Raw genomic sequence first — 144,179 nt, 5'->3', positions numbered from 1 at the left:
AACCCTGGTAATATCTAGACTCTCTGTTTGACAAAAAACATACTTTTCTTGGTTAGATACTTAGTCTGCATTAGATAAGCAACTGGACTGTATTTTCCCTCTCATTTCTATAGTAAAAGAAGCGGCATATTTAAAGTTAATGCTACACTTTCAGAGACCCACTTTAGCTGAAATAATGATTTACTTCAAAGTCTTGAAAAAAAGGCATTGGCCAATTCCAGGAGGGCGTGGAGTCTGCCATTTTTCTCCTGCAGGGAGGAAGGGGCCACATGGGGTGATTAGAAGCCCAGGGAAGCCTGTCAGAAGTCTCAGAAACTTAAGCAAGAGACTATGAACTGAACACTTAGTTATTTCATTATATTTCCTCCAATCAAGAATCCCCGAGCACTTCCCATTATTATTGTTCTCCTTAAGGGAGAAGACATACAGTCATTAAAAATAAATAAATAACAGCTTTGAAGTCAGATTTGAATTTAAAGCCTAGCAGCTTTGCCTTATTAGCTTTGCCTTATTAGCCGGTCAATGCTACCAGAGTCTGTTTCCTCTACTTGAAAAGGAGGAGTAATACAGTTTGCCTCAAGAGGTGGTTGTTTTAGGGGTTAAGCACAAATAATAGCAATAGTGAATATGCATTGAATATTTTACTGTGCTAAGTTCCTTTCACGTACTTCTGGTTAGCCCTATGAGAAAGGAGGTATGGGCTCTATTTTATAGTTGAACAAATTGAGGCTTAGTGATATCACACAGCTCTAGCAGGTGGTGGAGCCAAGATCAGGGAAGTAACTATAGAAAGCCTGGCACATAATTGTTCTGTTTAAAATGTAGCTCCTTGTCCTAAGCAGCCTTAGTGGAGGGTTTCAGGAAGAGGAGACAATCTTTCCTCTCTTTTTTGGTACAGAACTCAGAGGCCCCACCTCCCATGGGAACCTGCAAGGGCGCCACACAGACCTCTGCCTCTGACCTTGTGCAAGGTCAGCCTTATTTACACCTTGTGATCTCAGACAGAGAAGGTGCAGCACGATGCAAATATTGAAAAAAACTTTAAAATGGGCAGCAATCTCCCAAGCATGTGCCTCATGTGGAGCAAATGAGCATGACTGTTTTTACCTCTGACTCACTGAAGGAACTGAGTACTGGGGAGCCAAGAGATGACAGGCTGGCAAAGTCCTGACCAGGTCAGTTTAGATCCTAGTCTGCTGTTGAATCTACCTTTTTTTGTTACAAAAAGCAAGTGGCCAGCTAAGATAGAAAAAGGATGAAGTTCAGGATTCTAGACTCCACTCACTTCGCAGCTGGGCGTCCTTGAACAAGTTGCTTAATTTCTCTGAGGCCCATTTCCCTTATCAGTAAATCAGAGACAGAAAGTTATCTCATCAGGTTGTTAAGAGGATTAAATGAGATCTTTCTGAGTCACAAATCCAGTAGAAGGCTGACTTCTACTTCTCCTGGGTCCCCCAGGGCTCTTCTGTGCCTTTCTGGTAAAATCCAATCCCCCAGGCAACCTCCCTTACTCTCCAGGCTCTGCCACCGAAGGCCACTTGCAGTTCCTCAGACACAGTTGTCCTCACCTGTGTCCCCTTCAACTGTTCATTCACCCAGGGGGGAAAAAAAAAATGAGCTGTTGTTTGAGTAAGACCCTTGATTAAATATTGGAAATACAATTTTGGGACCACGCAGACACAGCCCCTGCTGTCAAAAACCCAGAGGTCTAGTGAAATTTCAGGTGAGCAAAGTGGCCATTACAATTCTGGGTGCTGAGTGACACAAGAGGGAACAGTCAGATGTTTTAGAAGTGCTTATGAAAGGGCATTTTACCCAGATTTCGAAGGTCTTGGAAGGCTATCTGAGGAAATTAGGTTGTTTTTGGAGTAGTTCTAAAGGGATATGCATACAATCTTGTGCAAATCATATCTCTCTCTGCATGTTTTATAGGTGAGGTACAGCCTGGAAAAAAATCATACTATTTACCAAAAGGAGTAGTCTTCATCTCTTTGGCTATTCTCTCCAACGGTTTATCAAATCTCATTTCAGCATATTCTCTGTTCCCTTTGGTGAGTCAGTAGAACAACAAGGTGCCCAGGGAAACTTTTCTCTGAGAAGAACATGTGAATTTTTTAAAGGGGAGAGAAGGGGAAAGATAGGAATTTTCCTTGAAGGAATGATGAAATTTAAAGTTGCCATTCAGCTAACTGCAGTGAAACAATTGAATCAATTAAAGATTGTTAATGGATGCTAAAACCATTAGGTGAAAAATTGTCATGGAGGAACAGGATACTCAAAAATCCCTTAAAATGGAAAGATCCGATGCTCATCACCTTACCTAAATGATCAAACTCAAGGCTTCCCTCTGAGGCATTTGACATTGTTCATCTTTCATATCTTTGATTTTTCATTCAAAACTTTATGCAAACTCTCTTGCCTGTTTCTTAATATGGGTGTCTTTAGAGTGTAATCTTCTGCCCTCTATTCTTTTTAAGCTGGGCAAGCTCAGCCACTTCCGAGATCTTAACCAAAAAGTACACGCTCTGAATCTGTGCTTCTGTCCCAGATCCCTTTCACAGCCCTACTACACCCGTAGTCCACCTGCTTGCCGGTCTTGCTCTTTGGGTCTCCCTCAACCACAGCTTCCCTAGTGATGAAGGTCTCCCTTTTCCTGGACCCGTAAGATACATTTTTCATCTTGCATTCCTTAACTTAGTTACTGGCTTCATGATCCATCAGTTATTCAAGCCAGAAATCTGGGGGTCTTTCTTTATTAATATTGTCAGCAAAGATTTGTTTATTATCTCCTAAGGCTAGGTACTGAGTTTATTGTTAGGCTTGCCATATGAGCAAAACAAATTACAACACCTATTTACATGGAGAAATGGACATTGATTAAATAATCACACAAATGTATGCATAACTATAAACTGAGATACATGTTTGTGGGGAGAGGACTGTGGAGCTGAGAGAGAATAAAACAGAGAACCTAACCCAGGAGGGGTGGAGGGTGGGAAAGGGACAAGGAGATTAATTTCAGAAACTGCTTCTCTGAAATAATATTTGAATTCAGATAAGAAGGATTCATTGGACTTAACCAAGTTGGGGAGGAGACAGATGGGTTTGTAAAGGGCTGGTGTTTTCTAGGAATAGGGAAGAACACATGCAAATAGCTGGAGGTAGCTCTTTTGAAGAAGTGAGAGGATGATGGTGTGGCTAGAGAACAAGAGGTAAAGAGTCTAATACTGGACTAGAGAAATTACTGGGGCCAACACTTGCCGAGCACTGAAAATCATATGTAGTATTTTGAACATAATGTTAAAACAACCAATGGGAAGGCATTTAAAGCGTTGAAACATGGCAGGGTGGGGCTGGGGTGGAGGTTAACATATTGTACATTGTGCAAATATCACTCTGGCTGATATATGAAAAGCTGTTGAAAAGAATAGGTGAGGATGTGCAGGTGCCAGTCAGGAGGGTGCTGCAGGAGTCTAGATGAAAAATTATGGTAGCTTGTCCTGAGCCAATGGCAATGGAGATGGGAAGAAGCAGATAGATTCAACAAATATTTTAGGAGCAAGATCTACAAAGCTTGGAATAGGTAGTATATGGGGTAGGTTGGTAAAGAAAGTCTGGAATGGCTCCACATTTTCCACAAATTCCAAATGTGGGCCCCAACACTCCATGTTTCTTAAGAAGAAGAAAACGGGAAGAGGACCAAGTGAAAGAGGACCAGAAGATTGCGAGTCAGGTGGGACACATGAAGACTAAGGTGGCTTTGAGGTATCCAAGAAGAGTTCTCAAGTAAGCACTTGGATATACAGGTTTGGACTCAGAAGAGCGATGGGACCCGAGATTTGTGAGTCACTGACATAGAGGTGGTAACTGTGGCCTTATATAAGAAGGAACAAGGTTGCCTGTAGAAAGAGTACAGAATGAGAAAAGAATCTACAACAAAATGCCAACATTCAATAACCAGGTACAGGAGAATGAATCTTCAGAGGAGACTGAGGAGTTCTCAGGTAGGAGGGAATAAAAAGAGAAGTTTGTAATATCATGAGAGTCAAACTAAGAGCATGTTTTCAGTGGGAAGGAATGACTAGAAGAGTCAAATGCTGCTGCAAGGTGAACTTAAATGGGAACTAAGTATGGACCCCAGAGAAGGGGAAAGACATACGATGTGTACATTGATAAAAACATGTACATAGATGTTCATAGCAATATTCTTTGTAATAGCTAAAAGTGGAAACAATCCAAAATGTCTGTCAATGGTATTGGGTAAATAAAATGTGGCCTATTATATAATGGCATATTTTCATTAATAAAAAGCAATAAAGAACTGAGACATGCTACAAAATGGATGAACTTTGAAAACATTATGCTCAATGAAAGGAGCCAGTAATAAAAAAAGAAAATAAACCACGTACGGTATGATTCTATTCACATGAAATGTCCAGAATAGGCCAATCTATACACTAAAAGTAGATTGGAGTTTGTCTGGGTTTAGGAAGATGAGAATAAATTTTAGGGGATTTTAGGGGATGGGGAGTGACGGCTACTAGGTACAAGGAATAATTTAAAAAATCTAAAACTAGATTGTGGTAATACAGTTGCACAACTCTGTGAATAAGTTACAAACTATTGAAATGCACACTTTAAATGGGAGAATTGTATGGTATGCAAATTTTATCTCAAACTTTAAAAAAAGAAACACATTTAAGCTAGGTGACAACAGGCTTTTTTTTTAATGGATGTTATTTCTTTTTGTTGATTCCAGGGTCCTCTTATCTATTCTCTTATCAAAATAGTTAGGACCTAACTGATTTTTATCATCACAAGTTTGTTTGGGTTCAGACAGAATGAAAACCAAAAATATTTAATGGTTTTGAGGGGTCTTTCAAGTCAACTAAAGGCAAACCTAATCAAGTAGTAACTGATGTATTTCTATATCTTGGATCTCGAGAGTGTTATAAATATTCTGACAAACTTCTGAATACAGTAGTTTCCCCTTATTCACTGGGGACATGTTCCAAGGCCCCCAGTGGATGCCTGAAACCACAGTTAGTACCAAACCCTATATATAGATATATAATGTTTTTTCCCCATACATACATACATACTTTTTCACTTAAACAAAGCACTTTACAGATTCTCTTTGGCATATCCAAATTGCCAGCATCACTATTCTTATAATTTGGGGCCATTATTAAGTAGAATAAGGGTCACTTGAACACAAACACTGCAATACTGGGACAGTTGTTCTGATAACCAAGATGGCTCCTACATGACTAATGAGTGGGGAGCATACACAGCACAGAAAGGCTGGACAAAGGGATGATTCATGTCCCAGGCAGGATGGAACAGGATGGCATGAGATTCATCACACTCCTCAAAATGGCATGCAATTTAAAACTTATGAATTGTTTATGTTTGGAATTTTCCATTTAATATTTTTCGAACATGGTTGACTACAGGTGACTGAAACCATGGAAAGCAAAACAACCAGTAAGGGGGAATACTGTATTAATCTAATTCAATTCATTCATTCATGTATTGACAACCTATATGCGACACTTTTTAATGCATGCTTGAAACAGTAGTAATCTTTTTTAAATATTACATTGAGACCCATGATAATAGAACCAAATATTAGAAATGGGCTATTCCTTAAATCTGGATATAAGCTCTCTTCGTACACAATTCAATTCTGAATAGTGGGAAGGTAGAAGTAGGAAACAGACATTTGTCAAACGTGTACATTTTGTTAAGTTATGTGCTAAGCAATTCAAAACTATAATCTCATTTAATCATCATAATACTTTAAGGTGAGTATTATCATCAGGTGAATAGACTATTCAAAGAGGTTATGTAAATCACCCAAAGTCATATAACCTGTAAGCTAGAGAAAAGGTATTTAAAATCAGATCTGATTCTAAAAGCAGCGTTTTGCTTTGTTTTTTGTTCATTTTTGTCTATACTGCCTTCCAAGAGAATTTTAATGAATCAATTAATTTATCCGACTAAGACTTATATACCATTACCATATGTCAGTCATTTTGTTGGATGCTACAGAAATGAAGATCAACTCAGTGGAAACAACCACTGATCCCACAGGGCTCCCAGGCTAGCTAGAAAGATGAACCATTTAACAAAGTTTAAATCTTCAACATACTGTAAGACTCAACTGCCTTTGCTAAATTTTACTGTGTTCCAAGAGCTGTGCTATGTGCTTCTGCATTCATGGGGATTCCAGTCCCAACTTTCCTTCCCAGCTCCATCTCCTGCCTCTTCATCTAGGGCTTTCTCTGCCAGTGAACACACTGAACCCCTTCCTCAGGATCCCCTAAACCACCGCTCTTTCTTTTTACTTCCACTCTCTGTCTATTTTTGTGCATGCCTCCCTTTCTGCCTTCACCTACCTCTTAGGAAAAATAGACTTAGACAAAGTAAGAGAGAGTGAAAGACCTTGTTTTTATTCTGAGTTAGCCCCTTTTTTGTACCACAGTGGCAAGTTGTTAATCTATCCCAGCTTTAGTGCCCTCACCTGTAAAATGAGAATGATAATAACTACCTCACATGATATTTGTGAAGATTAATGCGATAAACAAGTATAGTGCCTTCACAAAGTGGTTTCAAAAATGATTCTTGAATATGAGAATGAAGATGAGAAATGCTATGCATTAATAAAGGAAGAAATCCTTGAGAGTCAGGGACGCTTCATGAAGAAGGTAAGATTTAAGTTACTCCTTGAAAGATGAGTAGATTCTGAACAGTCACAATTGCAGAAGAGAGGCTGGATAAAGACTTGTTCTTTTTCTGTGTTTTAAATATTCTTTTACAAGGTAGTCTGTAGAGCGGCACCAGGAGCTGGCTGTAATAAGAAGGTTAAGCCTTCTTTCTTGAGCAGTTAGTGCATTGTATTTATAAAAATGTGAAGATTCTCCCACCCTTTTTACTCTCCTGACCCAAAAAATGTCCTAAGAAGTTCTCTAGTTAGCCCATTCACCAACTCAACTTCTGAGCCTAACTATAGATACCTCCTCCACAGATGTCTCCCCTTTGCCATAGGCTCACAACCATTCACTGATTCTTTTCAACAGTTATGTATTGAGACACATCAAAATCTTCCATTCTTGTTTGAACTTAGACTCAGCAGTTACATCATTAGGAATTTATTCCAAGGAAACAGTCATAGTTGTGCACAAATATCCAACTATAGAAATGTTTATCACAAAGGCATAAAGCTGGAGACGGCTAGATGTACAGCAATAGGGGATTAGTTTTGTAAATTCAAGAAAGATAATACTAGACAGCCGTTACAGATAAGAGAAGAGAATATAATATATATGTATATATAATATACACATGTATATAAAAATGATGTGATTTCACATTTCACTGCAATATATCAACAACAATTGTCTCTGGAGTAGTCTTATAAGTGTTTTATTTTTTCTTTTCTATAATGAATACCTATTATTTTATGTTAATAAAAAATAGGTGTTTTTAAGTCCATTGAGCTTGGTCTGTGGAGTTATATTAAAGGGAAAAAATAGAAATTTATGGTGTGGGGCCAAAAAGACATGAATAAAGGGCTATATTTATTTTTCTGTAATTTTGTTAATACAAGAAAAAGGGGAAAGATTAGATCTGTTTCTTAACAAAGTTACCTTTTCTCACCTTTCTCGTTTTTATCCTAATAAGTGCTCAGTAAATATTAGAAGTATTGTAGTAGAGAAAATAACATTATAGAAATATGGTACAGTGGCAGGATTATCATGGTTTTCATCTGAATTGGGAAGTTGCTAATACTGAAGAAATTTACAGTCCTTCTTATAGTTTTGAAAATCATGTGTGTTCAGGCTAGGCAAAGGTAGACTTGAATGAAAAGCAATTTGTATTCTTTCTCTTTCTATCTTTCCTTCTGTAGAAAAACCTCAGGGTGCTTATTATTTTAACAATTAATAAAAATTTTAAATAAATCGTGTAAAAACTTAAAACAGATTCAAAAGCCATGAAGTAGCAGTTAGAAAGGTTTCTCTGCCCCTCTCTGTCAGTCATCCTGAGTCACTTATCAAAAGCGACTTTATATTTTCTTTAAAAAAAAATTAACACGAACGGGATCACGCTCTCTACGTACTACTTTGCAATTTATTATCTTGGCATATTTCTATATTACATAGAGAGTTTACTTACCTTTTTCAGTTTCATGTATTCATACTTTCAGTGAAGTTTTTCATATTCAAGATTTTGATTTTCCATCCAATTAACAACATCAGCCATAACTTTCCAAGTGAGAGACGGCCCCTTTAACATATCAGAATATCATTTCTTGAAATATCATCTTGTAATATCACTTCTGATTTCTTCCCATGACTATGCCTACTAGTTTTAAAAAGACAGCAACTACCATTTATTAAACAAACATGTATATTAAGTGCTTTACATATGTTACTTAACACATCAACCCCCAGATATAAATATTATCATCCCATTTTAGTAATGAGGAAACCGAAGTTCAGGAATATGAGAGACTTATGTAAAGTCACACACGTGGTATGTGGCAGAGTCTGGATTCAAAGCTAGATCACTCTGACTCCAAAGACCATGTTCTCAACCAGGTAGCTGACTTACCACTAAATCAAAACTTTTACATATATGTGCATATATATTTATGAAAAAGGGACCTATTATGCATATTACAATAATGTATTTTTTTCACTTAAAAATATACCATAGTCTTGTTTTCATTTCAATAAATTACAATTTATCATTATTTCTAATGACTGCCTTGCCCTTCATTATTAGAAGATCATATACTGGAGCCAATTCCCCACTGTTAGATAGAGGATTAATTATAATAAATCACTATTTTTAAATTTTTTTAAATTTATTGATTGATTTGAGAGAGACACACACATCCGTTTTTGTTGTTTCATTTTTTTATGCATTCATTAGCTGACTCCTGCATGTGCCCTAACGATCAAACCCACAACCTTGATGTGTTGGGATGACGCTCTAACCAAGAGAGCTACCCAGCCAGGGCCAATATGTCATTATTTTAATAAACACTTACATAAATATTTTTATTTTCTGTACATTATAAAGCATTTTTCATCTTTAGTGTAAGTGTTCTTTTTCCTACTTGATGCAATAACTTCTTGGAGAACTTAAAAAAAAGAAAGCCTGCATTAGAATAAATGCAAGCTTCTCAAGAATTAATACATATAAGAAGGCAAGATTCCTTTTTGTTCTCATGTTTTACTTAGGTGATAACAGTTTATATTGGAGGGAATTGGAAACAATCTAAATGACAAACAATAGATTTTAATATAAAGTATAAGTCTGCTCTGTCCACTATGGTAACCACCAGCTACGTATGGCTATTTAAATTTACATTAATAATATTGAAAGTTCCTCAGTGTTACTAGCCACATTTCAAATGCTCAGTTGTCACATGGGACTAGTGATGACCATCCTGGACAGTATAGATTTAATACATTTCTGTTGTCACAGAAATTTCTATTGAACAGTTCTGTTATACAATCCTCATGCTATGAAATACTATACAATATTTTAAAGGAATCCAGAACATCTATCTGCACTGACATGGAAGGATACAAGTGTTTTGTTCATTCCTTTTAACTTTTTGTTTAAGTGGTTATGGACTCAGAAGGCTAAGAGAGTTTTATAATAATTGTATACGATTATAGTCAAGTGATATGTAATTTTTTTTTAAAAAACTAGGTTTTTAAAAATTCCCATGAAAAATAAATTTATAGAATAGTGAAGGGACACAGTGACGAGATGAAATCACTCCAACTTAGTGTATCAGGGGAAAGGTTTCATGGAGCAGGTAACCCTGAGCTAGGGCTGAAAAAGTGAGCAAGTAAAAAGGTACAAGGCACAGAGAAGAGGAACCTTATCTGTAGGGCTGGATAAAAAGGTTGATTTAAATGAGGATGTAAAGCCCAAAGTACTTTGACTAGTTCTATATTTGGGGAATGTCACAAGAATTAAATAATATATGTACTATAATGAAAGCACTTTGTAGACTATAAAGTACTGTCCAAACTAAAAAGAACTGGAGGCACAAGGAGTATGCTTTGAAAACCTATGCACTTTGAAAACAAAATGCATGTAAGGTAGCATTCGTCTTTTTTATGAAAATAAAGAAAAATTATTGATAAATTCAATTATACAAATAAGAAATTCATATATAGCATTACATATGCATCAAGACTGAATTAATAGAATATTTACTTGTTCCACCTCTGGAACAAGTGACACCTCTGAAGAGTCACGATTATAAATCATATTCTCACAATTATGTTAAAAAAAGAAAAAGAAAAGCGAAAACATCTAGCCAGAAATATCACTCTACCTCATGATGATTTCGTTTTTCTTTTGCATAAGCCTGTGTCTTTCAAATAATCCACAAGCAAATAGCTCCATTCTGTAGATGAGAAATTATAAAAGACCATGTAATCAGCTGACAAAGGAACTGAAAACAAGCCCAGAGGAAATGCATGGCTGTTCTTACAAAGTCACAATGTACTGTTCTGTTTGCCTCCCACTCTCAAAGTGTATATTCCTGACATTTCTTGTCTTATAATTGGACTTTATGAATGAGAGCTGTAGGATGTTGTCTGGTGAATGATCTGAAAAGGATATGCTGAAACACAGTGGAGGTGCTTGCAAAAATTGAATGCTAGGTTTTGTGTGGGAACTTAAAGAAGAGGCATAAATAAGAAATTAGAAATAAGGGCTATTTTCTTGGCCCTTAATGAAGACTTTGAGTAAGTTTAGGTCACATAGAATGTAGAAACCAAACGTATAAGAAGGAGTTTGAGAATAGCTTGGGGGTCCCCTGGCTTCCCAGAGTTTATACCCTTTACAACATTCTGGGAAGAAAAGAAGAATTCAATAATTTGTGTCTTCTCTTTCTTTCTTTTATTTTATTCTAATTTTTGAATTAAATTTTTTTTCCTAAACATTGACTTTATTAGGGTGACATTGGTTAATAAAATTATATAGGTTTCAGGTGTACAATTCTGTAATATGTCATCTGTGTATTGTATTGTGTAATTTGTATATTCTCTACTTCAGCTTCTTCAGCCCAACTGCTCAGCAACCATTAAAAGTCATATTTATTAACATATATTTTCATACTATGTTGTTCTAATGGCATTCAATTTCATATCTCTGTGGTCTAGCCGATGAATAGCACCAGCTAGTCAAGAATTAGTTCAATGGGTCCCTAGAAATAATCAGTCATCTTTAGTAAACAAGCTTTTCCTGTGTGCCTACTATGTGCCACATGAGAACCAGCAGCTGGATGGTTTTATTCCCATTCACATGGGGCCATGGCAAGGATTCTCTTTTATTGGCAAAAATACTGGGGAAAGAAAAAAAGAAAAAAGCATTTCTGAAGCAGGGCAGGCAGGAATCAAAAAGTAGGCTTGAAAAAATTCTCCAGGGAAACAGGCCATTATGCTAATGGTCTCTGTATGTCTCTGGGTGGTAACATGGTGGGCTTTTTTTCCCTTGTTATGCTTTTTTTTAAATACTTTCTGATTTTTTTCTATAATAAGCATATATAACATATAAACAGAAAATAGTAAAGTAAAAACCTTAAAATAAAAAGAGTTTCCAAAAGACTGTACAAATAAGAAAGAGATTCAAATGTAAATAAGTCCATTGATTGGTATAGTTGACTGCCAATCATATCGATGGAGAGCATGACTCCAGCTATTTGATTGTTGTTGTTGTTTTTTTTTAATTTTAATCGAACATTGAGTCTCAACCTTTGGCAAGAAGGAAGTATACCATTCACCTTATGAAGACGTTGACTCTTTCTGGACTCTGAAACTTTGCCACTGCTGATGGAAGAATTCTTGTAAAAGCCTACCCCCCAAACCCTAAAAATCCTTGAACTATGAACCTGTTTTTTTAAGAGATAAGCATGAGGTCCTCAGGAAAATAATATATTGTGGATTAATGTGTGGCATTTATGGGTTAAAAAACAACCACCATATCAACCACAACGTAAGAAAATTCATCCATTGCCTTTTGTTTTTACATGTGTGTGAACCTTTCTGCTGTTAGAAATGACTATGCCAGTTCAATTCTGGTTTGTCAGAAAGTCAGAGGGAGCCCCCAGTGTATGAAAGGGTCATTCATTGAGGGCTGAGCGTGAAGGTCCTTAGTCCACAGTGAGTTATCCTGTGCGCATACCCTCCAAGTACAGATGGCTCCTCAGGGCAGGAATTAAAGATGAAGAGAGAAATGACTCTCAAACGGAATACAGTACATTAATTCACTTAGAAAGCACCAGGGTGTGTCTGCTTTCCTGACTTTTCTGAAGGCACAGAATTTGGCCTTATTTCCACTTATAGTAAATTTGTTTACTCCTTAAAACGTGTCACTAAATTCGCCACTAAGTGAGGAGCATGGCTTATCACCACATTCTAAGTGAGCTGCTTGGTGGTTTGAAGACACTTGAAATCGTTTGGGTCTCAGAGACACTGGAGGCCCCGACGTCACCTTTGTCTTCACCCTCCCCCAGAAGCTCCCAAGAGCACGCGAGGCCTTTTACTCGTGAGTTCTGGCAGTTGGCTGAGGCCTTCCTGAGGAGAAAAGAAAGCGGTGGGGGAACTGCTGGGTGAGGTTGGCCTTTCCTAAATTTATTAATAGAGAACATGTGGGCTGAGGCGAAGGAGGGGACTGGGGTTGCTGAGTAAACAGGATGGGATGAGAAAGAGAATGATGCTTTTATATTCTTGTCTATTACAGATCCAGGGAGGCTCTTTAATGGAGATGAAAGGGAGAGACATTTAAAGGAAGTAGCTTCCAAAGCTAAATGTGAAGACCACGGACGTCTTCTTTCCCACTTTCCATGGAAGGGAGCTGTGTGGTCGGTGGGCCTTGCTGGCCTCATCTATGGCTCTGCTATACCTCTATCATCTGAGAATTCTTTTTCAGACCTTCCACTTGTTTAGTCATGCCATTAATATTCATTGAGTGCTACTGTTCGCTAGGCACCGTTTTGGGCACTGTGAATAGAGCAGTGAACAAGACAGTTTCCACACACAGTGCAGGGAGACAGGTGAGTAACAAAGAATTACAGTAGCCAAGTACAGACTGTGCCACCAACTAGACGCAGGTGCCAGGAGAGCCTCGAGAGGGGGCACTAACCAGACTTTGTCAGGGGAGGGGTGGGCAGGGAGGGCTGAACAAAAGCCCATAACACCCGAATTGAACCTGGAGTAACCTGGCGAAGGTTTACGGCTTGACATGACAAGGACTTTACAAAATTAGTGTAACAGCGTCATTACTTAGAAAATTCATGCTCCTCTCAGGGATAGGAGAGAAGATAGGATCCCCAGTGACTCTAAGGAAGGATGTTACAGAAGCTATGACAAAAAGTCTGCTGGTGTTTCAGTGAACACCTAGGTGAGGTTCCACACGTAGAGGAGAAATGAGAGAGAGTGTTGTCTGCATGTGAAGCTTTCTTCCCATGCTGACCTATTTTTGTCTAAAGCCCAGAAATGGTTTTTTATGGAAAGGGAATTAAAGACTATGAGGCAGGCAGGTGTGTAAGGAATTCTTTTCCCTTTCCTTATCCAAAAATGCTAATATCATTACAAATATAAGTATTTAAAGTATCTTAAGTACATTTGCCCCATAATCTTAAAAGCAGCATTGCTAAGGTAAACTATCACATTTTAAATTTTGTGTAGAACATCTATTGGGAAATTGTATCATTTAATTTAATTTTTAATACTATATATTCATGTCATAAACACTGAGTACAGGGAAGATTGCTATATAAACTTAAATCTTAACAAAAATATGACAAATACATATGAACATATATCTATGATAAAGTTTTAACCACAAAAACATAAGCAAGTATTGACGAACTGAACTGTTCCAGATTTTTTTCATTTATCAATTTTATTTCAGACAATTTAAAAGAAATGAGAACTTTGTCAGTATTTTAAAAAACCATTTTATTTCATGTCATTATTTCTTTTCAATCTGCTAGCTAAAAACATGTCCATATCAAGCTTTTGTTTCTTGATCCTTATTATAGTCTCCATAAAAATCATTAAAAATATACTGTCTCAGAAAGAGAAGCTGATTCCTCTCCTGTCCAAATTGTTAGTTTTCTGATTGACTTTGAAAACCAAAACTTTACTCTCTTTGAGGGAAAATAATCTATTTTTCTAGAGAATTTCAATCTGTCAGTCACTCTGATAGACGCCTTGCTCCTACTGTATTATTTTTTGCTTCAGCTACCATATGTTAAAACAAAGTCATTTTTAAAGCCGAAGACAACTCAACATTCTGATTAGCTCCAAAAGTTCTTCAAACAGGGACTGCCAAGTTTTCCTGATGTAAGACATTATCGTGATTCACTTCCTTCAAGTATCAAACAAGTGTGTGATCTGCCCCCAGAAATAAGCTGCATCCAAACATTGTCTTAGCGGGGAAGTTCAAATTGCTGAATTTGTAACTCACACATTTTCAGCTTTAAATCTCACAGAGAGATCCTTTGGCTGCAAGACATGAAATGATTGAGAGGAAAAAAATGTTCAGGAAGTATTCACTCTTCATCCTTTTTAGTCAATGATCCATTTGTACCTTGGCCAAAAAAGTATTGTTACAAATGAATTACTATACACAGGCAGAGGCTACAATTTTCACTGATACTTCCTCTTGGGGACTAGAGAATTCAGTGCTTTGATCAAAAGTGTAGATTGAATTTAGATAGAGATACTTTTCATCAATTCTTTTTCACAGAAATACTTTTGTGAAACACTGTTTTAGTGTATGCTGAAACAAGTTATTCTGCATACTGAGTTCTATACAAGTCAGTCACGCACAAGGACCCAGGCATCTGGAAGCGTGGCCATGTTCACCAAGTTGCTATCCTGAAGGAAGAAACTTACTTAAAATGTTAAAAAAAAAGTCAGTGAAACAGAGGGAGTTAACTTATTTGCTTGCTTTCCTCCCTCCTTCCTTCCCCCTCTTTTTTCCTTCCCCCCTTCCCTCCCTCCTTTCTTCCTGCTTTCCTTCCTTCCCTTCTCTATTTCTGTCTCTCCCTTTCTTTTTTCCAAATCCAGATATCTTTAGCTCCAAGTCTGTTTGTTACGTGTTTTTACAACTTAGGAGCATTAAACCACACTGCTGTCAGCCAGAATAGTTACAGCATACCAATTATTTAAATTGTCAGAGCCCTCAGGTAAAAATGCTTCAGGTGCCAAAAGCAGCAAGTCTCCCCAGCATGCAGAGATGTTGTTTCTCCCTGAGGTTTAGAACTGGCCTTTCCCCTGAATCAGAGGGACAAACATGAGGGGACTTCAAGCTGGAACTCCTTTCCTGCAGTCTGCACATTGACATCTGCAGGACCTCATTGCCATCGACTTGCAAGTCACTGGAGGGGAGCCAGTGCTTCCGGGAGATGAAGCAAGTGGTAAAGGCAGACACTGGACCTCTAGTTCTGAAAATTAGCTACTCAGTAGAGTCTGGGTTCACTATAATTGGCCTGGATGTGGCCTGGGCCCCCATATTTTCAAAATAAGCAAAGCTTAAGGATCGCCATTTTAAAGTATACAAATTTCACATTTAGGACAAAGATAAATTAAGGTAAAAGAAACTCCCTTTCCTGTGAGGTGGAAAAGTCAATCAAAAAGAAAGAGGAAATAGCCTCACTATCTCTATTTCTCATAATTATTCTGTTGTCATTTAATATAATCAAATTGCCATCTATAAAACCACAAAGATTTTTAGTGAGTTTACTTGGTCCCTGTTCAGAAGCTCTGTGTCAGAAACTTTACCTCCAGACAACTGCAAACAGCTGTCAGTACAAACACCGTGTTGTTTCTTGGCTCCTCGGACCCCTCTGCTAGAGAGAGGGCTAGGAGACTCTCTTGCTAGTGAGCGATCCCTTTCAGAGGGGGCAGTCCTTACCCACGTCCAGCTACTGTGGTCAGGCAGGAAGGAGGTGGGCCCAGGGTCTGTAGATCTTCCAGTTTTTCAAGAGAACTCAGAAATCTTCATATTTATGTGAAATCTCACAATTTCTAAATGTCAGCACGTAATTCAATTGTGAATAATCAAAACACATATGCCGACCAAAGAGCCAGCTGCCAGTTTGCAGCCACCGACCTGGGAGGTTCTGCTCCGTCTCACCTCCGTGGGGCTAACTCCTACGTGGCTTTCAGTGCCCACCCTGGAGGCCACCGCTCCTTGGCTTCGCCTTTAACACCTGCCTCGTGCTCCAACTCTGTGCACCTGAGCACATCTCCAAAGCTTATCTCCCTGCAGTGAGTTGCCTGTCTCCCCTAATAACTGCCTGCTCCCTGAGGGCTGGGATGGTGCCTTAGTCCTTTTATTTTAGGAATGTGTGTTAATCTCAAACTGGATTCTGACTCAGCAAACAAATGTTTGTTAAATGCTTACTGTGTGTATATATACAAGAATTTAACAAATTCAAATTATGGCCCCTCAAATACAGTGTCATGGTTTACAAATGACTCAGCTGTGAAGTCACTGTAATGTAAATCCTAGTGCAGAGGGGAATGAGCAGAGTGGTATGTTTAGTGGAATGTGGGGCTGGGAGAAAGAGAGCTACGCCTCCTCTTCTACAGTGAAAAGTTACTAGGTAGCACCCACAACTGAAAATTCAAGACGTTGGTCAGCAGAGGCATGCTGTAGAGAAGCACGGAGGTAAATTAAAGAGCAGCAGCTGATACATGGAAGTGTTTGCTTCTGGGGAGAGGGGGACAGGGAGGTAGTGAACTATAAACCTGTTGGAGCCATTTTAGTCTTTAAATTATGAGCATATATAACTTTGATACAAGAATAGAAACAAATACTAAAAATGTAAAAAGGAAGGGTGGAACTGGCTTTTAGAGCTGTGTATATTTGGATTGGAATCCCACTTAGATCTGGCCATGCCAAAATTAACTTCCTTAACCTCTCTGAGGCTATTTGTTTCCATCTGTAAAATCAGGACAATGGTGTCTGTGAGGATTAAATGAAGTTTAATGTGCAAGTCCCTTTGCCCTTTATTGGACAGTCTATGTAAGTTCCCATGTCGAACGGCCAAGCTCTGCCCCCCCCCGCCCCCCCCCCCCGCACCCTGTCACTTGGCCGTTCCAGGAGACTAGCAGCTGGAGTTTTCTGCCTTTATATCTAATTACACCAATGCCCAACTCTCTTACAAGTGAGACTTTAAAATCAGTGTTCCTCAATCTTCGACAAGGTACAAACCCTTTTCAAAAGAGAAACAACAAATAAAACACAAACTCCTAGGGATCCAGTGTTGACTTAGACTATTTTTATTATAATTTTTTAAATGTTATATTACTATGTATATATGCATTAACTCCTTATATACATAGAACTTAAGCAACAATAAAGATAAATTTAAATGGAACCAAATAAAAAATAATAGAATTCAAATGAACGCTAATTTAATATGACATCTGGTGATATTTTGCAGATGCCGAATCACAGCTCTTCGAGAGCACATGCTGTAGCAGGTCCTCATGGATCCCCATGCCCAGGTCACGGGGGGCTGGTTGACGACCCAGTTTCTCACTGCTGTTCTGTGAATCACCCTTCTGCCACCGGGTGTGGGACCCCTCAGCCTTTGCATGGTGCTGGCTCGTCTCTTATGCATCAGGTCTACGCATGAGCTTTTCTTGTTAGCTGGGTAATTAAAGTGACAAATTTAGCACCTACCCAGTCATAAACAGCAACTTAGGCTCAAAAATAGAGAAAAACCTTAAATTAAAAATCATCATGGAAAACTAGAAAATCTCTGAATGGAACTCCATGATTAAAGCCTCCTGGGAAGCCTTAACGCAAAGTCAAGAGTAGGGCCCTTCCAGTCAGCCGGCACCATCCTCTCTCTCCCCACCTCTACCCATACCCTCCACAGGGTGCAGGCAAAACTGCTGGCTTCATTATGTTTTTACCATACCCATGGGGCATCTGTTAAGCTCTAATAAAGATTTCCTTCTTTTCTACACCCAGTTGTTCCTCAATCTATTGGACTGTTGTGCTGGGTCCTTGGTTTGCTTTCTTTCTTTCTTTTATTTTACATTGGCGCTTTTTTCCCCCAAAAATACATCTAACAACATTTATTTCATACACAGGGCAAAAACCAGAGATGTTATCTGATTCATCAAAGGACACAACTTCACCTTGCGATGAAAACCATTTGCTGATTTTTTTGGTGCTAAAAATAAAAAAAATCTCTATGTTTTAATGAAATTTAATACATTTGTTTCTAATAGATTAAAAACAAACTCAACAGACTGTCCTTTTGTGGAATGACTTGATATCTAAGGTCTTTGAGCCTTCCCTCGGAAGAGGTGGTGCAGTCAAAAGAAAAACAGTACATTTGAACTTCCCCAATGCACCTCTGGTCTTACCGCACAACCCAGGCTGTGAGGCAGGATATGCTCAGACATGGCAGGCTGTGTCCTCTGGTCACACACATCTAGCCACATGTGCTCTGCACCAAAGGCCTGGGGGTGAAATGTTTGCAATCACAGCTGTGCACAGAAGTTATGACAGTGGGAGCAATCATGGCCATTTTGGGGGCTCCTGGTTGCTGCAATAAGCAGGAGAAAGGTCAAAATAAGTTGCCTCTGCTCAAGTTACAGACAACCTCCCTGGAGGTCTTGTTACTCTATGGTTCTTTTTGCCTGCCGCTGATACAAACTGTCACTCTCAATGACAGAGCTTGGTAAAAAAGGAAAGGAATTATTTACTCAAAGTTATACAGGTTTAGAGTAGTGGTGGAATGTTGCCATTAAATCCCAAAGTCCCTTTAAAACATCAGTAAATACACACATACACAGTCCTGCCTCCCCTTGCCAAACGAGGCCAGTCGGGGTACCGTATTTCATGAAAAGAAAATAGAAGTCCATAGCTCGGCTAGGCTCCTGTTCTTAATCCAAAACCACATCCTCATGGTGGGTCGGGGAACCCTTCAGTATCCTTTCAAGCTGAGTGGCCGAGAGAGAGTGCTCTGCACGGCTGCTGCATCTTGCTTTCCTGCTTTCTAAGCCACATGGTCAAGAGAGCCCCTCTCCACTCCCAAGCTGAATCCCAAACCACATGGTAAAAAGCCCCCAGCATGGCTGCCACACCTGGGTTTAAATCCAGGTGCAGGTCTTCCTCCGTAAACCCATTCCAAGTCCTCCCACCCTGGGTTACACCTGCCACCAGTCTGGTTTCTCCTGCCTTGCTTGGCTGCCATTGTTAGTCTGGGCAAGCGTGGCCCCGAGACACAGAAGTGTCTCCAAGCCTCCACGCCACTCTCACAGGCTCAGGAAGCCCCTCTGGCTACATTGCATTGTGGATTAGAGTCCTGTCCATCTCCCTGGCTTCCAGGGAGCAGGGAGCGAGGAGAGGGAGTGCAGACACTTCAAACACTGGCCAAGTTCTTCAGATATGCAAAGTAGCTCTCAAGGGACCTGCTCTGCTCCCCTCATCTCCTCAGTGATAGCTATGGGGGTTTTCTCCATTTTAGGGGAACCTGTGGCTCAGTGCCCTGTTATACTCATACCACAAAGGCCTAGGACTATGTTTTAATCAGTCTATTAAACACTTACTAAAGAACTACTATGTGAGGTTCCACGTTTCTATTGGGTAGAGTGAGGGACAAGAAGATGAAGGAGACATACCCTCCTTAGAGAAGCACACCATCTAGAGGAGGGGACATACTCATAAAAGCAAAAAACTGCAAAGCAGTGTGAGAAGTGCTAAGGTTAGTGTATAACGGGCTGTTGGGAACACAGAGGAGGGAGCCACTCAGCTTACCTGCAGTAACTTTATGTTGGTCTTCTGGCTGGGTTAGCACTCCTCAGCTTAACAAGAGGTGGGTGGGGGAAGGAGTCCAGGCAGAGGGTGCAGCACAGAGGCATAACAAAGTCTGGCTCACGCAGGGAAGAGTAAGTAGGTCCGGGGTTACATAATGTGTAGTGGGTAAAAATAACCAGAAAAGATATCCTGGGTAGATGATTAAATTTGGATTTTTCTTATTGGTTTCAGTTTGGTGTGTGTGTATGTAGATAGACCGATAGGTAGATAACAATATATTTATGTAAATAAAGCATTGTACTAGATTTGAGGGATATATAGAGAGATTTTTTGTAGTGCTTCTTAAAAGGAAGATATGCAGAGCAAAAAATAACTTATAAAATGTGATTCTATGATATTATTGACCAAGTATTGCTTATGGTTTTTGAATGAAGAAAATCAAGAATAGCTAAAGAATGGATAGGCTGCTGTCTTTCAAACAATTTTTCACAGAGAAAATTCCTTTCAAGCAGGATTTTGATAAGAGTTGAGCAAAAAATTGTTGATTCCCAGTGTGTTGATGACCTGAGGGAAGCGGGGCAGTGGCTGGGTGGAGGTGGGCCCAAGGAGAAAAGAATGGGAACACCTGTAATAGTGTAAACAATCAAAATAAAGCTTAAAAAAGTGGTTGATTTTGCCCTGGCTGGTGTGGCTCAGTGGACTGAGTGTAGCTTGCGAACCAAAGGGTTGCCAGTTTGATTCCCAGTCTAGGGCACATGCCTGGGCTGAGGGCCGGGTCCCCAATACAGGGCACATGAGAGGCAGCCACACATTGATGTTTCTCTCCCTCTCTTCCTCCCTCTCTTTGCCTCTCTAAAAATAAATAATGAATTTTTTTTAAAGAGTAAAAAATAAAATAAATTAAAAAGTCATTGATTTCATATTCTTTGCAAGTTCTTAAGTCTAAAGTTGATTTGGTAGCAATTGGTAGGCATTGAAAAGTTGTAATCAGTGAGTTCACATAATTAATATGTATGAATTTGGGGGGAGCAGTGGAACAAAGAATTGGAAGGTCCATGAGGAGTTTATTATATTGTCTAAGATTAAGAAAAAAGACAGAATTGAGATAGGTAGTTACGAACACATGCAGGAGTCTAAAGGCATTAAAATAGCAACATTGCTAAAGCTTTGTGACCATTTAGTGCTGGGGAGTGAGAAGAAGTAAGAGGATTCCTGAGAAGCCTCCCAGCTCTCTGGCTCGAATGTCCGGGTGAGCTTTCGTGCCCTTTATGAGAACAGTAAAGAACAGATCGGAAGAGACAGGGTAGGATGATGAGTTCTAGTGAAACTTGATGTTAAGGCCTGATGAAAGCCTGGGTATAACTCATCTTTTTTATAGAAGAAGAATAATACCGAGACAGGGATTGAACCATACGTTGCTACAGCACATTAAAAGGCAATTTGTCAGTATCCAGTCTAAAATGTATATACCACATGACCCATCGATTCCATTTTCTCAGTATCAACGTCAGAAAAATATACGTGCACTAGGAAGAATGTACCAGGGTGTGCACAGCAGCATTGCTTGTAATATCAAAAAGTCAGACTACCTATATGTCCTTCAATAAGTAGTGATTAAATAAATTATGAGACTGTTTCCAAACTTGCTGAGTAACAAAATTACCTGGGTTGTTGGTTGAAAATAATTTCTTCCACCCCCTTCCCATTCCTATGGAAACACTCTCTTGGTGAGGCCCTGAATACTTGAAGGTGATTTTTATCATCAGGGATGTTTCTGGAAGCGTTAGGAAAAATGTTTCCAAAACTATGTCTAGAAATAAACACAAGGCAGGATTAGAAAGAATGAGGGTAGGTCTCCATGACGCAACTCAGAATGGGCTCTGAGATGTATTGAGTGATAAATGCAGACTGCAGAACAAGCACACGCCAAAATCCCAACATATAACCACAGACCCACACACACAACAATGTATTTCTAGAAGTAAATATGCATTTGGGCGTAGTGATTTCAAAGGGAACTTCTGCTGTGCCAATAATACTCAAATCATCATTTTATGATCAAAAAGTACTTGTATTAATTCTGCAATTAGGAGCAAATATTTATTTACTGCTGGTATGGTTCAGATGAGAAGGTAACCTATGCACAATATAATTTGTCCTAGACCACATGCACTAAGAAGCATATCTTGGTTAAATTTTATCTATGTAATACTTATTCATCAAAATTTGAAAGTGCTCACACACAGTGAAGCAGAGCGGTTGCCTTGGAGGGGCAGGGCCAGGGAGACGGCAAGGATGGGGAAGAGAGGCCCAGAAATCCCCTGCTACTTCCCTGACTACCGTCGTTCAAGACCCAGGTCAAATAATACTGTCTGTCTCTATGGCCCAGTTCCCACAACCCTATCTCATCTCTTTGTTTTCTAAATAACCAGTTCCTTCATCCACTCACATATGTGTGTACAGGGCTCATCCTTCTTCCCACACTATCCCCCTTGACTCCACCTCATATTTCCCCAAAGCCCAGCAGTGCCCTGCATACGCAGCTCTCCATACTAAATGATTATTGAATGAAATGCTTCCAGCTATGCCTCAGATGTCTGAGAATGGTCTTCTCTCCACTGTAATTACTGCTCAGTGGAAGTCGTTTAGTCCTCTCTACCCTCAATCCTCTTGTCATCTCTCCCTCCTCCTCACTGCTGTCTAAAATTCTTGCAATAAGAAACATATGTTTTCATCACGTAGTTAAAGCCAAGGCTCAAAATTCAAACCCCCTAGGGAACACCATAAAAAGTAAGCGGTTGCATCCCATACTTCCCAGAGCACAGGACGGACAGGAGTAAAGGAGAGAGAGATGGTCCCTCCATACCTGGGGGAAGGGGACGGGCAGAGCTGGAGAAGAGAAAGTGTTGGCTCCTTGTGAAGAAAAACAGGCCACCTCAGTCACCCTAACCACTTCCCGCTTTTGTCTCCTTTCTGCAGCTATTCTAATAAGAAGACAATCTCATCAGCTTATTGTAAGGCCACCTCTTGAAATCAGTCTACTCACTGAGATGGGAAACAGCATTTTATGGTGTCCACCCTCAATCATGTCATGAGTGGCCACTTAGACACAAGCTGAGGACACTCTCCAAGAGCCCAGCCATGTCTCCATGTAGCTCCAGACTAGCAGCCTCAAGGGAAAGAACAAATCATTGTTCTTTGTAAAAATTACATGCCCTGAAACTTTGTGTCTTTTGACATGAGTGCCATGGTCCGTCTGCCCTAGCCTTCCCCCATAAACACTTTGCTTCTATTACTTATTTAAGGTATGCATCAGTCAGGGGCCTGGCAGGGGACACTTTGTACCTCAACTTGGGTAATTCAGGGAGAGATAATAAAAGGACTATTTGTAAGCAATAAGAGATAATTTCATACCTTGGTGCCAGTATCGGCGGGAGGCCGGGGGAGAGGGAGCGATTAGTGATCCCAGGGGAGAGAGAGCTGTGTGTGAAGGCCCCCTGACAGGTGCTGTGATCCTTTGTCAAGGAAATAAATACCTCACTCTGTTTTCTTCTTTTTCATTTCCCTGTGTCCCATTGGCCAAAGCCTTTTGGGAGCCACAGGATAAGGGAGCTCACTGATGTGGTCTACAACAGGTCAGCCCCTAGGTTACGAACAGAAGGAGATGAGTGAAGGGTGACGCTGGAGGGACAAATGGATTTCTGTGCCTTGCTCAAGAAACCAAGAACCAGAGGCTTTGAGACAGCCCTTCCTCCCCATCTCCCACCATTCTTAGCCATGTGACAGTACTACACTCAGGACATAGGACAACACCCCTGCCTAAGCCTCATACCTTGTGTCCTTGTGCCTGCTTGTGCTTCCCCCTCTGCCTGGACCTCCCTCTCTCTCTCCTCTTGGAGAAATTTTACCTACCTATCAAGGCTCAAATATTCCTCTTCGAAGCCTCTGCTGTTCTTACCCTCCTCACACAGGCTTCATTGCTTGAGCTTCATTACACAGAAGCACTGTGAACACACACTTTTATCCAGGACTTTATGCATTTTCCCCGTGGCTCTGCTGCACCCTGCTCAAAGACGGAGACTTCATCTCATCGTTACCAGTAACAACCATCATTTTCTGAGTACATGCTATGTGCCCTTTAATTCATTTTCTTGGTTCATTTTTTTTGTCTATGAAACAGACACTTGGTTTTTATCCAGTGTACCAGTGTGAGGACTGGTTTTCAGAGAGACTGATCTGCTTGTACAACGTCACTCAGCCAGTAAGTGGAGCAGTGGTCACTGAAGCTGCTAAACCGGGGATTCAAACCCATGTCCATCGAACGCCCAACCTGAAAGTGACCACGATGAGCACTGCCTCTCAGCACTGCATCTCCAGAGCTGGCCCAGTTCTGGGTAATGCATAATTAGTGTGCAAGACATCTTTTTGAATAAACAACCAGAAGCATACTCTGCTGACAGAAATCTCTTGATTATGAGTATAGTTCTTCTGGTATGAGCTGGCACGTGGCCTTGTTTTTCTTTAGTCTTAACTCCAGGCTGATAACTTACAGTAAAGTCCCACTTTGCTAGTAAACTGAACTTTGTCTTGACTGTGTTTGTTAGAACACAGAATCATCAGCAAGCAGATTCCCTTAGAAGACTAAGGTACTGGCCTTGCTCCTACAGTACGGAGTTAGACAATTTTCCCAGGGACTGGAAAGATAGGATATCATAAGCTTCTAAGCAACATGTCCTTGTATTTGTATATGTGAACTGTAGGAGTGGAGAGCTGAGGGAGAGTGTTTTTTTGTTTGTTTGCTTGTTTTTACGTTGATCCTGTTATAACAATAACAGCCACCATAGACTGGCTACTTAAATGTGGTTAACTCAATGCTTAGTGTTTTACACATGTTATTCCTAAATGTTTTAGCAGCCCGACAAGGTAGGTTTGGCTATCCCCAATTTACAAAACAGGAAACTGAGGCTCAGTAAGTCTAAGTTACTGGTGCAATGCCTCTCACACGTGCACAGTATCTGACTATCTGACTCAGAAATCCATATCTAAATTCACACGGCTTTGCCTTAATTTCCTGAAAAAAAGAAATTGAATACCACCAGCTATAACAGAAACAACAGTATCATGAGGGAAATTCCTAGAACCTTTGGACATTCTATGGCTAATCAGAGTAATTCTAATTGTCAAATATATTAATGAAACACAATCTCTTAGAATGCTAAGATACAATTTTCTGCATATAATGCCTCACTTGAACTTTCCTTTTACAGCTTTGCAAAATAAATTAGGTAAGAGAACTATTATGATCCCATTTGTGGATGAGAGGATTGAAGCTCAGAGAAACTAAGCCCCAAATAACAATGGGATTGGAAACTAGGTCTTTACTTTCTAACCTAGTACACTTACATGCAAAAGCATCTTTATTGTAAGTTTTTTTGACCCCAGTAAACTGCGAGTCTACCATATACAGAACTGCTTGCTTCCAAAGAGTTGCCTCAGGCCCACTCCCTCTTCCTTGTCCGCCCCTCTCCACTATTACCTTTCTCCATACTATTTTCATGTGTTGCACAAATGTTGTAACAAAATAAAGTACACAATTAGAAGAAAATGCATTTATAATTCCAGTACCCCAACATATCAATTATTTTTAGGTTTCTATTACTGCTATGTAGTCCTTACCCAAACATTACCAAAAAAGTGCACACACACATAAACACTTAAACTCATCTAGGAACGTATTTAAGACTTAGTGGTGATTAAAAGTTGTCAGAGCATTGAGCAGGGCCTGTACATAGTTTCTTCTCTGTGACCACACAGATTTTGACATCATAACCCAGGCAACTAGAAAAGAAGAGTCACGATGAGGGAAACACTTTCTCAAAGCTTGTGATCGTTCGTCTGAAGATTTTTAATAGAGCCACCACGGCTACATCTGAATTCTGAGTGTGACAATTATTCCTCAACAAGAAGCAGTACCTGGTTATTTGATGTAGAACCTTCCTAGTCCTTTGAAAGTTACCTTAATCAGAGTGGCATTAACCAAAATGTTAACAGTGGTTATCTCTGGATGGTGAGATGATAAATAATGTGTATTTTCTTCTTGAATTTTTTGAATTATCTGAGTTTTCTGCAATGAATCTGTAACATGTTTGTAATAAGATCAGAATTAATATAATAGCAATGCTGAATATGATGAGAAGTTAATCTAAAGAGAAGGGCCTATAAAAATTAAAGTCACAGGAACAGATCACATAGTCCCTGTCACTGTAGGGAAATCCAGCCCCTCTCTCAGGTCAGACTCTAGAACAAGTGTAATTCCAGCCCAGTCTAGTTCTCTTTCTAATATAACACCTGATAGCAAGCTTCTGCTTCCTTTGAAATTTTTTTTTTTTTTTTTTTTTTTTAGCTTGGAAAGATTGTTCCTAAACCATTTGTCAACAGAGAAGATTTGATTCTGAGAACATTTTATGGATTTTCTGTAGCAATGGTCCAATATAATTTCGTAGACAATAACACCCATAGAAATGTGTGGGAGCTTTGCTGTCAAGTCCTGTAGTGCTTTAATAAAGGAACATGTCATTTTTCTTCAGCTAAATTTCAGCTAGAAATAATATTAGATGAGTTCTCATTGCCATTCATTCCGTAGCCTCTCTGCAATTTGGACACCTTAATGATTTCATGCAAAAATTCACCGTCTGAAGAGTCTTGGTGGCTTCTGTCTGATCCTGGTTTTTCCTTTTGATGCGGATTACTTATGTGCATCCATCATGGTGAAAACAGCAGAGTTTGGGCAAACACTGCTCTCTCAGACCCCTGCTCCCTTTCAGGCCTGGAGATCCTTCATCTAACCCAGTTCCATTCTTGTGCCTCTTCCCGCTGGCTTCCCCAGTGCCATTTTTATTAAAGCCCCAGCTCATCCCACATTCAGCCGCATGACTTCTTACAGGCTTCAGAATAAATCACCACATTGCTCCGATCTTGGCTTCTCTGCCCTCGGCTTTCAATTAAATTTAGAATTGACTTTAAAGGTACAACCTCAATGTACATGGTTGAAAATGACCTTGTTTCCCCTTTCCCACCACCTGCGACTTCCTGCGCGGGGCTCTTATACTCCAGCTCCGGGTTCAAAAAGTAGAAACAGGAATTTGCTACATGCTCCTGTGGCAAACTATAAGTCTCAAGCTGTTTAAAGTCTTTAAAGTCCCATCCAAAAGGTAAAGTACACTCTGCAGAGAGAAATCTCGGGGCCTGAATCTCTCTGGCTGCCTGTGTTCAGGGAGAGACACAAGGAGAGGAGGAGGAGGAAGAAGAAGAAGAGAAGAAATTTAAAAAGAAACCCTTTGAGCTAAACACTTAATTTAATTTCTACAGTTTGCATTCAGGATGATCAGTCTATTTATAATACACACCACTATTAAAGTAATTATATTAAATTAATACAAATGATCTATGGCAAGATTACAAGGACACCAAAAGGCACCAAAGCAGACTTTAACATCAAAACTGACTTTCATCTTTTGTCTTGTCATTTGGCTTTCCACTCTTAGCAAGGGACAGAGCACAGTGAGCCGCCGGCTTGGGCTGTTCAGGGCTGGGCATGCTCCTGTCCCTCCTCCCTTTGGAAGACTTTGCCAGTCAGGACGACAGAACTGAAAAACACTTCCTCCTCTGTTCAAAACCATTAATACTGTAAGGCCCTTAGTTGTATGTAAAAGCAATAATGTCCCTCCCAGTTTGGAAGAGAAGAAAGAAAGAATGATGTGATTGCCTGAAAAAAAAGGATAAAACAAGACCAGGAATGTGAAAAGGATGTGCAAATTGAAAGTGCTCTTCGGGTGTAACAAGCTGATTTATGCATTCAGCCATCAATTAGTTATTAGTTATTGAGTATCTAGTGTGCATGAGGTTCCAAGGAGGCTGTACAGTGCTTAACAGCTTGAGCCTTAGTTTTCTAGCCACTAAAATGGAAATAGGGACCTTTACTTTAGGGTATGTGACAGTCAAGTAAGAGAATAAATGTAAGTCACTTAAAACCAGTTCTTGGCTCATACTAAATGCTGAAGAAATAGCTTTATATAAAAATAGGAAAGAAGTACTCCCAAATGGTAAGGATAGTACAGCTTATGAATTATTATTCTAAAACTTCTATTTTTAGTTCTTCGATGCTAAAATTGGGGAAATAACACAAACTTAGCTATGCAAATCTTGGATCAAAATACTTTTTTCTATTGATCTCTCCTGTTGCTTCCAATATCCTAAGCCCTTCCTCATTTCGCTGTCCCCAGCTTTAATAGACGTTCTCAAAAAACAAAAAACAAACAAAAAAACATGTTTCTATTGATTGGTTTTTAAGAACATGTGAGTTCTCTGCCAAATAAGGGAGAAAGAAAGGGGAAAGGAATGAACACTTCTTAATCCACTAAATGTGAGATCTCAATGATTTTTCATCTTTGTTCCCCTTGAAACCTCATTCAATCCTAATTACTAGGCAGGCATTAAAAGCCTCAAGTCCTAGATGGAGAAGCGGAAGCTCAGGGAGCACCCGCACCTTCCCCCAGTCCGGGGAGGTAGGAACCGGAGAGGGTGCAATTAAACCAGGAGACAGGATTTCCGCGCCCTGCTCCCCCCTCTCAGGTCCCATGGGGAGAAATCTTGAATCCTTGTCTGAAAACAGAAGAGATACTTCGAATCTTCTTAAAGGAGAAATTTTGAAGAAGAAAAATGTTGCAGTAATTAATTTCTAGTCTTCGGAACAGTAGTGTTGGAGTGAGCTTCCTTCCTTTCCATTTAAACACTTCTAGGTAGAACCCTTTCTTTACCAGTTCTGAAAGACTGCTGTTGACAGGGACATTTTAGATAACTTTGATTCTCTTTTCCTTTTTTCAATACTGCTTATGCTCTTCTTGGGAAGGAAACCATACAAAAGTTTAAAACTAAACTATGAATTGAAAAGTTAAGAAGGTTACACCACACTGACCCTGTTTTGAAAGGCTACAGCCACCCCCTCAGGCGATCCTTCCACACCAGTTCTGCCTTTTACAGACTTCCTGAAGCTCCACTTTTTCTAAGAGAACTGTCCTTGCTTTCAGTTCAGCCTCCTTCCCTGGACTGCAGGAACAATGGTGATAGCATATGGAAGTCCAGCCTAGGAGTCCAAGTGCCTACTACAGCCTCCTTTGCTGGGCAGTCCTAATGAAACAGCTCCTTAGGAGTTGAAAGGTGTTCAAGAGTTGGGTACTCCTAGGCCATGCCTACTTCCTCACTAGAGCATCACTAGACCACAACTGGTCAAAAACAGGTATTAAAACTAAGTCACTCCACAGAAGCCCACGTGGTCAAAAATAAATGGAAAATTTTCTTCCTTATACCTGCCCTCTATTCTTCCTTCTTTCCCTTGTCTGTCTCCCTTTTAGTTTCTTGACATAATTGTTTTTTTTCTAGTGCCTAAAAAGAAGGTACCCTTCAGTTGATTTCACTTTGTAGTAGCCTAAACATCTCCTCATTCTCTCTATATACAATCTTTAAAGTTCAAGAATGAAAAAGACTGAAGGGTGAAATACTTTATTTAGCTAACAAAGAGAAGTTTATAGTTATTTATTACTCTTGTGCATTTATATGTGTGTTTTAACGTCCTAAACCTCAGAAATTGAACTCATCATTCACACTGCATTTTTTTGCTGGTCAAACACATTTATAAGAAGGTTCTGAGAATTTAACAAGGGGCACACCAACATCACAGGGTTAATTGCAGCATTCGAATTAGAATCCTGGCTTTTGTATTTATTGTGTGCATTATTTTTTTTTTTACTACCTCGTATATTAACATTTATATCCTAGTCTTTGATGATATTTCCTTATAAAAATATTATTTTACAAATTGTGTCTTGGAGCTGCTGTCAGGAAATGACTTTTAGGTATAATGTACTATCGTCCTACCCAATTTAATATGACCTATGGCACCAGGGCATTAAAAGACATTTTGGAGTGAAAGACCTTTTAATAGAATACAGTCATAGTGTTTACCATTTACTCCTCTGGGTTCTGGGGAAACATAGTGAACAAGGCAGATAATGTCCCTGTCTTTAAGAAGTGTACATTCTAACAGATTGACAATAATTAAATAAATATGTAGTATAATATTAGGTATTTGTAAGTGTTGACAAAAAAAAAACCCAATGAAGATAAGGCCAGGGTTTGCCCTGGCCAGTTGGCTCAATTGGTTGGAGCATCGTACCATACTCCAAAAGGTTGTGGGTTTGATCCCCAATCAGGGTACATACCTAGGTTGAGGGTTCAATCCATTGCTGGGAGGCAAACGATTGATATTTTTCTCATACATCGTTGTCCCACTCTCCCTCCCCTCCCTTCCTTGTTCTCTAAAATCAATAAACATGTCCTCAGGTGAGGATTAAAAACACAGATAAGGGGTTAGAAGGTTGCAGAGTAAATGTAGTTTGGGAGATGGTATTTTGATTAATTCAGATAAGAGCTGCTTTCTGGAAGGAATGTCACAGAGTGCAGTGAGGGAGTGAGCCAAGTGACCATCTGAGGTTCAAATATTTCAAGTAGAGGAAAAGAGGAAGTAAATGCAAAGACCCAGGTAGGAACATGCCTGGTGGGTTGGAGGAACAGAAAGAAGAACGTCAAACCCCTTTCTGATCAAGCCACTCCTAACTCTGTAACATGGTCTACAAGGCTCCACATGACTGGCCTGTACCTGTGTCTCCTACCTCCTGCCTGAGTCCTACGCTGGGAGGAAGCTATGGTCTGCAAGCGGGAAGTCCTTGAGCAGGGAAGGTGAGGGAGCCCTAGCACCTCCACTTTTCTTAACCTTATTCTCCTAACTCTGCTACTCCAACAGCAATTTCTCAAGAGAAGGGAAGGCAGGCTAACATTTCTTGAACATCTATTGTACAATCTACTGAGAGAGAGTTTCAGGAATGTCATTTATTTAACAAGCCCTGTGAGACTGGCAATATTGTTACCATTTTGTCGGTGAGGAAATCTTGGAATCTCTTCACAGAGTTCTTCATGCCCCAGCATCACCTCCTATGGAGGATACCTGTTCTGCTGCATAATTATTTATAATACTGCCTTTCATTTTCAAAAGGGCTCTGGTTTGAGTAATGTCATATGTGGTCATTCCACCTATATACTAACCCTTTTCCACAAGGCCTTCATTTCAGCCAGGCCTTGAAGTTCAGCCTCCAAGCAAGCTTGGCTCTGTCGTGCCTTTCTTTGGGCCAGTTTCCTTTAACCTAGGGTACCCTTCATGCTTCCCGGTTCCAACTCTACTATCAACTCCTGTAGAAAGGCTTTCCCAGAATGTTTTTTTTTCCAGCCTAATTTAGATTAGACAAACCCCCCAGGCCTACTTGGGAATTGCCTGAGGAGCTTTTTGAGAATACAGATTTCTTGGCCTTACCACTTAATGTTGGAATTTAGCAGATCTAGGGTGGAGCCCAGAAAATATGTTTGCCCCTCCTAATTGTCCCCACAACGTCACCTACTTAGTTCTAAAGGTATTTCTCTGTTATGACCAATTTACCTATCTGTTTCCTTCAGGTAACTATAAACTCCTTGAGAGCAGGACCCATGACCCTCGCCCTTAACGTGTCACCAGTGGCTAGTGTCGGCACTCAACAAATGATAGGTGAACAGATGAGTAATGTTGGCAAATATTTACAGAGAACTTACCTCATAAAAGACTGTTTTGTGTATTTTTTGTGCATTAATTCAATATTTTTAAAAATTAGCCCTTAGGGACACAGTAGCCTGAATGATAAAGGATATTAGGGACATTAAGGTACTAATAATTAACTCCAGCAAGTGCAAAGCATGACATACAATTTTTTTTTTAAGTAAACATTTATGTTAGGGCAGAATATGTCTTGAAAGTCCCCTGTAGTCCTATGCACACCGCGTAGCTTCGATCACGTCCTGGGTGTGCTGCCAGGGTGACTTGCAGGTAAAATTTGTAAGGATGACTGGAAATACCAAGAATTTATTCCTACTTGCAAACCTTCTTGACTGTTTCGTGCTTAGTCGTCACATTGCACCTTCCAGGGTTTTCTCTTCTGTCTCATACCGCCGTTTTAACCAAGCAGCTTCCTTTCTGCCTGGAGAAGAAAACAGGAGTGGGTCTGCTTCAGCCTTTCAACCTGTACCTTTCAACTCCAAAATTAAGTGCTCTCTGTGAACAGCCTATAAAATTAAGGAGAGCTTATGAAGGTCTTGTGACCCACAAAGAGCTTAATGCATTTTAAATGTACAATTTTGGGGACGGTGTCAGATTATGGATTTCCAAATGGCAGGGTAATCATGATTTAGAACAGATGGCCAAACCACAGGCAACAGCATCAACAGAGTTTTCTGCCATCCCAAGAGGCGAACAGAATCCAAGAGAAGTATCTGACATCACCTAAATGGGTAAACAGCTCAAAACAATCTTAATGAACAGTTTGCTGGAGTACTTAATGACAGAGAGCACGCCTCAGCAGCAACTGGTATTCTTAGGCAGCTCTCATGTATTATTAGCCACGTAAGAAGATGGTCTATTGCACTGGGTTTAAAAAAAAAAGTCAAAATTAGGAATTAGTAAATCTTGGTTTTTGCCTAACACTGGTGACCTTGGGCAATCGTTTGAACTTTCTGAAACTAGTTTCTGGTCTGTAAAATGATGTCTACATTACCTTCTTTTTTTTTTCTTAAAGATTTTATTTATTTATTTTCAAAGAGAGGGGAAACGGAGGGAGAAAGAGAGGGAGAGAAATATGAATGTGTGAGAGAAGTATTGATTTGTTGCCTCTCGCACGCCCCCAACTGGGGACCTGGCCCATAACCCAGGCATATGTCCTGATGGGGAAATGAACCAGAGACTTTCAGGTTCTCAGGCAGGTGCTCAATTCACTTAGCCACACCAGCTAGGACTAAGTTACCTTCTTTTAGCTTTAAATGTGTACCCAAGGCAGTTGGGGGTGGGGGTGCATTGGGAGAGGACCTTAGCCATAGATGAGCAAAATAAGAATCATACATTTTAAATTATGATACAGTAAATTTCATCTTTCAGTATACAATAAGAGGCTCAGTAGGTGAAAGTTAACTACTATTATTCAATTTTTTTAACCAGAGTTACTATGACAAATGATACTAGTTTCCTAAAAATGATGCTTGCAGCATAGCAAACTACAGTGTCTATGGGTAATGAGCCCCTCCCTTTCTTTTTTAAGTGAAAGAGAGTTTATTGGTAAAGCAGTGAGACAGAGAATGGGCTGCTCTACAAACTGAGCAGCCTGAACGAGCTTTTCTTAAATCAACAAGATCATGTAACGTTGTCCGTTAAGAAATGTGGAACGATTTTTTTTATGTGGTTCTCTTTGGTTCTCGGTGTTGTCAGTCTTCTGGAAAAGACTTTGGAAAGAATGGGCAATCTTTTCAGCATTGCTTGTTATCCAGTGCAAGAAACTCCAATAAGGAGACTCCACAATGAGGCTCAGTGAGTAGCCCTGAAACATACACAGGAGTTTCAGCCTGAAATAACCCAGAGCTAGTAAGGTCTTAGAGGCCAACAGGACGTTGTACTAGTTTTTGCGCCTTCCTTATGTTTCTTTGATAGAATTTTTTTTTAAGGACTAAGTCCAATTTTTGAAGAAAAGTTATGGTGTGTGTGGGTATTTTGTGGGAGCAATGGAAGGAGAAGAGAGAGGTGCAGAGAAGGGACAGGGTCATAGAAGGAGACAGAGTTAAGCTCCCGGGAAGGAAGCCCACTGCTTCTCAAGTTACCATTTGTAAACCCTTTACCCGGTTCTGTTTGGGCTATTGTCCCGGGTAAATCATCCATTGAAAATCAAGCTCTTCAGCTCATTATATATTCTTCATTTGAGGTGACCAGAACTATTTCCTGAAACCTGTTTTGGGTGCTAATTACCTGCTCAAACACCTTGTAAATACCTCCGTGGATGTGTCATAGGAAAATTTCACTTTTTTATTTTTCTTAAATTGAGCACACTTATTGCAAGTTCCCCTTTCAACTTCCTAGTCGTGACAATGAGAGGCTCGCAAGTACAAGAGCCTTCTGCTGCTCTGGTTACAGCGATGTGACGCTCACTCCTTAGCTACCCCAAGGCAGAGCTTGCAGCTTCGGCTCCATAGTGGAGAAATGTTTACCAGAGTCAGCCACGTATTTCTATTCTGAGAAGTGAGCTGCTTTTTCTCCCACAGACCTCTCTCTCCCAACTCTGCAGTGAGGCAAGAGCCCCTTTTTCCAAATACCTGAAGAAACTTGTACAAAAGAGACTTGCCCACAGTTCTTTCCCTTTAGATTTTAAAAGAGCTGTTTCTGTTGGCCTCCCTACTCTCTTAACCCTCCAGCAAAAACCGCTCAAACTCATAGCATGTCCTGCCATAGTGATAGGATGATATTTCCATCAATTTTGAAACTGAAAAAAGAAATTATTTTACTGGGGATATGCTTATGCATTTATATATCTCTTATTGATTCAGTACAAAATTGTGTTGCCTTTTCTTTCCCATATCTAAATAAATTTAGGTCCAAAGGCATGCATCTTTAAGAAAAATAATCAAATAAAACCAGAAAAACATGGAACAAGACCACACCAATAGAACCGATTTAAGTCAATATTTAAAATACACAGTATTTCATCCTTTTTATTCCTGGAAAAGAACTGGAAATTCATCGATTTCATTCTGTCCATTGCATCCTGACTAGGCAATTTTTTTCCCTCCCCTTTCCTTGAGAAAGCTGAAGGTGAGGACTGTCTCTATGTGGCACTGTGGTATAAGTGACCGCTGTTGTGGAGGAGAAAAGCCCATGAAGCTTAAAAATTTTGCAAAGAGAAAACAATCCTCCTGCAGACCACAGTAAATAAAATAACAGCAGTGGGGTGATTTGCAACCATGTAACGGGGCTTTTGTCTGGGTCTATTTCTCTGTGCCGTGAGGGTTTCTGTGTTCCCTCTCTGCAGGATCTCAGTGTTTCGCCCTCCATTACAAAGGCCCAGGGCTTGAGCCCCTCCTCCAGCTGTTCACCCCCAATCTTGCCCATGCTGAGGCTTACTTACAGCACACTGAAGAGTTCCAGTGGGGTGCAGGGCACTGCAATTTAGGATTTCTGCAGTACAGGGTGAATTTTCAAGAGTGCATCAGAGAGGGGAGCCAGGCTTAAAAATAGCCTTTACTCATCTTATTAACCATTTCATCGCTGAACTGGTTTTTAAGGCTGGGCCAGCAGGTGTTTTTCTCTAGCAAACACCAAAATTGTTAGAGCTGCCTCTGTCAGTTTGTATAAAGGCAACATTTCTCTAAGTCTGGAATAACGGCTGAATAAATGTTGTGAATCATTACAGAAAGAACTACCAAAAAATTACTGCATTCTTCTCTGTACCGTGTTTGAGGGTAGGAGAGGGAAGGGATTAGAGAAGTAGGGAAAGAGAAATCGGGTGACCAGAGGAGTAGAGAAGCCTCTCGTTCTGGTTTGTATTGATCTTATTTAAGCATGGGGAGAACTGATGAGTCTGTGATTATTTTAATGACCATGAAACCTGTGCATTCAAAGAAATAAATTAAGCTATGTAATCACCTTCCAAGTAATATCAAAGAACCATAAAAGGACTAGGGGGAGGACTGTCATTGTGTAGCAGTATTTCCATCAGACAAGGCACCGCAGGCAAAGGTAAACCAGGGGTTGAAGTCTTTTCTGGGAGAGAAGAGCCCAAAATTCAACACTTTATGGTCGTGACCTAAAGCAAAGGGTATGGCATTGAAGCAGTAGTTGTTTTTATTTTGGTATTTTGGGAAGACAATGCTGATGTCAGAGGTTTGTGAGTAGTTTACAAAGCAAGTAAAACTTTGAAAGTGAAACACACAATTAGGCAGAGAGTGACAAATAGAGCCAGAGGTTGTGCATCCAGTGAGGGTTTTTGTGACAATATGCTCTACATTTGAATAATAATGAAAACACACTTGATTCACTCAAAAGACAAACTTCTGATAATCTCCAATAATGTGACATTATTGTAATGTGACATTATACCATAACGTGACAGCTTGTCTAAGGGATGACACTAAGTAATATGAGACACTGATGCTGCACTTGAGGCTAGCAAGAGAAAGAACACACGTACACACTCAAAGATGACTTGCAACATGACATTGTTTAATAGAAGTTGTAATTAGCTGATTACAAGCACTTGTGATTTTATTGACCTTTCTTATTTCACAAGCTAGTGCAGTGGGGAGGAAGAGCCCCACTCTGGAATCTGCAGACCTGGTTTCTCACCATGGTTCTTCCACTTGTTTTTTGTCTAACTCAAGAAAAATTGTTCATTGTTTCCGGGCCTCAGTTTTCTCAGCTGTACAGTGGGGATAACATCATCTGTTTCCTCTGGTTGCTGTGTATTTGGACAGGTGCTTGATAGTTATAGTTATTGTCATTAATCGTATTACTCTAAATAGATAACAGAAATTCTTAAGAAAATTCTTTGTGAACCTCAGGAAAATAAAACCTAATAAAAAAATTAAGCCTTTAAAACCATGAGGCTTCTGATCATGAATGTGTCATTAGTTAACCTCTGCTACCACTAGAGTTGCCTGATAAAATAGGACACCCAGTTAAATTAAATACCAGATGGACAACACATTTTTTAAAATATTTTATTTATCTTTAGAGAGAGGGGATGGGAGAGTAACATTGATGTGAGATACCTCAGTTGCCTCTCTTATACCCCCAACCGGGGACCTGGCCCGCAGCCCATGCACACACCCTGATTGGGAACCTAACTGGTGATCTTCCAGTTCGCAGACTGGCTGGCCCTCAGTCCGCTGAGCCACGTCAGCCAGGGCCATATATTTTTCTAATGTATCACAGGCAATAATACTAAAAAATTGTTGTTCATCCAAAATTCAACTTTAACTGGTCATTCTGTTTCTTACTTTCTAAATCTAGCAAATTAACTACAACTGTAAAGACCTGAGTACATTTAAGTCCTACTGAGGGAACAGGAAAGGAGTCCCTATTTAAGAAAGATTTAAAAAATTAATAAATAGTTATGAAAAATCGTAAATATCCAGAACATAACTTATCAACATAAGAAGGAAAAACAATGGCCATTTTTCCATTTTGCAGTTTAGCGAGTGGCTTTCAGTTTTTAATAATCTCTCGCCCAAATCATGGCAGTGAGCTGCTTCTAGGTTCCCTTAGCCCATTCGAACAGCTACTACTAGGCCTGAAAGGAGTTTTGTTTTGTTTTGCTTTTTCTCTTTCTCTGGTGCAGAGCTCCATGGAAATTTGGTTATGCAGACAGACCTGTGGAGCTGATAATATGCTGACAAGTAAGACACCCAAACTGAGATGCTCTGTCAAAAGGAATGGTCCTTCCCAGTCCAGAGGTAATGATGTGGTTAAGAGGAGATGTATGTCCAGGAAATGTTTAGGTCACTGGAGTATTTATGTTTAGGTTAATTAAAGTGAATGCTATTATGAACATGTCTATGATATTTTGCATTTGCTTAATCAACACTCGGTATTCCTTTGCTATTTTATGCCTTTCTAATAGGGCGACAGGGTAAAGGCCTATCACACGGTACAATGAAATTCAGAAAGTTATATGAACAACAACGTTAATATTGGAAGCATGAGTTTTGAACTCTTAATTTCATGAGACACTCCCCACATATAGAGAATGTTAATAAGAATTTCTGATTTCACTTTGTCAACAAAAGACACCATACTGAAGTTTGCTTTCACACATATTTACTTGGCTTTGTGGTAACATGGTTGATAAGATACATGCTTACATATAAATTAGGATATGTTATTCACTGAGATGAAAAATAAAAAAAGATTTCAAAAATAACATAAAATGAGTTTTATTTAGCACTTAAAATGTGAAAAAGTTTTAATGTTGCAGTTTTTGCCTCTATTAAGTTCCCTCATTCATCACTGATGCAGATGTGTTCTCGAGTTTTAAATTTTATGATATCCCAATATTTATATTAGTGCCATAAATCTCTTTAACCACTTGTAAGTACATTGGAAAGACTGGCTGGTTTTGAAAACTCTTTGTAGATACTATTAACCTATCGAAGTCCTTATTTCAACTTAGAGTTTAAAACAATGTAACCAAAAAAATTGTGCAAGCAATCAAAAACCCAAAAAGTACATTAGAACAACACCTTTTCCTTTGAAGGGCAGAGGAAAATCATGGGTAATTCAGGCCAGTTGGTTTGTAGAGAACTCTAGCTTATGAGAATGACTTGGTTGGGAGCAGCCACTCAACAGCCTTGGCCATTACATGTCAATCTGTCAAACCCACAAACAAAAACACCACAGGCTTTAGCGCAAATGGCATATGACAAATGCAGATGTGCCTCTCAAAAGAATCCTTGGCTTTTTAAACACCTGCAAGAATTCCAAAACAACTGGCATGCCTTCCACTCTGCCATAGCCACTCTCCTGACCCTGAGTTCGGAGTGGTAAAGAAAAAATGCCTAGAATGTACAGTATTTGGTTCCCATTTGGAAGAGCAGTAGGGGGCTGATGAGGAACAAGTACAGTGTTGATATCACAATGCCATGCACCTGCTTTGGGTGTAAAAAGAAAGAGTTTATTACAGAAACTGCAGCATTTTTTTTTTTATCTCATTAAGTAGTAGTGAGGAAATTCAAGTGTTTCCCTTTTATTAGGTTAACCCATCCTGAATTAAAAGGATCAATTGAGAGTCTTTTCTTTTTTTACCCAACAGGTGTATTGTCTTCTTTTCTGAATTAAATTGCTTTCCACATTTTGGTTTAGGCAGATGAATAATTTGCAGGACTGTTGCAAAGTAGTGTTTCTTAGATACTTACTAGCCAAAAAAGGAGATTTAATTTATACTTCTAATTTTCAAAAGACAAGCATTTCCCAAAACACCTTTCTAGTTGATAAACACTTCTACATCTAGAAAATAAATTACAGAAGAGACACCATTCATTCCTAGGGAATATTCTCACAGTGTGAATTTTAGCTGGTATCTTTCAAAGTGGCATCCTTATAAAACCAGTAAACAACGGCTAGCGTAAATTAGTTTAAGGTTTAAGGTTAACAGTTGGTAGGGAAAAATGTTTTTATATATACATATTTACCAAATAAAATCTCGGGTTAATAGTCAAACTATAAATATAGATAGGCCACCACTATGTTATCAGAAAGAATGTCAGCAAGCGCAGGCTGCCCGGTAGCAAATTACAAAGTTTTGGCTCTCAAGAATGAGATGCCTTGTTTGCTCTTGCACATTGCAGCTGCCTCCCCTCACTGCCCGCCCCCCCTTTTGGTGGTTTATTACACACAAGCTACTAATGAATGGGAGCCGCTGTTTTACAGTACACCACACTTACAGGACTTATCTCTAGGCCTACCACAGATTTGACTGATCAACAGCAGGGCACCGCCATCATAATTCTTCCTAGAAACAGGAGTATAAAAAGGGGTTTGTTGGAGGTTGGCTGGGTCTGCAGAGAATCCTGCCCGCAGGGCTTGCCGATGCCATCACTAGCTGTTATGGTCTTTGGCCTAATAAGGTACAGAAACAAAGATTGTTCACTTATTCAAGAAGACTAAAGCACCAGAATGACGGAAAGTAGAGGCAGCAGGGCACACATCCAAGTGGGATTAAGGCCACAAGCGTAACTTTATAGGGCTGTCTGGGTGGCAGAATAAGGATCTGCAGCTGAAAATCCAGTTCAAACATAATTTATTATTTGTCATTCATAGTTAGAGGTGGCTATCATTAGGAGTTAAATTGTTGCATTGTGTCTAACTGATTTTGATAAGTATTTTTGTAAGCCTCTTATATGTTACCATAACTCAGAAACAGAGGCAGAAGGTAAACAGCCTGATAAATGAACTGACCCAGAGATATCTGAGAAATATATTTGGATTGCTTCTTAGCCTTTTGGCAAAGATCAAGTGTAGTTACCTGCTCTTATCAGTTTATTATCATACGTCTGTAGATCGAGGACCACGCCTTACGGTAAACGGATTTTTGGAGCAGGGAGATGAAACAGGAGATTGCTCCCTCCAAGCTGTGCATCCACCTGGAAGAGTGTACCTTCAGGAACAGTGCACACCCTTGGGGAGCAAATGTGTATATGTGTGTATTTGGAAAATGCCATGGTGCTTCATTTTTTCCCCATCCTCTGCTTTAAAGTGACATGATTTCCTGGACATTTCTACATTTTAATGTTTCTCTCATTGCAAACATATTTTACAATGCGCATCTCCTATGCTTTTTCAAATGTTCAGATAAACATCAACAAAATGAATATGCCTATTTCCCAACAAAACAAGTACTCTAACTCTGTTCAACTTGGAGAAGTCATTTGCCCCCGTCTTAAAGTCGTTGAATGATCTAGCTGAGAATAAAATTCTTTCCCAATGTTGGGAGTACAGCAAGATTAGCAACAACAACAAATATATTACAATATTAAATTTTTTCTGTTCTTGGATCCCAAATAAAGCTGAAATTAGAAACATGGGCTGCTAAAAAGCTATTTTTACAATGAGCCCTTCACATTTTTGAAGTCATTGCACAGTAGTCTCATCTGAAAGAGGACTATATTTGGCTGAAGCTTTATTGTATATAAAATAATTATATGTTCTAAGCCACAATAACTTAAATTTGTCATACACATAGATATGTAGTTCATGAAGTTTTGATGATCTTAATACTATTTAGTAAATTGTGACAGGATTAGAGCATGCGGGTATAGGGGAGTATAAGTATCGATATTAACAGAGCCAGATCAGAGTTAATCAAGGGTGTACCATGTATAAGAACAAAACTCAAATGTGGCAGTTTTTCAAATAATATTCTCCCACACTGTCAAATGCAAGTCATCTTATTTCCCCTCCCAACTCCATGTTTTATTTATCCTGATTTCAAATGATTTAAGCATTTAAGATTGGTGTCATAATTTTAATGTTCTTTTAATATCCAGGACAGTGCCAGGCTTACTATTTTATTTCATCTTTTAATATGTTCCTTTGTATCTCTTGACATATGTACCATTTGGAAGCACATAAATATGTAGTCGCCTGATGCTTATTTCAGAAAGCAGAAAAGTCTTATTGTGACATATGACACAAAGACCACTTTATTTGTAAAGCTATTGTACATCAAATGGGAAATTTGAGGTAAGACAATGTGAAATTGTGCTAAACTAGTTCTCTGAATTGCTACTTACTAGCAATATAACCTTGTACAATTCACTAAACTCCTCTGAGCTTCATTTTGATCATTATAAAATGGGGATATATTATATGCCTGCCCTTTCTGCAAGCCTTATTTTATATTCAAAGACAAGATATTAGCAGTTGCTTTGAAGCAGAACACCTGGAAACAACCTAAATGACCCACAGGAGACTGGTTAAAGAAATTCTGACCCAACTCTTCTGTGTGGGATATCATGCAGCAGATACAGAGTGAAATAGACCTATCTGCATTATAAGTACATTCTTCCAGGTTTATGAAGTAAGAAAATACATACAGTAAAGCCTCATTTGTTAAAAAAGTATCTATGTGTATAGATATAAGTACATATGAAGAGTAGCTAACCTTCATAAAATCCTTACTCAGTGCCAAGCACTGCTTCTAAGCAGTTCACATATAAACTCACTTAATACTTACAATAAACCAATGTCATCCTCAGTTTTATACATGAGAAAAACAGAGATCATACACGTAAGTAGTAGAGGCTGGTACTCAAACTTTGACTGTATAGATTCAGAGTCTATGTTCTTAACAATTATATAACTACCTAAGGACCTACCTATCTAATCTATCTACCTGTGTTTCCATCGACCTATGCATTTTTCTTTATATCCAAGACCAGGAAGGATATATACTTCTGGGGAAGTGATAAACAGCACTTTTTCTTTTTATTCCACAAATCACTTTCACTGCTGCTTCTATAAATTTTTGCATTATTTGCACTGCCATAGTCAAGTTTAGAAATTTGGTACTGGGGATATCTGATATACAGCTCCAGGAATTACAAAGAAAAAGCTTTATAAACAAGTTGTCTTTAAGTGGGTACTAAAAACAATGTCAATAATTTACTTTGGGTGGAGCCTTAAATATGAATATTGTTCATATCTCTGAGGAGACATGACATCTTTTCCTTTTAATTTTAACACCCTTCTTTTTCAATCACACCCACCATATCCCCATGAGCACTCCAAAGTTTTATTTCCTGACTGAAAGGAAGCTAAAATTGAAATATTTCTATTAGGGCAGGGCTATAGTTTGAGGCTATGTAATAGAACAAACTTAAACTGAAATTGAATGGTTCTAGGGGACTTCTGGTCAAGATGGCAGCATAAGCAGATGTGTCTCACCTCCTTGCACAACCACATCAAAATTACACCAAAAATACAAAACAACCGTCATTCAGAACCATCAGAAATCAAGTTGAATGGAAGTCTGACAACTATGGAATTAAAGAAACCTTATCCATTCAGACTAGTAGGAGGGACGCAGACATGGAACAGGTCAGTCCCATACCTGTTCCACATGTGGTAGATAAAAATTCTGGAGGGATATCTCAAGAGCAAGGAGTCCCAGGCCCCTAAGCTCAGGGATCCAGTGCCAGGAAGCTAAATCCCTACAACTTCTGATTGCACAAAGCAGCAGGGATTAAGTTGGTGGAAGAAACTTCTGGAGGCCCAAGCAATTCCCTTTAAAGAATCCACACAAAGACTCACCTACTCAACAAACTCACTCCTTCTGATCTCTAGCACTAGGATAGCAGCTTGAAAGGCACTGGAGGAATACTGGGAGAAACTGAAGTATCTGGCATTAGGTGAGCAGAGGTCATTGTGCTTTTTCTAAACCCTCCCCTGACAGAGCCACAGAACCAGTGAGCTTGTGCCATATCTGACACTCCATCAATCTTGCTAACACTGTTTGACCCACCTTGGAGATCCCAACTTACGGGCCCACCCAAGATGCTTTCCCTTTGAATGGCTGATCTTGGCTCATACTGCACAACTTTCTAAATCCTCTCAAACAAATAACAGCTGACCTCAGTGAGCCCCAGGCCCGGCACTCACAGCAGCCATCCTAGATTCACAGTTTGGTTTTGCTCGGGAATCTCCAACCCCAGCACAAGTGGCAGCCATCTCAGATGGATTCTAGCTCAGGCAGGGTGGCCCTGGGCAAAATACAGGTGGGTGCTGACCTTGACCTGCAGACCCAGGAAACCCCAGGGCCAGTGCATGCAGTGGACAGCTACAGACCATGTTGGAGCACCACCACCATGCCCCTGCATAATTGGTCCTCAACAGAGGGTGGAGGTTGGTGGTAAGTGGTCACAGCCACTCCTTGCAGCTGACTGGCCTGGGTAAATCCCTCCCATTGATTTGTCAACAACTGCAAGGCTCCACTACAAGAGGAGGGTGTATTCAGACTACACGAAGGGCACAACTTGAGCACCCAGCTTTGGTGATAGGGGAGGCTGTGCCACCGGACCCTACAGGACTCCTACTACATTAGGCCACACTGCCAAGACACAAAGTAAAAGCAGCTCTACCTAATACATAGAAAAAAACACAGGGAGACAAAGAGACATGAAAGAACAGATAAAAACTCCAGAAAAAGAGCTGGACGAGATGGAGATAGGCAATCTATCAGCTGCAGAGTTCAAAACACTGGTTATAAGGATGCTAAAGGAAATTAATGAGGACCTCAGCAGCATTAAAGAGATCCAGTCAGAAACAAAGGATACACTAATGGAAATGAAGAACAATTTACAGGGAAATAACAGTAGAGTGAATAAAGCCAAGAATGAAATCAATGATTTGGAACATAAGGAAGGAAAAAAAACAACCAATCAGAACAAGAAGAAAAAAGAAACAAAAAAAATAAGGGTAGTGTAAGCAGACTCTGGGACAATTTCAAGCGATCCAACATTGGCATCATAGAAGTGCCAGAAGGAGAAGAGAAAGAACAAGAAACTGGAAATCTATTTGAAAAAATAACGAAAGAAAACTTCCCTAATTTGGTGAAGGAAATAGACATGCAAGTCCAGGAAGCACAGAGAGTCCCAGACAAGATCAATGCAAAGAGGCCCACTCCAACACACATAGTTATTAAAATCCCAAAGGTTAAAGATAAAGAGAGACTCTTAAAAGCAGTTAGAGAAAAGTAGTTAGTTACCTACAGAGGAGTTCCCATAAAGCTGTCAGTTGATTTCACAAAAGAAACTTTGCAGGCTAAAAGGGATTGGCAAGAAACAATCAAAACCATGAAAAGCAAGGAGCTACAGCCAGCCAAGATTGCTCTACCCAGCAAAACTATCATTTAGAATCAAAGGGTAGACAAAGAGCTACTCAGACAAGAAAGAACTAAAGGAGTTTATCATCACCAAAGCTTTATTATATGAAATGGTAAAGGTACTTATTTAAGAAAAAAAAAAAGATCAAAACATATGAACAATAAAATGGCAAAAATACATATCTATCAATAATTGAATCTAAGAAATAAACTAAGCAAACAACAGGGACAGAATCATGGATATGGAGAATGTTTTGATGGTTGCCTGATGGGAGGGGCATGCAGGGTAATGGGTGAAGAGGTGAGGGGATTAAGAAGTACAAATAGGTAGTTATGGAATAGCCATGGGGATGTAAAATACAGTCTAGGAAATGGAGCAGCCAAAGAACTTATACACATCACCCATGGACCTGAACCAGGTGTGAGGACTGCCTGAGGGAGTCCGGGGTGCTGGGTGGAGGTGGGCAAAGGGAGAAAAATCAGGACAACAGTAATAGCATAATAAATAAAATAAAATTTATAAACAAATAAATAAATAGTTCTACAGAACTGACCAGTGCTTAACCAGCCACAGATAATAATGAGTGTTTCTTTTACCCTTGCAAACACTTGCCTCCATTCACATTACTTGCTCATATTTCATTCTAATTTGGTGTTTAATACATTTCAACTGATTTCCCCTATAAAATATTCATTGGGTCTGGGTTTCTAAGCTTTAGATCTAGGATTTAGTTTCCACTTGACTTGAGGTTTCATATTAGGAAGATTGACACATAAAACAAATACTCCATTGCTGGGCTCTTGTGCTGTACATCATGGAAAACATTCGTATTAGTTGGCTATTTTGATTATTGCAGGATGACTCATGTTGCTAGCATTTACTTGGTGTGCCTTTCTACCCTGCTTATTTGCTTTTTAGTATCTTTCCATCAAAAATTCTGAGGTGGTTCATGCAGTTGGCTGACACTCTCTGATTTCAAGATATCTCTGCGGGCTTTTAAATATACTTAAATCTATTTCTAGGTTTTCATTTACTTACAGAAGCACGAATGTAAAACTTCTGAATGGCAAAATTTAAAAATGACATTTTCGTTCTCTTAAGCTTAGTCATTCACTTAAAAGTACATATTTAAGATGCAGCCTTTATTTGTAACTCTACAATGGGACTCTGGAAGCAAGTGACACATAAGGAGTGACCCATACATTACCTTTGAAAAAGAATGACTGATTTTCCATAAGAGTCTTCATTTCAATATTTGAAATGTTATGTCATAAATATGCTAGATATCCAGACAAAGATACTGAGAAACACAGAGGTACCGGAATCCAGAAATAATCTAGTGTGAGAAACTAGATTTCTCACACTTCTCTTCATTGAATTTTAGCTCTCTTTAAAAGAAGTGTTTCTATTACTAGTAAAATGTTTTCATGGCACTTATGATGACAGTATTTCCTGAAGAAGCTATAGAATGACCTAGTAAAATAGACAACATTAGGCTTCATTTTGTGTTATTCTAGAAGCTTTTTAAAAACTCTATTAAATAATTTTCTATGGTACACTGTACAATCTCCCTGCTCTACCTTTTCACTCCACATGGAATATGGTTCCATATCTATCACATTCTATTAACTCTTCAAGACCTGTTTTCTCCAGTGAGAATCTCCAGGCTATTGCATATAACTGCTTGTTTATACAAGGGGCACCTCCAGCAACCAAAATGAAATTTCTTTATAAAAAATTGTGTAGTCATTCTTACATGTTTAAACTTCAGTCACCTTCAAAGTCCTCTCCATTTGATGCAATACACCTATCGAGACTTTTTTTTCACTGCCTAAAACAGTTGCTGAACTCATTGATTTTGATGCCTTTTAGTACCTCTGTCATTTTTTGTTTCACCTCTTCCACAATGGCAAAATAATTCCCTTTGAGGACTTTTTTTTTTCATCCAGGGGAACAGAAAACAGTCGCTTGGGGTAAGATTGGGTGAATAGGGACAGTGGGGTATGGGGGTCATGCTCTTTTTGGTCAAAAACTGCTGAACACTCAGCGCGGTGTGGGCAGGTGCACCTGTAAATCACCCCTCATGAAATGGGCAAATGTGTTGAAAGAGGCTTCAAAAAATCTTCACTGAGGCCACTGCAGCCTCTCTCAACAACGCCAGCTGGTGCACTGAGACAGAGCAGTTCCTAGAATGTTTACCTAGCAGGGGAAGCCTGTACCACAAGGGGCCTGCCCTCCAGAAGAGAGTTTTGGTTTTTCTTCGGGGGGGGGGGTCTCCCCTCATACCTTTATCATAGCTTATTCTGAAAAGACACTTGTACACATGATAATTTTTTTTCCCCAAGGAGCTGGGCTGAAATCTTGAGGCTTTTTGTGTTTTTAAAACTGTTCTATTACCTCACTTTCCCTCAACTGGAGTTTGTACTTCAGATCTTACAAACATTTTCTCTCTCTCATGGACTTGCCTTCCTAACACGATGGTCACTGCATTGCAATTCATCAAAATCCATTGACTTTAATAAAAGCATCATTTTTTCTCAACATACACACACACACACACACACACACAAATTCAAATTCCTACTTCCTCCCAGGACCTAGCACAAAACTCCATGATGGCAGATACTTAGACTTTGTTTAAGTTGGAGGAACGCCTCATACCTTTGGTTGAGGTGATCAGTTGTGCTCATTTCATGAATAGCCGACGGTCAGCAATACTCAACACAGAAAGGACAACTCTTGGTTTCTCATGCATTAAGTCCCATAATCATGAAATGTATCTATCATCACTCAAATATACTAGATATATTCACCATATTGAGAGATGGAGAAAAATCTAACACCTAAATAGTTGACTAAATTTTTCACTCGGCATTGTGATTTTCTAAATAGACACGGACATATACGTTTCCTTTCAGAAGAATACAAAATAGTTGTATGCCTGGTTGACTTGCTAAAACATTCATTAAGAAAAATCCCTGCACCGCTTAAGATCAAATCCTATTTTCCAAAATTATATTAATCTGTTCAGACTGCTAATAGCTTCAGGAGAGGGAGAAAAGAGACAGAGGGAGAAGGAAGAAGGTGGGGCAAGGATATTTTTGATATGAAAACATATTGGGCAGGGGTGACTTAGAAGGAAATGAATTGTGGATCTTTTTTTATGCTTTCCAATGCTAGCATTATACTTCTATGTACTTACATACAAATTATGTGTAGCGTTTAACAGTGTTTCCATTTCTGAAATAATGTCTCTTCTTTTTCCTTTTCCTCCTCCTCCTCCTCCTCTTCTTTCACAACATAAGAAGTTTACATGGAAAATAACCAATAGCTTAGATGACTTATAAAGACTATAAAAACAACAAGAAGGAAATTGCCAGAATCTACTACATTAAAAACAGATTCCTCAAGATTGGGTTTAGGTTGTCAAAAAGTCTTGCTATTATACTTGAAAGTTCTCTGACTTATTACGAGTTAACTGAAGTGAGTGTTTTGTTGTGCAGCTTATCAGTTTAGCATAACATATTGCATTAGATAAGTCCCTTAACTCAAGATGCTCTACATTTTAGGACAAAACTACCTGAAAACTCAGGAAAGAGGGAAGGAGAAAAACAGAGAAGGAAGAGAGGGAGAAAGCGAGGGAGGGCAGACAAAAAGTGAGAAAGAAATAATGAAAGAAATAAAGGAAGGGAGGAACCTGTGGCAGCTGTTAAAAACACACATGAACACAATGAATGAGGTTGGTAATAAAAAAAGAAACTTAAAGTTTTGAATAGCCCATGGGGCGGGGGTGGGGGTTGAGGATGGGGAGGACTGAATGTGGAAGGCGGGGGTGGGCAGGGCTGGGGAGAGCCGTGGGGGGAAATGGGGACAGCTGTGATTGAACAACAAGAAAAAAATTTTTTAAATTTCAAAGAGCACCTAAATAAACATGTCAGTATTAATATAAACCCTTATTTTTGTATTTCTTAATTTGCAAATTAGTAGAGAAGACACTAGAAGTTTGAATTATAGGGCTTGATTATTTACCTCCAAATCAAAATCAACAAATCCCATCTAATGTCGTGCTATAAAAGAAAAACCTTAGCACAAAAAAGGTTATAATATATGTCATCAATACAGCCTCACAGATGCAACGTCCAATCAGAGCAGCTGGTTTTCCTTTTCTGAACTCTCATTTTTTCTGATCCTAAGAAGCTGGATTTGTCTGGCTGCCAGCATAATTCCGGAGCAAAAACCTTAATTTAAGTATATATAAAATGCCCAATTTAATTGTATACAACTTAAGAAACAAAAAAACGTAGAATTTCCACATTAACATGCACACTACATACATTACATAATTAAAACAATATAATTAAACACTTAGAATCACTTGGAGCAATCCTTTTGTATTTCTTGATTTCTTTATGTTTACATAGATTACATCAATATCATGTTAACAAAATTTTCACTTACTCTTTATAGAGTATTTTGCAAACTTTATTTTACCAAGGAGAATAAAAACCCAAGAGAAACAAAAGTGGTTTTATACAACTTTGTTTATCCAGACTAACTAAGATATTAAAAGATACCAGTCTAAAAACTAGTAGGGCAGGGGCAGGTGAGTAAGGAAGTTAAAAAGAAGTACAAACTTCTAACTATAAGATGAGTAAAGTCTGAGGGTCTGAGTTAAAACATGGTAACTGTAGTTGATAACACTGTATTAAATAATTGAAATTTGTGAGAGTAGCACTTAAACATTCTCACATGTACACAAAATATAAATATATGAGGTGATGGATGCGTTAATTAACAAGATGGGAGAAGTCCTTTCACAATGTATATGTGTATCAAGTCATCATAATGTACACTTTAAATATCTTACTATTTTATTTGCCAATTATACCTTAAAAAAAAGACTAGAAGAAAACTTCATTTATAGCACTCTGTGACAATCAATTGCATATTCTCAAATAATTATTCACCATGCATAACCTACATCTAAAGGCTTATTTATTGTTATATTTTTGAAACATATAATCTGTAGTTTTTGTACACATTTAAAAAATTCCAGGTAGTTTTTTAATATGTAAAGGACTGCCCATGTTTGACTTTTAGAAATTAAGATCTTCAACTATAAAAGACCACAAATGAAAACAATAGTTGGCAAAACTCACTTTTAAGTGAACAGCATTTTTTAAAATCATGCCTTTTAACTTTTTTATCTGTGAAATATAAAGACTTTTGCTCTTTAATACAATATCTTCATTGTCAGAGAGGTAGAACACAAAATAATTAAAAAGTCTATTGCCATAGGTTTATCTCTTAAAATAGAAGCTTTATAAAATCTGAGTTGTCATTCAGTTCTTCCATTGATTAACCAGATCACAATATGCAAATAACACTGTTTCCTCATTGGTAAAATGAGATTAATTGTATTTGTTTATTTCATAACATTATTCTACGGATCAAACAAAATTATGGGCTGAGAAGTCCTTTGTAAGCTATAGGGTATTAAACAAAATTAAGATTTTTAAAAAATAATAATAATTTTATCATTGAGAAATTATGATTTATGTAAGAGTGTGTTTGCTGCCTAAGCACAGGCATCACCTGGGAATCATGTATTTAACCAATAGGAAGTAGAGGGTCCTCTGGTCACTTCTCTGACAGATTAACAATGTGAAATGAAAGAAAATGATCTCCAGTTAGAGCCATGCTGTATTAGGTGGACAGTGTAATCAGTAGGACAGTTCTTAACACAAAGAAAGTAAAAACATGAGTCTGAAAGAGGGGGAAATATCAAAGGTCCTCTTTATCAAAAGTGAAACTTTGAAATCCATCTATTTAAGATTAATCACTATTCTTTTAGTTAAGCTGTTGTCATCTCTAACTTTCCCTCAGTAGAAAATAATCTACACTTCCAACTAAGTTATTCATGGTCCAATTTGTTCTCAGAATACTATAATAGGCTTTGTGAAGATAAGTTTTATAATAGGGATTTAACATAGTGAGAAGCCAAGACACAGAGGCCTTCAAACACAAAGAATATACATATATATATGTATGTATATGTATATATAAACTGCTCTGGCCCCTCCCCTTCTGCTTGCACTCTCCCGTGTCCCCCTCTCCCAAAAGGACACTCATCCCTACTTAAAATCTAATTTTGACAAAGGATTCAGATAAAATGCCATCTCAACAACTTCATAGCACAATTGATTTAGCTATTGCCCTGTTGCTTTGGAGCCGTTTTCACTAGTGCTGGAAAAAGGGGGAAACTTTGAGTAAAGTACCACTGGAAGGAGGGATGCTCTCAAGGGTTTTAAGAAAGCGAAACGTTCAAAATCTTCCCTCTTGGCAGTTCAGTCTTGCTTGATGACCACATTTACATACTGAGTTCACAGGCTAGAACTCTCAAAGAGAACTCTACTTTCCTGGAGAAAATAAAACATTCAGGGTGGCATCCTGAAAAAAAAGAGAGAAAGAAAAATGGAAGGAAAAGAGAGTCACTGATGATTTATGTACATTATTTTTATTTTCCAAGTTAATTCAGAGACTATTAATTTCCTGTTTTCTCCTTTCTTAACTCTGTACAAGATCTAACTTTCTATATTTATAATGTTAATCTCATTTGTATCCAAAGGAGTGAGTGCATTGGCTATTTGTTTTACAAAGTAGCAAGATCCTTGGAGTGCAGTAAGTTTATTTTCATTCCAGTTTTTTTAAGGTTCCTTATTTTCCCATTTTAAACGTTTCAAGAAACACACAAAATTTAGTATTTAAAATACTAGAAAATCTACTAACGTATTTTAGTAACTAGCTTCCCTTTTCCGTACATGTTACATGCCTGCTGCACCTACTTTGTTGCAAGTCAGGCTATCTTATTTGCATATTTGTAACAAAGTATATAAAAAGATAAAGCTGTGTGGGTTACTGAGTATATTCAAAACTATGGTTTAAAAAATCTTACAAATCACATAAGAATTTTGTAGCAAATATACATTTTAAACTTTTTAAACTTTAAAATTTAACATTTTCTTAAATTGTTTTTTAATAAGCTTTTCATGATTTCCAGCACTCACACCTCTTTACATGCTTTCCAGACTGTTTATACTGTCCCCAATAACACTCAGTGGAAAGCTGTCATTCCTGGCTAAATCCTCACTTAGGGTGGATGCTATGCCTCCGTGAGACAGGGTCAGGGGGTCAAAATCGATTTTGGAGGCCACCTGGAGAGTCCAGGCCATGAACTGACTCGAAAAATTTATATCAGAGCCCGAAGAGTCCACCTCCCAGGGTCAGATCTGGCCTGACACTCCAACCGCAGGCTGGAGCACGCTAGACTGAGCTCAGAGAGAGGCCGGAGTTGTTGACCCTGCTAGCTGACCTCTTCAAACTTCAGGAGAATTTTTTTGGCAGTTACCACGGTGACTGGGTACTCTAAAAGCTTATCCTTCTTACTGAAAGGAGGAAAAAAATTAGGAAAAAATATGTTAAAACCCACCTTGTAGAGATGCCTATCACAGTTAAAGTAAAAAAAAAAAAAAAGGAAAAAGGAAAAAGGATTGAGGAAGCTCGGAGTTGTCTATGTCTTTGATATTAATTCCCGCTTCTATCCGAAAGAAACAGGAACTGCTAAGATGTTTCAAACAGCAGAATTTCACAGTTGCAACAGATACTACTTTTTTTAACCAATAGCTGACAACAATTTCAATAATGTATTAAAATACTTTTTAAACAACATAATTTACTTGGAAACTCTAGTATCTCTTTGCTTTTCTTTGAGAATAATCAGCTTTGAAATAAGATCCATCATAAATGCTAATCTATTAAGGAAAAACACTGTAACTAAATAATCACTTTTGCATCAAAATGCACTCATAATCCTTTTCCTTAAGAGAAAAATGTCCATTTTTGCTTGACTTGAAATAATAAAATTAGGAGAAAAGCAAGAGGCTATTATTATTACCTATTTTATCTTTTACCAAATCACTTAATAAAAATAACATATACATTTAACAAATGATAAAAAAATACTCTGTATTTAACAAAAGAACACTGGGAGGAGAAAAATGCAACACGTACTCTATTTTAGTGCAATGCACATTAAAGCTAAAATAGCCATCGAATAGTCTTCCATGTTAATACCAAATGCTATCTTGTCCTAAGGTTCCACAACAATGGAAATACTTAAAAATTAAAATTTAATTCTCTACAAGGTAAACCTATGTACATTATAAACTTTTACTAGTTTTCTGGTGACAGATTGTAATACAAAATACTTTAAAATGGTTCCTATGTGACTTGAAGTTAGACAAGAATTGTAATAAGTTAGAAGTACAATATTCCTTAATCATAATAATACTTGCTTTTTAAAAATACCTGTGTACTATATAATGACTTTTTGTGAAGGGAAATCATCACCTTTTAGCGTTGCTATTGCTCTGGTCCTCCTTTAATTTTCTTTCTCACACAAGTCTTGAAAGGACTTTCTCTAGAATTTGGGTGGCACCTATGTGTGTGAGGCAGGGGCAGGGAGAGAGATAGGGGGGCCAGAAGTACAAGAGCACCTACAAATGATCAAGCATTGGTGAGGAGAAGGTAGATTTGCATTTTAAAAAGTATTGGCTATATAACACAACAATGTCTTTGGTTTAAATATCATTTCTCATCTTGACTCTAAGCCAAGAAAAAAAAAATGATGAATTACAGAAATGTACTCACAGACGCTTCAAAAGTGAATACTGAAATTTCAGAGGAATGTTTTAACCTGACCTTGAATGTGCATTCTGCTGTGACCTATTTTCACCGTTTTGTAATCACCACTGAATTCCTAGAACAGAATGGACATAAAAACCAAGGACCCGTTAATTAATCTTAAAACAAAGTATAATTTTGAATATAATTTCCTTTCTTGTGTTCAAAACAAGCCAGTGCAAGGGGAGATCAGAGAGAGAGTTTGAGATGATTTTGCCACGTGATCAACTGACAAAATGCAAGTCGTTCAGTCAGACGGTGTGGTCCTTGCCATGGCTAAGTGGGCAACCAGGTTGGTGAGTCACTACAACTGTGGTGCCAGCTCATTCTCTGATGAACTCAGACTGTCCTTCCCAGCCGGGAGCTCTTGGCACGCTTCCCTGAAGACCTGGCTGGTGGCTGGCAAAGCTAGAGGAGCTCTCAAACAGGAAATGAGCTACTCCTCAGGTTTTGAAAAGAGATGATAGAAGCCTTAAAATGAGGCAAGCCAGGCCAGAATCTCCTAAACCACAAGCCTTATCTTGAGTGAAACATTATGTCTAAGTTGGATCTGAAAAGGAAAAGAGGTTGAAGTATAAGACAATGGTTCATTTGTATGCAAGAACACAAGGCCAAGTCTCTTAGCTTGGTTTCCTCTAGTCAAATTCAGGATCTTTCCCAAGAAAAGACCAAAAAACATTTGCCGGTCTTCTGTGTAAACTATTACTGAAGGAACTAGAAAATAAATAGACATTTCATTCAGTAACTCATAGACCTGAGTCTTCTCTTATGTTGAAAAGTCACAAATATGCTATAGAACTACAGGATTTAGGGGCTGAGAGGGCCCTAGGAGATTACTTAGTCCTACCTCTTTACATACGTATGGGAAATGTGAAGCCCAGAACATGACCTGCCTTACTTTCACACTATTAATTACATGCCTCAACTGGAACCTAGACTTTGCTTGGGATTTCTAGCCCAGTGTGTTCTCCACTACAATATGAGGCCCTTCTCACTGGGGCAAAGAAATGAAAAGCCCATACCAGTAGACATATTCGAAACCTTGGAGATAGAGTCATTCTGGGATCATGGTATAAAATGACTGCCAAATTCATTCAAGCTACACTTTCAGGAAACAATTTGAGGTGCCACGCAAGCAGAAATTCCCCCCAAATGAGCAGTGAAACAATAAAATAATGTGTTGCGGAAATTTCAAAATTTTTAGGAACTTATGTCTGATGGTAACAAGGGCATGTTGTTACTATTATTTCTCCAGCTAACTGTTTTTTTATGGACTTGTTATGGCCAATAAGCACTGATAGATTTCCTTTTAATCAGTACAGAATCTTCACTCTGCCAGGTTTGTAATTAAATACCAAGAAGCAGGGTTCTGCGTGTTAGTCCATCTGAGTTTCCAGTGGTTAGAAACAGTCTGTCCAAATATCCAGGAGCTAAATAAGTTAACAACAGCTGCCAGTCCCGAAAGGGCTTAATGTGGTCTTTCTTTAGCATTTCTCTCATTTATTTCAGTTTTAACTTGTATCTCTTATGATCAGGGAATCCTGAAAATGAAGTAAAAAAAAAAAAAAATTCTGTAGAAAAAGTGTGAAATTCATTGCCAATACCCCAAAACTGCCACTTGTCAACTGCATTCAGCTGTAACATTTACTTTCTGTATCATGTATTTTCTGTTTGGACCCCAAATTCCCCTTTCTAACCTGTCATGGCCTTTGGGAGAAGATAATAATTTAATTCTGAGAATTTGGCCCAGGGCCCCAAAGGAAAAAATAGTAAGGGATAAGAATCTAAAGGGAGGAGAGAAAGTATTAGGTGTGCTGAGAGGCCAATGGGTTTATAGGAAAGGAGGCTGGTGTTTAGGAAGATATGTGATTAACAGATGAAGGCAATTGTAGTCAGGTAGTCCTTAACTCCCATCTAGAATTTCAAAGAAATGCTATATCCTTTTCATAGATTCCAATCAGTGTTAGTTAAGGGAGGCATTTTTGGTACTAATCACATGTTAACTTTTTGCAGCAGGAAGTGAAAAACTACTCTGACTGCTCTGAGGCTGGGTCTGAGAATGCTTGCCCGGCAACCCTCGCTCAAAGCTCCTGATGAAACTCAGCTACCTACCTACGCAGTGGGCCTGCGTGCATTGTTCTCTTTCTCAAAACACTTCACTGTTCTCCCCTTGACCCAGAAGCGGACTTCTCTACCCAAAGGCGAAAGCCGTTAAGGGAAGCTTCTTGGCAGAAGGGAACTTTCTGATACGCAAATATGTATTTTTTTAGAATCAAGGAGAGGCCGGCGAGCTGAGCAGTGAACGAAAGTCACTGAGAAAAGGTAAGATGAACAGGGAGAACTTTCCGCTCCGTTCTGAGCTCCACCCCCAGGATCAGGTGGGCGGGGCTCCAGGCCGGTGTGGACGAGGGAAAAGCCGGTGGCCGTCCCCAGCGCCCCCGCCGGCCTGAAGACCTTCCCAGAGCTGTTCCCGCGGTCCCGGCAGACACTGCTCTCCCGTCTAGACACGCATCCACCGCGCGGCGTCTAAAACGACACAGTCAGGAGCAACTTGACCGGTCCCTGCCTGCTACCAAGGCATGGCCACCTGGAAAAAGGCTCACTCTTTTGGCACTTTTCATCGGCTCCTGAGGAAATGATTAAAGACAAAAGATTTGAAATTGAATTTTAACGATTGTCAGAAAAGAGGGGCGAGACGCAGCAGCGGCTCCATCCCAGGGACAGGCCAGCCTTTTGGCCACCACACCCACCAGATCAACAAGAAGAGAAAAGGGGGAGCGAAGAAGCCAAGGTTTCAGCTGTAGAGTGAGGGCCCTGGCCCTGGGCTTTTGAGGATCATTGACACCCACAAGTACAAAAGGAAAGGCAAAAGCAAAAACAAACAAATAAAAAAAACCCCAAAGCAAAACGAAAAACTTCAGGTTCTCGGTCCCAGGTTTCCCAAATGAGTTGTGGGCCCAAGAATGGAGATTTTTATGATGGGTAAAGGGTATGGGTGGGAGGGGAACACGCAGAAGCCCTCCGCCCTCCGCGGGCCGGGGAGTCAGGCTGCGAGGGACGCGGGGAGAAGGGCAGCGTTCTGCAGGAGAGAGAACCTGTTTCTCCCCTGGGCCCGCAGGGCTTGGCTGGAGCGACCGTAGTTGCGTTAATGCCCCTGTTCCTCCTTCTGCCCACCTGGGCCATGTCTAAATGAGAAGCCGCAAGACAGGGCCAGCGTCCGAAGCTCAGGTGCCTCAGGGTAAACCTTCACGAGAAGTTACTGCTAGCGACAAATTCTGACAGACAAATTGTGGAGAATCAAGCCTTCAACATGCTGGATGGCTTTTAGACAGTAAAGAATCAGACGCATGAAAGGGTGGGCAGGGCTCAGGCCAGAGTTCAGTCTGAAAGTTTTTGTATTGCACCCCCACAAACCACACCCTACCCCCCCCCAACAAGGGAATGAGTTCAGTGTGGGGACTGCAGGGTGCCTCCCAGCCACTCCAGCTCTTGCTCCCTTTCTCCCTGTCACACAGACTGTACCAAGGAAGAGAGCCCCTCTCTTGCCTTTTCTCCAATTAACCCTTCTGGGTATGCCTGTCTATGGTCTCAAGTGCCCTTGATTTACAGTCATGTTACCTGAGCGTTCTTTTGTTTGAAATCCTGGGTCTGCAAGACCTTGGCATGTGTTGGATGTCTAGCAACTTTTGCATGCCTGTCTGTATCCTGCCACAGAAAATTATTAGGAGTTGACTGATGCTCAAGATAAATATTAATGATTTTCTTAACCTGTGGATGTATTAGAAGAATATATGCATATTAAATCATTTCAGAAGTTGATAAATCTGAAAAAGGTCTTTCAATGTGTTTGCAGGTTAGTGTCCCTATAAATAGCTCCCTCCTCGCCCCCACCACATTCACAACAGTGCCCTTTGATTTGTCTTTTTATATTTGGACTCACTGTATTTTAAACTTAGGAGCAACTTCAAACACATACATTGACCTAAATATGAATTTCCTACATAAGATATGACTTCTTGCATTGTTTACAAATCCAGTTACCCAATCATAAAACTTCGTATTAAATTATCAGTCACAGCCCTCTTAGGAGGTTGATTTAGCTACAAATGTTTGGGTTCACAATTTAATTCACTCTTCCACCTTCTCCAACTTGAATTTTCATTTCTGCGTTTAAATACAGCACAGAACTTGAATTAAGGGTCTTCTTGTTAAACTAGAGGCTTTTCTCATTTCCCTGAACTCTATAAATGAACTTGCATTGGCATATAGTCGATAGGAAAGACTCAGCTGTCACAGATCCTAAGCAACCCTTTGCCACAGAAATAACACGATCTGGCATTTCTGAGTTTGAAAAAAGTGCTGTTTGGATGACGTGAGACAAGACCTACCCAGCCGGCTTAAATGTCTGTGGTCTCTACAAACCACTGAGGACGGACCTGCTGAGATCTGCTGAGATACTGCAAATAGGCTTCTGGTTAGAGACCAGGCGCTCTCTTTTTCCTTCCATAAACAAGTGGTGTAACAGTATGGGGATCTGGGATTCAAAGCTCTTTCTAAGCTCACCTAAGCTTGTTTGCTCGCATAAAGTTTATAACAGAATTTCAAATTAGGCAGTTTCCTTCGCAAACCAATAAGCATGTCAGATTTGGATTTTGCAGTTGAAATCTCACGTGAAATGTCCAACAACTTCAAAACCAGTCCTTCAAAGTCCTAAGTCATTTTCATCAATGTAACCAAAATTTCTGCAGTATAATGCAAAAGCAAATGAGTGACATCTGATCGTAAGTAACATGAACCCATAAATCTCCAGCAAGCTGTTTCTCTGCCTCAGTGTCGCTGTCTCTTGTTGCACTCTCAGACTTCTCTCAACAATCTGCTACATACAGATGCTGCCATATCATACCAGGGCATGAATAAGGTGTAATCCTTCCTTATCTGTTCTTTCCCCCTTTATCTATGAAATACTACTCTGTACTTTTAACTCAATGACTTGTTTCACCAAGGACATTTTTTTAAAAAAGTGGTACTGGGCAGACCTACCTGGGAATCTACCTCTCTTGGTAGATTAGCTTATGGGATAACATGTTAATTTATCTCAGAAGAACCTTGCTAAAAAGCTTCATGACTTTGGCAAGCTACGAATCATTTATACACCAAAGGGTGAAAAGTAATCCGATTCGTGAATTTTCTCTGTAGTGAGCCAATATATTAAATACTACATACTGACCTACCTGGACCCATCTATATGAAGAAAAGTGACAGAGGGGAACAGACAGTAGCAAGCTAGGTGAGACAAATTCAGTGTATAAGTTTAAGGCATGGATGCATAAAACTTGTCTTTCCTAAAACTGAAGTTGTCGGAGCCTGCATTTCCCACTATACCATCATTAACATCTTTGGGATGAACTAAGAAACTCTAATTAGTTCATTTGTCATCAGAGACCACTGCATCAGGCCAGGTATTTTGCTCCTATTCAACTCAAGAAGAAAATGAGACAACATGGCTATTATAAAAAGCTCGGCATTCGGTGCCAACATTTCAAATTGGCCTCATTTTACATCTCAGAAGCCCCCAACTCAGTCAGACTACATCTTGGCAACCTTGCTCTAGCCCCAAACAGGACTGTTAATACAATAGAGTTTATCCATTATCATAGTTCACAGGCTTCACCATAGCTGCAAGTTGACATTTGGACCCTGCGTCATGCAGAAGGGGTAAAAATCCATCCAGGAACCAAATGACTTATTTCCGAAGTAACTGTCCAGGGTACATGGGTATAGGGGGGGCAGGAGAGGGAGAGGGGAAGAACTAGAAACACAATAATCAGGCTGTGAATGACTTTGCTCTGATGTCCATCAAGGGCAGTAATTGATGAAAAGAGTTCTCCTCTTGGATACTTCATCCGTGTGTGCATTTACCTTATTTATAATTATGGCGAATGACTAACCCCATCCCGGCCCTATACACTGAAGAGTCTTACTATTTTTAGAGATATGGTGCCTTAAACTATCTCACCTTTGATTCCCAAGATATAAACCACATGAGGCCAATGCCACAAATTTGAGGATTTGCCTGAATTCTTTTTTGTTTTTTAATTATAGTTTACACTGAATATTATTGGGTATTGGTTTCAGAAGGATTTGCCTGAATTCTTCATCACAAAATGCAGAAATACAGTACACTGGATACAGGAGATATACTGGGCAATTCCACCGTAAGCCTCTAAAATTCAAAGTTATTCGTTTCTTCTATACTTGCATGCAGCTCCCGGTGGCCCTCTGCCCCACTTCCCCAGGAAATATGTCTTTCCCTTATTCTCTGCAATCTAAACTTAAGAGTAAACAAACCATGAGCTAGAGGTGACTGCTTGTTTGCGGTGCTATTTATGAAAGCTTTCTCTCCCCCCCACTTTTTTTTCTCCCCAAACATCCACCCCAAGGGACTGAGTGTTGAGCTGTGCTGCTACTCAACTAGGTGTGAGAGAAAAGACGGGGTTGCAGAAGTGTCTTCAGCACTGCAGTGGTCTGGCCGCCGGCACCTGCTTTCTCACCCAGTTCCCCCAGCTCGCTCCCAGCTTAATTTTACAAGCATATCTGGGTCTCCATTTGTCTGTTGAAATAGCCCAGGGTGTTTGCCAGGAGTATTGTGCCACCATTGCTGGCCCATTTGTCTCTTCTGTCTAATGTCTGTCATTACACAAAGCATTCTAAAAAGCTAATTTTCAATCCTGAAAATATACTCTTACTGCAGAAGTCATTGTATTAGCATAACAAGCACAAAGTTTCAAGGTGGCAATTTGGTTATAGATCTGAAATGCCTCCAGTTTCATCAGATCGATGTCGAGGTGTGGGGCTGCCCCTGCGACGGCTGAATCTGGGTCAGAGGAGTCCCCGCTTGAGGGGAGTTTTGCGAGGGGTAAACACTTTGTCCTTGGGAACTCAAAGTGTGGTAAAAAGTTTCAAGTTTCACCTGTCCAAGTTGGGACATTTCTTTCTCTCTCTCTTTTTTAAAGATTTTATTTATTTACTTTTAGAGACAGGGGAAGGGAGGGAGAAATAGAGGGAGAGAAACATCAGTGGGTATGAGAGATACATCCATCGGTTGCCTCTCACACGCCCCCAGCTGGGGACCGGGCCCACAACCCAGGCACGTGCCCTGATGAGGAGTCGAACCTGCGAGCTTTTGGGTTCGCAGGCCGGCTCTCGAGCTACTGAGCCACACTAGCCAGGGTGGAACATTTCTTAAAGAACCAAGATGCCTCCATCTCTTTTTTCCTTCCCCTTTCTGTTCTCTTCCTCCCTTGACCACCATGAAAATGTCTTAAATGATAGTCTTCCACAGGTGTTTCGCTAGATATGGGCAAGTATCTGGACTTCCACCATAGGTTATGCAAGTGCTTTGGTTGGGGGTGGGGTTTGGGAAACCCGACCTCAGCCTGCCCCGACAGTTGTGGAGGTGCAGATTAACCGCAACTCACAGAGGCCGGGACGGTGGCGGCGGGACGGTGGCGGCGGTAGGGTCAGTAAGGTTGAGATGTATTCAGATGTTAATTTACACCTGAAAAGACTGAATGCAGTCACCCACAAGGGGGGGGGGGGGCGGTGTGTGTGTGTGTGTGTGTGTGTGTGTGTGTGTGTGTGTGTGTGTGTGTGAGTGATTGGAGTTTCTCATGAATACTGGCCCTGAGAGTGCTTCCTTAGGAAAGATGAACATTGAAATGGACGGAGAGAATAGTCTAAAAGTTTGGGGAGCAGGAAGAAGGAAGGGAGCAGGGGCAGCCTTGATGAGTTCATGGAAATCTAGGAAGATACCAGTTGTAAATCTAGTTCATCTCTTCCCTTTCAATGTAGTTTTAAGAGACAACAAAGAGGTAGTAATTTACTTTTCACTAAATGTTTGGAGATTGTGTATTGAATCCAAAAATATTGCTGGGTCAGTAAGGATGAAGAATTAGCCTCATTTTTCTGCCATTGGGATCAGTTTCCTTGTTTTGTATAGTCTTTCTGTTTAACAACTGCTACCTACCTTGCTTAGTGGAATGGCAAAGTACCTCCTGAGTAACTAAGAAAGAAAAAGCTTCTACATTCCAACACTGCCTTTAACCTCAAACATAGTAGAGGGTTCGTTCAGACCCCCGGACCACACTGAGGCATTAATTAGGCTGATGAAATCCACCGAAATGTATGAATTCAGCATAATCAAGTTTCTCTCACAGACTATCGTTAAGGAATACGTGAGCAGCTGGGAGAATGGAAAGTACTGTTAGAGTTAACTCATGCATGTAATTGAGTATATTTAACATAACCATTTTAATGATCAGTGATTAAAAGTGCATCTTACTTAAATGGTATATCCTCTGCAGTTTGTTCATGTCAACTCGGTAATATTCTCAAAAGGAAAAAGGGATACAAATTTCTAAACAAGATCTTTTTTGAATTTGGGAGGAAAAGCAGGAAAGTGAAGTAGAAAGAAAAAAAAGTGCCTTGCGCATGCAAACAGCTACACCGGTGCGATATAAACTAATCACCATTTTAGGAACCTTCTATGCTCAGTTCAAAGTATTAGGAATACTATGTATAACAAGTGACTTTTTATCCCTCAAAAAGAATGTATTTCATTACAGGTGGGGTGTTTGGTTTTTTGTTGTTGTTTTTTTTTTCCTGCCTGACAAGATTATTTTTTTAAGAGAGGTCTGCTCAAACCCTGATGATTTTTAAGAGTTTCTCTTGGGGACCTGGGAAGTTAACCTTTCCAATTCTTCTTCCAACCTGCTAGACTGGCTTATGTCAGTGGAGCTCACCTCTGAGGACTGCACGGGGAAGGAGAGAGAGCATCACCAGGAGAAAGAGGCACCTGGATAGGGCAGTCAGGGCCACAAACAGTAGAAGCCCTCCAAGGGGTTTTAGCTGTTCAGAGGAGCTGGGGGCCTGACCCGAAAGCCCACACTTGGGCTCTGCTCTGCTCGATTCACTCAGACCTGGCCAGACAAATGAAGTCATTGTGGAGCTATTCACAAGCCAGCCCAACTCTTTTTGTTGTAGTTTCTCAGCTGTTGCACTCAAAACACACAAATCACTGATTACTCAGGAAAGAATAGAGAAAAGTGGATCCAGATCTATAGCTAGCAGTGCGTAAATCCCACATCTACACATCTGTAAAGTAAGGGTGTAAGAGAAGGGATGCAGTTGGCCCAGCTCCCAAAAGTGGCCTCACAGGGCTCTTTTTATCTCCCTTCACCCTTGCCCCCACTCCTACAGAGAGACCAATCGATCCACCTCCTCCAAATAGGGTTTGAGAAGTGGCACATCCTGACTGTCTGGGAGTTGCACCACAACTTTTACAAACCTAAGAGGGAAAGGAAGGCGTGAGCACATAAAAGTATCTGCCTGCTGCAAACAAAGCAAAATTATTTTAAGGAGAAATTCATTGGAAGCCATTCTTTTTCCCCAAATCCTGTCTGCCTTGGCTCAGAGGGGCAGCTCTTGGGAAATCAGTGCTGTCAAGGAGCTCTCCCGCATCCAATGCATAGTCTATAAATACAGTGGAGGAGTCACGTCAGGGGTAGTCAGTGCAAGAGAATCTGGAGTCTTGAAAGCATCTTTTTCTTCTGGCTATGGTGGCACTTAAATGATAATGCGGGCAATGGAGCTAGGAGATTTATATCTTTTGGAAAGTAGGGCGAGCCAGATGGTAATAGCGTCATTAACACACAAACTTGGGATGTGCAAGTGAAGCTTGAAATTGGGAAAGAGATCAGGAGAACAAAGGGGGCTGCTGTTGAAAGGCTACCCCTCTTCTGCTGGCCAAAGCTAAGAGCCTCTTGGTACGGGGGTCTGCTCCTGCCCAGAGCAGGATAATAAACGACAGCTCCCCCCTCCCCTGTTGTGACTTAGAAAGCACTGAGAAAACTTTTGCAATAGGCAAATGTGGCACTTATTTATGTGTAACCCTTTGTAGTCTGAAGTGGCAGGAATGGGCCTTTAATTCAGCTGCACTCCCACTCTCTACCCCCTACCCTAGAGTGATAAGCCCTTGCAATTGTTGACATTTATTTTATGAAATCAAAGTGCCGCTTGTTGCACGTTTCAGACAAAAGTTCATTTTCCTCCTCTTATGTAAACACTCTAAGTAAATATTAAAGGTTGAACAGCACCACCTTTTTTTATTTTGGTGATAGGGATTGGTGCGAAGGTGGTGAGGGGGGTTCAACTCTAGAGTTTTACTTTGGAAAGCCTTAATGTTTAAGTTAAACTCCCACTTGACCGAACAGATATAATTCAGAAAATACAGAGAAGGCAATAGAACAAGATTAACAATGGCATTAATAATAATGACTCATGCTTATAACAAACACCCACAGAAGCATTTATAAACAAGCAGGGCAGTTTGGAACTAAAGAAAACGAAATTAATAACTTTGTTGTCCTTATTAATGCATTGTATATATATATACATATATGTCTTCTGGAAAGACAGCAAAGGTAACGGTCATTAAGTATTGAATGGCTTGAATGACGCCCGTTAGCGACAAAAAGTTGACGATGTCTAAACTAAAATTGAACGTTTTTTCTTTTTTCTTTTTCCTTAAAAAAAAAAAATGCTGGAGCTCTTTAAAAGCCTGGAGGACTTACCCTCAAGGCATTATTCGGAGAAAAACTGAGACTGGCCGTTCGTCACAGGCAATTGTAAAGGGTTTCAAAGGGCCGATCAAACGATCGCCAGAGTAATCTACATTCAAGTGCGGATGGTGGTGTTACGGCACACACCTGCGGGGTGTTTGCTGTCCGTGCCCCTCGCCGAGCTACAAATCATCATTAAAGCGAGCTGCTTAAGCTTCTTCCCAGCTTCTAGACAAGAGTTACTTGGGACAGTTCACTTTGATATACCTACAGCTCGCAATTGACAAGCAAGCTATTTTGGAGCTCAAACTGGAGCCCATACCGTAGTGCGCATGGCGAGATTAGGAAGGTGGTGTGAGGAGGGTCAGGGGGCGGTGAATAATTGTAAAAGCCTGTGTCCCCAATTTTTCCAAACAGAATCACCACAAAAACGTACAGCAAACCAGGCTAGAAGCAGCTGAAACCCGCCTCGAGTTCCCCACTGAGCATACTTCCAAAACTTCACTGTGCCACAACTTTTAACCGATTCAGACAACAGGCGCAATCTCACCACCTCAGTTTCTCGCCTTCCCTCTCTTAGGTACACACACTCGGGCCAGCACGCTCTCTAGTGCGGGATTACATTTTTCTCGACCAGGACCGGGATTTAGTTGGAAACTTTCACTTTTGATTCATTCCTTGGGAATGATCTCCCCCCTTCCTATCACGACCCTGCCCTCACTGTCCTCACCTGGAAAGGAAAAGAAACACCTGGAGTTGGGTACAAAAGAAAGAGACGTGTAGGTCGGACAACTGTAGGCGGGGAAGGGGAGGACTGTCGGTTTCTGCCTGCTGTTTGCCTGGGCGTCCGCAAGCCCTCCGCAACCCTTGCGCGCCCCATTTGGGGGTGGGCAAGAAATAACCCACTTGCCGGTGGTGCCAAAACCAACACTCGGCGCGAACGTTATCAGTAGAGCAATTTTCTGCTCCCACCGCGAGCTTTTTCATTTCAATCCAGAGTGGAGGCGGCTGCGCTGCGCAAGACACAGCAGCACAGTAACGTAGGGAAAAAGAGGGCGCTAGATGCGGGAGGCGCCCATATGGAAATTACTCATTAGGAAGGGGTGTGGTTACGGCGCAGCCCCCTCCTCCATCCCTTCCTTTCTCGCTGCCACCGTCGCAGCTTGCTAAATATGAGATTACAAACAAACAAATAAGGCAGAGGCGACTACGCAGCCCAGATCAAACATGCTCCAGATAACATGCTTCACTCGGGGCTGCGGCCAGACCTTGCGGCGCAGCGCGGGGCCCAGACGCCCGCCGGAGGCTCCAGCGCCTGCCCCACGCCAGCCCCGGCGTCCGCGGCTCTGAAAGCTGCGGCTCGCAGCGGCGTTTCGAAGGCGCAGCACGTGGCCCTGACGCTCCCGTTTGGTGTACGTTTTAAAACATCAGACAAATGCTTCCCCCAAGACAGTAACCCTATGAGGGCTTCTACTAACCTCAAAGATCCTATCCTAGAGACTTCCCGGAGGGGAGGGAGGCGGTGTTCTCTTTGGGGGAGAAAAAAAAAAAATCCTAAACTATAAGTAACGTCCCAGAGTGCCTGGCCCAGGGGCTTTTCCTGTGGCGCGGCACCCCGAATGCGCCCGTGGGGGGAAGACTGGCTGGGGCCAGGGTCGATTTGAGCGTTAAAGATCAGGTTTGCGACACTATCAACCAGAGACCAGGTGCCCACGAGTGAGGACAGGGAGGTTGGAAAATGTAGAATGTATAATTCTGCGTCGAAATAAAATGTTTGGGTTGGGGGGCGTGGCTCTCACACCCCCCTCTCCTTCCATCCTGGCCCCGGGTCCTCAAAGCCTGCCTCTGTGGCGGGCTGGGGGTGGGGCGGAAAATCGAACTTTTACGGTTTTTCTCCCTGCGTAGTCCGCCTCCTCGGCCCCGCTCCCTGCCCGGCGCTCCCCCAGCTGCGAGCCCTTGGAGGAAGGCCGCCCAGACCCCCAGTCTCCCGCTGCCTGCAGGCCACAGAGCCTCAAAGCGCGCATTGTCCAGCGGGGGCGGGGAGGCCAGCGGGCCCTTGGAAAAGAATAACACTGCGCCCAGCTCCTGTTAGGGAAAGTTTCCCAGTGCACTCCTTGTGGTAAAATACACTTTCTCTGGGGGTGGGTGGGGGTAGTTTTGAAAATCCAGGGCCTTCTTTCAATTCCTCAACTCTTCCCCTTGTCACTTTTCAGGTTCTCAGACAGGGAGAGAATGGACCGGGAAGAAATTGGAAGGTGGCCGAAAATGTGAACATGACTCGAGGACTGTGGATTGATGGAAAATGCGGGTGGGAAGAGAGAGGGGGGAAACGTCTCCACCCCGTCGGAGGACAGCTGAGCCGTCGGCGCGGGAGGTGAGGGGGGAGGGGCCCTGAGGGCGCGTGGGCAGGAGCAGCACTTCGCGCCTCCTGTTTGTCTTAGAAGCCAGGGGTGGGGGGCAGCGAACTGTTCCCTCTCCGGACGGGCAATAGAAGTTGAATAAAATGGAGAGGTGGGCACACGCAAAAACAAAACCTGCTGTAGATTCGCAGTCTCTCTCCTTGACCCGAATTCCAAATGGTGGGCATTCATTTGCAAAGGACTCCGAAGTCTTAGGACGCCAGAGACGGCAGTCCTCCGGGGACAGCAAAAGCCAGTAAAAGCGCGACAGAAAACCGTTAGAATGGAGGCTTTGGAGACAAATGTAATTCGAGCAGCGGGTACCCATTCCCTCCAAGCGTTGCCGTCTGTATTTGAGGGGGGTCGTTAGGTTTCCCCTGCTTTTCCAGGCATTTGCAAAACAATGGCTCGTGCCCCTTGCAAAACTGCCCGAAATAAGTCTATGCCAAGACACTGCGTTAGTGACTCCGTTTTAAAAATCAAATAAAAACAAAAGAAGACTGTAAAAAAAAACCCCAGGCCGGTGCTCTCAATGTCGAACAACCAAAGGGACCGAAGGGGCGTATGAGTGGCTGTGGCTCTAGGAGTTGCGCTAATTTGGTGTGCGGACTCAGTGCCATCGTGCTACACCGGCAATATAAAGGGCTGAAGAGCAAGCCCGAGGAACGCTCTAATTGCTACTGGAAGATTTAGGTGGTTGCTAGGATCTGAGGACCACCACCACCACCTCAAAAAACCTCCAATCGAGTGTTTGGGCTGCGTGCGTGAGGGTGGGGGTAGAGTTCCTACGGGGAATAGTGCCCACATCTGCTGGAACTTCCATATCTAAGCTGTTCATTTACGGGAGCCAACTTATGAAATCTCCACAATTAGATCTTCATTGTTCTTCCTCCACAACACTGTCTAGAAAGAAAAGGTCTTCTCGGTCGGGGCCAATCCAACGAAGCGTTTGACGTTATTAAATAATAAAGCGATTGTGATTTACATTGTTGTTCAGGAAAAAAGGCCAATTATCCACTGTTATGTTGCCATAAAGATCATATTAACTCAAATTAGTAATCAAACAATATGCGAGCGTTTTAAAAAGTACAGCCGAACTGGGTGACAGCTACCACGACGTCTTCACTTTCACAAGCGAACCCACCCGCGCCGGCAGCCGGAGCAGAAGAGGCAGTCGCCGCAGACCCGAAAGGAGGAAGAGAGCAGCAAAGTGGTGATTAACGGTCTCCAGTGTTAATTATTCTCAATTAATCGCAAACAATGCAAACCTTCTCTGGTTCCCTGGAAATTTCCTGGTTTGGGATGCTCTGAGAAGTCTGCCTCTCCGGCAGTGTTTTTATAAGGAATCCGGAACAGGCCAACTCCCCGCGAGTGTGCCTGTGAGCGCCAGGTCAGGGGGGTAGGTGTGTGCACGGAGGTTGCGTGCGGTGTGTGCGTGGGAGGTTCGTTGCTGTTCCCAGAGCCTGGCGTGCACCGCGAGGCGGGTGACGGGGGCGGGAAAAGGCCCGCAAGCATCCTTACACCCCTGGTGAATCCTTCCGTCTTCTCTACTCAAATCACTGTCTCCCGCCCTCTGTTATTAGGTTTATAACTCTTTGCCCACTTAAATTTGTGCAGCCAACCAAGGAAATCTAAATGGGTTTGAGTTGCCCCTTGGGTACAGAATGGAGGCCTTAATAAGAAAGATTAATTGTGGGTGTGTACCTGCCGGAAGACCCGGCAGCTATCAAGCGGGCAGTGGGTCGAGGGGAGGGAGACGCCTCTCATCCTAGGCCTAGACTTTAGTAGGCGCCGTGGGCATACTACCGGGCAATTTACAGTCGCCAGCAGAGGGGTCCTTGGAGATGGTAAGATCCATTTCTTCCTGTGTTAGCTGAGGTTTTAAAGAACTTGGCCCTAATTTGCCCTGCACACCAAATCCCCTTGCCCTGTGCCCCGCCCCGCCCGACTCCCAACGCCTGGCCACGCGGGGAGGAAGGTGCGGGAGGAACGCTGTGGCTGCTGGCCTGGGAGGGCTCCCTGCTCCCGGCCCCCACCCACTGAACGATATTTAGGCGAATGATTAAAAATGGTTTCGTTCCGAGAGCTAGAAAGTTGATGTTTGTTGCTGCGGTAAAATATATATATATATGGTTATAAGTAATTTTTTGACATATGCAAACAGGGAGCAATTTTCTTCAGCACGATGCTCCAGCAAGTATCGGCGCAGAGGGAACTCAGCCAGTGGCAGCAGGGCCCTGGGGGATCTGGCCCCTACCGGGGCAGCTCTGGGGGAAACGTCTTTGCCAGTGCGGCCCTTTCGTCGCTCCTCCCTCTTCCTACTAAACGCGCAGATCTCAGACGAAGAAGTGGCGAAAGGGGTGGGGGCGGAGAAAAGCAGGAACTGAGTAGGGGAAAGGAATGGACTAGAACAGCGTGGGGGAAAGGAATGGACTAGAACTGTTTCTCCTGTTCCCTTCTTTGAATATCCATTTAAAACCGAGGCACCAAGGCCAGAGTTTAAACAAATGCAAAATTCGGAAAGTCCGGCTCTAGCAGCACCCGAGCTGCGGTGGGGCAACCAAAGTGTGGTCGCATCTTTGTTAAGTTTTAAAAGTTAGTGCCTTTACTAACCCCCTTCTCTATCTCCCACCCCTCTCCCCAGTAAAACCAATTCCAAAGGGGACAGACTGCGCTCCACAAGATTAATGTCTCTTCATTTACAGGATTAACCCTCTCACGCAGCATAATAAAATACTAGAGGGTCTTTTAAGTTTAAATATATTCACAATTTTTTTCCCCTTCTCTCCTTTCCTGTTTGGCCTCTCTCAGGACATGAGAAAATAGTTCCTTGGAACCTAAGTAAGTCTTAGAAGAACTTTTAACTCAGAGTTTTACAATCATCTGGGGTCTGCTGTGAACATTGGTACTGGGAGAAAGTGGAGAGACCAGATTGACTTTAAATATCTATTGCTATTTTGATTTGGAACTCAAGATCAAAAATGTAGTTGTTCCTCCCAGGGCTCAGCGGATTTCAATGTTGGTCATAGGAGCCACAAAATGTTCATTAAAGGAACCTAACCAAGGCTACTGTATGGCCACTTTGTGAACTCAGAACTATGGATGGGGGGTGGGTATGAAAGTGTGAGTTGATGTCACGCTGGCTGTCAGTGTGTGGTCTATTGTGGAGAATGGTGCTTTTTGACTGAACAGAGGGAGCCCCCCTCCCCCCTTCCCCAGCTCTACTGCACCTGCACTGGATGAGGGAGTCCCTGCCATTCAGCCCATCGCAGATTGTTCAAACAGAAGACATCTCTGACAGCACTCAATTCATTACATTTCTTCCTGCTTTTCAAACCAACACACACACACACACACACACACACACACATACACACACACAAAATGAGTATTGCCAGCCAGTGACAGCAAAAAAAAAAAAAAAAAAAAATCTTAAAATACTTTATATGCAGCTAATTTGGAAGCTCACATGACTAACCATCAAATATTTTGTATCCTTAACTTCTAAGGGTTCTTGAAGAACAGATTACCTGATTTTCCTATTGAAAGCATACCTCCATAGCTTACAGGGGGATAGTAAGTTTGTAGAGACACTGCAACATGGTCAGGAAAAAGTTTCAATGTGAATGAAAGCAGAAACATGCAAAAGAGAAAAGCCTCTGATTTATCTTCTCAGAAGGGCTGGCTTGAAATGCTTTCATAATTTATGCTGGTGAAACAGCTTGCTAATAGGGGTGGGGTACCCGAGAGCCTGCGGGCAGTGAGCAAAGTCAAAGAGGGTGGTAAGGGAGGTATGGAGGCTGAAGTGTGAGCTAAACATTTAAATAAATTATTTAAATACATTTCCTAACAACGAAGTCTTCCTCCATATGCTCAGGTTTATTTTGCCATCTTAGATTCCAAGATGTTTTTGCACCATTTCACAAAGCTGGTGGGAGTGTTTAGAAAACTGATGAGAGAGTGTTAGTTCAGTGTAACAGAAGTTGGGGTAAACAAACTCTCACAAGATAAACCTGGTTTTAAGAAATTTTTCTTGGAGGTGGGACGAGGGGGGAAACAAAGAAAGGGAAGAAGGCTTTGAGCAGGAGAACACAGGTTTGCCACTTGAATTCCAGACTTATTAAACTGTAAATGTATGCAATAACGTGGATTTGAGCTGTTAAGTTTGATAGTCAAATCTACCTGGGTGTGAATTCATACTAAACTGACTGCATGTGAAATACTGGCTAATTCTCAGCAAATCACAAGTTCATTAGATCCTAGACCAATATCGGAATATAATGCCTAGGTCCCAGGACCCCTCCCACTAGAAGAGTATTCAATGAGTTAAACTGATTTGTAAAGAAAACTTGGACAATGCATCTGATAGAAATGTTGAGGTTTTCAACCTACGGAGTTCTATCCATTTTACAGTCCTTGGATCAAACGTTCATCCTTGTATCAAAAGTTTAAATCATCGTTCCAAGGAGTTCTCTCAGCGATACTTTCTCAATTCTTAAAAAAGATTATAAAAATCTATACAAATTATTAGCAGTACAGTGGGGAAGAGAAAATAAAAATGGCATAGAACCAGAAGCAACTGTCCTAACCATGACTCCATGTCAGAACCAGAAAACTCTGTGGAAGTCCCATTCTTAAATCACTGCTGAAACTTATGCAGGGCCAAGTAAAATCAAGCTACCGTGTACTTTGTTCAGGCTTTTGGCGTAATTTGTTCAGCTTCTCAAAACAAAGCAAACAAAAACAACTCTTTAAGACCTAATAACAAACTCTAGCAAATCCAATAACTTTCAGTACATACATGGGAAAAGGGCCGCCTGTGAGCTCAGGCGCCATGGCGATGGGTGTTGTGTGTGTGTGAATGTACCTGCACTGAAGGTTTGTGTATGGTTATGTTCTGGGGAGCGAGACCCTCCGCAGCCCATAAACTGGGGCTGGATAGTGGGGATGGAGACCGACTCCACTGACCTCGCCCTGCAAGTGTTCGCATTGCCCTTCCTGGAACACTCAAACGAATCAGTGAATCACTTTATCCCCGAGGCCCTGCAGACCCTGACGTCACGAGGTGGGGGTGGGGGCGCAGTCCCGCTTCTGGCCTGGCCTACGGCGATAAGAAACCTCGAGAAGAATTCGCCGCTCCCTTTAATACAGTAATTATTTTTCTGCCTTCAGCGAGTGGGGGCTGCTTCTGCCTGGAATGCCGGCATCCCTCCCTTCGGGAAGATGCCCAGGGATGGCAAGTTTGCAGGATAACTTCCTAGGCAAACCATCAGCCAGGAAGAGCACTGTCAAAGGGAGAAGAGTCGTCTCAATAAGACTAATTACACTTCCCAAGACCAGAAAGTAGAGTAAGGGCCCGAATTTCTGTATTAATCTCTGGCGTCTCAAATGATAATCTCTTGCCTTTCCTAGAACCTAACTACACTAGACAGTAAGAAAAGTGATAGCTACCAATTAATCCTATTTTTGTCAATGGCTTTGCACTCATCTTCTCCAAGGCAAGTATATGTTATCCTTGTTCTACGAACGAGAAAGTGAAGGGTCTGCACCCTCCCTTCCCTGCCTGCTCTGACCCTTCAGGGGTCGAATATTGCAGGGAGCCCACACCACTCCTATGGCTTCCCACAGCCACGTCAATCAGCAGCCTCTGGCATCAGGAAGGACTCAGCTAGAGTCCTAATGCTGAGCCTCGGCACCAAACAGGGACAAAAAAGCCCTTAAAAGTAAAGGCCTGGGGTGAGAGGCAAGAGGAAGACAGGACTTAAGTGGGATAACCTTTGCTTCGGGAAGTTTGGGTCCTAGGACCGCCTGCCTTCAGGGTCACGAGGTCAACGTAGAAGGGGCTGGGTTTGGGGTGCTGGAGGAAGAGGCCACTGGAGGGGTGAGGGCCCACAACACCTCCGGTGACTCTCCAGACTCACGGACGCGGACCGCCAGAGCTGAGGGAGAGGGAGTTGGGCTGTTTTGGCAGGGTCCGCGCAGAAAGAACTTGAGCTCCAGGCAAAAGCGTCCCAGGGAACCTTCCCAGGGAGCCGCATGGGGGGCTGGCCTCGATCAGGGCCGCAGGGGAGCCTTGCCCGCCTCAGCTTCCCTCTGCCGGTGCACGGGTTCCTGTCTCTGGGCGCGGTGCACTCCCCAGGGCAGGGCAGGGCAGGGCAGGGCAGGAGGGTGGGAGGCCGGCGCGCTCACCGCCCTGGGCTGCACTCACCACCCAGCCCCGAAGCCCAAAGAGGGAGGCAAATGATAGTTAGACAGCCGAAATCTTTACTAATAGCGCACACTTCATTCTTTACATGCAAGCAGATGGGTAATGAAATGAATGACTTCTTGGAGCTTTTAAATCACCTGACACTTCTTTGCAAAGTAGAGCAAGCGTCTCAAGTCCAAAAGCTCCAAAGCAGAAAACATCTCTGAGTCCTGAAAGGAAAGGACGTTCTATTTGCTTCTGTAGAGAAACGAAGTACACTGTTCAAGGAACCAAAAAACATCTCACCAAAAATATAAAATAAAATCCATCTAATGACCTGCATACAGAAAGAGAGCTCTCTGTCCTGGGAAATCTTGGCCTTGTTTTAGTAATCCACCCTCCCAAAGAGAAATCTCGTAGTCAAAATAAGAAAGTCAAGTCTATTATTTCCTAAAGGCCACAGAAAGCAAAACAAAAACTGAAAATAAGAATTGTAAAACTGGGCAACATCGCGAGAAGGGAGAGACATTACAAGTCTCCGTGGGTGATATCAGAGGTCATATTTCCAGCAAAAAATTTAATAGAAAATAACTATGAAAGACGCCAAACCAATTTTCTGGTTTGGACAATTTCTCAATCTTTGGAAAGTTCCTTCCACAGCTGCTTACTCTAGAACTCCGGGGGCTGTGTCCCTTTGAACTTTATCCACATTTTCCACAGTAAAAGTCAAGTTTCTTCCCCTTCTCCTGTCCCCTTCCCCTGCTCCTGTCATAGAAGAGGTCCCAAAGGAAATCCATCCAGCCATCTTTCAACTTTAGTAAAAAAAAAAAAAAAAAAAAAAAAAAGGAAAGAAAAGAAATAAATCAACCCCCATTCCCAACCTCACTACCAGAGTCGTGAAAAGCAGCCTTTGCACTTTGAAAGAAAAGGCAGAATAAAAATAAAAGTGAGATGCAAATGATTTTAAGGCAATCATGGGGAGTGGGGGGAGTACTGGAGAATGTTAACTCTGGTCCTTGCTAACTAAGGCTCATGGCAAGCTCTTTTCATAAAGCCAAATATGAGGACCTGTTTTGAAAATTTTCCAAGAGTAAGAAATAAAGGGTGGTGGGGATATAAAAAGCTCTTTGAATTACAATAAATAAATAAATAAATAAGCAGTGCCAACTAGCAGGTGACAAACCACAGTCAAACTTCAATCTCAGAGCAGTTAGCTATAAACTGTTAGCAGTTGAAAAGTAAACCTTGTGCACACAAAGGCACTGTTTAATTTTCTTCTTGTAATGGTTCTAAATGAAGACCCCATCACTATGCAGTTAAGCAGTATTTCTTGTCCCCCTGAGGCGCTGATCAGTTCTTTTTAATGTGAGAAAACTGGCAGCTCAAAAGCCGTCAATGGAGCTCCCACAACAAAAGTTCTGAAAAGCTGAATGAATTGGGTTTGTAACTACAGCATCCCGTCCCCCACCCCTTGCAGCTTATCTCTTATTCATTCACCTTATATTATTGTTAAGGAATCTTACTCTCAAAATCATTCCTTTGCCATTTAACCTAGGGCCATGGAGGAACTTACGACACACAGAAACGAAACAGTTGCCCGCCTTCCCTTGCAACTGCATCTGAAAGTGTTCAGACCAATAGGTGGGAAGGAGGGGTGGACGGACTATCTGGTACCCCAATTTGCTGAGGTTACTAGAACCCAGAGTACTCAGCCTCCCATTTTAAAACCCAAATTTTATTGACAAACAGGAATGTGTTCCCCTTCTAAATTCCAGCCCTGCCTGAGTCTCTGAAACTTTGTGACATGTCCACTTAGAAAAGGCAAATGTTATAAATAAATTCCCTCCCTTCATTCCCCCAAGTGAAAGGCCATACAAGACCTTGTCAGACATGTAGAAATTGAGATAACCTATGTTCTTGATTTTTTTTCTTTTAAACCAAAAAACAGTAAATGAAATAGCAAAAGAAACTATACCCCTGCCCAAGAAAAGGTTTTATGAGAAAGTCAGCTTTAGAATACCAGGGCTCTGCATGTATTTCAATCCAAGGCATTGCTGATGGAGAAGATTCTCCTGAGATTTCCTACTGTAAGAATGTGTTGGTTCTAGAAATAAGTACAGCTATTACAACCAAATCTACTAGCAGACTAAATAATTAATTGAAGCGTTGCTCTTTGACCCTTGAAAAGTCCAGTAGGGACACGTTTATAGTAATAATACCTCCGAATGAGCCCTTGTCAAATATTCATTTAGTGGTTAATGTGAGCCATTTCCCCCTGGGACCGTCTGTAATACCAGCTTCCCAGCACTGGCAAGAAACCTTGCTAATCTACTACAGCTCAGCAAAATATTTTAACGCTCTTTATTTAAAGCAAGGAGGGGGATGGGGTAGAGAAAAAATTGCAGAGGGAACAAACTATAATCTCATCCTTCTACACATTTCTATTCAGTGTGTAGGCTAACAAAACATTAAATTCACTCCTTTAGACTAGAAATTAAATGGTTTTAGTGAGCAGAATAATATCCTAAGGAAGGAACTGAACACTCAACAACTAATTTCGGCACTGGGAAATAACCATCTCTGGGCAAGTTTAAGGGTTTAACTCCTTCTTGGAAATCATGTTATAATTAAAATGTTATATGTTCAGCATTAATCTAGCCATAAAACTACACATCTTGGGGGTAATTAACCAAATCAAATGAACAGTGAAACAGATATCATTTTTCTTAAGTGCAGTTTATCAAAATAATTTATATTTACAAATAAAATATTTTAGCTTTCATTTGGTTAGGAGGTATGGAGGGGTAGGAGGGGGAATGGGAGTTCTCTTGTTTTATGAACAAGATGATCATTGACAATCATTCAAAACTTCCCCAACTATAGTTTAACTTTCCCAACTATCGCTCTCTTCCCTCTTGCAAAATATTTGAATCTGAGCATTTGGCCAAAAAATTGCTTTTTAAAGTCTGATTCTGTGGGCTCTTTAAATTTTATTTTTAAGGGAGGTTAGTGCAGTGCAATTACTCTAAATCCCAATACATATTTCTAATATCTCTATTTTTCAAATATATATACACTTCATATAGTTGATTGGCTCCAATTCTGGGAACATCCTCCCAACCCCCCCAGCAAGATCATTTGGATCTTTATTCAAAGTTTCTTTTATTCGTCTGTGAGCAAGAACTGTCGAAAGTGCTCATTACCACGTGAATAATCTGTATATGCATTACAATGGCTGGCCAGGCTGGGGGAAATTCTTTCAGAGGCTCTGCATTAATTAGGGGGGGGGGGGCGAGTGCCTGGCTTAGAATTGGGAACTGGCATAATAATTTTCCTTTCCCAGTAAAATATTACCCTAAAAATGAGGATACGACAGGAATAAATAAAAACCAATATACACTGAAAATAAAGCAATCCACATGTGCTCAAAATACAGAAAATACGAGGATATCCCAGCTGAACCCAGAACTAACATCAGCAACACCACGAGTAAGAAATACTCTCTGGGAAAACGAGAAGATGCAAGCCAACTGGAGGAGCTAACTTAGTGGCTGCAGCCGGTACTTTACTCAAGGCTGGAAGGCGCTGCCGAATTTCAACTTCTCCAAAGTTGTAACAAGTTGACACAACAAGCCCTTGAAATTGTGGGAAGCAAATCCACGCTCTTAAGAAAGCCTGGCTCTTGGTTCTTGGTCCCCTTCGGTGGGGGAAGATGAGCGAAGTAAGTAGTAAATAAGGAAAAGTCCCCTGAGTCGGTCTTACAGGATTCTCCGGCTGCGCCAAAGCGCGAGTCGGTTGTGATGCAGAAACATTGCTAATGCAAAGACCAGGGCGATTCCCCAACTTTTCCGCTCCCACTGAGGGCAACTATAGTCTTTCTTTACCTTTCCTAGGGCAAAAGAAAACAACAAATCCAATCTTGTTTCCCCACCCCCCTTCCCCTCCCCCTCCCCACTACTGTAGTAAAACACGGTTAACAGATCAAAAGCATAATAATCTACAAATGTGATTAGACCGGACAAAGTAAAATATCTACCTCAGAGATGTTCTCTTCTTTAATATGGCTGTTGCCCGGCTTCTTTTTTGCTTGTTATCAGCTGCAGAGATTATCCGATTTGGGGCTACAGGCTTGGACCCGCGCTGCCAATTTAAGAAATGGAATTCGTGGAGGGAGAGAGAGGAAAAAAGAAAATAAATAATAATAATAATAATGATAATAATAGCCATGATAAATCGGGGGAGTGTTGCCAGACGCTCTTTGCTTTCCCTCGCCCCTAAACAGGAAAATTAGAGGAGAAAGTTTATAAAGTCAAGGAACAAAGAAAGCAAACCACTTGTTTCCTCTCAGACAATAGCAGGGCTGGAGTAATCCAAACACCCACCCAGCAGATGAGCGCTTTGCATGTCTAGTTTGCAATTATTCCGATACAAGAAGCATCATTTCCCCCTATAACCAGGTTTCCAAAGGGCCATTGTACTGTGAAGAAAACGAAAACAAAACCAGCCAACCTCGTTCTGATTTGGCTCAATACCCCATCTGCTAAGCTACATGAAAATTTTCAGAATTGACTCCTTTCTGGCAACAAGTGGCATAAATCAGTTTAAGTATAAGTCCCCATCATGCTTATTCATGCTGCTTAGGAAAGGAGGGGGTGTACTCACAATATATGTCTCTAGTTTCTATTTTAGAAATGACATAGCATTTCAAATCTTTTGAGTACTTAATTAATCATCCAGCCACTTATTTGTTGCTGTTAACATTAGCACATGCTACTGGAATAGAATACCAAGGTTTTAGGTATTTTGCTTTCTTGGATGAGCACAGCATATTCCCCGAGGAGTTAGGTATAATCAGTGTTATCCAAATAAATGAAAGACTCAAGAATAATTTCAGTGTCCATATTTCAAAAATTTATTTATCTCAAACTGTGCATAATGGAGTAAAAACTTAAGTTGAAAATGTACCTGTTATGAGGATGGTATTAGTTCAAATATATACATGGATTCTCGGCAGACTGATTCAAATAATACAGAGCCGAATCTTTAAAATACAACTACTGAAAATAAAGGAGGGGGAACCTTAAAATATCACAATAAATTTACAGAAATATTACAAACCATAAGAAAATATTTCAAACACAGTAATTTCATGTTTTTTTTTATCTGAACAAAATGGAAAGTTGGGAAACAAAAGCTATTATAAATTACCAATGATGTCAACCTGCATGGCCATTTTTGCTTTTAACAGTAAGTTAAAAAAAATTTAGTACAATCTAAAACTTTTGCTCCTTTAAAGACCACGGAGATAGTTTTTTACCAGTACGTATCCTAGTTTTTTCCTTTTGTACAATTTTTAAACAATTAAAATGTCCAAATCTTAATAATTTTCTTCTTTCCACGTTTGCAACTGTCCTAAATTTCAGCTGCAGAATCAAAATTCAGCAAGAAGCCTTTCCTTGAAAAATATTGGCAAATTCTCAGCTTATAAACAATGGACATTTTGATTGCCATGTTTATCTCGATAAATACTATACAAAAGTTGGTTGCAAATATTAAAACATTTTTTTCGTCGCTTGGAGACTAGCTCTAATATTATTGGTAAAGACTTTTGCAAACTTTCTGCAAAGCTCCTACCGTATCACTAGAACTTTTAAAAAGTTTTGCGTGTTTTTCTTTCCTCCAGATCTATACAAGGTCCATTCCCTCGCCCTCCCCACCCCACCACCCCGGTTTTCTCTGTACAAAAATAGTCCCCCCAAAAGAAGTCCAGGATCTCTCATAAAAGTTTTGTTGTCGGTATCGCGGTTTGTTTGGTTGTTGTTGTTGGTTTGTTTTTTTTTTTTTGCCTTTCTTTTTTTTTTTTTTTTTTGAGTGTAGATGGGATTGGTGTTCTCTTTTGTAGACAGATGTCATTTGCTGTGGGCGAGTACTTGTTTGAGCGTACCGGGTTTTCCTCCACGCTATTTCTTACTCTCCTCCCATTTCCCTCTTTTTTTTTTCCTTTGAAAATTCCCCCCTCTAGTTCACTGTCCGGCCCTCACATGTGCGAGAGGGGCAGTGTGCCGTTAATGGCCGTGCCGGGCACCGGGCCGCTCTGGTAGTGTTGGGACATGTGAAGTCTGCTGGGCGCGGCTGGCTCCGGCACCTCGGCGCCGGGGAGATACATGCTGATCATGTCCCGGAGGTCCCCGGCCTGGCAGGGCGCCCTGGAGTGAGAGGAAGAGGTAACCACGGGTGGGCTGGAACTGGCCTCGGACTTGACCACGGAGCCCATGGAGCCAAGCGCCATGCCAGGGGTGCCCTGCTGCGAGTAGGACATGCTGTAGGTGGGCGAGCCGTTCATGTAGGTCTGCGAGCTGGTCATGGAGTTGTACTGCAGGGCGCTCACGTCGTAGCGGTGCATGGGCTGCATCTGCGCGGCGCCGTGCGCGTTGAGGCCCGGGTGCTGCGGATAGCCCAGCTGGTCCTGCATCATGCTGTAGCTGCCGTTGCTCCAGCCGTTCATGTGCGCGTAGCTGTCCATGCGCTGGTTCACGCCCGCGCCCAGGCCGGCGCCCACCCCGACCCCGCTCGCCATGCTGTTGCCGCCCGGGGCCAGCAGCCCGCCGGGCAGCGTGTACTTATCCTTCTTCATGAGCGTCTTGGTTTTCCGCCGGGGCCGGTATTTATAATCCGGGTGCTCCTTCATGTGCAGCGCTCGCAGCCGCTTGGCCTCGTCAATGAACGGCCGCTTCTCCGTCTCCGACAAAAGTTTCCACTCGGCGCCCAGGCGCTTGCTGATCTCCGAGTTGTGCATCTTGGGGTTCTCCTGGGCCATCTTGCGCCGCTGCCCGCGGGACCACACCATGAAGGCGTTCATGGGCCGCTTGACGCGGTCCGGGCTGTTCTTCTGGTTGCCGCCCGCCGCCGCCGCCGCGGTGGAGTTGCCGCCGCCGCCGCCGCCCCCCGAAGTTTGCTGCGGGCCCGGCGGCTTCAGCTCCGTCTCCATCATGTTGTACATGCGGGCGCTGTGCGCGGGCCCGGCCCGCCGGCGGCCGCCGACCCTCGGCCCGGCCGGGACTTTGGGGGGCCCGCGGGCGGGGGGAGAGGAGGAGGGGAGGCGGGCGGGGGTGTCGGGAGCGCAGGCTCCGCGAGGAAAATCAGACGAAGAATAATTTGGGGGAAGAAAAGAGAGGCAAACTGGAATCAGGATCAAAAAAAGCTCTTCCCTCCTCTTCTGGCCGATCCTGCCGCCGCCGATGATTGTTATTATTATTTTTTGGAAAGGCTTAAGCCTGGGGCTCAAACTTCTCTCCCTTTCTTTCTCTCTCCTCTTCTTTCTCTCAGCCCTAGTCTTAAAGAGGCAGCAAACTACTTTCCCTCTTTTGCAAACACTCTTCTCTGCCTTGACAACTCCTGATACTTTTTTGAACAAGTTAATAGACAACCATCCATGTGATGGGGGCTGTCAGGGAATAAATGGGTTTCCAGCGACCAATCAGCGTTCGGCGGCTCCTCCACTCGAGCCCAGCCTCGCCGCCGGGTTTTGCATGAAACGGGGCGGGGCCAGCCGCGCGCGGGCCGCGCGGGGGAGGCCGGGGGCCGAGGGGCCGGGAGGGAGGGGGAGGCGGCTCCCACAGCCCGCCCGCCCGTCCGCCCGCCCGCCCGCCCGCCAGCCACTGAGAAACCTTTGTATCCCCTCTCGCAGCAACAGGTCACACCACACGCCTTTTCGAAGGAAGTGGGTAAACAGCACTAAGTCTGCGATTTTTTCTTTAAACTTAATAGTGATTTACTTTTCGGTGCGGGCTGCCGAAACGAGGAAGGGGCGCTGAAGCCGTTCAGGTGTGGGGGGTGGGGTAGGGCGGGGGGGTGGTTCGGGGCGACTGTCCTGCCAGGGTTCCAGGAAACAGGCAGGGCCGGAGTTGCTGGTATTGTTCTGCTCCTCCGCACCCTGGCCCCCGCTCCGGCCTCTCCAGGGCTTCTCCCTCGCCTCGCTCTCCCCCCTCGCCTCTCTTCCTCCACAGTGCCCGCACTTGCCCCCCCCTCCCCCGACAGGAAGTTGAAAAGCCTGTCCTTAAAACCCTCCGAGCTTTCACGCAATTTGCTCTGTCTTAAAAATTAACCCGGCCCGGACTCTGACGCCGAGTCCGGGGCTGAGGCTCAGGCAGGCCCTGGGGAAGCTGCCGCGAGGCGCTCCCCGGCTCCCGCTCGGCGCTGCCCAGCGAACCGCAGCTCGCCCGCTCCCCCCCAGCCGCGGCTCCCCCCAGCCTCTCTCCATTCAGCCGGTGCCACGGGGGATGCTCGTCCTGCCTCCCCCTGCTCCTGCTGGGCCTCCCCCAAAGGAGGATTTTAGCTGGGTCGGTTTCAAAAGGAGGCTGCAGGGGGATGAAAGGGCTCCACCGAAGGACGCTCAGAAGTGCAGGATATTGGGGGAGCGATAGCTCAACTTCCTGCCGTGCTCCGGCCCTGCACGGGGGTGGCCCGGGGCCGCCCTCCCACGCAGAGTTCCCAGGACTCGGGCCGAACGCGCGCTGGCGCTCCCCTCGGGGACTCCGTTGCCCAGAGTCGGGGGGCTGCGCTAGGAGGGGGCTCGAGGCCTGAGCGGCTGAGCGGTGCTCTCCAGGCGCAGGTGCAGGCGGTGGGGGCAGGAAGAAGGCGGCCGGGACCGGGACCGGGGGGAGTCCAGCGAGGCCAGGGCTGGAGCAGGACGGGATGGGGGCGGGGGCGGGGGCTCGGAAACCCTGCCCGCCCAGGGCCCAAGAGGGTAACTTTAGCCGCTCTCCCATTGTCCGGACGTAAAGATTTCAATAGGTAGGCGCTCAATGCGGAGAGCAATGGCAGCACGTCCGTTACAAATAGGTAGTTTTGTTTCTCTTGTTGTCGCTACACGGAGTCAAACAAAGCCCAGTCTAAGTTTCCTTCCACTCTCTTGTTGGGATCTTTGTGGCTAAAATGCACTTGACTACAAAGGGGGGTGGGGGAGGGGGGGGGAAAACCCTTGATGCCATTTCTTTTTTTTATAAAGGACTTAAACCATCAGGGTTACTTATTTTCTTTCTTCTGTAACACTCTCTCCTCCCCCTCCTCCCCGATCCACCCTGACTCACCCTAAGAAAACGTACGGAACAGTATCTGTCGGCCACGTTCCATGTATTATCTTTACAAAACTTTGCCTTGTTTTCTCCCTTACTAACCTCCCCATAACCGTCGTCATCCCCACTCAGGCTTCTCCAGTCCCTGCCCTCCCAGGCTTTTCTGTTCTTGTCAAACTCAAGATAAGTATGCTTTGCTGGGAACTCAGAAAAGTTGAGAAAAAGAATCCTGCAGCAGACTTTTCTCAATAAATTATTTCCAATCAACCCCGCCCCCCGCGGGTTTTCCTTTTCCTCTTAAGTTACGGTTTGTTTTAGTTCTTGGGAACCCGGGAAGGAAGAGACTGGCCTTCTCGAAACGCATAAATATATCACTCTTCAAAATAAAGCAATGTCTTCTGCTTATTCAAGGTGTAATATTAAGCTAATCACGGACAGGAAGAGTAGGAAAGAGAAAGGGTTGCATGGATTTGGAGAAGAGAAGGCGGCCACTGGGCTTTTCAGTGCGACTTGGTTTCAGGGATGTGGCTGGTGCGCCCCCTACTGGTGGATTCTGGTTTCCAAGACTGGCTTTTACCTTTAAAAGAAGGTGTTTGGAAATAAAGAAAAAAACATGAGGGGGATGGGAGGAAGATCAAATTAATTACACGCAATCTAAACAAAAGGGAAGTTAACATATCATATAAGCGATGGAACCAAATCATAAGAATCAGATTTAATTTGCTTAACTTAGAAATGTACATATATAACCTCGAGATAAGTGGGAGGTTAAACCATGGGAAAAAAAGAGGTACAAATTATGAGATTCAACATATGAATGAATTATGATTGTCCAGACGCCACGAAGGGCAGACTAAGCATTCATTTTATGATAGTGTATGCACTGGCCTGTGCTTAGCAGCATTATTCCAAAAGCCAGGGGAAAATGAAAACTTATGGATAATTAAGTTTGAAGACAAAACCAAGGGCTTGGTGTGGATAATGGTGGTGTATATGTATTAAAATAAATATTAAAAGGGAGGGTTATAGAAGCAAACGTTTTTAAAATCTCTTCCTCTCTCTCAAGGGGAAGTAGTAAGAAGCACAATTTTTTCCTTGGGATGATATATAAAAGCTTTTATACATTCTCAGATGCATGTGCTTGTGCCTGAACTCTATAATAATTCATTTAAGAGGTTAAAGGGGCTGGCTAGGTCTTTTGTTAATTGCTTTTATCATATAAATAAGCTATGGAAATACATTACAATTGTGTTATCATTGGTTGCATTTATTTACAGCTTTATTTTAATTAAGCTTGCTGTACTTATCAAGGCAATAAACTAACTGTGGCTGGTGTTTATGCATAATAATGTGCTATGAAAATAAGATTAAAAAAGGTGGTGATAGCAGAAACAATTTTTTCTCATTGGATTTTTTTTTTTAAAGAACATAAGCTTTTAAAAAATCAGATCACCGGCCATTCTATTTCAATCCAGCACCATCACTGGCCCCTATAATAATAACTATAACAATCACAATGGATAATAGAAGCAGTACTGTTTTAGGTTTATAACAGAGGGCTATAGTAATAATAACAATACACCATTGACTACTAGGGAATCAAAATAAGAATTGGAAGAGGGTGCTTCATCCTCCAAAAATGTAAAATGTTGCCATTGGCACAATTTATGAACACTGAAAGTGCTTAATCTAAAGAGAGTGTAACATTCCCCTTTAATAGCCAGCAAAAAGCAGCACACTTTCAGAGCAAAATTAGAAATTAAGAATAAAAATGCCTAATTCCTGGGATATTCAGATTTCATTTTGTTCTACTGTAGGCCCCAGCCAAAAATTCTTACCTGATTAAGTATAGCTCAATTTTATTTAAAAATAAAGTTTTGCATTGATATTTTGCAAAGATATTTTTCTCCTAAACTCCCCTCATCCCTCCTCAAGTATTATATCTGAAGTATCTGAAGCCAACTAACAATTTTGTGGATAGGGGACTGTAGACTTATTTTTTCTTCTTAGTGGCAAATAGAGGTTTAACTTGCAGTAATTAGGTGAGAACTAGCCAAGCATCTTACTATTATGATGCTTGTTAAAAAAACGCTTCTTTTCTGCATCTGCATTTGAGTGTGTTCCCCTCCTCTCTTAATCTTCTTATGGAAATGAAGGCAAACGGCAGGGAACCTGCAGAGTCTTGGAGAATGTCCTTGTTAACTGGAATTTCTCAGCATTGCTAATTAGCAGAGTTTGACGACGACCACCAGTATTGGGGGGGAAAGCTCTGTTTAACCACTCACAAACCATTCTGAGGAAGAGCAGACTAATTTTATTTTGTAATTAAAATCTGAAAAGGGCCCTATTTGACAGTTAGGGCTACGAGAGTTTTATCTCCCCGTGAAATAATTACTGCCTTGATAACTCAATTTTCTGAAAAATGTCAACTGTGGGCTCCAAAAGTTTTAATTTCATTACGTAAGGAAAAAAAAAGAGAGAGGGAAATAGAAGAAAATGTACAGAAAGGCTTTCTAATTCTGGAACTAGTTAAATGTGTTAGGAGCCAGATTTGGCCAAATGAAGGGGTTTTTTTTTTCCTCCCTTTTTTTTGTTACTTTTCCTCCGGATCCTAACCTTCCAACTGTGTCCACTGAAAGTGACCGTAGCAGTGATCATGCTGCAGTGGAAGAGATCGTACCAGTATGGTAAGTCAGAGACAAGTAAAACTAAAAAGAGGAGGATGGCAGCTCAAGAAAAATTCCTGTTTTTAAGAGCCAAAAATAAAGGAAAATTTCAATGTTTAGGACAATGCTGGTGCAATCTGGTAAGATGAGATTTTATTGACATTATCCTGTAGCACAAGAAAACTGAGAATTACAGAGTTAAGACACTGGTCTAAGCCAATTTAAAAAATTTTCCTTCCCCCTCACTAAATCGCAAAACACTTCAATCACTCATGGCATGGAGCATGCCATGAGACTTCCGGAATGATCAACACTTGATTCTTCAAGATTTATGAAACAAACACAGATAAATGGAGGTAGAGAAAGGTATTAGAGGATTTCTTTTCCTTAAGAAAGCATCACATATTTTCAAAAAATAATAAGACACAAGCTGGAAAAAGTTAGGATATAGAAAATAAGAACAAAAATTAGTAAAGTAAGGCAAACTGCATTCGCATAGATAACTGTAAAGTATCCCTCAGAGGAAATCAATCCCAGAGCAATTTTTATAAAGCAATTTTCAAAATGATACAAACTCTTTCATCTACATTTCCTTCATTTTCTTCCTATTGCCGAACTTGTTAGATTTTGGAAATGTGAAGGATTATTGATGGGAACTATAATTGTTTCTAGATGATACAAAGACAAGCATATACCTCTATCCTTTTTTATTTACTAAGGCAAAGATATGCATATGATATGCATATGGACGCATGGTAGATTGGCAATTTAAAATTGCTTAATCATATTTTTTTCTTGTCTGTCCCTTCAACACCTTGTTTTAATTTCTAGAAGTGGTATTACACATAACAAATGAACAAGGGGATAACAAATGCTATTTCAATCCAGGCCCAATTTTATCAAATAATTTCATTCAAGAGCTGTAAGGACACTTGAAACCTAAGGAATGCAGAGCTGCTCTGCATTCAGCTCCTTTTTATACTCATTCTCTTTCATCTAATTCCCACTGATGAAATAAATACATTTTTAAAAGAATTCAGTAGTTACAAAACTAAATATATTTTCCTCTTCAAATTATAGCAACAAAAGTAATATATAATCACTGGTGTATGTCTTCAGGACTGTATATAACAACCATCATATTGCTTATGGCATTACATATGTATGTACATCCTTCATATATTCCAGCTCAAATATTTCCTGGAAAAAGGATTTACACTTCACAATTTCACTTCATTACTGAATTATAAAATAATTTTAAGGTAAAATTCTGTCTCTGCTCTGCAGCTGTTGTCCAGGGGCAAAAATACAGTGTGCCCATTAAATGATCTAATTAAAATAAAAATCCCCTTTATAAAAAGACAATCTGAAAATTTAAAGAGCTGTCACCAGTGGTTATCAGTTGCATTGAAAAAAAGATGAGACTGTAATTTTTATTTTAAAAATTAGGGGGAGGGAATAAAAAACCAAAAACCTGGCAAACAGATCCCCAGGAACTGCAATCGGCCCAACAACCCCATGGGCCGTTGCACACCCCTAAATCACGCCTTGCGAGTCTAAATACATATCACCCTGACTGACCACACTATCTTGTGCAATTAGTCATAGCGAAGGAACAGGGCTTCCTCAGAATCCTAATTTTCCAGTGACTAGGATTGTTACCCTCATTTTAGAAAAAAAGATGATTGTTTTAAATTCTCCAATTGTGATTATTTCATTTAGTTGTGACCACAACTTTTGTGGAAAAAACAAACCTAAATGATGCATGAATGACACCCCAAAGCATGCCAGGCGCACACTCATTGCGCCGGCACTGCGCCAAGCAGGAAGACCGCGTTTCTCTTGTCCTGCCCCTTCCAAGCTGCAGTAATGGAATTTAGTCTTCTTTCTTCAGAAGGGTCATCGGACAAAATAAAGACTCACCAAAAGTAACAAAGCCCGACTCTCTCAGAGGACAGAGGTGTTTGGTACCCCAAAAAGCAAGTTGGGGAAATAAATTAGATCTGCGTCAGGGAGAGAAATACTGTCAAAGGAAAAGGGAGAAAATCTTTTACCTGTTTGCATGAAAAGAAGCTAAAAGCAAACCATTGGGGGGGGAAAATCACCCTATAATCACCATCAGCCCTAAACAAAACTATTACCCACTTTCTTTTTTCAAAGATTTGCAGCTGTGGCTCGCCCTGGAAAGTGCTCTAAATCAAAGTGTACACCCACCCTGGGCGCGCTGGCACCCTCAAGGCCTCCCGTTGACATCTGGAGCCCTCTCCCCAGAGCTCTTCTGGTCTCAAAAGAAATGTCTGAGAAGTCTGCCTTCCCAGGGGCCCACTTCTGCTCACCCCTTAGCGCCCCCCCCCCCCCTTCCAGCTCTGGCTCAAATGGAGTTGGGCTTCCACACCCATCCCAATGGAATTCTCAGATCGCTAGCCTGATAATCTTTAAAGGCTCTTTCCGAGCTGGGGCTCTGACTTTTATCTCCCCTCCAACCCTTCTTCCCTTTTTGTAGGCTCTCCCGACTCCTTTTCCCTCCCGCCCCACCCTCTCTCCTTAATTTGAAGATCATTGACACGATAGGCTGTAATGAGTCCTTCAGAAACTGTTATGATCTACAGTGACAATCTCTGCACCTAATTCACAGATTATTGACAAGCACCATAGGCTCAATGGTGTCAAGTTGTACTTGTGGTTTCAACACCCTTCAGCAACCCACATAGCAGCTGGGCCCTGGATTAGGACCCAGTCTGGCAGCGTTTATCTACCCGCTGAGTGGTGGAGAGGTGAGTGTCTGTCTGTCTCAGCTCCTTCAGGCCTGCCTGGCTGGGCTTTCTCCCTGGCATCTTCATCTCGCTCAAGGTTGGATCAAGAAACTAAAGTGTCTTCAAAGTTTAAAAACAAAGTAAAAGAGCAAACTTAATAAATGAGGGCTCATCCATGAATCTCGGTCTTAATAATCAGTGATTTTCTCCAACCCCAAATAGCTAACAAACTCCAAGCCTCGTATACCGACCGGCTTTTCAAAGTTGAGGCTTGGGTTCGTCAGGAAAGATGCCGTGGAGAGAAGGGGCTGAGGACTTAACACCCACTCAGTGGGCCCACGCTAGGCCGGCCCATCATCCTGGATCGCCCTCAGAATCGGGCAAGATTGACTCCTTCCAAAGCAGGGCGCCCAGCCAACGGGCTCCGGCTCAGGCCTGGACACTGGGACAGGACACCAGAAATGTCCGCCCCGCCCCTAAAGGGCTTTTCGCCGCGGTGGAAAAGCGCAGCCCGTTGCCAGCCGAGGCTTTGCCTGCTCCTAAGGGGTCAGTCCCTTGCTGCCCCCTCCCCAGGCCCCAAAGGTGGAAGAGCTGCCTTGCTGCTGGCGCGCCGTGTGGCGTGGGATTCCGGCTGGGACTAAGGCCGCTGGAAACCACAGAAATGACACTGTGCTGGGAGAGCTGGGTGCTTTCCCAGGCCTAGGCCACCCACTCGTTCAGTTCTCTTTTCCAAATTCGCAGTTGCGCTTTCTCGTTGGGCCCCGGGAAGTTGGGGACTTACTGACCGCCCGCCGGCCGTCAGGTGCGGCTCCTTCCTCCCCTCTTCTGGCTTCTCTCTACAAGTTGGGACCCCCAATGGGACGCAACGGGACCGACATCTCCGGGCCTCTGCTCTTGCAAATGCTACATCACTTACAAACTGCAGGCATAGATCCCATTTTGTGGGTTGCCCCCAAAGTTCTGGGGGTTTTGGCCTCCTCACGACGCGGGCAGCCTTGGACTGCAGCTGTCAGCGCCTCGTTTGTTACCTTACGGGGTTGGCGCTGGTTCCAGACCTGGCCCGGGCTTAATATTACTGTGATGGTACTAGTTTTTTGGTAAAGCAAAAGGTAGGGGTGTCTGTAGCAGGGAATCCCGCCAGCTTGTTTTGATAGAATTCCGGATAAAAACTGATCAAAAACCTTAATTCTTTTCCTTTCATAGTATCTGAACTAATTTATTGAGAAACATAAGCTGAAATTCGATTCTGGAATCAGATGGAGAAGGCATCTTTCATCGCATCAAATTGTTTTCACAAACACCCCTGAAAGCACCATCTCTGATCCACTGATTTTGGGAGGTGGGAGGAATAAACCTAAGATCAACATAAACAACTTGTGTGGCCACAATTAACACCTTAAAAAGTAATTCTGTTGGAACATGTAGCTGGTTTCCTTCAACTGGCAAACTAAAAAAAAAAAAAAAAAAAAAAAAGGCAAGCCCTGAACTTCTTAAGGTTTTTATCTAAAAATAAAAGATTTAAGTATATCCTTGATGAGAAAAATCATAAAACACCTTGTTGAGATCTTATCTGTTTATTTAGCACATGAATTGTTTCAATTTGATTTTACACATCTAAATAAACCCATATTTTCCCATTGTTTTACTTTCAAAAAGGTCTCCTTTTTATAGTTTATCTTTCTGAAAGAATGCAGAGTGTACTTTTGTCCTTAGTTGCTGACCAAAGAAAAAGGCAAAGCTCTTTCTTATGTAGACAGGTAGTTTTTGGAAGTGTAAAAATAGTCCTCTTTGCCTTAGGATAATTGGGATTCCTCGTCAGTTAAAATGATGAATTTCAAAAGAAAATACTCTTTATCATTGATACACTTTCCCTGAAATCCTAAGGCTGAGATAAAAGAAGAAAGGTGTCAGGCACCTGTTTCTTAAATAATACCTGAATTTTAACCGCTAGCCGGGAAAGCAAAAGTTTGATCAAGCTTGGTTTGGGGGATGGGAAACATTCAAAGAATAGACTGGCCTTCTAATTACATTCTAAAAATAAACAAATAAAATGGAGCAAATATTTCGTTTACTCAGCGACTCAGTTACAATACTTGAAGGACCTCTGATGGCATTCAAGATGCTGCTAACAACGTCAAAGAAGCAGGCGGCAGCAGCTTCCGTTTTATTTTTTGAATGTGGATAGAATGGGAGAAGTAACTTTTTTTTGGTTCTCCTCTGCTACGGAAGAAAATCCTCTTTGTTTTTAAGATCATGCTTCTCTACGTGTTTTACTATTGCAGAATCTTTAATAAGAGTCCCAAACTCAAATCGGGGTAGGGGGTGACTGGAATGTGAGGAGGAGGAATAGGTTAGTCTTTTTACTGAATTAAAAGTGTATTATCTCCTTTTAACTTTTTATTGGATAAAAATTATATTATATTTCAAGGATACAAAAACTTGTTTCTCCCTCCCATCTCCTTTTTTGGAGGGTGATAAAGAGTTGTATCTAACCCCAGAGCAAGGTTCTAGCGATTTCCAGGACTGGCGCTGCGCTGCTCCCACTGTGTCCAACAGGGGGCGCTGGCACGAACCTGCGCGGCTGCTCAGTGCCGCTTCACATCTGAGCCGGGTTCCAGCCCCGGAAGGCGAAAACCGCTCGCGGGGTCGAGTACAGAGCTTTAGTCTTCGTGGATAAAAAGAGATTAAAGGCTAAATTCTTTTTTTGGGTGTGTGTATGTGGGGGGAGGGCGGTGGGTTATCAATTTTAACCAACTACGAAAATGTAGAGCTTTTTATGCTTTGATGTTCTCATAAAGAAACTCCTATCGGTTGAGGAATTACACGGTTTCTGAGCCAACTCTGCTCCAGTGTGGGGGAAATTATTTAATTAAAAATATATTTTTCCATCTGTTCACATGATCTTTTCAGAAGTCTTAAAAGCTGACACTGATCCCTTTGGCCTGTTAACCCTGCCCCAAGTTTCAAATACTTTAGCTATTTCGAAGGCCCTTCTATTAATTTGAAGCAGAAAAAAGAGACCCAAATATTTAAATCCCCCCCCCCAAACAGTTACTCCTCTGCATCCTTTTTTTCCTCTCTTTCTTTAAACAGGAGCTTTTATGTGATTGACACATTTCACACTGCCGATTCTGCAAAGCCAGGTATAAATGACATAAATCGGCTCTTAAAAAAAATCTGATGTTGGACTACATAACACCCATGTATAAGATGAAATCTAAATAAAACTGTAATCCATCCACCCCCACCCCAACTTAAAAAAAAAAACCAACCTTCACCTGTATTTAAATATCGTGTCTTTAATTACAGCAGTTGGGATGCATGAGGCTGAAATGAAATTAGCAGTCATTACCAGTCCTTTAACTCTGTGGTGCTTTTGATCAGCACTAAATTAGCTTTCCAGTCCTAACAAAGACTCTACAGCAAGCAGTGGGCTGTAAATAAGACAGCGCGACCTGCCCTCAACACCTTTTCTCTTGTCAATCATAGCTCTATCATTCAGCCCAAGATTAACCTTTATCTACCAAATTAAAAAAAAAATAACGAAAGAAAGAAGAAAAAGAAAAAAGAAAAAGGAGGCGGGAAGGAAAGCCCCCTGACCATCACATGTCGCAATAACAGAGGTTCCTGAGAGCCCCCTTTAAATTGTATTATAATGAGCCCGTGTCAGAATCTGCAATTTCCAAATCATCCCTCTCTACCCTACCTCCCTATAACTCTCGAGTATATTAGAAGAGTCAGAATGATGTTCAGGTAGCACAGGAATCCCTTTTCCTGCGTTCCTAATCGAGCTGGGGCCACCCTCCATAAATCAATTTACCATTAGATTCTCCTCCTCTATGAGTCTAACACAATTTTGGGAGAGGAGGGGATATTTGAGGAGGAAAAAAAATTATAATTTTAAGGCATATACATAAGTTTCTGGGATGAAACAGTCAATTTACTCCACTAGTAGTTTCCAGTTTCTAAGTCTGAGGAGAAAAAACCCACCAGCAGCAACAACAAAAACCCAGCTGCTTTGCCCAGTACTGAATTAAGAAAGTAAAACATTGGTTCAAATTGCCATTAGAGGGCGCCAGAGAACAAGCCCCTATCAACCCTCGCACAACTTCCCACAGAAGGCCCCCCCTTCCCCAGCTTCCAGCTTCGCCATGCTCTGTAATTCCTTCTCTCAGGTAATATTTTCTGCTTATTCTGCCCTCTTGCCTCCCTAGATGTCAATGACAAACTCTCGTAAAGAACGAGGTGTCGCCATGTCCCTTTCCTTCTCTTTTTTCCACCTTCCAACCACCACCAAAATAAGAAGACTCCAGGTAAAATAGTAGCAACCCCCTAGTGACATGTACCTTTGGCTCAAATCACTCTTTCCATTCTATGTAATCTTGGTCTGGAGAAGGTTCTTTGTAGGGATCAAATGCTAGAATTTAACATTCTTAAAATGGAAGTCTGAATTTTTCATTTCTGCATTTCTCTCTGGGGGCTCACAGATTTCTTCATTTTCATAGAAAAAGAAACACACATACTCTTGCAAGGCAACTGATTATGTTCAGCACTAAAACTGTACAGAAGAGAATAAAATAATGTCACTTCATTTCTGCGTTTGTTAAAGAAATCAAAATTAGCATTCAATTCCAAAAGTTAATGCTTTCAGACTTAAATCTGCCTGTGTTAAATGACTGCCACACGGGGTGTATTTCCAGATCTCTTAAAGGTCAAAAGAAAAAAAAAATAGAATGAGAGGGGAAGAAAGTGAGTTGGGGGGGGTGGGCGGAGAGGAGTGAGCTAGCAGTGAATGTCAAAGTTGGGTTGCAAACTACTTACATGTCCATGCCAGATCAGGGTGTTGTCTTGTAGCAGTTTGATTGGCAGGTAAAAAAGCGAAAGAACGTGAGGGCTCCCTGAGCCTCTTGTCAGTCCAAGCTAGATCACTTCTCACCGGACAGAACAGTTGAAGGAGCTTGCAATTCCCCTCTGGTCCTCCATCCAAGGCACCGGGAATCCATTTCGGCTTTTCTTCCCCCCAGTCTCTCCATCAGCCTCCTGCCTTCACCCGCGTCGCCTTCTACCAGCCTCCAAGACCTAGCCTAGCTTTGCCACTGCAATCCCCTGCAACAAGAAAAATCGTTTATGGCTTAAAACCCCAAATGGCTGATTTTTTAAAAGAGAGAGGGAGAGGGAGAGAGAGAGAGAGAGAGGAGTGAGAGGGTGAGGGGGAGAGAGAGGGGGAGCGAGAAGAATGCACCCAGAGAACAACAAAAAAGTCAGTTATCCTAACACTGCTCTATCCCCCCCACCGTACAGAAGAAGAATAAAAAAAAAAGCTTTATGTTTTTTCAGTGGGTATTCAAAGATAATTTGATGCCATTGTTTCTGCTACAGATGGTTCTTTTAAATACAATAACACGGCTCTTTGTGCAGGCTACCCACAATAAAAATCGAAAGCGTTCCCCTGAATAACCATTTTGTTCTCTCTTGTATGGGGCCAACAAAAGATGCCGTGAGGTAATGGGTTCTGTTTATTGAAGCCATAGAATAGGGGTTTGATAAAGATTTTTTTAAAGCAGAAGACCTTGCAAGGTCGGGCTGATCTCTTCATATCTTTTTATTAAAATATTTGTCCAATAGATTATTCCTTGGTGCAGCTGCAGGTTTTCTCCTCAGTTCTTAAGCAGCCCAAACATTTGTCTCTTTGAGGAGGTTTTAAAAAATCTAAAATTATATATCAATGGTGCAGTAACCTTATCAAATCCTGAATTTTTAGGCTCAGTGCTGGCAAAGGCAATGGAGTTTCAATACTATTTGGTTTTGATGGAGTGAGGCGGAGGGTTGGGGAAAAGGAGCCACAACCACCCCAGAGAGGCAACTGAAGAAAATGAGCGAGGCTTTCCTCTCCTCTCTCTTGTTGACCATGCATGAGCCAAGCACACAGATCACCGAGGACTCCGGGTGTGTCTCCTGATCTCAGCAAGCTCCCACCTGTGTTTGTGTGTTGGCTAGGGGCGAGGCGCAACTCCTTCCCATCCTCGCCTTCTCCTCTGGTTAGGCCTCCCATCTCAGGAAATGCAGGATGGGAACCCAAGGAGAGGCATGGAACTAGTCGAAGGTTAGTGTCTAGCAACCAAAGGGCCCCACACCTGGCTCTCTTTCACATATTGGTAGCTAGTTTTGACTCTTTGATCGCTATCCTGTCAGGGGACTGGTGGCCACAGCCCTCCTGTGATAGCACCCCACCCTCTCATGCTTGTTTTTACAGTCCCTGTGTGCCATCCGCCCACCACCACTTGCTCCTTAGTTCCATGGAGAGCACCTGCCTCCTTCACCAGGGAAGCCCCGCCACCTAGAGAAGCCTCTAGACCCAGCTGAGGTCCGTATGAACTTTGAGAGAGTCCTGAACCTTAGGCAGTGAGGGTACTTCAAGAGAAGGGGAAGACGGATAGGTTTGTCTACCTTTCCATGGGAATTAGTGCCAGGCCTCTCCAGCCTCCCGTAGCCCTGAGTGACAACAACCCGCTTTTTTGACTTCTGCTCTGTGTGTTTTCATTTGTGGCAAGAGAACAGTCTGGGAAAATGGTTTTAATTTTAAAAAGTTTTCATTGGTTCTCTGTCTTTGTCCTCTGCCCCATCTAGTTCTTCCTTTCTTCCCACAGACCATCCAAAATGAAAGAAAGATAAATGCTCAAACGAATCCCTTGACAAAAATGATCTTAGCTCTCACTTTCCATTTGGGCAACAATAATGTTATTGGCTTGCAAATGACCTGGAAGTCATCTAATAAGGGATTCTTGGTGACTATTAACTGAGACACCAATTAAAACCTTTCCTATGAAACTTGAAAAACAAACACAAATAATGAAACAGAATGAACACTTTAATATCAGCTTCAAAGAATGAAAGAGCAATCCTAAATAAGTTATGCATATCCCAATACTCTCTGGATTAAGAAAAATGTGCCTTTATAAGTGTGTGTTGGGGGTGGGTAGGGAGGAAATGAAGAGTGTAAATCAAGAGTTGACCTTTAATAGAACAGGCTAAGGAATGCGTATTTGTTACTTTTGGCACTGTTGGAAAGGTTGGGGTGGGGGGAGATTCATCATGCAAAACTGAAAGTCAATAGTAGAAGTACTTCTCCTAACTAGAGGTGGAATGGTAGAGGGCAAATGTAAAATGTTTGATCCAGGGTTTTTTAAAAAAGTAATCCACCGAAATGATGGAATGATCTCTGCCTGCTTCTCTTGTCATGTTTTTTTTTTCCTTTTTTCTGCATAGAAACATTTATAAAGGATGCCCCAAACTGATTAAAAGCTATTTTCCTTTTTATGATGAACTGAAATAAGAATCTGAATTGCTGTGCTGTCTCCACTGAGGAAGGAGTTTGGGGCTGAATGTAAGTCTGTAAGATAGGAAAGCCTCAGTGAGTAGTCAAATGTGACTAAAGGTGAGTAAACTTTACACATCTTATCAACTGAATCTATTCAATCCCAGAAATAGAGAAGTTTAAAATCTGTTAGTTGGCCTCACTCTCTTGTGAAGGATCAAGAAGAATTTTGTAGGCAGGTGCCCAAAAGTTGTCTCAAAAGCTATAATGCATTCCACCTGATACAGGAGAAGACTTGAGCCTTTAAAAAATGTGGAGTGTGTTAGGGTGAAAGGCCAAAACAACAAATTGCCTTGGTAGATGAGGGAATTAAGAATTAGTTGTCTGCAACTGGAAAACTCCTTAAAAATAGTCTTTCTGTATCCAGAAAGTAGGCTGACCGGTCAGCTCTTTTCTCTTTGGAGAAAGCATACACTGTTTATGGGCTCTGAATTGGAAACTTAATTAATCAAAAGTGCTTTTGGGCCAAACCTGAGCTCTCCCAATTCTATAAGTGCAAATCACACTGGTTGACGTACAGGGTTTACCGGGCCACTCCTAGACTGGGGATGTCTGTGAGTAAGTAGCATTCAGCACCGAAATGGCAGTTAGTACCAACATCTAAAGGATGTGGAGGGAAAGAAGGGTGTGAGGGGAACGGAGGAAGGAAGAGGAGGGAGTGAGGGAGAAAAAAATGGAGAGAGGGAGGGGAAGGAAAGGTGGAGAGAGGATAAAGAAGAGGATGTAAGCAGACTAAAGGCACAGGGGATTAGCAAGAGGGGCACCCGGGGCCTGGTTTTAAATTGGAGAGTGCTTCTTACAAGGGAATACTATGCCTACGATCTACTATGATGGGGGTGGGGGAGGGTAGGGGGGGTGGGGAGTGGGGCGGAGGTTGGCTGTTCCAGCGAATCAATGACCATACAAATCATGAGGTCCACCGAGATGCTAAAGCTGGGCCATGCTTTAGCCATCAGCTACGGTGAAAGCTGTACCTTTCCTCTCTTTAAGCACTCAAGCATTCTCCAACTGGCTGCTCCATCCTCTCCACGCGGAAAATAAGTCAGACTCGGATGGCCAAGGCCCCGGACCCTGGTGGGCCTGGATCCCGGCTCTCAGGCAGTGGTCTCCCGCCAGGGCTCTCGGGGTCCGGGGTCCGGGCGGCGCCTCCCCTGGCCACCTTCCCTGGCGGGGGGCGCGCGGGGCAGGCAACCTACCCTCACGTTCCTCGCTCTGCCGCTGCTGGGCTGCGTGTGTGGGGCTCGGGAGGAGCGGCCAGCCCGGGGTGGGAGGGGCAGCGACTCCCCCAGCCACAGGGGGTTATGGCAGCGAATGCTTAGTAATTATACCGCAGACCCTGAACATGGTGGTCCTTCCAATCACCCAACACCAGTCAGTCATTCACTTAGACAAAATAACACAACACCGCCACTTGATGCACACTTCCCGACTAAAGAGCCTGGCCAGGCCAAAAAGGACTTGTTTTCAATACAAGCTCTTTAGATTCTAAAATCTCACCCGGGAGCGCGCGCGGGAGCCCGCGCTCACGCGCAAAGGGAAGGGGGGCCCTTTTTTCTCAAAGTCTCTAGACAAATTTTATAGCCTCCCATCCATCCGTGCCCTGGGAACGGACACGGGGGAACTGGGGCTGAGGATAAACGCGTCTTCTGAGAGCTACCAGCCGGCCTCTAAGTCTGCGGGGCCCTGTGGGATGAGCAGCCCCAGGTCATTTGCATTAAGAGGTGGAGGCTTGGTGGGCTGACTGGACTACCCGGGAGCCCGGGAGGGGCTGCGTCCCCAGAGGCCCGCAGGCCCTCGTGCGTCACCCGGTTTCCCGCGCTCTCAGCCCCCCATCCCGACGCGGTTCAGGCGCAAGCCCAGCCCCCGCGAGGCCTGCACTGCCGGGTCCCGCTCCCGCTCCGACAGAGTAGCCCGGGTCCCGGGACTGCCTGCAGGCCTGGCTTTCCAGACAACTCCTGCCCACGCGCCTTCGCTGGCCTCTGGGCTGCTCCGAGGCACCGGGCTGGGCTCGTTGGCAAGAGCTCCGTGACTAGACTCAAGTGTCAAAGTGAAGTTGGGAACAGCTCGGTCCTTGGCACACAGTGAGACCAGTTTGGTTTGTTCTCCAGTGCGCTGCCGCCTGTGGAAACGCGAGCCTTGCATGGCCCTGGGACCACTGGGGAGCATTGCGAAATGTGCGTCCTCCTGAGGCTGGAACAGAGTCACCTTGAGGGGTTCAGGGATGGAAAATTGGGAACCTAGGGCGGAATGGGGGCAGAGGAGGGCAGCTGGCAAATCAGGGAGCCAGGACTGAAGTTGAAGTATTGAAGGTGGGAGTGAGGAATCTAAGGGAGCCTGCTCCCTTAGGGGCAAAATATTGGGCACGGCCTTCTTTCCTACCGGTCTTCTAACTTCTGGAAACCCCTGAGGTCCCCCCTGTCTTTATTTATGCTAACACTGACAGCATGGACTAGAGAAGGGTGAGAGGAAAGTTGGAGGTGGTAGCAAGGCCCACGGGGAGAATTCATCAACGGACTCTTACATTTCCCTGTTATATATAAAATGAAGTTATACATGCAATCACATGTTTTGTGTTTATGTGTTAAGAGCATTAATTTTAAAATGTTAAATATTTAATATGCGGCACATTTTGTGACATTTTAATTCCATTTCTTACTTTAGCAATATCTCAGAGTTTCAGTAAGTGGAAATATCTCTCGTCCCTCAGCCTCTGAGTGACAGAGTGGAGTGAGAAGAAGGGGCCATGAGCTATTTACCTTGTGTCTGTCCCTCCAGCATATGCTTACCAGTATCATGCTTCTGAAATTACCTCTTGCATCAATTTAGAATAAATTAGCTTGCATTTTGGATAAAATATTATCATCTGCCAGACTTCAAGAATAATCATGTACAGTTTCAAATGTACACCTTATCCAATATTTACCAGTACACAACTGGATTTGATAGGCATGTATTTGAACCAAAATTCACATAGTGCAGCCCATGAACATACTTGAGACCAAGTGCAAAAGCTGTATGTACATAAAAGTTTGAAAAGGTATACTAAAGTGTGGTGATTATGATTTATTTCTCAGAGGTCCAAGGATAGGCAGTTGGTCTGAGTGGCTTACTGATATATTCTTAAAAGAGAGTAAACATTAATGTGAATATTGGGAGAGAAGGAGCATGCTGTTTAGGGGTTTGCCTGCAGAAAGAAGTTATTGATCCAAGGAAACTGATTCTATGGAGAATTTCTATTTGTACTGCCCCTTCCAGTCTATTTGTTTGAGAGTTAAAAAGAAGAAATGAACAAATCTTTAATGAGCATCTATTATGTACCAGCTATCTTCTCTTATCTAATTCTCATAATAGTCCTATAAAATTGAGATTATTACCCCCCCTTTTTTTAATTTAACAGAGTAAATGGAATATCCAGCTGGGTTAAATATCTATGGTTACACAGCTGGGAAACAGGAGACCTGGGTTTCACATCTAGCTCTGTAATTCTACAACCCAGACTGGTCTTTAGAATCTGGAGGACTGAGTCCAAATGGACTCGAATAAGCATCAGTCATTACTGACTGTTGTGGATATAGCAGGAGATTGGTTGTGAACCGTGTGGCCTCCCTGCCTGCCTCTCTCTCTCTCGCTCTCTCTCTCTCTCTCACCCCCTTTCTTTCCTCTGGATGGCAGCCTCTTAATTCTGGCTCTCCTTAGGATCTTTGGCTATGAGGAGGTTGACCTGGGGCAGGAATAGAAAAGCCTGTGCCTGTTTCCTGTGTCATACTAAAGTTGGACCTACAGTTTAAAGTCAGTTTTCCTAATACAGGTCTCAACTGGCATCAGGTTTAAGGCTACCCATTGGCTAACTTGATCAGAGTAATCATTTTATGGGGACAGTTTTGACACATAGGTCAAACTAAGTATCAGTCTTAAAAACACAACCTCAGAAATCAAAAGGGTGGGAGGGAAATATAGTAATAACAGAACACGTGACTACTAATTAACCTTATTAACAACTGCAAACTAGTGAACACTTATATTATTTTCTCAAAAAGGCAATTAAATTTTTTTTGCCTTTTATTAACGACCTCCCCCCCCACCAGATAATCACCTATATCAAAACCACCCTCTAAAAGGTCAGTAGAAATTATTTTAAGGCATTCAAATATAAAAAAGTATTGTTATTTTAATAGGCACTGTGGATAGTTTAATTTGTATCTTGTATTAAATTAAACATATGGTGAACAGGGTATAATAGATTTTCTATAATTTAGCTGCCAATGTGGCAACAGCAGCCAGTTACTCTCACCAGCAGACTTGTCAGTGGTTTGTTTACTAGCTTATTTGAATTAAAATAAAGCTTCGCTTCTGCTGACTGCACATCATTATCTATGAGACCATAATCCTGCTAGCAAATCCTATATCTTCCAGAACTGGCTCTTTTGTTTGGGATTACTGAGAGCTTAGCCTATAACAAAGAGGAATAAGGCAGCCCTCTCATCCTCATAATTAAGTGTGGGGACTAATTTAGAAACAAACCCAGAAAGATGTACTATTTGGAGTTATATTTCTATACAGAATGGAGGAGAAACAGGATAGGCCAAACACCTGATTGTTAACAGAATGTTTAAACTATTAAGCAAGTGTACTACAGGAATCCAGCTTGTTAAAATTAAGAGCAACAGCAAATAAGGCGTTGATGGCCTTTGCACGGGGCAGTAATTCTGTATGAAAGATCTGAAGGTATGTTTGGGAAGAGGAAGTATTAGAGTGTCAAGCAGGAGATGTGCTGTATGCTTTGTGCATGCTATTTATTTTGTTCTTCCATTATCCTAACAGGCTGCACAATTAATAATTATTGCTATGAGAAGAGTTATTAAATGTTTGATAAAAACAAAAACCTACTTTTTCATTTACTAGGGAAAATAAATCTCATCGGAGATAGTTAACGGTACTTCCAAGGCGCGGGGCGAAAGGATGGGTGATTGCCTGGCTCCTTCCGCACACCCAGCTCCGAACAAATCTTCATGAATCTTGGTGGCCCAATTCTATCTGCGTTTAAGGGAAGAATTTCACAACGAGGATGTCTACAGAAACAGCTTTTCCAATCGACAATTCGCCTGTGAAATGATGTCTGTTTGTTGAAGAAGAGGGAAAACACGGCTTGATTTATCAATGTCTTTAACATTAATTGTCACAGATGGGAATTCTGAGGACCTCTGTGAAACCAAACCAGACCCTGGTGAATTATAAAGCAGGTCCTTAGACTTTAAAAAAACATTTAGGCAAAGTGACAGTTCAGAACATCTGTTAGCCTTCTGTCTGAGTATAAACTAGATGTCATGGAGTGCACAGCTGTAGGCGTTTTAGGCTTTTTTTTGCCAACATCTGTCACAGCAGTACAATAATATAGGTAATTATCAACACCTTACATAAACTGTTTGCTATTTTAATTTTTAGAAAGAGTAAAATTAGTGTTATAGTCTTTGGCAAAAATAATTGAGTTGAATAGAATCATTTTTCTTTAAAAGATGAATGAACGATCTGATCATTCTTTGAAAAACACACATTTTAAATATTTTCTGCAGCCAATATCAGTATTATACCATTTTGAAAAGCAAAAATTCTAACTGATTTTTTAAAAGTAAAGATGAAAGTACACATAAAATAAAGGGAAAGGTAGAAAGAGGCCCATAATTTGCTATTCAGAGCAACCAAAGATGGTATGTTTTGTGATTTAAAAAATAGAGTTTCTGAATACCACACAATCATGGCATTAATTGATTCCATATTCATAAAGATTAAAAATTCACTTTCTAATGTCAGTACACCAAAATCTGTAGTGATGAATTATAAAAAATTGTTTCCCTCCCTTTTCCTTGCTCCTCTCAGTTCTAGAATTTCTCAGAGAAAAGACATAAAACTATAATTCACATCCTGCCAACTTATAACTAAAGTTAATTTGAAAAGGGTTAGCATATCATATAAATCCAAGGATGCTTTATTCTTGTAGTGCCACCTAGATATGGATCATCTACAGTGCTCACCCTAAGATACTGCACATTATTGTCTCATATCTAATTCCTTTGACGTATACTGTAGTTGTTTTTCAGCCTAAAGAACTCGAAGCAGCAAGACCATATTCCAAAGCACCTGTTCTGGGGAAGATGCCAGTCAATAATGTCTTATTGAAAGACCAGGCCCAGCTAGAGAAAATAAAGGAATTGAGCTGCAGTTGGATTTCATCATCTAAACATGCAATGTAATCTTAACCAATTCATTGCACACTCCTTTTGTTTCCACTACAAAAGGGATGTTACCTTTGTCAGAGGTTGTAATTCCAGTATGTTCAAGCAAAGACAAGGGAGAAATTGAAAAAGTGCTATCAATTCTACCCACAGCCAGGAAGAACTGTAGGGTCAGAAGGTCATTATCACTGTCCCATGTACAGTTCAGAGCAGACCGCAGATAGCTAAAATTTCCACATTGCAATCGAAAGGTATAATAAAGGAGACACAGAAAATACTGCGTAAGAATAGGCGTAGGAAATCATATTCTTGAACACATTGTATTTAACACATGTGAAGAATAAAATGAAGTGCATCTCTATTTGGGTAATAGTTGTGGGGGCTTAAAATTATGCTTTCTTAGAACAATCTTCAGGAGGAGGGTAATTTTATTAATGGAAGGTCACTATGGGGAAAAAGTCACAAATTTCAACATTCATAATCGAAAGGTCTAGGAAAGGTCAAATGAGAAAGAGAAAGAGGACGTAAATATAGATTTAAAAGGTAGACAACCTGGCCCAAAAGGAAGGATTAAAAATGAAAGAAAGTGACTGAAAGGACAGGAAAAACGTGAGAGATACCGACAGAGAATAAGGCTGTGGGCAGTGAGTGGGGTACAAAAGAGGGTATTGATTACCAAAAGGAGTATTAGAGGCCAAATGAAAATTTAGGTCCTGTAAGTGTGAGCACTTCCTAAAGAGAGTGATCAGCTGTAAGAAGTGAGCATATGAAAGAGAAACATTGAAAATAATAGCTAAGTAGCATTGTTTTGAAGTCTGTTAAAATGGGTTTATTTGATATTTCTCAATGCCATATATCTTTACCAGCAAGAGAAAATCAATATATTTTGACATCTAGAAAAAGTGGGAAAAAAATAGAAGGTAACCCATTTCTCAAACAACTTAAAAAATACATTTAAAAAAAAACTTTTTAAAACATGATGATGACTCCTTAAGGGCATTACTTTTTCGACCTGGAACTGTTTGGAACAGGGCAATACAACAAGGATATCTGCAGCGTCACATATTGGAGTGAGCTTCAAAAATTATTGGATTAAAACAATCTTCACTGCAGTGGTAGTTTATACAAAAATCCATACTAGTCCAGAGTTTATACTGTGACTGTGAAGGCATATTTGTCTATAAATATTCCTCCTTGATCGCTTGGCACTCCTTAGCTGATAGGAATAAGACTTTGTTAGGGTCCATATTATATGTTGAAAACTGTGTCCTAAAGTCAGAGCTGGCTCTGATCAACCCGCTGAAACAGACACCGTTTGCAGTCAGCATGCTCTCATCTTCTTCCCTCTTTTGTGCTATCGCCTTTCCCGGCTTGTGCCCACTGCCCTCATCTTCCTTCATTAAGGGTCTTAATCCAGGCTGATCTTCCCTAGGTAGTGTCCCAGGCTTGCCTCATCCTTCCACTTTTCAAAATCTGAAACAAATGGCTAATAAATGGATTCATCATAATGTACTAATGACTGGTAATAACAATATATTCTTTCTTCAAAGTTGCTAGCTTTATGCCAGAAGCTCTTTGAAGGGGGACAGGGCACAGATCTTGGTCATTTTTGTAACCTCTGTGTCACTCAACAAAGTGTCTTTCCCATAATAAACATTAACTTGTAAATGAATATTTGTCGAGTTTTATATTTTTCTCCCTAAATGAATCAGTCTGTCTGTCTATCTATCTATATCACTGAGAGTAACCTTTATTTTTGAATTTTATGTATTTATATTTTAGGTCCCAACAGCTAGAGAGATACAGTGGTCAAGCAGAATTAGATTCTTTAAAAGTACTATTAAGTTTTTTTCTTACTGATGTTTATTATAAGCACATTAAAGGGAAATTTTAAAAGAAAAATATAATTTATAATACTACCACTATAGCCCCATAAATAACTTAAAATTTTCTATATTTCTCTCTGATCTTTGGCCCACACATACTTAAAAGTTATATAGTACATAAATCTTTGGATTTTTTATGTTCATTTAATTTGCTGTGCTTTGAAACTGAATTTGTCATTAGAGGACAAAGGCTTATTGTAAATATTAAAATTTCTAATGGTAGAATTTTAGACCTTCACAAAAAATCTGAGGAGATATTTTTGGATTGGGGAGACACTTTGTCAGAGCTCTCTAAGGCCAATTTTTTGAAAGTACCTTTTTTTAAAAATCTTTTTTATTGACTTTATTGGGGTGACATTGGTTAATAAAATTATGTAGGTTTCAGGTGTGAAAGTAGTTAATCTCATGGTCTAAATTATAGGTACTTTTGTTTTTGAAAGGAGAAAGTGGAAGCAGAGGATTTTAGAGACATAAAGTAGGCCTTAGAGAAAGAGAAGATCGAAAATGAGATATAATAGTAGGTACTAGCTTCCATTTTGACTGTCGAAAAACTGAAGGTATTTATTTGTCTCTCCTGGAGCCTATCTAGAAAAAAAAATCTCAGATCTCTGAGTTTTTCTATCTGTATTCCAAATACATACCTCATAATAGGGCTTGGTCAAAAAGGTTTGGATGCATAGGTCATATTCACCAGCATAAAGAAAAATCAAATTAGTTTTCTCAATATCAGTCTAATCAGTCACTATCACTCTTGCAGGCAACACAAAGCCCTTTAGAGAAGAAACACAAGAATGTTTTGTTAATCAATGGATCGTATTGAACACTTTTGAGTGTTACATAATTAGTATTTTTACCATTGTAAGTCAAAAAGATTTGGAAGAACTGCCACAATGTGGAGTTTAGCCTTGAATGTCCATTACCAGAAAATGGAATGATTAGAAGAGTATGATCAACTAGTCTATATGAAATACGCATTTTCATGCAGTCCATTTCTCTCTTTTTCTCTACTCTGTTTTGACCTTACTATCTGCTGTGGTTCTTATATATTCAATGCAAGTTGTGATCCCCCTTCCCTTAGACACACACACACACACACACACACACACACACACACTCACTCTCTCTCTCTCTCTCTCTCTCTCTCTCACCCTTTGACACCAATTGAAGGAGGCTGATTTATTACGTTATGCAATTTAATCCACCATTTCTTATTTAAGAAGGATGGCCTCTAGAGTATTTTTCTTTTCCTAATATGAAACTAAAATCCCACAAGGCCACCACCAATATGTAATATTATCAGTCTAAACATAGAAGGAGATTGCTTCCTTTTTAAAGGTTAGAGTTCATAGGATCACAGAGCAAGACTCTCTGGAATTCTCTCTCTTATAACTCAGCTTGTCTTGAAGGGGCTAGAAAATCAGGCCACAACCCAGAGAAAATTGTGCTACAGAGAAAATGCAGAGCCGATTCCCATCTCACACCTGCAGAATCTGCTGTCAGCTGTTCAATTCTAAATTCTGTGGCTTTTCTTGATTTCTGTCTGTTGGCTGGCTAATTTATTAACTCCTTAATATCTGCAGCAAAGATCGCATAGGCAAATATTTATGGGATCAAGAAAAACACTAGAACGAAAGGGTGACTGAGCAGGCTGACTGCATTTTGTGTTTACTACACTAAGTCATTGCTGAGAGTGGTCTCATCTGCTGCACATGGTCCAGAATGGCGCCTCAGAATTCAGCCTTGACTTCCTAGCCTGGCTTCCATTCACGCCGCCTTCAGCAGCCTAGCTAGCCATTCAGTACACCGTCCTCATTTTATGTTGCAGGCAAAAAGCCAACAAAAATATGGTCACATTTAAAAGCCTTTTAAGCAGTGAGCACCTCCTTCCTTTCCCAATTGTTCCCTGCTTTTTCACATTCCTAGTTAATAGGTTTTTAAGGCAGTTTCCCCAACTCTTTTCCTGCCACATACTGTCTTGCCTGGCATCTATGCAGCAAAAGGCTGTTCTTAAGAGGTTTTTAAATCCATTGTACCTATTTGTGCCTTTCAACCGCTAACTCTTCAGGTATGGGCTGTGTTTCTTGCTTAGCATATTTCATATGTTCCAAGCCATTCACAGCAACTATAGCAAAAGTGAGGTGAAAATAAAAATAAAAAATACAATCATTTTAAGTGAAGTTTACGGCCATGTCTGCAGTTTTCTATTTGCTCAAGTCATCTCACAGATATCTAGCAAGAAGAATATTTTTAGGAAGTGTACAATTTTGAGCTGAAATAGAAATAAGCTTTCTTCTCTCTCTCTCTCTTTCTCTCCCTCTCTCTCTCATTAACATTCCCTGGTAAGTCATGAGGCTTTAGTCTGTTGAAACACCCATATACTACCTATTAGGCTGTTTGGAAATCCTCCCCTGTTCTTGTTTTTATTAGTAGAATGAGAATAAGAAAAAGGTGCACATAATGAGCATTAGATAATTTGAATATTGAGAGCTGGTGAGGATATAAAGGTCTGTGTTTACACTTTTCATTTAACAAGTAGTTATTGCAGGCTCTGTGGCAGGAATTGTGCTTAGGCATTAGATGTAAAGATGAATAGGAAATGTCTTTGTCCTAGAAGTTCACGGTCTAGTGAGGAGAGAGCCAAGTAAATAACAAGTAAATAAGCAATTAATTAAAAATGTATTTTGAGAAATTATGCTTTGTGGCTTTGCTCAAAGGTAAAATGATTTGTTTTAGATCGGAGATAAGAAATATAAGGTAGTTAAGTATGTTGTTAAAATCTAAAGTAAACAAACATTTTTCTTCCTGGCTACAGAAAATAATAATAACTAGCACTTGGTTTGTTTTTTTTTTAGTCCTCACCAGAGCACATTTTTCATTGCTTCTTTTAGAGAGAGGGGAGGAGGGGGGCGGGAGGGGGAATGAGATCGATTGGTTGCCTTCTCACACACACCCTGACCAGGGCACACCCCCTGATGGGGTTGAATCCACAACCTGCGTATATGCCCCGGCTGTAACCTTCTGGTCTACTCTTGTAGACCATCTTTGGTGCTCCAACCAACTGAGCCACACTGGCCGGGTTGACTAGCATTCCTTTTAAATGCATTCATATGTTTTTTTCAGGCCTTGCAATGCTGTATGCTTTTTCTGCAACTTTGAGACCACTGACTTCATCATGTTGCCAAAATGAATTGAAGTTTTCTAACTAAGCAGTGCAGCCATTATAAATTACTCAGATACTTGTCTTATAATATGTCCTTTTTTCCCCCCTGGTTTTGTCCAGTGGGTGATATTTTATAGTAAGCTACAGAAAACCAGATTAGCAAAAGTTCTCAAGGGTAAAACTATTTGTAATAATCATTTTTCTTTCTTTTCCTGTGTTACTGTTATGTCTGGCAAAACTTTTCATTTACATTATTTTCTTATCATTTCCTTATAATTCTAACTCTCCCCTAGAGAAGGATATATGTCTTTATTCTGCTTTTTGTCCCCAATGCCTGATTGGCACATAAGATAGGTTAAGGCAGGCAGGCAGGCAGGCAGGAAAGAAGGAAGGAAGGGAGGAAGGAAGGAAGGAAGGAAGGGAAGGAGGAAAGAAGCAAGATATTAAATCTTTTCTTCATGCTGAAATAGTACACAGATCTGTTGCCACTTGTGTCGCTCCATCTTTGAAACCACCAGTTGTTCTTTTATTTTATACATTGTATAACACTCCATAGTTTAGCTTTTAAGATGAGCTGGTCACAACACATTCAAATTCTGACAAACAGTCATACCATATTTATTTTTTGTTTGCACTGATTATCCACAAAAAGACAATGAAAACAATTCCATTCAAATAGACTTAGATGGTAGTGTTGTTAAAGAGGAAATAATCACAAAGAGCATTTCAGTTAAAGGCCCAGTGAAGTGAGAGCTTTTTATTCTACTTTCTGTAAAGAAAAATTGGCTTGTGGCAAAGTCATGCTTCTGATTAGAGACCATGCAACAATCATGGGTCATGTTGTGATCAGTCATACCTTCGGCTGCACGGTGCCTCCTTTATGGAGTTTATAGGATTTACAATCTTTTAAAAGTCTAAAACAAACAACTGTTACAGAATATAGCTGTACATGCATTTAAAAAGAAAAAAAACACCCTATTTAAAAAAAAACATAAAGCAAATGGTTTCTAAATCTTTATTAAGGAAAGAAAACTTGGTTCTTTCTTTCTGGTGATTTATTTTCTTTGATTAATTTATTCAATGTATATTTATTAATATCAGTTTTGTGAAAGGGGTTATGTAGGTGCTGTAAGGGAAACAAAAATGAAAAAAGTATTGCCTCTTCTCCATTTTTTTTGAAAAGTTTGAGAAAAACAGGTATCAAAACTTATCTGTCTCCATACATGAAAATTAACTAAAAATGGATCAAAGACTTAAATATAACACCTGAAACAATAAATAACATAGAAAAAAACATAGGTACTAAATTTATGGACCTTGGTCTTCGAGAGGATTTTATTAATTTGACCCAAAAGGCAAGGGAAGTAAAGGCAAAAATAAATGAACAGGACTATGTCAAACTAAAAAGCTTCTGCACAGCAAAAGAAACTGCCAACAAAACAAAAAGGCAACCAACCGAATGGGAGAAAGATATGTGCAAATTATAGCTCTGACAGGGGTTTGATATCCAAAAGACATAAAGAACTTATACAGCTCAACACCAAACAAACAAACAACCCAATTTAAAAAATGGTTAGGGGCAAGAAGACATAAAATTAACCAACAGATATATGAAAAGATGCTCGGCTTCACTAGCTAATATGGAAGTGCAAATCAAAACTATAATGAGACGCCACCAATACCTGTTACAATGACTATTATCAATAAGACAAGTAACTATTAGAGAGGTTGTGGAGAAAAAGGAACCCTCATTCACTGTGGCCCAGAATGTAAACTGGTACAACCACTATGGAAAACATTATGGAGGTTCCTCAAAAAAATAAAAATAGGGTTACTATATGACCTGGCAATCCTCTTTTAGGTATCTACCTGAAAAATTTGAAAACATTTATTCACAAAGATACACCCCCCCCCCCCCGCCACTGTTTCATTACAGCAGTACTCACAGTGGCCAAGACATAGAAACAACTGAACTGTCACTCAATAGATGATTGGATAAAGAAGATATGGTACATATATACAATGGAATACTACTCAGCTATAAGAAAAGATGAAATACTGCTACTTGTTACAACATGGATGGATTTTGAGAAGATGCAATATAGAGATGATGTATCATAGGACTGCATACATGAAACCTATATAATCTTTTTATTAACCAATGTCATCCCAATGAATTAAATAAAAATGTAAAATGTAAAACAAAATAAATAAGAAATAGCTCCTGCCTTCAGGGAACTTTTAATCTGGTGAACAAAATGACCATATACATATAATACGATGCAAAGCAGTCTCAAGGGAGGTGTATTAGGGAAGTAGGGTTTGAGCTGCAACTTGAAGAATTTAAACCAGCAGAGATATGAGGAAGACTTTATAAGCAGAGGAAACAGCGCATCCTGAGACTCTGTGCCTGCAGCATGGTGTAAGTATTGGGATGAAGCCTTGCATCCGTTAGGGTTAAAGAGATGTTCGGATACAAACCATGAAGTTTAGACTAAAATCCAAGGAATATTGTGTAGTTATCTTTTAATTCAGAAAATAGGAATGTGCTTTTTAGGAAGATTAGGCTGACAATCTGTTGGATGGTGAGGTGCAACAGGAGGAAAAACTAGCAGTGGGAGCTGAGTCGGGAGAGTGTTGTAAGATTCCCAGGTAGGTGTATCATACTGGATTTTGGCTGTCGTGACTAGAAGAAGAGATGAATACTGGATGGATGCTGTACCTACATGAGCTTCTAAAATTTGTCCTAAATAGGAGAGATGAAAGGAGTGAAAAGGAATCAAATATGGCACCAAAATTTTGAGCTGGAAAGACAAGAAGACTGGGGCTATTAGGAATGGAGCGAGGACACTGGTGTAAGTGGGAAAGGCACGAATTTGGTTTTGATCCTGTTGGATTTGAATTGCTGTTAGTTCATTCAGGTTGGGGATAACCATCAGAGAGTAATGACGACGGAGGGACTTGGGAGAGAGGTCAGAGCTGGAGACAAATTTTGGAATTATTTGCATTGCAATGATAACTGAAGTTCTTCAGGGAATAAGTTGCAAAGAGAAAGAGAGAGGGTGGTGCGAGAAGGGAACTACGGACAGAGCCTGGACAGTCAAACGTCAGGAGATGGGCCCACAAGGGGAGACAGAGGTTCAGCCAACAGTAAGACTAAAGGAGTACAAGACATATGGAGAGTTACCAGGACCAAGAAGAGAGTGAGTTTTATATTAATTATTATTATTATTTTTGCATCTTTCTTTCTTTTTTCTTTCTTTCTTTCTTTCTTTCTTTCTTTCTTTCTTTCTTTCTTTCTTTCTTTCTTTCTTTCTTTCTTTCTTTCTTTCTTTCTTCCTTTCTTTCTGTTCAAATACATTTGTCTCCACCTTCCCACCACCACTTTCCCCTGCCCCCCCCTTTATTTTTAATGGCACATTTTTAATATTCCTTTGCATTGAATTTTTTACATTGTTTAACAAAATTATATAGGTTTCAGGTATATGATTCCATAATATAACAAATCAGCTGTATAATGTATTGTGTTTTCACCACCCCAGGTCAAGTCTCCTGTTACCACCACCTGTCCCCGCTTTACACTCTTCTACCTGCCCCCACCCCCTTTTCCTTTGGTAATTGCCATAGGTGTTTTTGTTTGTTTGTTTTTTGCTTAATCCTTTCACCAGCCCCAAAAAGAAAGTTTTAAAAATGAGGTGAGGTCAACAGCAACCAGAAATGTTCACTTTTTTAAAAAAGTTCTCCTTTAAAATATACAGTTTCTGTTTTATCTGCATGTTTTTGTGTTATATATATCACAAATATGTTCTGTGTTTGGAAGGATACACACCAAACTATTAGCAATTGTTAATCTGGAGGGGTAGGGAGATAGATTTTTTCTATACAAGCATATAAGGACGTATCAGTCAGGACCTCAGGAGGAAACAGATGGCACATTCAAATTAGGATAATTAAGAAAAGTTTAACAAAAAGACTATTTACAAACATGTGAATAAGGTGTTGGAGACTGTGAAGATTAGTGTAGTATCCCAGTAACAACAGCAGGGTTTGTTGACATTCCTAGGCCCAAAAGGCCAAGGGGAGACAGCAATTTCTGGAACTCAGAAAGAGGCCCTATCTTTTAAGGCAGATGAAGGCATAAGGCATATTAGAATTGGAAGAGGTAAAAATCATTATTAGCAGATGATATGATTATATATACAGAAAATTCCATTGAATCAACGTACTATCATTGCTAACAAAGGTTTAGCAAGATTAACAGACATAAATCAACCCATAAAAGTGCTTGTTTTAGGCAAATTATTCTTTTTAAAAATATTTTTTACTTATGTATTTTTAGAGAGAAGGGAAGGGAGAGAGAGAAGCATCGATGTGCAAGATAAGCATCGATTGGTTGCCTCTCACATGCCCCCAGCTGGGGATCTGGCCCACAACCCAGGCATGTGCCCTGACCAGGAATCAAACCAGTGACATTTTGGTTTGCAGAATGACACCCAACCCATTAAGCCATGCCAGTCAGGGCTAGACAAATTATTCTTATAATAAAAATATGTTATTTTTTAAAAATCCTCATTTTAGTAGAAAAATAGAAAACGACATAAAATAAGATTTGAATAATGGAGAGAGATACTGTGTTCATGATTGGTATGATTAACCCAGTAAAGTTAATGCTCTCTAAACACAAATGCAAAGTAAATGAGATTCCAGTGAAAATTTTAGCTGGATTTTTGAGGAATGCAACCATATTTAAAATTTAAATAGATGTCTAAAGGTTCTAAAATTTGTAAAACAAAAAAGTACATAGAAAAAAATAAGCCAAATACTAGTCACTCTTGCTCATCATATATTAAAACAGACTATAGATAATGATGGTACTGTTGATAATTCTGTTACCCCAGCAATATATAAATAGACCAATGAAACAGGATTGAGAACTAAGAAATAGCTCTCAATTTATACGTAAGGACTTGTTATACGATAGAGGATTGTATCACAAAGCACTTGAAAAAAGGACATATTGTTTGGCAGATGATGGTATGATAACCATCTCATTATATGGAGAAAAATAAAGACCTCTAACTTATGCAAAGCCTTGCTCCAGATAAATTAAAGACCTAAACGTAGGCAGTAACTCTATACAAATAATAGGAGCAAATGTGAAATAAAATCTTTGTGACCAAGGGGTAGGGAAAATTTTTTAAAACAGAATCTCCAAAGCACCAACTAAATTAAAAAAAAAACCCAAAAACAAACAAACAAAGAGTAGTTGGACTTGTCTACATCAAAATTAAAAATTTTGTTCAATGTAGTGTACCATATATAAAGTTAAGAAACAGATGTTAGATGGGAAAAAATATAAGGGTGAGCAAAAGTAGGTTTACAGTTGTTCCTATTGAAAATAATACAATAATTAATAAGTTATAATACGAGAATAAATTTGGTTTCACATACAACTATAAGCCTACTTTTGCCCACCCTTATAGTTGCAGTGTTTAAAACCAGCAAGGGATAATATCCAAAATGTGCAAGAACTCCTCAAATCAATAGGAAAAAGATGGAAACTCCAAGAGTAAAATTTAGAAATTTTATGAGTGTAGCCAGGTAGTTCACAGAATAGGTTTGATTGAATAACAAATATATGAAGAGTTGCTAAAGTTCATTATAAAGAGGTGAAATGCAAATGAAAGCAGCAACAAAGCATTACTTTTTAAGTATTTGAATGCAGCAGTTGGAAAGGTGGATACAACAAAGTCCTGGAGAGGATATAGAGAGTGGAGACTTTTGCACTGCTGGTGGAGGCAGAAATCACATAATCACTCTGGAAAGTGATCAGACACACAGCAATCCCACTCATGGATGTATTTTTCCAGAGAACTAGCAGAAGTTTGAGTGAGGACATGTTCATGGCTGTTTTAGTATCACTAATGAATGTAGAGAGATGCATCTGAGGTGTCCACTCTTTATCGATAAGTAAACTTCTTTAATAAGTAAAATATAGTAGATGCATACTATGAGATCTATGCAGCAGTGAGGAGCAATGAGCTAATTGAACATGGAGAAATGGATAAAACATGATCATGAGAGAAAAAAAATAGGACACAGGATGAGAGTGGGAGCATAAATACTGTTTAAGTAGAACCCACGTGGTCATTTACAAAACAACTATACCAATTTCATAATGCAGTACCTGTTCAAAGGTACATACCAATCTCTTTAAAATGGGTGGGTACTTAGGGGAGTGAAATGACAGTAAAATTTGAAGAACAAAATAGAGTGAAGGAGAGGGAATCTTGCATGGACCTAAGATGATGACAACGTACTGATACACTGAGACCACAGTGAAACTAACCTGTTGTCTGTGCATCTGAGGTTCAAAAACTAACAGCAAAAACAACAACGACAAACCAAAAATTTAGGTGGTTTTCTATCTTTTGATACAACGGCTGTCTTTGTTGTATATCATTTTATAATTAAAAAGAACAATGAAATACTTTTTTGTACTATGCACTCTTGGGGTATCTCCTCTATTCCTATCTCTTCCTGAGAGACACACATGGTATTTCAGCCAGACATAAAATTATAGTTATGTGTTCAGCAAACATTCAGGGTGTTTACTCGGACTCCCTGGCTGATGATGTTTCAGTGATCTGAGGGACAAACTCAAATGTCTTGCTCTCAGGATCGCTTTATACTCTTAAAATTATCGAGGATCCCAAAGCGCTTCTGTTGTTTACCATATTAAAAATTAAACAGTGAACTATTTAATAATGTAAGAATAACAAACATAAAACCATAAAAGGTTAATATGACATTTAGAAATAATTATACAATAAAATGAAATATAATTATAAAATAATTATATTCTGCAACACATACAATTAGTGAGAAGAGTGGTGTCATTTTACATGTGTTCGAATCTCTTTAATGTCTGCCTTAATGGAAGACAGCTGCATTCATCTCTTATAAAATGTTGTTTTGATTGAAGTATATCTAGAAAATACAGCTTCACACAGACATGTAGTTGGAAAAGTGAGGAGTATTTTAACAGCCTTTTCAGATAGTTGTGGATATTTTTCTTTGATACTGCACTAAAGCTCGACAAGCAGTAGTTTCTTGAAGGTGATTCTCAGTGTGAAATCTGAAATTTTCAGTAGTCTGTTATATTAAAATCCATTGGCATGTCTTATACTTTGATGATTCTTTTACCCATGTATGATTTTGTGACTTTATGTGTTGGTCAATTGGAAAACATCAGTTCATTGAGTTATGCATATCATTATACAATCTTAAAAAATCACATTTGTTAATTATACATAATACTGATCTCATCAGGAAAGTGCTTAAGTATTGGGAAGCTGTAAAGCTCACATTGGTGGATACAAGTTCTCCAAAACTCTAATTTTCACTTGAAAGTTATCATTGGCAGCAATACTAACATTTTGTCCCTTTGAGGTTACAGACTCTCACTTTTTGTTTATTTTTCAGAAAATACCAAATACTCGAGTCTGAATAAATCATAGTTTTTTTTTTTGCGAATTGTCCTTTCAAATAAAAATGGCGTTCCATAAAAAGAGGTGCTAGAAGTGCTGGAAGTTCAGCTTGCAATGCAATTGCAACTAAAAATATGATGAGACGCCCCTGGTCCTTTGTTCAGTGTGCACCAGAGATGTTTTAGGCATACTTCCTGTTTTGTAACAGAATATTAGAATGACTTGTATTCAAGGGTTGAAATGTGATACAATTCATAACTTCTTCTGAGGTACTGAGGACGGTCTTAAATGAAACGGGCTTTCCTCCCTGCGCAGTGGCGAACAACCGCAGTTTATGTCACTACTTTGACATGTGTGGTTGGCAGCTGTCTTGAGAACTGGCACTCGAGTTCATAAACCCTTCCCCAGTGTCCACGGCTTCCCACTTCCTAAATTCATGAATTAGGGGAGCTGACCTTCTCCTCCCAGGGGCTCAAAACAGTACTTAGGAGGAGAGCCAAGAAGTAGACGAGAAGGAGGCCTAGGAAAGGAAGAATGTGTGTGTGGAGGGGTAGGGGGGAAGGGAGGCGGGCGGAGGGGGAGAGAGAGAGATTTAGATTGTATTTTCAAAGTCTGACTTTGTTTTAGAAATCTCCATGTCAGAACTTATTTTTAACCTTGGAGTGTTTGAGTGGGGAAAGTGTTCTTAACAATGACTTCAGAAGTTGCATTTAAAATGTGCAATTTTTTACAGTAAAAGCATTTCTGCATGACAAAAAACACATACCATGAAATCAAGAGACAAATATTTGAAACATACCAAAGGACTAACCTCCTTAAAATATAAAGAAATCCTAGATACAAAAGAATAAAGATAGAACATAGAAACAGGTATTTCATAGAAATATGAATGGCTCCTTAATATATGAAAAATGTTCATCCTTACTCTTCATAAGTGCAAATTATAGCTACAATGAAATATCATTCCCCACTTATTGAAGTGACAAAATCCTTAAAGTTGACAATATATTAGCAAGACTGTAGAGAAAAGGACATTCTTGTATACTGCTTGTAGGAGTATAAATTGGTATATCCCATATGGAGGGCAATTTAGAAATATCTCTCAAAATTACAAATTATCCATGGCCCCAGCAATTCCACTTCTTGCAGTTTTTCTTATAGATGGACTTGCATATGCATATATGTGAAATGATATTTAAATCAAGTTGATTTTTTTTTTTGGTATTGGTTATACTGACAAAAGTTTAGAAACAACTAAATGTCCATGAGGAGGGAACTATTAACAACGGTCCAACAGTGATTGAAGGAGTTAATGGTAACAGGGCGCACAGGGGGCAGGAATGGGAGGGAGACTTTTCACGGTATAGCCATCTCCATATATTTTATTTGGAAAATTTTTGAATATATTATCCATTCAAATTTTTAAAGAATTAACAAAAATTATTTATACTACCTGGCAAGTAACTAAATTTCTTCTTTGCATTTACTAAAATTGAAAATGGAAAGGAAAAGAATTCATCTGTTTTCTGTTATTATATACCTATACAATCTGTTTCTGAAATTATATACCTAATAGTGTCTTATTTTCCGTAGTTACCTAATACATATTTATCCAGTGAATGGAACAAGTAGACGATGACATTGCGTTACTATGAGGTTGATTTTATGATAATGGTACACTTTTAGTTAAATTTCTGTCTTAGTTTCACTATCCTTCAGATACTGTCTTTTTTCCTACCCTTCCTTCTTCTTTTCATTTTCATAAACATGAGCTTCCCCTCATGTTCTAACACCCAGACATGGCTGTAAATGCTTTGAAGAAAGAACTACTCTGTGAGAAAGGACAGGTGTCTGTATGAGATCCTGGTGGTTCAGAATTATGTCCAGTTTCTTTTACAAAAAATAAACCAGGTTCTATCATATACCAAATAAACTGATTGAAAATTTTATTTAAAACTTTGTGAAGATGTAGACAGAAGCTGGATTGCTGAGGTCTGAGACAAGTTCCAGAGTTTGAGATTTTTATAATTGATCTATCGATTCCTGAATATACATACTTTTCCCATTTTGGTGAATTGATTAGTCAGATAGACAATATCTCATAAGAACTTAGAGTCCAGTAAGTGAAAATACACTATGATAATATAATATAATATATAATAATATATAATAATATGTGACTAATAACAGAATAAGAAGCCTCATGGTTTTCTCAGTTAAACTCTTATGAATTGTCACACATAATACACAGTATTATAAATTCCTTTTATCATACACTATAATTGCCAGTTTCTCTATTTTTGTTTATTATTGCAACAGAGGTTCAGAACACATTCACATGGTGTCAAATTTCTTACATGTAATTGGAACACAGAGCAAAGATGCAATTTAGTTTGTTTGATGAAGGATTTTACAATTCTATATATATCTTTATGGGCCTATACATGGGTTGATATAAAATAATCCATTTACCACTTTTAAGAAAGCTCTCATAATGAAAAGTGGGATGTTTGATAAAAAATATATATTTATAAATGACATAATTGTAGGTATCATTTTTGACATAGCACTCCCATCGTTAAATTGTTCTTTGTTTCCCTAAGTAAGAATTACTATCCTATGGACCCTTAACTTCAATAACTAATGAATTAAGGCCATCAGTCTCCTAAATTTACTCTACATGATGAAATCAACTTAATTCATTTTTTTATTTCAAATAAATTTTATTTTTGGAAAAGTAGGAGGTGAACCTTTATACTTAAAAGAAAAATCAGGAATAATTCAAATAGGAGCAGAATCCATTTTTACCTTCACTGCATTATACAGAGATATCTGGGAATGGCATCATTGAAAATGTGGTGGTGGCATGCTCTATTCTCATATATGACTGGAACGAGACCTCCCTTACAGTGACTGCCTCCCATTCATACATGGGAGGAGCAGGAACACAGCTATAGAGTAGTCTGTCAAAGGGTTTGTTTTTTTTTTTCATTTTTCATTTTTAATGGAAAAGTTATATTGTTCGCCTCACTGAGAATGTTTATGGAAACTTGTGGTTTCAACATCTGGATTACATTTTTGAAAGTGCATGTGAATCAAACTACGGTATTGAATAGGTAACAGATATTTTACTCCCCTACACACCCAACATGAGGTCTTAGATACAACTGCATCAGATCTTCAAAGTTCTCTGACACAGTTGAAAAACCTCACAATGATTTATTCTAAGAAGTTCTGGAAGCTCTTAGAAGTTGCTTTTTCAGAATAGCATAGATTTCCTCATTTCTAAAATGGTTTTTATTAAAACCTCACCTATAAGCAGAAGTAAAAACATTTTTTAAGTCTTAAGAACTTATTTTTCTCAGCAAAACCTAATGATGGTTTATTTAATCTAAAATAAAGGCAGCAAAATTTTCACAAACACCATTCAAATGCAATTCCTAAAATAACTGGTATATTTAAACTTGGCATTATTTATACCAGTGGTTCCTAAGTAGTGATTCATAATTAAATTTTCACCCATTTATGGTGAAATAGGAATATTAGAACAACATGGTAAATTTTTCATTATTAAATTGATCCGTTTTAAGTTAGGACTATCTTTTATACTGAGATTGTCATTTCTTTTAAATGTTAAGAAGTTCATTCTTTATTACGTATGGTGGTGATAGATTGTTTTTAACATCTTTCTGGTGGCAATTTTCTGTAGATCTCTGTAGTTTTTTTGGAAGTTTTATTGGTTTTGAAATCCAGAAATATAGGGACTGTAATTCTTTTTTCTACAACATTAAAACATCTTCCTAAAGAGTAGAAAATTTAGAAATTAGTGCAACCCCCCCCCCCCGCATAATTTACCAAACATTTCACTTTTCTTTAGGGCATTGAGACATTTTCTTTAAATTAAGTTAAATATAGTCTACTATATATACAAAAATTAACTAATAAATATATATTCAAATGGTCAACATATAAGATGGGGTGAATTCAAAAGGGAGTTAAAGAAACGTGAAACGATGCTGCTCTGGAATGGATGGGCTAAGAAAGAAGTAACCAGTCTGAAAGTTTATATTTGCCATACCTCTGAAATTACTTTATAGGTTGGCTTTAAGAAATGAGATTTTATGTTTAGTTAACTAAATATAGGATTTAAGAGAGGAGAATTATTACTTTTGTATTCTTAATGAATTAGGAATCATTATGAGTGAGTAGCTGGTGATTAATGAAGGCCCAAAGGTAATTAAACCTGGACTACAAAATCTTTTACTGTCTCATTTGCTGCTTTGGTCGTACTAGTGCCTAGTAGGTGCTCCATAAATATTCGGTGAATGGAGGTCATAAAAGAAGGAAGAAAAGATACCTGCTAGGAAAGTAGCCAGTAGAGAACCCTGCAGAACACCCAGAAGAGGAATTTTAGAAGAGCTAATAAATTCAGGTTTTTGAAGTCCTCGTAATCAAGTGACATAATCTTATTTACTCTCAATTGCTTTATCAACTATAATATAGATGGCAATACTCAAAATTATTCATTTGGAAAGATTTTGTACTGGCCATCAGTTGCTACTATGGTGTTTACATAATAACTAGAAGACTATAGAATTTGCGTTTTAAGATGGTCCTAAATCCCTTAGGAATTGTACAACTTGAGTGAACTTTTTCTTTATGTAAAGAATTTGATTTGTAGTCACATAAATATTTAAGGACCTAAAACCATTATCAGCTCTTTAAAATCATCAAGTAATATAGTTGAAAAGTGATTCCAAAGTCAATCTGTATCACCTTTCCTGTTTATAAAAACAAATTATCAAAGATCTTATTGACATCCTTCACTGCATTGCATGAGGCCTACTTTTAAGATTACTTGTGCTTACCAAAAACAAATTGCTTATTATTGTTTCTTAGAAGTTACTTGGTCAAAAAATCAAAATTTTATAAGGAATAAGTATTAATGAGATTCATGACAATTCACTGTCTTGTCAGATAAGCTGTTTGAAGAATGAGTAAATATACAATCTAGGTTACATTTGTTTTTACAAGTCTTTTTTTTTTAAATTTTATTTTAATTATTTTTTCAAATACATTTGTCTCTGCCTCCCCGCCACCACTTTCCCTTGCCCCCTCCCTCTTTTCCTCCCTCAGCTCTTCCCCTTTGGTTTTGTCCATGAGTCCTTGCTATATGTTCCTTGACTTTCCCCTTCCCTTCCCTTTCCCTGCCCCCCCTCCCTCCTTCCTTCTTGTCTCTGTTGATTTCTTTTCCTTTCAGTGTTACTGGTCATATTTTCCTTGCATCTTTGCATTGTTGGTTAGGTTCTGCTTATAGGTGAGATTGTATGGTATTTGTCTTTCGCCCCCTGGCTTATTTCGCTTAGCATAATGCTCTCCAGTTCCATCCATGCTGTCGCGAAGTTTAGTAGTTCGTTTTTTCTTTCTGCTGCGTAGTATTCCATTGTGTAAATGTACCATAATTTTTTGATCCAATCATCTACTGATGGGCATTTAGGTTGCTTCCAACACTTGGCTATTGTAAATTATGCTGCTATGAACATTCCTCCATAACCAAATGAGATACATGCCACTTGGTGAACTGTTGTCAGAAAAGAATTTCATTGGCATCTTAGTGTTTTAATCTTCGAATACACAAAAACCTATATGGTTCTAATAAATAAAACATTTTGGACCTCAATATATATGTGGATAAGTAAACAACACAGGACCATTTCTGTGGGGTATTAGAATTTTCAACAGTAAATTTGTTCTGACCTGTTCATCTCAACGTTAGCGTATGTATGTCCATGCTCTCCCCACCCCTCCCTCTGGCGCAATGCATGATACCGCGCTCACTACTTCTATTGTGTGTGCTAGACATTTGCAAGTGTGTGGTCCTCCAGACTGTGAGGCAGTTTGGGATTCTTTATAGCATAAAGTTAGTGACATAAGGGTTGCTGCAAATCATATCCACTATTCTGGTAGCCAAAAGAAATCCAATGATACAATAGAAGCTGTTTCCTTTTCTACGTATAATTACAAGTTCCCAAAAAAACACTTAGAAAATGACCTCTCTCATTCAGCAGAGAAACTTGGGTTTGCAAAGTAGACATTGTTTCCTTAAGGCTATTGCTTGTGAAACTTGTGCATACCTACAGAAGTATGTATGTCCAATAATTGTTAAAAAGAATCATGAAAGAAACGACAGAAATTCACCTGATCAGCTTACCAGTCATGAAACCAGTTTAGCTATTCAACATGTTCTTGATGTTCTATTCATATTTGAGATTATGCTGTTCTTCCATCTTTGCAGCCAGGTATTGCCCAGCAGTGGGTCTCCTTCCTGTGATCACTCAGGCTTGAATGGAATGGACATCAGTTGCCATTCATGTCTTCTGTTAATTCCCTCATCTGGGCCCACTCTTGTCCCCTGACTCTGGTTGTCTCAGGCGGGAAATCATCTTGATTTTGAAGGACAGTATCTCCCACATGTGGAGGAGCGCACAGAGGTGAAATTACTCTCAACACCTTCGCCCTATTCTCCCTCACTGCTGCTTTTTTTTGAAGACCACCCCCCATGTCACCTTTCACCAGAGTGTGCTTGGCTAGTCTGGGGAGATTTATGATAGTATGTATTGCCTAAACTCAAATGAAAAGAACGAGGATGTGAATGAATCCTAACACAGACCGTGCAGTCATTTTCCCACAAGTTTTAAGCAACATGTTTCTAGACTCTCTAAAACTAGAGCACATATCACACAAATAGTTTATATCCAGCAAACTGTCATTTAATCCAACCAAATTATGAGACCTTGTTAAAAGCATTTCTGTGTTTTCTCCTTTCTAGGCTGAGGAGGGTGTGCATGTACAGGAAGGCGATGGAGAGGTGAGGAAGAGCCGTCTGTTCCCACTCTGCCCTTACGCACTGAGCCTCCTGAACAGGAGTTACTGGCGTGTGTGTGTGCGCGCGCGCACACACGCTCCCGCCCATGTGTGTGTGCAGGGAAGTAATCTATGTCTGAGGATTTTTCTCATGTAAAGTTAAATTGTATCCAGCTGCTCCAGCTGTTTTCATTTCACATTTGAATGTTTATTATTTTACTGAGCTGGGAAAGCAGCTATTGAGTGTTGCCTGTGTCATTCTGAAAAAGGAACTTTTTCTGCCTTAATAGCTAAAGTACCAGAACTGTCTAGGAGGTCAGAGACCATGTCTATCTTATTCAACACAGAATTTCCAGAATCCAACCTTGTACTTGGTACCTTGTTGGTGTATAAAAAATATATAAGAGAATAAAGAATTATTGTTGCTCTCCTAATTGATAAAATAAATAATGATGCCTGCATGGTATTATTATAACTATGTGAAAGGCAAAATATTAAATTGCCTTTCATTGTGTTTGTGTATATGCATATATTATAAACTACATAATTAAAGCCTCTTTATTGTTGATTTGCCTATTTATCTTATTTTTTTACTTTTTTTATCTTGGAGTATGAGAACATTTATAAAAGGAATAGTTTCAGTAATTTTTCTATTGCATGTGAATTTGAAAGATACGTGAATTGTAATGTTTTATTTTTTTAAAAATGATTTTATTTACTTATGTTTAGATACAAGGGGAAGGAGGGAGAAAAGGGGGGAGGGGAACATTGATGTTTGAGGGGACCAGGCCCACAACCCAGAAAAGTGCCCTGACTAGGAATAGAACTTGTGACCTCTTGCTTTGTAGGATGACACTCAACCAACTGAGCCATGCCAGTCAGGGCTATGAAGTTTTACTTTTCAGGCCTGGTGCACAGCAATTATTTTGATCTAATTGACCAAACTATTTCCTATAGTTCAAAATTCAAAACATGGAAAAATTTCTCTTTCATCTTGGACCTCCAGCCACCTACTCCCTCTCCTCACAGCTGATACTAGTTTCTTCTGTAGTTTCCAGAAAAAATTATGTTGTTAAAATTCAACAGCTAATTTAAATTTAGCTCTTCTGGAGCTTTCTATATCAATTCTTATAGAGCCTCTTCATTCTTTTTTATGGCTTCATGTTCTGCTGCATGGATTTACTACAATTTATTTAAATAATTCCTTATTAATGAACATTTATTTCCAAAATTTTACTGTTACAAACAATGATGCCATCAATAAATTTGTATATATGTGATTCTGTATACATGTATTTCATTAGAATAAATTCCTAGATGTAGAATTGTTATATTAAAGGTATATGTATTTCTAACTTTGATAGATATTTTCCAAATTACCTAAAGGATAGGTTTCAATGAACTTTTTTCCTTAACAGTTTGCTTCACTCAAGCTATTCTACAAGCTGGTTTTTTATATTCTGTAGTCACACCCTAGAAAAATGAACGCATAGTCCCAGGTAGATTAGGCAACGAGGTTGGAGCAGTGGCTTAGGGAGCACTGAGTGTCCTATCAGCCTGTCATAATGTCATCTGCGACAATACTGACAGGCTTTTTATATGATAATCATACCTAATGCTTTTGGTTATGATAAATAGTTAGTAGTATTCATATCTTGACAAACTATAAAATGCCTCTCTGATACTTACCTTTTTCTTGTGTATATGTCCTCCTCATGTACTGAAAGACTGAAGTGGTACCCCTGGCCTTTTTACTATTATAATATGTAGTGTTAAAACAGTTGCATTGAATATTGGTATTACTTGGGGTGGATAGGGGAGGAAGGGAGGGAAGGAAGGAAAGAGAAATTTAATTCTTCACAGGTTTGTTGGTTAAAATGCCCTGGATGATTCTAGATTTTGATGGAGATTTCATTGTGAATCCACACAGTCATTGTTCTGTAAACTCGTTCCTGCTGATGGAGTTAATTTTGTCTGGGAGATAAGTGTCACTCTGAAAAAAAAGAGTTTTTGCTCTACGGACATGTGCTGACCCCCCACCCAAAGCACTGAACTTGATTCAGGAGTGGGGAACTGTGACCCCACTTAAAAGTTGAAGGTTAACTTAAAATTGATCATTTCCTCTTAGACTAAGTAGTAGGGTTGTCAACAGTGGTCACCTAGGAAGGATTTTTTCCCCCTAAGGTTTACAGTATTTGCTAGCTCTTGCTCTTTTTCCTTAAGAAGGTTAATAGTATTTCAGGGAGGTCATACAGTGCTGCAGAGAGTACGGGTGCAATGGGAGTGAGGGGTGCAATGAAAATAAAGTAAGAGCAGGGGGAGCAGAAAGAGACCTCTAAACAAAAATGTCAGGAAAAGAGGAGAATGGCAGAAATATGCAACCTATTTAACATGCATTATTTTAGAAGTTTAGTGGCTTCCAATAACAGTGAATTACAGGACATTCCTATGGCCCCGCTACATTAGTGTCAAGGAAGTTGAACTCAGCAGCTACAACACATTAATCCATTCAGGGCTGCCTAGATGAGGGAACCACGCTCATAAGGCAGTCAGTTCTCGTTCAGTGTTAGTATTTCTCTTTACTTGTGGTTAAGCGCAGTGTTAGGGGCACCATACCTACATGCATGACTTTCTAACTCTTCTCAGAACAAAATGCTCAATGAATATAATTTTATGTGCTCCAGAGCCATCCTTTTAAATTATTCCTGTGTTGCAAATGAGAGGTTAAGCACAGAAAACCCAAGTACACAAACAATTCAAAAGCAAGGCTTTAGATAGAAAGAGATTGAACACAAGACTACTTTTCACTGCTAATTTCTATCACTAAATCCTAGCAACTTTTCCGATGCAAAATAGTTTTTTTCCTTTCTTCTTGATAGTCCGTGTATGTTTATTGTCAGATTAAAGAGACTGTGATAGAAGAAGAGAGAACACTTTTGAGATCTGTGATTTCAGTTTATGTAAAGCTGCTCTACAAGCACTTTCTTGTTGGGTCAACAAGCCTGTGTGTGTTTTGGCACAGAGCTGAGAGTGCCAATGCCTAATCCACTCAGAATAACCCTTTCAAGGATTCTGAGAGATCCAGGTGATAAACTGATAGCAATAGAGGAGGATGAAATGTTCAACTCTCTCAGACAGCAAGAAAAGCTACAGAAACTGGACTCCCTCGTTTATAGACTTACGATTTTCTCCTTAGGTGGCTATTGGAATTTCTGCTATACGTTTCAGAGGTTCTTGTTCTTGTAGGATAATGTTACACACTTAGAACAACAAAGCAGTGTGACAGCATGAAAATAGCATGGAACTTGGGGTTCAAGTAGATCTGAGTTCGAGTCCCATCTCTGCCACATTTTAGCTATGTAAATTTAGGCAAATTACTTTACATCTCCAAACCTCAGTTTCCTCATCTGTAATATGGAGAACTGTACTCTTTGTAATGACTACAGAGGGTAATTTATATTAACCACCTTTCACAGTGCCTGAACTGTAACAGGACTCCTTGAGTATTAGTCACCACTCAGCTCTCCTCTTCCTGACTACACTGATATAGGCAACTGAAGTTTTAATAGGTATGAATATACTACAGAAAGGAGTTAAGGTGGTTATAACTTGGTGGTTGAGCCAATGACTTTCTAATGAAATTTTAGAATGAGGAAGTTATTTTTCCTTTTTCATGAGAGGTATTTTAAGGCTAATAACACTTACTTTTTCTGTCTACCTTTCTGTACATTATATTTGACTATCTTTGGAAAAAGTGGCCTGAAAACATATTGGCAAATTGTATAACATTGTGAATGTACTAAATGCCAGTTATGGTCAGTTTTATGTGCATTGTATCACAATAAAAAAAAGAAGAACTCTGGCCAGGTGGCTGAGTTTGCTGGAGCATCATCCTGTGCACCAACAGGTGGCAGGTTTGATTCCCAGTCAGGGATCCCCAGTCAGGGCATGTTCAAGAGGCAACTGATTGATGTTTCTCTCTATCTCTTTCTCTCCTTTCTTCTCCCCCTCTAAAATCAATAAACATATCCTTAAGGATTAAAATTAAAAAAAAAAGAAGGAAGGAAACAATACAAATAGATATTGTCTTTCCTTTAAAAAAACATGGTGGTCAAGCCAGTGGTTCCAAATCAATAGCACCTATTATTATAGTGCTTTATGGCTACAGCAAGTAGCTAAAACAAATTTAAAAATGGTTAAAGAGTTTGTAATATTTTATTACTTTAAAATGCTGCCTAAAATATTTTTTGATGATGAAAAATAATTATGATATAATAAAGCAAAAAATGTTTCAAATTTGAGGGGGAAAACCTATGGAAGATAGACTGAAAAAAATATTTATGATGGTTGTCTCTGGAGCAGTAGAATCATGATTACTTTCTCTTGTATATATTTTTAATATATTATGAATTTCTTTAACTTACATTCACTTTATATTTAGAAAAAATATGCTATTTACAATAGCATCTCATTTACTTAGCATTTTAATGAATCTCTAAATTATTCCACATAAGTCAAATATTGTTTTACTTTTGGAAAGGACCATCATAAGGTGATTCAATTCAGTTTTCCAATGTTTAAATCCATTCAACGATGCCCATATCAAGAGGCTTTTCAGTTACATCCGAATACTCTTTTGTTGATGGAAAATTTACTACATCTCAAGGTAGTGCAACTCATTTATAAATATTTTTTACTCTGAGAAGTTACAAAGCCTAATCTTTTACCAAAATAACCTTTTCTTTTAATTTTTTAATAAATTTTATGCACTGGTCAAATGGTCTGCCGCTGGATCCTAGGCCCGTACTCTGGAAAAAGGACCTTGCTATCTAGGGTATTTTATTACAGCTTGAACTCAGCCTCCGAGATGTCACCTCTGTCCTGCCCCCAACCACTTTCTGGCCTGCCAGTCCATGAGCATATACTACCTGTATTCCTCTCCTTACTTACATGACTATGCCTGGTTGATTTTTACGCCTGAGAAAAGTCATGACCATCTGCTGCCCTAAACTGGCTCAACTAACATCCCATAGGGGAAGACCCCCAACAGTGATAATCTTTAATGTTTCTTGTCATTCAGGATAACATTCTTCTTATATCAAACACACTGAACTTTTTATTGTTATGAATAATAGCTTCCATTGATGAGCAGCTTCCATATGGCAGACACAGTGCCGGGCCTTTTAAATACATGATCACTTTTCATCACTATTATCATCCTTAGGTAGGTATCCTCCCTATTTTGCACATGAGGCTAGTGCTGATAATGTTTGGAGGGATTAAATAATTTATCCAAGGTCACAAAGCTAGTGAATGGAGAATTAGGTTCCTGAGCCAGGTCTTTCTGCTCCATTGTCAGTGTTTTTTCTATATGCCTATACTGTTTCTCTACTTAAATTATAACTTCTTTCTTGATGACTCAAGGGCACAATGCTGAACTGCAGTTACTGTGTCGTGCTGTGAACAGTGGCATCTTCAGGGGCTATATAGGCCTATAGACCACAGAGACTATGCTTTGGGATTCTTCTGTCTGTCTATCCTCTCCTAATGAGGCTATCAGGTCCTCTCTGCGGATGAGTATGCCAAGCCCACCATATTTTTTGATATGCAACTTTGTATTTTTATGGACTATGGCTAGCACTGGTTAACTGAGTGTGTTAATGAGCTGAATTTCAAGCAAGATTTAGTAAGCTGCAAAGGAACATTTCAGAGGCTTCTCTTTTGTGCCTTCTTAGGCAGGTGAATGTTAATGGATGTGCTTTACCACTCAGAGACTCAATTCTAGGCTATGGTCCCTGTAGCTGAGCTTGCTGAATAGTGAGATGAGGTATGGTTCTAAGCAGTTTACTAAAGTCCTACTAAGCTGTAGCAGAGGGAACAGATTTTATAAATACACTTGTCTCATCAAACATTATCTATTAAATGCAGAAAAATGTTTGCCTGTATCTCCTTACCTATCACGACCTTTGCTCCAGATCTTATCCTTATCCTTGCTTACCTTGAGGTAGGATGACTATATATCCTTGTTTCCCAGGACCATCTGGATTAATAATTAGTACAGTAAGAAGAAGATAATAATTATTAACAGCATCTCTTTAATCGTTAGAAGAGTTAGAAGCAATCAGGTGTATGATCACCCTAACACCATGGCAATGCTGATCGTGTGGAGCTCACTCTGTGTTGGCCCATCCTTTGGAGAGCCAGACACTGAGCTTTAAGATCTTGGTTTTCAAGAGTAATTGGCCAGATTTTTTCCTTACCCTTTTGTTCTTTAGAATCTTCTGGGCCTATGGGACACTTTCTGTTTTATTTTAGAGAAATATCAGAACATAGCATCTACTATTTTATGAGTCTTGAACACTGAAAAAAAAACAACAACAACACTGTGAGGTTTATCTTACAGATTATTAGGATCTTTTAAGGACTATGAGCTAGGCACTAGACAACAACTATTTTGCTTGCCTTATCATTTATATAAGATGTCAAGCTGATCTAGTCATTTATTTGGCAGCACACAGCTAGAGCAAGGTCTGGTTCTTAAGGGAAGTGAATGAAAAATTCAGTAACTTGGAAGGGAGGAAAAGAAGAATGAAGAGGAGGAGGAAGAGGAAAAGGAGGAAGAAGAAAAGAGTGGAAAGGATTCATCCCAAGCCCTGAGACCTGATAGCTTCTGGGATTACCACACACAAGGCAAGCTTAAATCCAAATTGGTCTCGATGGAACAAGAGGAACAGAGACCATGTGCGTACCATACCAATTATGCTGCTGAAAACTCACTTATTCAGTCCAGACTCAAACTATTTCAAAGTAACCAGATCTATACTATTGTATAAACATAAATTAACTAGATGTTTCTTCTTTGTTTTGTGCAGATCAATAAGTGATTTTCACAGAGATGCACATAATTTCCAGATTTTGTGTAGTACTCATGACTAAACTATGGCCCTGGCTGGTGTGGCTCAGTGGATTGAGTGCCGACCTGAGAACCAAAGAGTCACTGGTTTGATTCCCAGTCAGGGCATGTGCCTGTGTTGGAGGCCAGGTCCTTAGTAGGTTGCCCATGTGAGAGGCAACCACACATTGATATTTTTCTCCCTCTCTTTCTCCCTCCCTTCCTCTCTCTAAAAATAAATAAATAAAATCTTAAAAGAAAAAAAAAAAAAGACTGAACTATGAAGAGAATACTGCTGAGTGGTGACTAAGAACTAGTGGCCGGAACCTTGTTAGCCAGATCCAGTCACTCCCGAGTGCAGCCACATTCAAGTAGCTCCTGAAGTCAAGGGAGACAGGCTGCAGTCACAAGGAATCCTGGGAACAGGAACAGCAACAATAATACTACCATCGAGTGCCTAATATGTGCCAGACAGTGCTGTAGGATCTATATATGCGCTGCCACTAATCCTCCGAACAACTCTGAAACAGAGGTACTAAATTCTTTTGTAGATGAGGAAGTTAATTTCAGAGAGTCTAAGATCACCTGGTTAGATCTGAACTCAGGTATCTCTGTTTTCAAAGAAGATGCTCTTTCTACCATATTCTGCCATGTCTTTATATGGAGACCTTCTAAAGTCATTGCTAGAACTGCAAACTTATTTATATTCTATAATCAAATTTGAAAATTGAATGAGTTATTTACCCTCTTCTATATTAGGAAGAAGTATTCTCTGCCTCTCTGAATGCCAATACCTTAGACCATTCAGATGACTCTTATATCCTTCTTGGTATTGTAGCTATTGATGTATACTGTCTCCCTTATTACCTACACACTCCTCAAAGAGTCTGAGACCATGTATTCTTCATCTTTGTATTCCCATACCACCCATCCTTGCACATAGTAGGTACTCAAGAAATACCTGTTGAATGAATGAATAAATAGGTATGACATGAATATAATGTTAATACCAAAATACACTTATTACAAAACTCAAATGAGCAGGATTAAGAGTAGCAACTGGCGTTCTAGAAGGTTGCTTCTCAAATGTTAATGTGTAAATGCATTATTTGGGAGTGGGGATCATGTTAAAATACAGGTTTTAATTCAGTAAGTCTGGAGTGGGGCTTGAGATTCTACCTTGCCAGCAAGCTGACAAGTGATGCCCATGCTGCTGGTCTGCTGCCCATACTGTGAGTAGTAAAGCCCTACGACAAAGAAAATTAAGAAGAAAATCCTGAGGCACTTAGTTTTGTTAGTAGGGATCAAAGAGAATTTGGGGAAATAAATGTTTGTTTCAAAGGCAAACTTAGGTGTATCTGTTCAAAACGATATGAGAAGAGGGTTAGAAAATAGGAGAATTTAGGAATCAGTTCTTCCGATAAGCATTTATTAAGTACCTACTCAGTGCAAGTCACTGTGTGAGTTACATGAGACAGCATCAAACATGTTATTCCTAGGTCTTCCTGTGTATTCATGGCTATTACTAGCTAGCTATGTGTTCTCCAGCATTGGTTCTCAGACTTGAATGTGCCCTGAAATTACCTGGAGAGCTTGTTAAAACACTCTTTCCTGGGCCCTTTTCTCAGGGGTTTATATGCAGCAGGTGTGGGGGGCTGGGGAGGGACCCAAGGTTCTGCATTTCTAACTAGCTCACAGGTGAAGCCAAAACTGCTGGTATAAGGTCTACATTTTGAGACCACTGTTCTAGGGCAACAAAAATAATCCCTATGTTTCCTTTCAGCTCAAAACCTGAACTCTGTGTCAGCCTGAACATGAACACAAAACTGGAGGCCAGCGGGCCAGAAACCTGGGTCATTTAACACAGTTGCCTCTGAAGGTACCTACTAATAAATAGCAAGCTCAGCTTCAATGCACTAATTGGTTAAAATACAGGTTGGGGCAAAAGTAGATTTACAGTTGTTCACATGGAAAATAATGCAATGATTAATAAATAATAATAAGAGAATAAACTTCATGTTTCATGTACTCGCAACTGTAAACCTGCTTTTGCTCCACCCTGCACACAGAAAGAACTACTAGCTGCTGTCAACTATAGATGATTTTCCCTTATAATTTTCAGCACATTATAAATACAATAGAATGAATAGAAAATAGTTTTCTAAGTAGAAAACAAACTTTTTTTTAAAAACTTTAAGCCAAAATTCAGGATGCCTGCTATGACCTTCACATCTATTTTTATCATCAAAACATTCTTCAACTAAGTGAAACCAAAGTCCTCTTTTTTTGAGCTTCTCTGTTTACACTAGAAAGCTGTTTCTATACCCTTTCACCACTGAAGAAGGTAAAGTTGAAAATTCTCTCTCTCATGGGGAAATAGATATTGTTTAGTATCTCTGATACCTTTAGCATTCATTCATATAAAAAAATTGGTTCCCAGGCACTTATAAATAATAGACTTCTTAATGATTTTTATTTAATTAGAGGAGGTTGAGAATGGGGTTATTAATGTAGAATTAGCCACATTAAAAATATCCCCATGAGATCAATTAATTAATCTGTCTCTCAATATTTCATTGTATAACATATCATATATTGTAGAAAAGCAACAAATCCACCACCACTTGGGGGTGATGCCATTATCAATGATTTCTTTTACTCTTTTATAATATTCTATATTTTCAATAATATTTCAAAAATGTTTCAAAATGCCACCAAACACAAATCCCTCTTATCCCACATTTCATCCTTATCCCCAAGGCATATCTGGATGAAATGAGTCCCTAATGCCACCAATTCTCAAAATGGTTCCTTGTATTCTTTTTATTTTTTAAAGGTTTTATTGATTTTTATTTATTTATTTAGATTTATTTATTTTTAGAGAGAGAGGAAGGGAGGGAGAGAAACATAAATGTGCAAAAGGGACATTATCCGTTGCTTCTCACATATCCCCATCTGGAGACCTGGCCTCCAACCCAGGCCTGTGTCCTGATTGGGAATTGAACCAGCTACCTTTTGGTTTGCAGGCCAATGCTCAATCTACTGAGCCACACCAACCAGGGTTTAAGATTTTATTTATTTTTTAGAGAGGGGGGAAGGAGGGGAAAAAGGAAAGAAACATTGATGTGCGAGAGAAACATTGATTGGTTGTCTCTTGCACACCCCTAACTGGGGACCTAGCCTGCAACCAGGCATGCACCCTGACTGGGAATCAAAACAGCAACTGTTTGAAACACAGGCTGGCACTCAACTCACTGGGCCACAGCAGCTACTTCAGTTCCTCATATTCTTGATGTTGCTGTTGTTTATCATTATCCTGAGCAAAATTACAAAGTCCATGCTTCCTGAAGACCCGCTGTGGAACTAATGCCGCGCTAGATTCAACAAATACTTATTCTGAAGGTATGAAGAGACTAGGTTATAGTTCTGCCCAAGTCCAAGGTCTGGATATCTAGAGTTGATAGGAACAACCTCATTGTATTTTTCTGAGTAGGAGCTGAATTACTTCTCTCTCAGTGAGGATTGTTTGGAGCGTCATAGGATGTGTCAGGCTGGGAGAGGCTACCGTTGGGACAACCATGGACTTCCAGAACCCCTGCTCAAACACTTACAGTGGTTTCAGATACCTTAATGAAATGAGACCAGAATTCACAGTTGCCTAAAAATCACTGCAAAGTGAGTCCAAACTAAAGCAAGTTAGAAACCTGAAAGAACAGTAAACAGAAAGGTCATTGTCTGTAACTGCTAGCAACTCTCAAAGGTTTATTTGGTTCCCATTTGCTGGTTCATGGGCCCTCCTGGAAAGTCTTTCAGAATTAACATGTTGGGGACTAAATGGTAATGGAAAAAAATATAATAAAGATTATATATTTTAAAAAATTTAAAAAAGAAAAAAGAACATGTTTTTAGAGATGGGAAAGTTAAGATAAAATGTAAATAAGACAAGTAAAAACAGAAGGTGAGAAAAATTAGAAACCAAATTTGATTTTTTTTTTGTCTCACACCATGAATTCAGAATTGGGAACAACCATTTAGTTAATTTTGAGAATAATTCAGGTATTAGGGATCTGAAGGAGATAGTCTCTCTTGCTTTATTATGGAGTTCAATTCAAGTTCTGTGAAATCTATAAAAGTCAATATGAAGTATGTGTATTATGTGACAGCTCCATCTAAAGTATCTTGTATAGAATATAGGGCAGGTACAGTGGAGCAGCCAAGCACATGTAATTTACCCCACAAATTTACAGCACTCCCACATTGATTGTAGTGTTCTAGCCCGCAGTCACTGAACAGAGGAAAAAAGTGGCTTACTTTCATAGAGTGGTGATACAGCCACTGAATGTTCATCTTAGTGCCCTCTAATTCAGGACTTTTTTTTACCTTTCTCTATGGTCTTTTTTTGGGTCATTTAAAAAATTCTTGTCTTCTCTAAAATGTTATGACAAGAAAATAAAATGATTTTTAAAATGTCCCGATTTGTTGATTAATTTTGCCCTTAAAATTATACTATACCAGTAGTGTTGTTTTTAATGTTTTAACTATTTCCAAATGCAATTATCTTGGAATGACTATGAATAGGAAATTGTATATAACTGAAAAGATAGGCTTTCATAATGTATTAAGGTACCTAATTTAGTAACTGGAATAAAAGGGACACACAGAAACCATTTCTGAGACTGTAATTATAAGTTAAGTCACTATTAAGATGACATGCATATATATTTCCAGTTTAAAATAATTAAAGCTTTTTCCCCTCTAAATGCTTTCACTCACAAGAAGAGACAGTTGTGAACTTAAGTTCATACATACACAAAAATATTCCAGGGTTTACTTACCATACATAACAAAAAAGATCTGCCTGTATTGTTCAGAGCAATGTAAACAAGTGATAGTTGATTCCCTGAACCTCATTACCTTCACCAACTGGACATTTGCTTGCATTTTAAAACCAGGGCAGCCAACTGTGAAATATGGTCAGATTAATATTTAAAAATCTGAATAATAGTAGAGCGATGATGGTGAAGCATAACCAAGCCTTGGGGATGTTGTATGTTTAGCTGTAGCTGCCCCTCCCATTTTATTTACTTGTAAGTATCATTAATACCACAGATATATAACCTTTGGTGCCAATATGTCACTTTCTCTCTTCAAGTCTTTAGTAGTTGCATGCTTATCTATTTCAGTCAAATGTATTTCTTATCAAAAAAAAGAGTGAGAGACCTGACAATACAGTGTTATCGAATTTTTTCAGCTGAGACCCACATGTCATTCAGCATTCAGACATGCTTGCGCTTGATTGATGGATGGGTTTGTGACAAATAAAACTAGGATCAACAGCTTTGCACCTTTTCCCCCATCAGAGACCAGAGTAAAGCATAACTCTGTAACAATAGTGGGATTAGGGATGCATTAGCTCTCCATCGACCAAAACCATCCATTCCCATCAATACTTTGCACATAATAACCTGAAGCTATGATAAGGAAACAAAAGAAGGAGAAAAGGGACAGGAGAAAACAAATCAATAAAAGAAGGGAATGTCTGAAAGATGCACTGTCCAAATGAAGATTTTTCCCCCATGCATTGCTGGGCTAATGTCCCTGAATGTGAAAACAATGCTGCACCCAGAGTTTCGATGGGGAAGCAGATTGGCACATTGTTTAATCACAGGTTTGGCATCTGCACATTGACGTTTAGACTAGGTTTGTTTTTTTACAGGGGAAAAAAAGTGTTATAGTATTTGCTGTTAATGTGTGCCCCTAAAATTGCTCTTAAAGAAAAAGAGTGTTTTCACCTGGATGATTCAGACTCCGTGGGGTTGATTCTGGGACAATCAGAACATTCTCCTGGGTAGACACAGCTTTAATGTCCAAATACTTAGCACAGTGACTCACATTACTTTAAAATATGTGTTAGTGTGAAGAATTTTAATTGGCCAGTTTACTAAGATTCACATAAAGCATATTTTTTATCTCTTATCAGACAGATTAATGCTTCTTTTATGAAAACTAATACCTGTCCTAGAAGAGTCTTACTTTTTCTAGGTAGATTTTTTTTTAAATAAAATCTTTCCATATAAAAATTTGTCTTCAATTCATAGAATATTTTGATGGTAATTTCATCATTTTTCCCACAAACAATGGACCGTTAGGCTTATTTATTCAGGTTTTTGTTCCTTTTCTTTAGAGAGCTTTTGATTTTTGTATTACCTATGATATTTGTCCTAATTTACAATTTATCCTAATTGGCCATTGAATGGGCCAGTCTGGTTTTCTTCTGGCGAGGATGAGCATTAGTGATATTTGTTCTCCTCTGAAGAAGGAGTGTGAAGGGAGGAAAAGCCCGAGTTCTAATTGTGGAGCCACTGATCTTGGGGAAGGCACTTCATCATTTTGCTTCAGTTTTCACACTTAGAATAAGAAGAGAATTATATTGTCTAATTCATCACTATCATCATCACCATCATTATTAATATCATTATTCTGCATTGACATGCTGCAGTGCTTCAATTCTTAAAGTTTGCAAAATGTGGAGAAGAAAAAAGCCATTTAGTTCCATCTTCTTTTCCTAGTTCTGTGGGTGCATGGAAGACCTTTTACAAGTAGAGAGAAAAGAGAGAAACTGGCCCTTATTGAAACAAATGTGTATGAGGTTCTCAGGATAGGACAGTTAGTTCTATACTGTAGACTAGGGAATCCAAGAGATTAAAAAAGTTTCTGGATTAAAAAAAAAATAGGTAGGGCTGCTCTATTGTTTTATTGGTAGAATAAATTCTAGTTTTATTCCTTGAGCTCAAATCTTATTTCAGAAAATACCATTAATTATATGTGGTTCTGAAATCCACTGTATGTGTAAAGGCAGATTTTAGCTTGTATTATTGCAGGTCATGGGTGTAGTAGCAGAAAATGTGGTGGGGTTTCTATAATTATAAAAAGAACAATCTTATTTTAGTTATGATTTGAGAAGTTTTCTTTGGGCCTAAAATGGTTAAAATTATTAAACTACATATATCTGACATTTCAGGTCATATAGCGAGATACACATACACACACAATCATAACTGACACTTTCTCTGAAAATCTCTGTCTGAACTGAAAACATTTGAGGTAACAAACCTGATTAAAGGCATACAGTCCACTTATTTGGCCCCCAAATTTGACCTATTTTATAATTGGTACGATTTAGTGGGTATTTTCTTTCAGATCCTAAATTCAAGGCCAATCCTAGGGCACTCCAAGTAAGTGATTTCATGGGGAAACACTGTTGAGGATGAGTGAGCCCCCAACAGCCAATACTGATACCTGTGAGTGGGTTCATTTTCATCCTCAACAAGACAACTCACTAATTGCACATCTGTTTCCTTAAAATTTAAAGCAGATGACTCTGGCCACTTTTATAACCATGTGGAGGAAGAGTTCTAGGGTTTTCCAGATATGTAGCATCCTAATATAAAAATACATTAATAAGCACAGTCTATGTTTTAATATAAGTGGAAGCATAGCCTCTGCTACTATTGGAAAATATATAGTATGTGCCTGATTGACATCTTTTCTTTACTGCATAGTCAACTTTTAAGCTTTTCATGAAACCTTTCTTAAGCACTTACACCTATGACCCAATATAGAACTCCCTAATTTGGTTCCATTTTAAGTTCTATAAGTGAAGATGCAAGATTCATATACATGTATACACATATATATGCACCCAAGAGGGACAAAATAGTTCCCACTACATGGCAGGCATATATGTAAGTCTTTGGATGACATTTGAATATATGTTACTATATTATCTATTTTCTTTATATCTATCTTCCAGGCCAGAGTAGATCTCTGGAGACAGTGTTTGTAACTCATCCAGAGGTCATTGTATAGCAGTGTTTGTACACACTCTAGAAATATTAATTATAAGAAAAGGAATATATACATATGTATTCATTTCTAAAAGGATTAAAAACCATAATTAATTATTAATGTTTAGACACATTCATACTAAAATCAAAGCATGCAGCATGTTAAATGGAAAAGTGTTTCTCTGTCATTGTAGAACTTAGTAAGAGCCTCTCAAAAGGGTATGATGATAATTAGAGTCACCATTATAAAATTTATATCAGTTTGCTTAACTGAAACTGTGTATACTAATGAAGGTTATATTTGAATGTAAGCATAAAACATATTGGAACTAAATGTGAAACATTGTGACTAGAATAAAAAGTATAAAGTAGGCATTGCCAAAACTTGTAAAATTTTTTCTTCTCTTTTTTGCCAAGTGCCAAATCTTTTCCTGTTTTGTTTCTTTCATATTAAGAAGGGATAAGGCCCTGGCTGGTATGTCTCAGTGGATTGAGGGCTGGCCTGTGAACTGAAAGGTCACCGGTTCAATTCCCAGTCAGGGCACATGCCTGGGTCGAGGACCACGGTCCCATTTGGGGACATGTGAGAAGCAACTGATCCATGTTATTTCACACATTGATATTTCTCTCCTTCTCTTTCTCCCTTCCCTTCCCCTCTCTCTAAAAATAAATAAATGAAATCTAAAAAAAAAAAAAACAAGAAAAAAGAACAGAGGTACTCTGAGATGGTGATCTGCAAACTACTACCGGCAGACCTACACCTGTTTTGCTAAGTAAAGCTTTATTGGAATGCAGGCACACCCATCTGCTTATGTATTTTATATTCTTTCTTTTGCACTACAAGGGCTCAATTGAGTAGTTGGGACAGAAATTGTATGTTATAGGTTGAATTGTGTCCCCCCTCCCATCCCCCAGCCAATCCATATATTGAACTCCTAAGCCCCAGTGCCTCAGAATGTAGCTTTATTAGGGTCTTTGGCATATGATATTAGTTGAATGAGGATAAAGTCATACTGGAGTGGGATGGGTCCCTAATCTAGTATGATTTGTGTCTTTATAAAGGGGAAATTTGGACACAGATATGCACAAGGCAGAATGCTGTGTGAAGATGAAAGCAGAGATCAGGGCGATGCAGTTAAGAAATGCCGAAGTTGCCAGCAAACCATCACAAGCCAGGAGAAAGGCGTGGGTCAGAGTCTTGAAGCCTCAGAAGGAACCAACCCTGCAGATACCTTGATCTCAGATTTGTAGCCTCTAGAACTGTGAGACAATACACTTCTGTTGTTTAAGCCATGCAGTCTGTGGTACTTCATTACAGCTCCTCTAACAAACTAATATACCATATGACCCACTACTTATGAATGGCTATTTATAGAAAAATTGTGTCAACTCCTGCCATAAGGCAGTGGTTTAACCTTGGTCGATCTTGCTTGTGAATATGTTTTTAAAACACTCCCCACCCCAACACACACAGTTCAAGTCTCTGCATAGTCTGAGTTTCTGTGAGGAGGTATCTATAAAAGATAGTGAAGAAATTGACAAATGATTAAAAATTAATTTAACCTGAATGTGTGAAATCATTTGACTGGATTTAGACTTTCCGATCTGAAAGTTGTTCAGTTTAGCTGTATGCTAAGGCCCAACTTTGGTCTTACTAAAACCCCACTTAGTTTTAAGCTCCTTAACAATTAAAACTATTTTTATGTGAAATATCAACCACTGATTTATGTATCAGTGAAACACAAACATGCGGGTTACATTTCCCTTGAAATAAAGCGTGATGTTAAAATATGCACAGTGCAATATACAGATCTTGTATCACAGAAAGGTACACTTGAAATCTATATGATCCTATTAACCAATGCCACTCCAATAAATTTAATAAAACATTTTAAAACATGCATAAAGTTAAAACAAAAGGATTGGTTGCTTGGCTAAGGTCATCATTTGGCAAACAGATGCTTGGTTTTGCTGATCTCATCCTATTTGGAAAGCAGAGGGAGACAGTTTGTGTACCTCAAAAAGCCAGAACAAACAAACAAGGAACAACACCTCAATCCTGTAGTTTGTAAGTAATGAGCAAAAAGAAGAAGCCAATTTTGGATGCTAATGGGGGAAATCATCAAATGCCTAAAATTCAAAATATTTCATGTAATTCAAGGTAGAATATCTATGTCTTTTCCTCTGAAGCAATACTTATTTTCAAACATTTTGTTGACCATGGCCCATGTCAGGAGAGGTACGGTGAAAGGAAAAGCCCTGGGAAGTTTTCTCATCCTAGGGAAAGAGCCTGTTGAGCATTTGGGAACTACGTGTTCTTTAGACCCTTGTTCCTCAAGGTGGGGTTGCAGACCAGCAGCACCAGCACTTCTGGGAAGCCTGTTAGAAATGCTGAGTCTGAAGCTCTGCTTTAGACCTAATGGATAAGAATCTTCATTTTAACAAGATCTCTAGGTGATTCATAACCACATTAAAATTGGAGAAGCACTGGTCTTTGTTTGTAGACTGTTGAGATATGGACCGAGACAGATTCAGGTACTCTGTACTAGCTCTCCTCCATCCTACTTCATGGTGACAGTGGTTGAAGGTTGGCGCTTTGGTCCCCTGAGCCCTTGCCCTCGTTCTTGAGGTCCGGGCTAGAGAACTGGGCTCTTACCCAGGGGCATGTGTCAGCCACTTTTCTAGATGCTTTACAAATACTAAATTACTTAATGTTTGAAACACACTTATCAGGTAGCACTATTAACTTCTGAATTTGACAGATGAGGAAACTGAGGCACACAGGAGTAACTTGCTCCAAGTCAGACAGCTTGCACATGATAAAACCTGGACTCAAACAAAGGTACTTTGACCCCAGAGCTCAGCTCTTAACCTCTGACCACTACATTGTATTACCTCTGAGTATCATGTAGATTACAAAAAACCCTATTCTAAGTAGTATCCATGAAAATTAATGGTCAGGAAGATGCCATTTCATAGAAATGACCAAAGAGTCCCAAAATATATTCAAAGTATGAGAGGTGTATTGGGTCATGAACTATTTCTTATGCTTGTCCAAATCAGTAGGTAAAATCCTCAAATGTGCTAGAGATAGAGGCAGAGGGCTGGAACTCACAAAGTTTATGCTGCTCACAATTCCAAGTAAATTTATTTTGACAGATTAGAAAAACCTAGTCTTAGATTCATGTTGGTTCTGCTGCTGCAATTGTAGTTCTGTTTTAATACTGTTCCTAAAATGCCAAGCCCCCAATCCCTTAGTTTTCCTGGGTCTATTTGGACAGGTCTATTTGGACACTCTGAGGGCCATTTATGTCATGATAGCCAGGTTCACTACGTGAGGTTGTGCTGTGGGACTGCTTCCCACTGTATTTCAGGCCTGCATGGACCATTTTCTTCTGGAAAATGACCATTCTTCTTCTACTTCTGCACCATTTTTTGGTGCACACGCTGTCAGATTATGAAATCAGAGAGCTGTGACCTCGCTTTGATTAAGCTTTCCACCACTTAAATCCTTGCTCTACTCAGTAAAAATCATTCTATAATACATGTGTCCCCAAAAGGGAATGATCTCACATACATATTAATGGAAAGCCGTCCACACACTTGTTGCCTCTTTCAGTAAAATCCGTTTGAAACATCAGCTAGGAGATGGGGGTACATCTGTGTGAGTATGGGGTCTACCAAAAGTACATCGTACCCTAGGCTGACCCTGATTTAAGCTGATCTGTTCTGTGGGAAGTGGGGTTAGCAGGGATTGCTTGAGCAGATAGATGGATTTATTTCCTGCTCCCCAAAGAGGATAAACTTCCTGTCTATTCTCTGAGACCTTCTAGTCCTCAGCACAATTCGGCATCACTGGGAGATGTAAAGAGGTGGTATAGTACAAAGAACACTACACTCAGACTTTGAAGACCCAGTCCTAACTATGTCAGTTTACTAACCATGTGAAGCTTGGGTGAGTTACTTTAACCATACTGAAAACTGGGGTTAATGATTCTTACCCAAGGTTTCTTGTGAGAATTCAGTGAGGCCACTTGTGTGAAAGCCCTACATTGTAAGTACTCAATATGTGTTCATTTTCTCTCTTTCTTGCAACTGCTCTCTTGGGTCTGGGGGTCCACTTTAAACGCAAGTTCGTACAACTTGTTTTCCCCTCTGTCCTCCATTCCTTTAATTTATCCCCTCAAAATCTTCCCCTCCAAGACTCCTGGAGAACCTAGAGCCCATTCTCAATGTCCTGGCCTAGCTTTGCGTTCTCTTTAAATGAACCCGTGGGGTATGGTGCTAATACTGACATTAGTCCCATGGCCAAGACTCTGCTACCTTGAAATCTGCTCCCCTGACAGTTTGGGCAGGAGCTAAAGGGTCAACAGAGAGCTAGACTGGTGGGGACTACAGAATTCAGGTGTTCATGACCGACTTGGGTCCTATGTATTTGTGTGTGTTTTAGCGAGAAACTATGATTATTAGTAAGAAAACAGGACAATTTTATAAACTACTAATGCTAAGTGCTTTACATTTCTCATTTATCCACAGCTCTGTGAGAAAGGTATTATCACTGCCACTTTGCAAATGAGAAAACTGAGACTCTGAGAAGTTTAGTAACTTGTTTAAAGTTATACAGCTAGTAAGAAGCTGTGGCACAGAAAATGTTACGTATTCATCACACTATTTTTTCTTCCTGGACAAATAGGAAAATGATATTTCTCAGTCCTCCTTGTGATTTAATTAGGGCTGTATGACTGCATTTTAGCTAATGGAAATGGAAAGAATGGATGGAAGTCAGCTCCAGTACTGGCTCTTAAGAACCCCTTAAGGTTCTGCTTTCCTTACCAGGATAACCTTGGAAGGCACATATTAGATGGCAGAACTACAGGGTAGATAATGGTCACCCAGCCTATAGTAGACCTATGACATTAGCAAGAACAAATATTTTTAGAGATCTGGGGGTTAGTTGAGTGATACACTGGGTTTTGGAGCCACATTGTTGGGACATCAATGTTCCAACACATTGTATTATAGTCTCTTGGTATGGACATTAATAGATACTAGATAGTGAACCAAAAGTGAAAAGTAAAGAAGAAAAAAACTAAAGATGTGCTTCGATTATGAATAAATAATACTGATTAGCATTATTCAAGTGAATTACCACATAATTATCACTCAAAAATAATGATTAACTATTGGTAAGTTTTATTTCATTTCAGAGTTGATTCTTTATATTTTACAGGTTTGATCAATAAGTTAAAAGCCACACCAATGCTTAGAGATACATGTTTGATGACCATAGTTGTTCTAGGCATAACAGCTATGTTGACAACTTTTAAAAAAAAATATTCACAACCTTAAAAAAATTAGAACAATAATGGGTTATAAGTGAACAAATGTAAGAAGTGGATTCTAAAGTTTCTAGTCATATGACCCTTTTTTGGGGATACACGTTGACATACATTCTACTGAATCTTAAGTTGTAGCAAGATAATATTATACAGACACTCCAGAGGTTGTTCGAAGCAATTTCAGACTTAAGTTTGTTTTCAGTCATGTGTTTACTGCTAGATAGGCTAGTTTTATCAGCCAGATTAGATGATCACAAATACCTCAAAGATACTGTTAGTAGATTATATGTTTTATATGGTACACACCTCTAACAGAATTATAACAATCACCTGCTTGAAAAGTAAATTGATAGTAATATTCCCTTTTAGAATCAGAAAATTCACACCTTCCTTAAGGAACTTAAACACAAAAAGGGTATATTTTCAATAATAATAGCAATCTTATAAAGCACCTGCTATGGACATTGCTCATTTAATTTTCATCTCAGTAGTAAACGGAGGCCACAGAGAGGTTAAGTAACTTGTGTGAGGTTTCACAGCTTTTAAGGGGAAGAGCCAAGACTTGAACCCAGTCAGTTTGACTCCAGAATCTATGCTCTTTAACTACTCTCTACATGCTGCTACCTCTCAACAACACCCCTGTAGTGCTTACTGTGGGCTAGGCACTGTGGTGGCATGCTTACTACTTACACCTGTTTGTGTCTGCAGACAACTCAACCTGACAAATCAGTGTAGACTTTCACAATCTTTATTTTGGCCACATTTCAGATTTAGACCCTTAGGGTCAATATCTTGCTGCCAGAGATATTAGACAAAATTTGATTAACAATTTGGGAGGCAGACTATTCCAACAAAAAGGATTTTGCAAAGAAATTAACTTGTAGTTTTGGCGAACAAAAATTATGACTAAAGAGCCAGGAAAATGCCAGTGTTTACGAAGATCTCTCTGTAACTCTATGAAGCCTATATTAACTATTTACTTTAATAGCAAGGGCTGTAGTTTGTAAATTAGATAATTAAGGAAAAAAATGCTGTTGATTAAATTGACATACCAGCAGTTATAAGATGCTACTGATTTAGAGATGATAAAATGTGAAAGAATGTGTATCTTAACTCTGAGGAAATATGTTATAGTCCCCAGATGAGGAAACAGACTTCATGAGGTTAAGTTACCAGACATCACAGAGTTAGCAAGTGGTAGACCAGGGCTCACATTCAGGTTAGTTTGAGTTGAAGCCCATGCTCGTAACCATCTGTTTGATGGAATGTGTCTCAATCTGTGTTTATGCTGCATGAAGTAAAACTAAATATCTCTTTGTTGTTGTTATTGTTAAATTGATCAATGATATGCTGCAGACTGGTAACTGAAACCTCAAGGTGACTTTTCAAGATTTGATCACCCAATGAGATTCTTTACATTGGCTGAATAAGTTAAGATAAAGAAACCAATCTCTATTCATTTACAGCTAGGTAGACAGCTTCAGTGTTATAGCTTTCAAGCTGACAGTTTTAATCTTTTTGTGCTGGTATCATCCCTTATTTTAACTTATAATGAAAAAGAACATTTTTAAAAAATAAAAAAAATAAAATCTTTGTTTCTGCAGACATTGCCTGGCCTGTTCAGTTCACAAACAAAATTTCTCTACTTTTAATAACTCAAGATGTTTCATAATTATGTCATGGTTTGAGATTTCAGAATGAGAAAACAAGACCACATGAAGCTTAAAGATGCACAGAGCAATTTCACAAAAATATTTTTAGCAATAAAGACACATAAGACAGAAAAACAGAAAATGCATATGTACTTGACTCAGACCCCAGTTTATTTTCTTTTTTTTCCAGGAGGCAACAGCAGCTTTAAAGTTGCCTTCCTCTTATGTAGGACTACATACATATACAGTATACAGCTTTAGTTCCTGTTCTAAAACACTATGAGCCATTGTTTTATGACTGTCTCTTGAGGCTAAGGGAAAATATTATTGGTAGTTCGAAAGAATAAGTTGCAACATAGGCATTTAATTTTCTTTCCTTATACTGTCTGATTAAAACAAGGTTTTCCCCATTTCTATTTTTCTTTTAAAAACTCTTTACCCACATTAGCAAAACAACATACTGACTATAGCCATGACATTGGCTTTGACTGCCCTAAGTTTAGATGCAACTTGGATCCATCTTTTGTTCTGTGTCCAGGCTTTGAGCCAGCATTGGTTACATGGACATTTAACTTCCAGTTATTAAAAAAATTAGTTATTGCTCAAAAAGGTTAAACTGAACGGTGATATGGTTATTGATTAAGTTTTTTTTAAAAAATAAGTTCATAATAGGACTTCTGGTCAAGATGGCAGCATAGGTAATTGCAGTACTTGCATCCTCCTAAAACAACATCAAAATCACAACTACAGTACAGAAAAAACATCATTCATAACCACCTGAAACCTAGCTAAATAGAAGTACCACAACTAGGGATTTAAAGAAAGAGTCACATCGAGACTGGTAGAAGGGGCAGATACGCAGAACGGGCTAGTCCCACACCTACGTGTGGTGGATAAAAATCAGGAGGAACTATTTGGCTTCAGAGGTCCTCTATGAGGAGTGAGGGATCCCAGCCCCACACCAGGCCTCCCCATCCCAGGGTTTCAGTGCCAAGAGGAGAGGTCTCCATAAATTTTGGCTGTAAAAATGAGCAGATGGAGAGGCTGACGGAGATAGAAGTTTGTGGACTCCCAGAGAGTTTCTCTTAAAGAGCCCGTGCATGAACTCAGACTCACTCCCTCTGAGCTCCAGCACTGAGACAGCAGCTAGAAAGGCACCAGGGACACATGGGGAAGAACTAAATTGTCTGGCCTCACGGGGAGAGCTGGAGGACTAGCTTTCTGCAAGAGAAAAGTGCTGTCAGAGAGCACTGTTCCTTTTCTGAGACCTCTACCCCAACACACACATTGCCTGCATAGAGGCGTCATATTTAAATCTCCACCAACTTAGTTATCACTGTTTGCCTTGCACTGGTGATTAGCAGAGACCTGCCACACCCAAATTTTGAGCCCACCCAAGCTGTTTCCTGTGGCTTTTCCACATGAATGGTCTGTTGCCGCTCATGCTTCAGACTTTCCTAAAATCCCTCAAACAAGCAGCATCTGGCCTCAGTGTGCCCCATACCTCGCACTAAGTGGCTCCAGGCCCACCACTAGAAGCAGCTGGGCTTGGTTCACAGCTTGGCTTTGCCTGGGCACCTCCAAGCCCAGCACAAGGAGCAGCCAATGGAAGATCACTTTGTAGCTTAGGCTGGGTGGCCCTGGGCAAAAAACAGGTGGCAGTTGACTTCGGCCTGCATCTCCCAGGAAGCCCCAGAGCTGGTGCACCCAGTGGATATCTTCAGACGATGTCAAAGCACTGCTTAACCACCTCCACAAGTGACATCCTCAAAGGGCGAATACAGCAGACACCAGAGCCCCACTGAAGTAAGTCCTGCTTTGTGGGGTGGGCCCCTGACAGCTGATCCTCCATGGTTGTGACAACCAGTGGTTGCAGCCCTTTAGCCTGGGGTAAATCCCTCCCATTAATGTGCCAACGGCAATCACGGATCAACTACAACAGAAGGGTGTACACAGCCCACACAGGAGGCACACCTGGAGTGCCCAGCTTGGGTGATCAGGGAGGCTGTGCTAGCAGACACTTACTATGTAAGGTCACTCTACCAAGCCCGGGAGGGGTAACAGCTCTACCTAATACATAGAAACAAACATAGGGAGGCTGTGAAATGAAGAGACAAAAAAAGTCCTAACAAAAAAAAAACAAACCCAGAACAAAATCCCAAGAACAGAGCTCAATAAAATGGGCACAAGCAATTTACTGGTGCAGAGTTCAAAACTCTGGTTGTAAGAAGTCTCAGTGAACTTAGTGAGAAACTAAAGAGCACAAAAATGTACATAAAGGGGGCTTCTGGCCAAGATGGAGGCATAGATAGATGCACTTTGCCTCCTTGCACAACCAAAAGAAGGACATCAACAAGTTTAAAAACAAAAAATAACCAGAACTGCAAGAAAATTGAACTGTATGGAAGTCTAAAAACCAAGGAGTTCAAGAAGAAACATTCATACAGATTGGTAGGAGGGGCAGAGATGGGCAGCTGGGGCAGAGAGGACATGCAGCAAGATGGCAGCTGGAGGACCAGGCAGGGCCACATTTGCATGCAGATAAACCGGGAAGAACAGCTGGGAAGTGAGACACAATCCAGGGTTCCAGCTCAGGGAAATAAAACCTCAAAACCTGTGCCTGTTAAAACCTGTGGAGGATGTGGCAGCAGGAGAAATTCCCAGCCTCACAGGAGAGTTCATTGGAGAGACCTACAGGGTCCTAGAACATACACAAACCCATGCACCCAGGAATCAGCACTAGACAGGCCCAATTTGCTTGTGGGTAGCGGGGGAAGTGACTGAAAGCCGGCAGAGAGCTGAGCAAGCAGCATTGTTCCCTCTCAGACCCATCCACCACAGACAGTG

At 40.2% G+C, this 144,179-nt stretch overlaps 1 protein-coding gene, 1 long non-coding RNA gene and 1 other non-coding gene across 3 annotated transcripts; 1 reads left to right on the top strand and 2 right to left on the bottom strand.

Annotated features, from left to right (window-relative positions):
• The first annotated feature begins 39,760 nt into the window (after positions 1-39,760).
• LOC129077213 (U2 spliceosomal RNA) lies at positions 39,761-39,954 on the top strand. The gene has a single exon (XR_008529792.1). It is a non-coding gene; the product is annotated as a U2 spliceosomal RNA (small nuclear RNA).
• Positions 39,955-50,237: 10,283 nt separating this feature from the next.
• LOC129076872 (uncharacterized) lies at positions 50,238-91,696 on the bottom strand. The gene is made up of 3 exons (XR_008529759.1): positions 91,419-91,696; positions 76,141-76,244; positions 50,238-50,607 (listed from the first exon to the last, which is right to left on the bottom strand). It is a non-coding gene; the product is annotated as an uncharacterized LOC129076872 (long non-coding RNA).
• Positions 77,989-79,110, bottom strand: SOX2 (SRY-box transcription factor 2). The gene has a single exon (XM_054581007.1). It carries the CDS (start codon positions 79,102-79,104, stop codon positions 78,142-78,144), a length of 963 nt encoding a protein of 320 aa, XP_054436982.1. The 5' UTR covers positions 79,105-79,110; the 3' UTR covers positions 77,989-78,141.
• Positions 91,697-144,179: the final 52,483 nt, after the last annotated feature.

This window comes from Pteronotus mesoamericanus, unplaced genomic scaffold (assembly GCF_021234165.1).
Source record: "Pteronotus mesoamericanus isolate MK-2021 breed Mesoamerican mustached bat unplaced genomic scaffold, CSHL_Meso_final contig_116, whole genome shotgun sequence".
NCBI classification, from domain to species: domain Eukaryota; kingdom Metazoa; phylum Chordata; class Mammalia; order Chiroptera; family Mormoopidae; genus Pteronotus; species Pteronotus mesoamericanus.
Note: the sequence above shows the minus strand (reverse complement) of the source record. Positions and strands in the feature narration are given on the sequence as shown.

Coding starts and splice junctions, on each gene's coding strand:
- SOX2 (XM_054581007.1), bottom strand. CDS start 79,104: ATGTACAACATGATGGAGACGGAGCTGAAGCCGCCGGGCCCGCAGCAA.